This window comes from Jaculus jaculus, chromosome 20 (genome assembly GCF_020740685.1).
Source record: "Jaculus jaculus isolate mJacJac1 chromosome 20, mJacJac1.mat.Y.cur, whole genome shotgun sequence".
Taxonomy (NCBI): domain Eukaryota; kingdom Metazoa; phylum Chordata; class Mammalia; order Rodentia; family Dipodidae; genus Jaculus; species Jaculus jaculus.
The window spans coordinates 27,255,099-27,399,277 of record NC_059121.1 but is presented as its reverse complement, the minus strand read 5'-3'; the positions used below and the strand labels follow the sequence as shown (position 1 = coordinate 27,399,277).

General features: G+C 39.4%; 1 protein-coding gene, 1 long non-coding RNA gene and 1 pseudogene across 2 annotated transcripts; 1 reads left to right on the top strand and 2 right to left on the bottom strand.

Moving 5' to 3' along the window:
* Positions 1-34,837: 34,837 nt before the first annotated feature.
* Positions 34,838-43,085, bottom strand: LOC123456259 (annotated as a pseudogene).
* Positions 43,086-53,937: 10,852 nt separating this feature from the next.
* On the bottom strand, positions 53,938-87,039 carry LOC123456273. The gene is made up of 3 exons (XR_006634437.1): positions 86,919-87,039; positions 67,683-67,781; positions 53,938-54,306 (listed from the first exon to the last, which is right to left on the bottom strand). It is a non-coding gene; the product is annotated as an uncharacterized LOC123456273 (long non-coding RNA).
* A 42-nt stretch (positions 87,040-87,081) lies between these two features.
* Mrps30 (mitochondrial ribosomal protein S30) lies at positions 87,082-95,732 on the top strand (the record flags this gene model as incomplete). Its single annotated transcript, XM_045138918.1, has 5 exons — positions 87,082-87,571; positions 89,377-89,522; positions 91,610-91,715; positions 93,261-93,437; positions 95,303-95,732. Coding segments are annotated over 5 exons (1,221 nt in total), but the record flags the coding sequence as incomplete, so codon positions are not given.
* Positions 95,733-144,179: the final 48,447 nt, after the last annotated feature.

The window sequence follows — 144,179 nt, the reverse complement described above, 5'->3', positions numbered from 1 at the left end:
CCCTTAGCAGTTTCCTGTAAATGTAAAACAATATGTTTACATACATACACATGCATGTGTGTGCTGGTTGATCAGCTTTCTTTAAAATCCACAATTAAAAACTTTAAAGAAAACTTTACAAGGCTTTGTAATTTTTCTACCTACTCTGCCAAGACATTTTTACATTTCAGTCAAGACAATTTGACACATTCCTCTTTCTTCTTAAAACTCCTCCAACCTTTAAACACAAGTGTCAGTCATGCCCCCAGTGTGTAATGTCCATGTACTTATTGCATTGAACAAACTAGAAATCATGTATTTTGATTTAAATCAACAAAGTTGATCAAAAGTGAATTATGACCTCATACCACCAAGCCCAACTTTCCCTACTTGCATGTTATGCGGCTCTTTTGCTCCTAGTCAGCCGGAGAGCCAGCTCTTTTCTTGACAGGTGAGCCCCTCTGCGAATGCCATGTCCCTCATTCCCTCCTGTCTGTCAGGGCCTGTGTCTCTGCAATCACCTCTCACAGGATTGTTATCACCAACACTGCCTTCCTGTCAATTGGATTAAACATATTGTATCCTGATGTTAAATTTTATTTATTTGTTTTGTTTTTGAGGCAGGTCTCACTCTAGCCCAAACTGATCTAGAACTTACTCTGTAATACCAGGCTATCCTTGAATTCACGGACATCCTCCCACCTCAGCCTACCAAGCGCTAGTATTAAAGGCACGTGCCACCACTTCTCCTAACTTTAATTAAAATCATAATACAGGAAATCTCCTGGGATTTCCCCTCTGGCCACTGTTTGTCATTAAGCTTAGTTTTATATCAAGGCCTCTTAAATAAATAATACTTGCAACGTCCACACCCGCACCTTGCATTCAGATGAGGGTTCCTAATCTCAGCTTTCCTCCCACAACACTTCTGAAGCTACTGTTTTTGACTTCGCCACATCATGCCACTGCAGGTGTGAACAGATGCAACCCTGCCTCCCTCCCCTTGATGCCTCAGTAATGTTACACACTCATTCTTTTTTTATATTTTTAATATAAACATATGAGAAACATAGAAAGATATAACAGAAAATAGAGAATTTATCTTGAACATAGTGATCAGACAAGCCTCTGAAGATATGACTTTTGAAATGAGAGAGAGAGAGAGAGAGAGAGAGAGAGAGAGAGAGAGAAGAGAGACAGGACAGACAGAGAGAGTGAGCATGCCAGGGCCTCCAGCCACTGCAAACAAACTCAAGGCGCATGTGCCCTTTGTTCATCTGATTTATGTGGGACCTGAGGAATTGAACCTGGGTCCTTTGGCTTTGCAGGCAAATGCCTTACCACCAAGCCATCCCTCCAGCCCCAATACACACACACACACACACACACACACACACACACACACACACACTCATTCTTTGACGTACTTCTTTCTTGCCCCTCTTCCAACCACTGACTCGTGGCTTTCTCCTCCTTTGATTTGTAATTTCACTTATTCTTCCCATATGTACATTAACTTTGTTTCATTTCTTTCATTGCATTTACTAAGATTTATTTTTTTACATCACGTCTTTGCTTAGGTATCATCGCCAGCATCTAACCTTTAAACACAATCAACTACTGATGACAACCTGATTCGTCCTGCCATTGCTGGGGCCAGCCATTCACTAAGCACCATGCATGTAGAACTGGGACCTGGCAGATGTTTCAGAGTTATCACGTACAAAATGTACCAACGCAAGATCTGCCATTACCATGAGGTGAAGCCACAAACCTGGCCATTTATCCTCACCACCTTTCCTCAAACCCATTATTCTATCAAGTCCTTTGGCTTCCAGTACCAAAACATCTAAATCCATGGAAATGTTTTTGTCTACTACTTTTCCATGCCACCATTCAGAGCTATGGACTGAAAACAGATATGTAGAACTTCATGCTTATATACTTGATTTTCCCCCAAATTTCCTGTTCACAGGAAATAAAACATGGTGTCAAATTCATAAACCAAATGATGTACTTAGCTTAAAATAAAGAAGACTTCAATTTCTTTGGAATGAAAGTCAAATTTCTTATGGTGATCTGGACACTGAATAATTTGGCTCCTCTATTGTTGGGAGCTGTAGCAGCTGTTTGACCATGAAAACTGCAGCTGGTCTTGGATCTCCAGACGCAGAGGCCTTATCGTATGGCCTTGGCAAACAGTCTTCAGACATAGAGGCCTTTGTGGAGAAGACCTTAGGCACGTAGGCACTGTCTAGAAAGTTTTATTTTCTGTATATAAGCTTGTGCTTGCCTGAATAAATTTGAGACCTTGATCAGACTCTACACTTGGTCTCCTTCTTTGTGTCTCTTGTCTCTCATCCAGGTTAATTTCACCTCAGGTCCTTGTTTAACTCCCCGCTGGCTGGGGCACTCTCTCTCTTTTGAGTGCCATTTCTTAGGCTCTCCTCACATACCAACTGCTGCAATGAGTTTGAATAGTTTTTTTTTTATTTTAATTCTCCAAGATATGTGCCATCCTAGAGTCATTTTTCTTGATGATTTTTCTGCCTAGGATCTTTTTCTCCCTGTTCAACATATGCTATTTTATATTTATCCTTCAGGTGTCATTTCAAAAGTCATATCTTCAGAGGCTTGTCTGATCACTATGTTCAAGATAAATTCTCTATTTTCTATTATATCTTTCTATGTTTCTATGGTTCCCAATTATTTTTATACCCTAAATTCATCATTTTTTTTCAAGGAAGGGTCTTTCTCTAGCCCAGACTGACATGGAACTCACTCTGTACTTCCAGGCTGGCCTCAAAGTCACTGCAGTGAGTTTGCCTTCCAAGTGGTGAGACTAAAGGCTGCACCACCCTACTTGGTTCATTTATGTTTTCCAGCAGTAGAATGATCATCCTATATGAATAAAAACATTTTGGACATATATCAAAATACCTGTAGTACATACAACATAGGGTAGACATTTATCTTTAGACTAGATGGAAAATGGACTTCCAAAGCTTATTAAGAACACTAACTTCGCATGCACAGTGATTAGCCAATTTGTTATACACATATCTATCAAGTGCATTGTGATAGAGGTCATGTCTCAAACTGGTAGAAATGAATCTGGGGTCCAGGAATGATCACAGAATCCAAAGTGATTCACTAAGGCAAGATTACTTCTGGAAAATGTTGCAAGACATTTAAAGAGTTTAAGCAATCAAACATATCTGGGGAGAAAGTCTGCTGCGTATTTTTCTCTAGTGCTAAGCAGAGAGGGTCCTGTGCTTCACTCTGACTGATCAGATAGCCACCTCCTATTCTTACATGATTGGCTAAAATATAGTAACAGTGTATTTTTAGGAAGGAAGGGTTACTTTATGGTCTTTTTTTGTTGGTTACTAACTAACAATAGAAGCTGTGGGGCTGGAGAGATGGCTTAGTGGTTAAGCACTTGCCTGTGAACCCTAAGGACCCTGGTTCGAGGCTCGATTCCCCAGGACCCATGTTAGCCAGATGCACAAGGAGGCGCACGCATCTGGAGTTCGTTTGCAGTGGCTGGAAGCCCTGGCGCACCCATTCTCAATCTCACTCTCTCTATCTGCCTCTTTCTCTCTCTGTCACTCTCATATAAATAAATAAAAATGAACAAAAAAATTAAAAAAAAAGAATAGAAGCTGTGGTTTCAAGGATTTTTGAGTATTTCGGTCTCTGAAGGATTCAGGCACTGGTGTTTTCCACAGCATGGTAACTTGCAAAATTGAATTTTGCTATTTTTTTGATCCTCTGAACAAAAAAGATAGTCAATCTCTCTCTCTCTCTTTTCTTAAAATACTAGCCCCATTGCATAAAATAAATATGCCATAGATATACAACTGTTGAAATACTATTTCAGATGCCTAAATTGTATTTCTAAAATTATTACTTCTTCCATTTTTCTCCATCATTATTTTTACTCTCTTTCTCAACATCTTTTGTGTGACATAGCTGTTGCTTCATAATTTAACCCCTACTCAGTTTCTTGAACAAAAGTGCCCATTTTTTAAAGTTTCAATCAGAGAGAAAGAGAAGCAATAGTACCTTCACAGTATTCTTAGACTTTTCATTGTAATATTTTGTTCTAAATAGAGAAAAAAAATGAACTGTTGATTGAGTGAGAGAGAATGGACACATTAGGTGCTCTAGCCACTGTAAACAAACTCCAGATGCGTGCATTACTTTGTACATATGGCTTTATGTGAGTAGTGGGGAATTGAACCTAGGTCATTAGTCTTTTTGGGCAAGTGCTTTAACTGCTGAGCCATCTCTCCAGCCTAGAGATCCAGTTTTATTATCCATACTTGGTTTAGGTATTCCTTTAGGACATGGCTTATCTGGGCATCATGTTCCACAGATGTTTGCATCTTTCACTTTATTTCTGAATTTGCTATCATTTCTACCTCACATAAACAAAACTTGAAAAGTACATAATATATCCTCACATATACAGTTTGGCTTTTTTTTTTCTAACTTGTTTCTCCTGGGAAGCTCTGGAGATTTAAATTTTACAAGCATAGATCAATAGTGCAATCATAGTATAATCTCATGAATTCGCTACAATGGTGAACATCACTACTTTCATTCAAAGGACTTTCTTTCGTAAAGACCCCTGATGGAGTTTCACTTGACATAATATATTCAAGATATTACACATTCTTCAGTCAATTTCAGACTGAAGAGCATATAAGATCTTGAATTCATATTATATAAGTATGTATAAAAGAAATAAACATTTGTATAAACATACATAGTTAACATTGCTAATGGAATATAGAAATTCAATTGAAATTATATATTCAAGGGCTCTGAGGGTAGAGTCCAAGATTACCTACAAAAGCTGGGTTTTGTTATTTTATTAATAACTACCTTGCATTTTAGCAAAGGTTTTAGGTAGAGGTACATAGGATAGGAGAATGTTATCTTACCTGCTAGCTGTCATAAATCTGGTCTTTTACTGAGAGAATAAATACAGTAAGGTACTAACATTTATATATATTTGCAGTCAGATTCACATTGCTTCCAGAAAATAGCTGACCAAGAGCAGCTTGTTGGAAAAGAAGTTTCATTTTGGCTTATAGACTTGAGGAGATGCTTAGGAAATGTTGTGTTGTGAGCAGAGAATACAGCGGACAGATGACTCATGACGTTTTCAATAGGCATGGCCAGTACAGAGAAGTCACAGATGTCATGCCGGTCAGTGACATCAGTGCTCACAAGCAGACAAGCCCGTGATGTATGGAGCAAGTAGGTGGAGCGCAACAGGACCACTGCTATGAGACATCAACGTCAGTCAGAGAAATTCCCCAGAGACCAAGGACAGCTTAAGTGGACATTAGCCACAAACTTGAATGACTCAAAATCAACTTTGGAGCCTCCTGTGAACTCTTGGGCCAGTTCCTCTGTTGCTGTTCAGAAGTAGTTAGTCCCTGTTAACTCTCCTTACACTTTTCACTTGGATTTGTGTCAAGTAGTTTCTTCTACAAAGAGGAAAACATGAACTCTTGATCGAGTGGATTTTATTTGAATGTTTACGTTGGGCTCAAAAGGCTGTGTCCAATCCCCATGGGGATGGTTTGTGTCCCCCATGAGGAGGGCCTCTTCAGAAAAAGGGCAGGGATGAAGGAAAGGATGGTACCAACATGTGATGTTTACATACTAAGTATGTCCATACCTAATAAAAGTAAATAAAAAAAGATCAGTGGTCCCCTGCCAAAGTTTATGCGAATTTATAAATTATGTCTAAATTAATAAAAGTCAGAAATTGAAAGAAGTCATTAATGAAATCTAACTTTTTAAAATTGTTTTATCACATTACATTACAAGTCATTGTCATTTAAGAAAAGTGACAAAACAAACCTTTGAAATTCTGTATGAAGCTAATCTTAGAATCTTTTTAAGTTGACACATAGAATTTTATGTATCATTTTGGCATCTCCAAATACAATTTGTTTTAAAAATTTTGAAAATAAGATGAACTACACAAGGGTCAGTTTCTGTTTAATTTAGGGTATTTTAAGCTCCCAAGGAAACAGAACACGTAGAAATTAAAAGCAGATGCTATTTAGTTGATCTTCTGGAAGACCCTGAGAATGCTTAATCCCCTGCAAGGTAACATTACTTGCCTCAAAATTGTACTTGTTAATTTCTTATTTTATTTTGCAATGTGAGTCTTCACAGCTATGTTGCCTCTGGAACACATATCAATTATCACAGAATCCTGAAACGTTGGTCACTCCCGCCTCTTAAATGTTACACAGACATCCTTCCACTGCCTCAGTTCCAAGTAACAGTAACAAATCTATTCATTCTTCTATAAGAAAATTGGCCAAGTATAATATCTGGAAACCTACCATGCAAACCTAAAGCCTAAGGTATCACTAAATTCATGTTGGCAATGGTAAAATTACCAAAAATGAAATGTAGTATTCTTACCCTTAAGGTATTACCTTTTGGAAATGAGGGAGAAAGCTATCATCTAATAAATCCACAGGATTCTGAATTCTGCAGTAAATTTTGAGCAATGCAGATTGGTAAGTCAATAATTCTTGTAGTTTCTTGAGATAATTAGGTATAATATGTTCTTGGGTCTGGATTGTACCCTGGAAAGGTAAATCATAGAGATTATTTCCTCTTTTCCTGTCACAAAGACATTATTTCATGTTCAATAGACACTTTTACGACCAGTAACACCCATATCATATCTTGCTGGAGGGTGGTTGTGGTAGTAAGGCAGCCATGTTTGCATGGAATCTGCTCTGTGGTCTGTGTACCGCCTGTGTCTACTTGTGGCACTGCCTCCCAGACTGCATGAAATTATCCTGAGGTCTGAGACCACTACAGCTGCTCTGTTTTTTGTTTTTTGTTTTTCAGCCTAACCGATGGATGGGCAGCTGGCCAGCCGCTGTCAGTTTTTAACAGCCATAGTTTCCACAATACATCATGCACATGCAGGTTGATAGTTGGCATGCACATTCATCTGTACAGCGTTTCTCAGCCTTGGCACCGCTGACATTGTGCTCTTCAGTGTCTCTGTTCTGATGCAGGGGAGGGGCCCCCCTCTGTTATAGAATTCACACCAACCACCACCACCATCCCTGTCCGCTAGATGCTGCCTGCCCGTATCCCAGCTGTGGCATGGCATAGTATCTCTAAATATTACCAGGTGATCTCACTTGAGGAGAGATGTTTCAGTTAAAGGGAAAATGAAGAGTCTTACCGAGATAGAAATATTGTCTCAGATGATGAGCAGGAGAAGACATGAGGAGACAGAGGATGGACCAAAGAAAAGGCTGGAAAAAGAAGAAGCCCCACTAGGTGACCAATTCAGAAATGTGGGGAGCTGTCTTTGATTTTGCTCCAGGAAGTATTCATTAAGATTGTGATCCATGTTGGGCACTGTGTTATTGCTACAGGTATTTAGGCCAGTGAGGCACTTAAATTGCCTGCAGTCTGTTGGGGGAATTAGAAGGGGAGACAAAATTACAGTCATGTTGAATAGCAGAGGTGGAACCTAACCTACTTGATTAAAAGAGATAGGGAGAGAAGTGACAAGAAAGACTTTCCAGAATATTGACCTGTGTGTCAAAGGTCAAAGAAGGGTTAATCACATTTAGAAGGGTGTGAGGGGAGAGAGAGAAAGAGAGAGATGATGATGATGATGATTTAAGAAAACAATGTATTATGATTAGTGCAACTTTTCTGGAGCGAGATGCTTTACTAGAGGGAAAATAATAAATGGATGAAGCTGGAATAAAGGTGGAGGGAAATCTTATAACAGCTTTTAGGGAGTAAGTTCCATTTGCAAGTATGTGTATGGTTTTTGAGCTGAAGATGTGATTAAAATCATTGTTTTAGGAAGATTGTGGAAGTCAAAAATATAAAATTATTTAGCAGTGTAGATAGATACACCAGATGCAGAAACATTAGGACCTATTGTGAATAACTATGCAAGGTACCTAGAGTAAAGAAAACGTCAGAAACAAGAATAAAGGAGTTATTAGAAGAAGCCTTTGTCTTTTCTTCTTGTCTACTTAACAATAAAAATCCTCAACAATTACCAAGGTGTTAAGGAAGATCAGATTGTGGAACGTGGACAATCTGGTAAGGAGTAAGGGAAGAAAGACAATTAAATAATACCAGGGATACTGTTTAAGTGATTAGTTACATGGTAGATTCACTTAACAAATGTGGGCTAGGGGTGAAAAGAAAAGAAAAATAATCATGCCAGTCAAAACAACGAACAATTTATTTTTGGACCATGAAACTGAAGTTGCCCGAAGGTTGTACAAGAGGAATAATGATCATTCTGCCATATTAAGTTCTGCAATAAATATATGTGGTGTCCGGGGACAGTGGTGTCCTTAAAAAAATATAAATAAAAGACAGACTGATCGGGAGGGGAAAGGGATATGATGGAGAATGGAGTTTCAAAGGAGAAAGTGGGGAGAGAGAGGAAATTAATATGAGATATTGTTTACAATCATGGAAGTTGTTAATTATACACAATAAAAGTTTTAAAATTATTTTAAAAATTTAAAAAAATCAAAATCAAAAAAAACTGTTATGGAAGGAAAATTGAGTATTATGATTAGCTTGTGTTTCCCAAACATTAAAGAATAAATGAACACAGTGGGAGCTGAATAGAGACCTGCTTACATGGATTTGAATAATGAAGGTGGGTCTGCGGAGATAAGTTGATGTAAGAATAGTACAATTCCTATAAGCTTATTTGTTTACCCTTATCATAATAAGATATTTCCTAACAAGTCTGAATATTTTATACATATACCAATTTATTACTATAAAACTTAAGTTGTCACCTATTTTAGGAACATTTTCAAAATCATTACCTATCTTGTTTCTTAAACTCACATATGTATACTCCCCAAATAAAGATGAGCATACATATTATATTTGTGACTTGTGGGTGTCTGGAAGTTCTTTCAGGATTTCTTGTGGAATATACCTCAGTGTTTTGTACTAAAATTGCTTATCCTATATTTCCTTCTCAGGATATACCTTGGACTATGTTTCCCCAGGCTCACCACTCCTATTCATTATAAAATATGGAAATTTTAATATAAAGCAGAATTTTCAGTCAACACTGGTAAGCCAACATGAATAAGCACCTTGAGTATTTGCAGCTTCCTGGTACAGTCCAACCTGCGGTATTTCCTCCCACTGTGTTAGGGATGATCTGTTCCAGGAGAAAGTGATTACGTTTTGCACAATACAAAGGTGTTACAGTGAAGGCAGACCTGAGCAGAGGCAGATGAGGAGGTATGGACCCAAACCATGATCCCAAGAGACAGAATTCCAGAGTTTTCCCATAGTAGGGACTCGAGGACTCATTTGCTGAAGGACCAAAAAGAGAAACTGGGGAGCAGGTAAGGAAAAGTGTCATTGCCCCTTGTTTTCATAAAATACTGTAGTGAGATTTGCTATGTAATTATGACTACTGATAACTTTCTCAAGAGTAAATCCAGTATATAGAGAAAACAAAGTGCCTTCTAGACTGCCAATCTAGATGCGGTTTCCCCACTCCCAGTGCAGGGAAAGGGCCACCCATGGATCTGAATTGGATGCAATACCACACTGATGTGATGCAGGAAGATGGTGCCATGTGTCCATGGCCAGTGAGCTGGGCGTGTGCTGTGAGTTGTTTTTCTATCTGTAGAGACAGATTGGAGCTGACTCATCTGCAGTCTCTCACCCAGTCTTTGGGACCAAGGGCACATATTTTGAGCACAGCTGGCTGAGGCAAGTGGTAAAGTTTGTGGCCATAGAGCAGAGTAATTCAACTGGCCAAACCCACAGCCTTGGCCTCATTAGCACAGCACTTAACTGGTGGCAGATGCGCCCCCTTGTGTGCCGCACATCTTGCAAGCTGACAGCGGCCCATCAGATAACACTGGGCACCAGTACATCCTTCTATACTTGCATCGAGGCCAAAGAAAGCTGTGCATAGTGGTTTGGCTTTTCTTAAAGATCCGTCAGAATCGCCTGTCATTTCCTATGTTTACGGCTAAACGAGGCTCATGTCCTAGGGCCCCGCTTCTGACATGAGGTTTGTATCAGTGGAAAATGGAAGCAGATGGCTCTACCGTCCTTGCAAGTCGTGGCACGGGGTGAGGCTGACGTCGTGTGAAATCCGTGTTGAAACCAACCACCTAACTGCCCACCGATTACGTCTTGAAAAAAAAAATAATGCCTTTAGAATTTTACACAAGATTTTATGAAAGGGTTGATTCTAAAATATTCAGTTGAGGGCTTTGCCCGTTGAAAAGTGCTTTACCTTGTTTTGCCACAAATTTTATTTTCATACACTTATTGTAAAATAGATTTGAGGTGCAGTCGAGGTCTAAGCTATCTGGCAGCAGATTGCCAGCCTTGGACACGAGCTGTAATCACCTGGGGAACTTTGTAAATCAGGGATGTCTGCTCCACATGATCACGGTGTGGTCTGGTCTGCAGGATTTCAGGAACTCCCCAGGTACCTCTTAGGCTCAGCCATCGAGGGGCTCTGTGTCTAAATACATGGGAGAGTAATGAGCTGCATTATTCCTCAGGATTTTGCCTTTGGCAAAGTGCTTTCTGAATTCCTGTGAACTTAACTAGTTAACACTATTTCCATATGTACATTCCACATGAAATTATATCAGTGGGAGAATCTATGTGGGGTTTCTTTCACATTTGCTTTTCTCTTTGGAGAAAAAGTCCAGTGTTCACCAAATAAATGCAAACTCCTGTGAAATTTGTTAGATTAAATTCTGGGCCTATGATTCAAGTGAGATCCAAATATTATAAGCATGATTCTTAAATATTATATTTAGAATAATATGTTGTTAATGGATTCCTGCCACTTACTTCTGTTTCTTTTTCCCCCTTTTTTAGAGCAAGTTAGTGAATTGAATTTTCCAACTGAGAGCTTGATACTCTGTTGCCAGTTTTGTCCACTGGGCAGCCTGGTGGTTATTCTCTTATCTGTTTTATTTTTCCAGCAAAGTATACGGGTTTACTACATCATGATCAAGAGGTCTGAATCAAGGAGTGATTGATCCATGCTGATATTTAGCATCACATTAAAATCTTCACATTTCTATTTAACTTCCCAATAATCCATAAGAATTTAAGGTTCTTGTTCTTGTATATGAATAAACTTAGGGTAAAAAGTTTAAAACACTTGTGTAGGTCACACAGGTAATGCTTACATAATTCGGTTTTAAATTTGTGTACTCCAGACTTGAAAAGTAAAACATGAACTCAAATTACTCACAAGGAGGGGTACTCCAGAGAGAACACGGAATGGGGTGAATATCGCGACGGTAAAATAAAATTTTCTAAATGAAATCAAATACAGTGTACAATAAATGCATATCCATTATAACCAACACTGGCAGGTCAGGGATTTACAAAGTCACTCGGGTTCTGGTGGCTAAGGAGGTGAGAGTCTACTGACCTGGTTTAAGCAGGCTGTGGATCTGTTTTCTAACTTTCTCTTCAACTGGGCAGATGAGTGTGGTTTACTGATAGGAACAGAAACACATTAGTTTAGTCTAAAGCATTTGCAAATAATTTTAATTTAATTTTAGTTCACATATGCTATATCATGGATTAAACTCTAAAATTGATACTACACCAGAACTTACTCAATTATCAAGAGATGAAAATAGTTGAGCATAGTACCAGTAACCTGAAAAACAAAACAGAAAACACTTGTAAGATCGGCAGTTAACATGGACAAGGTGATTTCCAACTTTCTAAACCACTGGGTGCCTTGTTCAAGCAGCACAGAAGACTAATAGTCTAATGACTAATAGAACATACCTGTGAAGTGTTCTCTTTGAACTGTACTTATTTTCAAGTTTTACGAAGTGTCTGAAAAGGGGAAAGCCATAATGAAGCAAGCAGTGAGCAGTTTCCTTCCAACTCAGAGGATCCAGGGAAGCAAGACTAAATAAGTTGACTGGGATGCCACAAGAGCCCCAAGTCAGGGACTGTAAGATTGACACTAGGTTTCTCACCTAGAAAACTCTCTTTCTCTCTCCACATGTATATCCCACATATATGGATATGTGTGTGTATCTTGTATCTTAGTGTATTTTACAGTTTAATATTTGTATGTATAATCATACATATGTGATTGAACCATATATATGTGTGTATAGGAATATATTTTTTCACTCTATCATATCCAGGAGTTACCATTTTATAACTGCATAACTTGAAGCTACCTGCTACACAAATTCTGTGCAACTTATCATTGATATTTGTCCAAATGGGTGAATTTAATAGTGCCTTCTGCATAGGGTTTTTACTAGAATCAAACTGGATTGAAATATATTAATGCCTGACCAGTCAGTAAATGAAATGTTTGATCTCATCTTTGCATTATATATCTTAAATTCTTTCAGCATTACACAGCATGAAAATGATGCATTATGATTAGAGCCAGCCGAATCCTTAGAGTTGATATGTTCCATGAGCTTTTGTAATATCTTCAAGCACTAAGTCACCCAAATTTGGTCACATTCTTTCATTACATGCATCTTACTCGTGATCCCACGGTCTGGTCAAGTTCCTGGGAAACTCATCCCTTAATGTTACGGATGTATTTGCAGTGAGATATAATGGTTACTACAATGACATCTCATTCGCAAATCTGTCTTGGTAAGCATAGATGAGTATCTGAGGGTATCTGAGCTTTCAGTCTTCTATTTGTTGAGAGATCTTGTGTAAATAAAATCAATAGGTCCATGTGAATGCATGATTATTACTGTCCAAATAAAAGTACAAAAACAAATAGTTCAAAAGCAAGCGATGTAGGCCTCAAATCAACAGTGGCCGAATTCATGTCACTGAACATATCGCTTGATCCACTGCGCCAGAGACTTGAATGCACTTTGATTCCTAAACAACATCCTCAGAAGTTCAGCGAAGAGCAATTATGACCTGTCAAGGTGAAGGGCTCCAAGGATCATCATTGCAAAGAGAAAAACTTCTGAAATTTTACTAGTTTTTCTTACAAGTCTAATGGATGTCATTGAATACAATAAATATAATAACATTATTATAATAATATAACATTATGTTTATTATATTTTAATATAGACATATATGGAGAGAGAGATAAAGTGAGAGTCTTGTGTAGTCCAGGCTTGCCCAAACTTGCTATGTAGCTAAGTATCACCTTGAACATCCAATCTTCCTGCCTCCAATTTTCAAATTTTGGGATTACAGGTATGCACTACCACACCCAGGTTTTGTTGTTGTTGTTTTGTTTTGATTTTGGTGTTTGGGGATCAAGCCCAGTACTTTATGCATGGTAGCATGCACTCTACATCAAATACCTCAACAACTGGTAGAGAATTCTTCTTGAGACTGAACTAAAGTTATGTCTCAGTACTTGTCATTAACATTTGTACTTGTCTCTACAGTGTTTCCAAGTGACAGTTTTTCCTATACTGTAAAACCAAAGTTATGTTTTATTGAATTACCTTTATTGTATATTAACATATTTGTGAGTACAATTACTGTTTGTCTACTGTATGGCTCCGTCATTCCCTTTACTGTATGTTAACATATTCGTGTGTACAATCACTGTTGGTCTACTGTATCTCGGTCATTCCCTTTACTGTACGTTAACACATTCATGAGAACAATTAACGTTAACACATTTGTGAGTATAATCACTGTTGGTCTACTATATGGCTCCATCGTTCTCTTTACTATATATTAACATATTTGTGAGTACAATCACTGTTCGTCGACTGTATGGCTCCATCATTCCCTTTACCGTATATTAACATATTTGTGAGTACAATTACTGTTGGTCTACTATATGGCTCTGTCCTTAAATGTAGTTCCAGAATTAGTGGTTAAATATCTTTAGAGCAGTTAAAGCCTCAAATCTTCAGACAACACTTACCACAGGTGAAGTTCTAAAACACATTTGCTAAATAAAATAATTGTAATGGTGGAACTTCAATTCTTACTCTTGTTAGAAGAAGGTCAGATGTCTCCTTGTTACAGCTTGAGTGCACATGCATTCTGCACAGATCTCATTCCTGCCCATGATGTGGAATATGCACCCTGGCTAGGCAGAGACTTGGGCTGGGGCTGGTATCTACCATCTCTCTTGCCCTGATGAGCTAGGTCCAGGAGAGGTTGCTCTTGTGCTTGGAGGCTGTGTGCAAAGACCTTCAGCCTATCCAGGGCTGGTCAAGGCTACGACAGATCACAGACATCATTAAGAAAGACATGAGATAAACCGGGTGTGGTGGTGCATGCCTTTAATCTCAGAAATCAGGAGGAAGAGGTAGGAGGAATGCTGTGAGTTCGAGGCCACCCTGAGACTACTTAGTGAATTCCAGGTCAGCCCAGGCTAGAATGAGACCCTACTCAAAAAACCAAAAAAAAAAAAGAAAGACATGAGATGGCGTGTGTGCACATGTGTGTAGTGTGACGTATGCACGCTCTAGTGCTTGTATACTCATATGGTATACACAGCAAAAATAAATTCCTGTGAGCTTTCTAATAGCTTGCTTAGCTTCAGTTCCAATTTACTTGATTTATAATCGAATGTTGATACATTTTTAGAAAGGCTAATATTTGTTTCCAGGTTTCCATTATCTCTCCACAAGTTTTCCAGGGTAACAGAAAGTTATTTAGCAATCTATTTTGCAATTCCCTAAGCTCCTTGAGAATCTGACCTCTCTTCAAGGGCAGATAATTATCACCAGAACTACTACAACTGAAGTGCTCTCTTCACAACGTCAGTTTTGTGTTTCTCAGCATGGAGGAAACACCGCTCAGTAGGAAGCTGACTTACGGAAGAGACGATTCTCTCCCTTCTCGCTGCTCTTCAACACGACACACTCGGAGTGCATCCCCAGCCCTTAGTCATCCTGTACTTCGCTTGCATCTTCCTTGTCCTTGAGATTTGTTCAAAAACCACCCCATGCAAGATGAAATGATTCACATGCTCATCATAAAACGTCAGAGTGAAAAATGCAAAGCACAAATTAAGACAAATGTCTAAGGACCAGGAAATACTATGTTAATTGTGGAATACTGACTGAAGTAGCCCGAGTCTGAGTGTTACCCTGTAACTGTTTGTGAGTGCAAACATGTCAGTAATACTCATGGGCCGTGAGATTCTGACACTGGGTCACTGCCCTGCCAGCCCAGAGGGTTACCTACAGCCATGCTTGGGTGAATATTTTCTACCTACAGGTTTCCAGGAGCAATCTGTTATTGGCAGCGTGTTTTCACTGCTTGGCACAGCACAGCCACATTGATGTGGAGAAATGGGTTTGCAGATGAATGTCTAGGGCATCCTGAGGCACTTTGTCCTTGAAAAGAGATGGCTGCTGTTACCGTAACTGCTTCTGCTGGTGCTGGGGATGCCGTGCCCTCTCCAGTTCCTCTTCCTCCTCCACGAAAGCCATCCTCCACATCTACCTGCACGCTGGGCAACACAGTTTCTCAACACGTACTTACCATTTCTCCTGTGATGCCCTGCAGTGAAAACGCACCAAACCTGAAGATGTAACTGTTGTTTCTTGCCATGTGTCTTGCTTAGACTGTTTATGGTCATTTGAGTCAGATCATTTGATACCTAACACATAGGCATCTGGGAATCTTACTGGCATCAGAAGCATTCTTGCTCCTCAGAGCAGCCTCCCGAACCATTCTGGCTTTGCTCCAACTCACTGCTCCATGCATGAGACTCCAAGGTCTGTCTCTTTAATATACTTAAGAGTCAATGAAAGAATTCTGCTAGAATCCAAACTGCAGGACATGAAGTAAGTGTTTCTGATAGAAACTGCTCTTGCTTCTTTTCTTGCTTCAATGTATGCTGGGCCTCAACTCATGCCTCTGGTTGTGGGACTTGGCACCGCCTCTCCAGTGCTAAGTATGTGGCTTTCAGAATTCCGTATACTTTACAAAGGCCAGCACTTTGTTACAATTTTCCAAAGAAAACAGTCTTTGTTGCCATAACCTTCTTGTCTAACCAAGTTCACATAGCCTGGAAGCATTTTGTAATTGTATTGAAACAGAAAAAGGGAAAGAAAAAAAAACTGCCCTTGGGGACCACCCAAGGGACAGGGGTAACCTCCATTAAGTGATCTTTAAGCATCAAATTTTAGTAGAAATGTTGGGGAGTAAGTGATCACTTAAAAAAAAAGAGGTTGCCTGAGGTCTCAGAGTGCAAGTGAGCCCATATTTAATAACTGCGCAAGGTCACTGACTGAAATCAGCGAGAGGAAGCAGAGCGGGGTGGGTATCTTATTTCCATACTGGGCCCTGATGGTTTGTGATGTCAGCAGACCTTCAAAAGGAATGATTGCCTTTAAAATATCACATCATCATGCTAACAGAAAAAGGGATAAAATATTTGACTCCAATAGCCAGTCAGGACTCTTTAATTTTAAGTGTTCTGTAATGATTCCCATCTTAAAGTCTCAAATTCTTTTTCCTAATTAATTTCATTCATTGAAACTTCTCTAGGGGCCAAATGTTTTTATGAATCTTTTGCAGAGAAGTCAGTTTATGTGCAGAGAAATTTTCAATTAGGCACACCTAATGACAGAGGAAATCAGGAGTGAAAATTATCCCAAATGGTGGATAATCCTCAAATTCTCTCTATTAGCTTTGAAAACATATTATTGTTGTTAGTGGGTTTTTTTTTTGTTATTGTTGTTGGTTTGCTTTTGTCATGATACAGTAAGTGGGACTGTAATGGAATGGACCACAATGCTCATATTTGTGGCAGAAGAAACAAGATTTGGCATAAAGCATGTAATGTGTCAACGGAAAACATATATGTGTGTATACCACAAAAAATTTAAATTTATAGGGGAAAAATAAATATATTAATAGCCAGGCTAAGAATGAATTTTAGGCTAAATTAGAAGTAAATAAAATTGAAATAAACTTGGGGCTGGAGAGATGGCTTAGTGATTAAGCGCTAGCCCGTGAAGCCTAAGGACCCCAGTTTGAGGCTTGATTCCCCAGGACCCACGTTAGCCAGATGCACAAGGGGGCACACACATCTGGAGATAATTTGCAGTGGCTGGGAGGCCTGGACCACCCATTCTCTCTCTCTTTTCTCTGCCTCTTTTTCTCTCTGTCGCTCTCAAATAAATAAAAAATAAAGAAGAAATTGAAATAAACTTGAATGTGCATTGAAAGTTTGAAATATTGAATATAAAATAGTCTAGAAATATAAAGGTATATATGTTTGTTCAGAGAAAATCTGGCTGAATTTATTAGGCATGGAATAATTGTTGTTCTTTTAATTTTTATTTACTTATTATTTGACAGAGGAAAAGTGAGAGAGAGGGAGAGAGAGAGAAAGAGAGAGAGAGAGAGAGAGAAAGAGAGAGAGAGAATGGGCATGCCAGGGCCTCCAGCCACTGCAGACAAACTCCAGACACCAGTGCCCCCTCGTGCATCTGGCTAACGTGGGTCCTGGGGAGTCAAACCTGTGTCCTTTGGCTTTGCAGGCAAACGCTTTAACTGCTAAGCCATCCTTCCAGCCCTGTTGCTATTTTTTAGTAGTGTCAAAATCAGCTAATTAATTAGGAATAAAGTGTGAAGCACCAGAGTTAAAGTATGCATTAGGGATTGTTTGAAATACCCTAAACCACCAGTCATTCACGCTCCCTATCATTGCCCCCAGGCAGAACCTTTAGCTTGCTCACATAGGTAATAAACATTTAGCTCATCTTCATATGATGATTTTTGTACAAATATGTCAATCGGTGTGCACTATATTCCATGTTCAAATCACTACTAGGACAGGGATAAAGAGCAGGAACTCTGTTTGTTCCTTCATTAATCCATCCACCCATCCATCCATCTACCACCCATTTATTTGACATTTGTATGCACAACACTTTACTCAGTGCGTTAAGTACACTGGATGTGTGCATCAGCCACTTTCTCATTGCTACAACACAACACCCGTTCAGAAGCATCTTCCAGCCCCAGAGGGTCGAGTTCACAGCTAGAGAAGCTGGTGTTGCCCTGTCACAGCAGCACGGAAGAAGCAGGGGGAGAGTGATAAATAACCAGGGTCCCCTGTGACAGCGTGAGGCCCCACCCACAGCAACACCCTCCCTCCAGCCAAAGTCCACCTCCTGAAGATCCACAGCCTTGCCCAATGGCATCACTGTACTCGGAACAAAGTGTTCAAGCAGATAACTCCATGGTGGGTGGGGCACTGCATTCACGCTAACACAATATAGTACACATGCTTTCTGAGCGTGCAGCCAAACTGATCATGGGTCACATTTATGTAATAATCTCAGTCTTTGACAAGCGTAATTGAATGTAGATGTACTCACACCAGGGTAAGGAGCAATATTTTTGAGTTATTTTAATGCCTTTAATCCTCATAAGCCTCTAACATAGCATTACTTAACCCGTTCCTTCTGTTATAATTAAATATCCTAGGTTGGATTATTTATAAAGATCAGGAATTTACTTTCTCATCGTTGAGGAGGCTGGAAACCCTAGAACAGGCTCCAGACGACTTTTAATCTAGTGAGGGCTGCTGTCTACTTCTGAAAGTTATCTCTGGCTGCATCCTCACGTGATGGAAGGAGGAAAAGGGCAACAGGAGCCAAACACTTCAGACCCATATCAGGTCACTAATCCACCAGTGGAGGTACAGCCCTCAGAAATTAGTTACCTCCCAAAGAGCCATACCTCTTTATGTCACATCTGTGGGATTGACTTTTCAACATCTGAATTTGGAGGCGACACACTTTCACAAAATAGCAGAATTATCAACCATGTCCCTCAAATATAGAAGGTACTCCCTTATGATGACCTGTGACCTAACCAGGACAGTGGGGAAAGCACTCCAGATTAGAACTCCAGTGATTAAAAAGTGGGGAGGTCAAGGAAGGACATGTGGATATAACTGTGAAACAAATAAATTGTCGTACCTTATTCAAAGAGAAATACAGAGAAAGAAATCCTTCATCACAACCTTCTGAGGGGGAATCTTCAGCCTATACTGTGTGGAAATTAAGAGTAAAGGGCGTCTTCTCTCAATTCATGTCTTTGTGCCTCTGAATCTAGTTTCCTTCTTGCCTGGATCAGATGACTTCATGATTGGTTGAAAAGTTAGTGGTATATAATCTATAGCAAAGTGTCTTTAAATGGGCAGAGTACATTCTATGTCTTAACTCATTTGGCATGTGCTTTCATTGAACACATTCTAACAGCCATATGTAAATTCACTATACTAGCTAGCTCAAAATTGGAACAAGCCACAATTGTTTTATGGTGGAGTCATGGAGCTGGCACTGAGAAGCACCCGGGTATGAGCCACAGCATTGACGTCAGTGCTGCTGAACCCAGGCAGTGCATGTTCCATGATGCAGCTGTCTGCCTATGGCTTATATTCCTCTGCTGAACCAGAAGGCAGGGTCCAAATCTTCTGCTTGTCCATAAGCAATAGAGCCAGTTGAACTTGAAGGACAAATGAAGGCAAAACAGTCACTGGTGCTCGCTAAAGTCCAATTAGTGAATTTCCCCCATAAAACTATGAATGGACGTTAAAAATTGTTCCATTATTTTCCTGAGATTTACATCAGATTGTCCTTTTCAGTAACAAGATGTGTAGAGCTTTGCTCTACGCCTTTAACCTTGGCTAACCACACTCCATATGCGGCAACATCAAAGCAATTCCTAGGGAAAAACTAGATGACCAGGATGGTGAGGGAAGAATTTTCATATTCTACCATCACGTCTCAGGGAACTAGTGTAGAATTTTGTAAGAAAGGATCAAAAAAAGAAAGAAAAAAGCAGAAATCCTCTTTAGCCAGGTTTTAAAAACTGATCCAAACAATATTTGAATTTTTATCTTCCATGACAAATCAGGTGTCAAAGTAAGTTTGGTTACTCCTCCCACTGAATGAACAGCTCAATGAGATGACAACAGAACGGTATGTTCAAGCTGGTATAATTTAACAACATAAGCCTACAGGCCTTTAATCTCTCTTATTTCCCTCAACAATACTTCTGTTCATTTCAGCATTGAGGAAAGGTGGAACCACATCATGAATGCTTTGGGGAAAAATAATCAGTCTTTTTATTAGAGACCAGAGTTTAGGTTATTTATACATGCCTATGTCTCAGGTAAACCAATGTCTGATATGTTGTCTTTCATTCCCGTAAAACTTTGATGCTTAGAAAAGAATGCCACCATCAAACTCCAAGATTAGTATGGGTGACAAATGGGTTGCAGGGAAACTTGATCTCCGCCAGGTAAGGGTCCTTATGGTAGAAGGTGACACGTTTTGTCTTCTCAGAGCTGCCAGTAATTGTCTTCACGATTTAAGAACCAGCTCTACAAACATATAAACTTTACTTTGACTTAACTACAAATGGATCATCTGAAAATGTGGGGATATTTTCCATGTCTATAAAAGGAGCCCTCTTATGGTTTTCAAAACAAGTTCAAGTGTTATCTTTTTTTTAATCACAAAGTTTCATGGTATACATTTTAAAATAAAATGAAATGAAGAAACATACTGTGCAAATTTAGACATTGTGTGTAATGAATAGAGGTAATTCAGCAACACAATTCGCAGTATCTTATACTTTGTTCTGAATAGAGTTACTTATATCCTATCATTTACTAAATAACAATTAAATTATACCAGCTTAGTCATTATCAAAATAAATATCTGTAAATATGGATAGGATTGGGATGTGGTTTGATACTATAAGCAATATCTTCTATTTTTATGGTGACTTTAAGTGTTCATCTTTTTTCCTAGTGCTTATCACTAGTAAAATAGAGAAAGATTGAAAACCTATTTTTCATCATCTTGCTAACAATAATTATCAGAAGACCACTAGAATTCCTATTTGTTTGCTAGTCATTCGGGGGAAAAATTATGAAATATAATCATAACAAAATCACAAATGTTGCTGAAGTACAAGGTCACTGGCAAAAGACTTGTCACAACAATGACAAAAAATAAGAGCAATGAATGCCTCTCTTAAAAAGGATGGGGACAGCTGGGATAGAGAAAGCAGGCCTGGACTTGGGGTAGCTAGGACTGTATCTGGAGATCGAAGATCATCACAAGATACAGATTGCTTTTGTAACAAGAAAGGAAAAAAATGGACTGCATTGAATTATTTCTTCAAAAGGCTCATTTCCCAGTTCACAGTTTCCAAAACTGAGAAAGAGGCATTGCTGGGCTCTACTTAGAGCCAAATAAAACTTGTGTTCACAAAGGGTAGAACATTTCAACAAGCAGTAGCTATTTCATACCCCAAGCTGGAGGTATGGAAAGAAAGAAATGAGAATTAAACTATGGGTTGGCAGGTGGACACTGGAGACTAATAAATATTAAAATGGACAAAAGAGGGACATTGGTAGGGGGACACTGATTTGATGTGCTATTAAGGTTCTAGCTGCCTATACTTTGCATGACACAAGAGAAAGGAGAACTTTGGAGTAGCTTCCGAATTTCATGTTTATCATATGGTTCAGGCTTGCACAGGGATCATATGATTAACCCAAGAACTAAATATTAAAAAAATATTTTGTGTTACTTGCTTGAGGCTAAACAAAATTCCATAAAGAAATGCTAGAATTCTTTGATAAAATTAAGTCACTGTCTCTGTTTAATGTACATAGGAAGTCAAATATTGAGGATGGTGTTGGGGGACAAGGACAAAAAAACATGTACTGAGGTCACATGTGAATTCTGCCATTTATTAGTAGGGTAAAAATGGAAGATATATTTAAATTCTTTTGACCTGGGTATTCTCATTGGCTAATCAGAGTAACTGCAATTTCTTCGTAGGGTTGTTACAAAGTCTCTGATAAAGCTATGCAGGGAACTTCTGGTGTAATATTCAGTGGTGGATTAGATTCTGTGTGTAATGTCAGTGATGGCAAATGAAAAAGTAGCAATATTAATGTTACAAAATGATTGGACATTTGTGCATCAGTCCACATAAGTCATCCATGTGTTGATCATAATTTCTTCTTTTCACTCACTGTGATTTTTCTAAGTAGTTCCTGAAGTGATCTTTTAAAAATGCAAAGCAGATCATGTCATTTTCCAAAATAAAGTTTTGCTCTTCTATGCATAATATATCCAAATTTCTTACAATAATCTTCACAGTCCATCTCCGAGTACTTACTTGATCAGGCAGGACCTCTTCAGTCCTCAAGGCACATTAGTGATGGGCTTGTCTGAGGATATTTGCTGCAACAACTTCCTCTATCTTGGGTGATTGTCTAGCAAGCAGCGCAAGATTGATTAACTTTGTTCACATTAACTTTTGCTGAATGCAGAATTATGCAGCCTCTACACCATGACCATTTGGCACTCACCGCGTTCTTTGTCTATGGAGGTGGGGATGTGGGACTTTCTGCTTAACACGCTACTTAGCACTTTCCCTGGACTCCATTCATGTGATGACAGTAGCCCCCTTTTCCACCCCACTCTTCCAAGTTGTGACAAGGAAACTGTTTCCAGACATTGCTAAATGTCCTTCAGGGGATGCAGTGGCTCCCACAACCTCACCCACACAGACACCATTGAAAGTCACCAGAGTCATGTCAACTTCTCACAGAGGGCTTCATTTCCCAGTGAAAGGTGGTAGCCACTGAGTCACTGCTTGTTGCATCATCCTCTGTCAGAACACCATCTTTTAAAAACACTTTGATTACCTAGTACTTACCACCTAATTATTTACAGATGCCCTTTGCCTTACAATAGGATAACATCCTGCTAAACCCAGCGTAAACTGAAAATATTCTGTCAAAAATGCGTAATATGTTTAAGCGACCAAATATCACAGCTTCCTTCACTGAATTCAGAACTCTCATAAAAGCTTATAATTAGAAAAATAGCACCAAACTATTTTATAATAAAGTTTTTTTGAACCCCACATCAAGGACACATATTAGCTGGAATTAGAATTTAGAACTAAATGGTATTGGCTAAACAATAAAATTTCTAGAGTAATTATAAGGGCATACCATCCTAAATTTTGATTCCAAGTGATTTTTTTTTAGTACAGAAACAAAGATAATCATTTAAATATCTATTGATGAATTTCATTTCATCAAAATGAAAAAAATCATTTTACATGACATTCCCTATCATGTAAATACTATGAATACAATAAAATAATGATAATAGAAATTATTTGTTAAACATATATTTGCTCAAGGATTTACATGTGAACATACAAACACTATAAATAATAAAAAGTCAATCAACCTAGGATGAGTGAATTCCTTAAAATATACATAAAATAATAAATAAAATTACCTTTTCACAAAAGATAAATCAAAGCTCAATGAAATAGCTTCATACTCATAAGAGTAGCTAAAATAAATAGTTATATCAGACAAGTAGTAGCAAAGGTAAATACTAGGTATGAAGATATTACAATAAGGAAAACGACAGACTGATATGTCTCATGGATATGCATGCGAAAAGTTTTAACAAAATAACAGGAAACAAATCCAACAAATAACATAACAAGACATCAATTTTATTTATCATGGAAGAGAACAAAGGGTGGGTTTGAAGTGTCTACTTGTTGAAAATTATGGATGCAGCCGTACTGCCAGTAAATGGGGTAGTTGGTCAGAGATTAATTTAAGGACCCAGGTCTCTGTGGAAGATCTGATAAACAGACAGCCTGAGGAAGAAGGCTGGGACATTGGGAAGGAACTAAGTTTACCCATAACACTCTTAGGACCTGCTTCCTACGCAGTTTTAAAAGGACTCATCTCAGCCACTCTGGCTTGTAAAGGGAATATTTCTGCTGAGAAAAAGGGCTCCTAAAGTTGGGAATTTTTAAACCAAATTAAGCATGATCACTGAATGATGCTAACAATTAAGTGACCTTTAAAAATGTACAATAGATGATATACTTGGGGAGAATGCAAAACCAGTGTTAATGATACCTCGGCAACTTTTTCATACTATGTGCCATGGAGAGTGAAAATCAGTTTTACAGTGCAATCTCCATAGAAGAAAATATTGCTGGACAGTCATTTCTAGAGTTATTTACAAAATCTAACATCGTCTGATTGCTTCATCACTGAGAGAAGTTTGGTTGTTTGATCACACATGCCCTTGAATACCATCCAAAAGCTGCAGGATGGATTCATTTTATAGTGGCAGGATGAAAGCAGTGGCAAGCCAGGCAATAAAAGTGAACTCTGATGCAGAATTTGGCTTCTTGGCATGGACCAAGATGGCTAGCTACTACCTTTCACTGGGAAATGAAGCCCTGTATGAGAAAGTGACATGAATCTGGTGGCTCTCAATGGTGTCTGTGTGTGGTTGCAGTTGTGGGAGCCATTGCATCCCCTAAAGGACATTTAGCAATGTCTGGAAATGGTTTCCTTGTTACAACCACCACCCACTGCAAAACAGAAGCCACCCAATGAAGTTTGACAATAGCAGTCATCTATGGGTAAAACTAAAATTTTTTAGAAGACAATTTGTCAATAACATAATATCCATTAAAAAATAGCCATCCACCTAAGAGCTCATCACTGAAGTAGACTGAAAACACACCCAACATGACTCAGGGAATTCTGCAGAACAGGGGGCAGAAAGTATGGTAATTTGATTCAGGTGTTCCCCATAAACTTGGGTATTCTGAATGCCAGGTTCCCAACTCAGGGAGATTTGGGAATTAATGCCTCTTAGAGGAAGTGTATTGTTGTGAGCAGGCTTAGGAGTCTCATAGCAAGTGTTCCCTTGCCAGTGTTTGGCACACTCTCCTGTTGCTATTCTTGTATTGTATGTTGGCTAGGGGTGAAATTCACCCTCTGCTCATGCCATCATTTTCCCCTGCCATCATGGGGTTTCCTCTTGAGGCTGTAAGCCATAATAAACCATCCCCCCCACAAACTGCTCTTTGTTGGGAAATTTCTGCCAGCAATGGGAACCTGGCTGCAAGAGTGAAGTTTGGTACCAGGAGTGGGGTCATTTACTGCTAGACACCTGACTGTGTGTGGCTTTGGCCTTTACATGCAATTATATGAGAGATTACAACCTTTGAGATTGGGCCATCTGACCTGTACTGGGGCAACAGGAAGAATGTAGACTCTTTTGAAGGGGCCTGCCTGAGTGCACAAGGAGTGCCCTGCTCTTCTGCATTTGCTTTATTTCCCCTGGATTAACAAACTGGCACCCCACCTAATATTATGGAGTATAATAAATTCAGGAAAGAGAGGGTCATTGAATTTGCAACACAGTCTTGTGTTTTAGAAATGGCCATGGGGAATGTGAGGCAGGTTTGCTGGATGCCTGCATGGAGACCCATTGGAGCTGTGAAGATGAACTGTGGGTTGCAGTGGAGACCCAGTAGAGATGCCATGATCATTAGATGGCTGCTAAAGAAAGCTGTAGGCCCCAGGTGAAGTTTTCCAGGACTGGAGGAGTGGAATTGGAACTCCAGAGACTTGCTGGTGGAGTTTTCGGACTTGGAGATTTGTTACTGGCTAGAGTTTTTGAGCTTGGACCTATAGAGTTTGATATTTACCCTGGTTGTTTTAAATATTGTATTGGTTGAATATTTGTTTGCTATGACCAGTGCCACATTTTTCAGTGTGAATGTGGATGCTGTGCCATTATAAGGGTTTTTTTGGGGGGGAGGAATTTGTGGCATTTTGGCTCAGTTAAAAGACCTTGGACTATGGGAATGTTTGAATATCACTGGGATTGATAAAACCTATGAAAACTTTAAAGTTGGCTGAATGCATTGTATTTTATAGCATGTATGGTTATCAGTTTATGGGGGCCAGGGGTGAAATGTGGTGGTTTGATTCAGGTGACCCCCATAAACTTGGGTGTTCTGAATTCTAGGTTTCCAGTTGATGGACATTGGGGATTAATGCCTCCTGGAAGCAGTGTATCATTAGGGGTAGACTTATAGGTATTATAGCCAATATCCCCTTGCCAGTGTTTGGCATAATGCCCTCTTGCTATTACCCAGCCCATGTTGGCCAGGGGGTGATCCTCACCCTCTGCTCATGCCATCATTGTTTGCTGCCCGCATGGAGCTTCGCCTTGAGGCTGTAAGCCAAAATAAACTCCCTTTTCCCAAAAGCTGCTCTTGGTTGGATGACTTTTGCCAGCAATGCAAACCCGACTGCAACAGAAAGATTGTAAGAGCCACGGCTTGGCACATCATACCTAGTAGTACTGCCTCCCCTCCCCAACAATTGAGTGCTATGACCACAATTCATAGCCCATGACCCCATTGAGGATACCTGAAACCTACTGAGGAGGGTCCCCAGTGAAAGGATGTCAGGGACAAGGGAAAGGATGGTACCAACTTGCAATGTATCCATACTAAGTATCTCTCAATTAATTAAATAAAAAATAGCCATCCTGAGCTTATGACCTTACTAACCACAAATTTCCATCAGTGTTTGACTTAACAGAAGTATCTGTGTTAGCATGTGCTCATAGAAAGATGGACTGGCAGAAGTAGACAGAAGAATCCCCTGGAGGCTCAAATTTCTCACAGGTGAGCCAGCCTTGCAAGTGCAGCAGTAAACATAGAAGCACCCTCCTCCCAACAAGGAAGACAATGAAGAAGGGAAGGAATCCACAACCAAGGTCTGTCCTGTGATCACACATACACACACCACCACCACCACCACCACCATCAACAACAACAACCACCTTGGGCACAGATGTTCATCACAGCATCATTTCCAGTAGCAGACATGCATACACACACAAAACTCCATCAGCTGATGAGTAAATAAGTGCATTTGTGGTATTCATTGCAAAGAGCACTCTCCAGTCTTGAAATGAAGTGATGATATAGGGCTCCACGCAGGTGAGCCTTAACAACCATGCCACAAGCTGCAGCCAACCACAGAGAATCATCCAGAACTGGCACACGTATGAAGAGAGAAAGTACACTAGCTGTAGCCCCGTGTTTAGGGGAAAGAAAGGCAGGTATTGGAAAAGCAGCAGTTAATGAGAACAGAGTTTGGCTTTGGACTATTCATTGTAGTGAATGAATCCCAATTCTGTGAGTACACACAAGATACTATTGCATTATCTAATTTAAGTAAGTGGCTTCTGTATTTTAAATTATAGCTTAATAGAACTGCTGAAAACATAGTAATGTTACACATTTTCTAAAAAGTGTACATGTATATAAATTAAGTGAACAATGTGTATACTGAGTTGATAATAATACCAATATTCTCGATGTAAAAGTAATAAAAATAAGAAAGGAGAAGACTAGAAATGAAAACATTGGTTTCAAAAATAGACTTTTTTTTTTTTTAAAAAAAAAGGAATTCTGGGCTGGAGAGATTGCTCAGTGGCTAAGGTGCTTACATGCAGAGCTTAAGGACCCGGAATCAATTCGACGGTACCCAAGCAAAGCCAAATGCATAAGGGGGCATACATATGTGGAGTCCATTTGCAGTGGCTAGAGGCCTTGGCCCACCCAGTCTCTCTCTCTGGCTCTCTCTCACGCTCATCACAAATAAATAAGAATATTAGTTGTTATCTCATATATTTACGTACTGTTTGGTGTGGTTAATTGATTTTGTAGGTGATTTCTTGACAGAGGTTTTCTCTACATCAATCCTATCAAATGACACCAGTAATCTGATGTTCAGCTTTTTTTGTTCCTCTTCTGAGGCAAGTGAGACTCACTGCCAAAGCTTGAGGAAGAAATATTAGGTGAGTATGTCTACTGAATATTTTTGCCAAGTACAAAGTGAAAATCCCCCAAAAATTGTTAACGGCTGTCATTGCATTGAGCATTAACCTGGTCTTCCAGCAATGTCAGGCAACAGCAGGAAGGCTGTGCATCACACTTGCTCCTATTCCACCGCAGATTCTCTTCCGAGGAGATTCTGTTTCATGAGGGAACTAGGGAGTCCCATGATGCTTGGCTGATTTTGTCCTTATCTCTTGCCCAACTCCTCTCACCATCCCTCTGAAGTTCCCTCTAATCAACTGGCTGCAAGAAACACTACTGCTAAGGCAAATTAGTAAAAAAGGTAAACAAAACATAAATTTCAGCACATTTCACTGTATATAACCTTCTTTATATGACATGGGCCTAAATTTTACATTAAATAGTAAAAGAAAACTTAATGTGAAAAAGCTGGAAGCACATGAGTTACTCAACTGCAACGCCAATGTAAAAATTTACTCCTGTAATTCTACAAAAGAAGTTTTAGCTTAATGAATGCATTACGATTCTGCTGGGAAGATTTTTCCATAGTGTATAGAACACCCCGAGTAGCACTTCAGATATTTTCCTTCTCCCCTAACTCAATTAAGTTCTGTAGAATTTAACTTACGATGCCTTAAATTTCCAAATTAAAATCACCTTTAATTAAAGAATTTCAGCCAACCATAGAAACAAAGAATGCTATATTTTCTAAACATGAGTGATTATAATATTTATCAAAGTACATCTATATTTAAATGGAAAAAATTGAGGGGGGAAAGCAGTAGTCTGTAGGCCAGAAAGCAATTACTTTCAGGTGTTTCCTGTTAATAAATTGGGATAAACATAGGGCCAGACTTGTGAAATTATTTTCCTTAATTAAAAATTCAAGAATTTGATGCTTATTCTCTTTTGCAAAGTTCACTGGAAAGTTATATTAATAACCTTAAAACGAGAAGGTAATAGCATTTATTGTTAAGTTTTGAAGTACTACTTTACTTTGCCAAATGCCCAAGTGAGAGATTGGAATAGTATGACTGAATGAGATTCTTAGTAAGAAAACTTTTCAATCAGCTGTTACTAATCAACCATATATTTTGTGTACATTAATCTTGAGGCAAGGGTTCAACCCTCTATGGAACTTGTTTCTTGCCTCAGGAGATTTCCCTGTATATCTTGTTAAATGTTGAATAAACTCAGAAGCCATATTAATAGAGCACCCGTCTCATTGGGAAGTGAGGTTTGGAAGGTGGGATGGAAATTGACAGGTTAAGAGCAGGAAGAGGATCTCCAGGCTTCTCAGTCCCCATAGCGTAGTTCACAGTGAGGGCCTTATTAAAAGTAAGCAGAAGAGCTGATGGACAGGTTACAGGTAGGTGAGTTTGTGAGTTTATCTTGAACATCTTGAGTTTGTAGCTACAGCAAGGAACCTATATGGAAATCTCAAAAGTTATGAATTTGGTGGCTGGATTCAATGAGTTATAACTGGAAATACAGATTTGAAAGTCATTGACACAACTGAAAAGGGTGTGCATGGAACACAGGACTGTGAGCCAAACCCTGGAGCTTAGAAGTGTCCATTGTTATATAAGAATCAAAGAAGGATCGCCAGGGAGGGAAGCTAAAGGGTTAACCAGGGTGACAGGAAACCAACCCAGTCAGTGCTCCCCAGGAACCTGCTCAAGGCTGCTTAAGAAGGTTGGGTACACCATTGTCAGAGGCTACAAAACCATCAAAAAGAATAAAGAAAGGCCTCTAGGAGTCGCAATTAGACAGGCAGACACACACACAGACACACACACACACAAACACACACACACACACATACACACACACCATTGGTGACCTAGAAAAAAAGACACATGACAAAACTTTATAGAATGCATATTAAAAAGCATAAAACCTTTAAAATGTTGGTTCTGTTTCCAAATTTAAAAAGGCTCAACTGTCTGGCATTTGTATTATTATTGAATGCTTCAGCCTATACCACTATGGAATGCATTTAGTCCTAAATACTTAAAGTGATTCTGATATCATCAGAAAGTCAGTGGAACACAGCATTATATACAATCATGTCTTTACGAAGTAACCAATACAGATTATTCAAAAGGGCACCTAATGAAATTATGAATTCCCACAATAAACCTTCAAAGTCACATAGCTTACAAATAGTCAAAAGCAGATATTGAAATTTTCAAAGCAGTGTAAGAGCATGTGTCAATGAAAGAAAAAGAGCCGGGTGTTGTGGCGCGTGCACTCGGGAGGCAGAGGTAGGAAGACCTTCATGAGTTCGAGGCCATCCTGAGGCTACATAGTGAATTCCAGTTCAGTCTGGGCTAGAAGAGCAAGACGCTACCTTGAAAAAATGTATAAATTAATAAAATAAAGAATAAAAACAAAAGAAAAAGAAAACAAGTAGGCAAACACAAACAAGCAAATAAAACCTTCAGAGACTAGAATCAACTACATGTTTAGTTCATTACTTTCAGCATATTTTGTTGCCTTCTCGTTCACTGTATCAAATGAAACACTATACATTAAATGGACTATTTTATTTGCCAGGTAACAGTGTTCTAAAGTGTTAACTGTGGTTGGAAAGAAGTGGAAAGTACGTTAGAAATCTATGATGGCTGTTAACTTAATTAGAGAATGGCTTTGACAGGGCCATAATTTTTTCCTACTTTTCCTAACAAAACTAAATTGTTTTATCTAAAACTACATGACATCATTAAAGTTAGAAATGAAATTAATAATATTCCTGAAAAATTGCTTTCTCGTGACTATAAATTATTTTATCTTCTTTTCAGCAACAAAACAGAATCCTGTGACAAAATTCACTGGTAATAATTCTAGCTTCTCCCACTACCTCAGCTGAGTCCCTTAACTTCATCAAGTCATTAAATTTCTTGTCTCTCAAATAAAAATTATTTTAAACCTCACAGGATTTTTAATGGGGAAAAATGTAAATTAATGTAAAAAATCTTTCAGATGTTAAAAAGATTCTATTCCTTAGCAAAGTTCAGTCTTTTCCAGGCTAAAAGTAATTACTACCAAAAAAAAAAAAAAATTACCATGTAATCCATATGTAATTTTGTGAAAACAGGAAGTTCTTCTGCCAATTCTCACACAACAGGAGGCTTTGACCAATTAATCCAATTAATTGTTAATAAGAAAATATGTTTTTTCTTCTGGCAGAAAATATGCAGCCATGGTATTAATATCCATAATTGTCAAATGGGTGGTTGCATCTATAGGCTAAAAGAAAATATGCTTACCTTCTCTTTATTTGCTTCTTTCTTTAAAACTTGATCACATGTATAGTAAAGCTGTCTTCTGAATTCTCTTTCTTTCCATAACTTCATTAGAGTTGTTTATATTAGCTTCAGAGTGGAGCAAACCCCAAAGCCACAAGCAGCTTGGCCAGCTCAAGGGGGCTGTGGCAGGGCCCCATTAGAGGGCTTTTATTGTTGGCAGGAATAACTGCTTGCAATCATACTTGAAGACTCCTTGCAACCAAAAGGGTTGGATTTGTGATCGTATCCCATGCAGCCTCCTTATTATAAAAAGCGTTATTCATCAATGTATATAACCAATTAACATTTGATGGCTGCCTACAGGGAAAGCTGTATACCCCTTTAAAAGTAGGCAAGAGTTTGTACAAAGACTTTGGGGAGTTCTGGGGTCAATAGACTTTCCTAACTGACTTAATTAGGTACTAATTAACCATTACAAATAGAATCTCATTCTGATCAACATTTACTAAAACTTTGGCTGTCAGCCTAGGCCTTGCATCAAACAATTACTATATAAACCCTCACTACCATTTTTTAAAACAACTATAGAAGAGTTTAGAAAACTATTCCTTAATGATCTTCATTTTTCTTGGCTATGGTCCCCTTACACTGTTATCAACACATAGACTCGCTGCATTGCATCATAAGTAAGTTACATCCACAATTAGGTCAAAGATGCTATTCCATGCTTACTTGACCTGGAATGACTCCACATCTTATTTTGCATGAATGTTTTACTCTTTCCAAGCAGTTAATAGAGATAGAAATGGCTAAGGACACAAAGCATCTAAACAGAAACCTCAGAGGAACACATGGCTAATTTGTTTTAATTTTAAAAGTTTGGAAGCATGTAAGATATTTTATCATTGCCACATTATCTCAGCCCATTTACTTCAACAAACCCCATTTTAATTTCCAAATCATAACTGCTTAAAACTTATCAATTTTTTTGTGAGCCTGTTCATAGCCACATTAGATTTTGATTAGTAATGCAGCTAACTAAATTGGGAAGAAAACTTCTATTCATTTATGTAGGTTAAACTCAGAGTTACAAGAAACTCTACATAGTATTTCAGAGTCCTTGAATCGAAAAGTCTGGCCACAGCTCAACTAAATGGTCTGCTTGCTGTGTTAGAAAACTTAGGTCACAGATGGACCTTGTCCTGCCTTGGAGCTTTGACTGTGGAAAAATCCGTGCTGAGTTCATTCCACAGGATGGGTGAACAGTCGCAGCTCTTTGTGCCTGAGCCCATGTCTTTGGTCGCTGTGGGTGTGCAGGCGCCTTCACCCCCGTCAGACCAGCCTTATGTCTAGGCACACATCTCTCTTCACAACGCAACAAACGCTTTCTTGCAACCTAAAAAAGGAGTGCATCTATAAATCTTCTACTTTGCATCTTTAAAACAGAGCTTTGCTTGCTGGGGAAGGACCACCTCGATTGTCTGCCTTTTGATTACTTTAACCTTTTGAGAGGAGAATGTGGGGAAATTAGCCTCCTTTATGTGTCTCGATTCCCAACTCCTTGTCCTTGGAAATTGTCTTGATCCGGCAAATACTCATCCTCTTCTCTCCACATAAAGACGCGTGGTAACATCCTCACCCTCATCTTGGTGCACACCAGGTACTGGCTGAGGAGCTCAGTGCTGAGGGGACCTTGAAGAACATCTTCGCGACCTGCTGGGTAACTGGAGGAGTTGCAAGTCCAATATGCAGTGAAACCCACAGTCCCCATTCTTTAATGACAACTACAATACTGCAGTACATAAGTCCACACTTAAAAGGGAAGGTGGGGTTAGCCCTAAACCTTACTTTAATCTATCAATATGCCCAGTCCAACGTACAGCCCCTGAATAGTGTTGAGTCCATAAAGTACTCTCCTCTACCTTTTCATTTGACACATAAAGAAACTGTTTAGACATATGAAATGATTTTCTGTAATTTCAAAATTAATGCCAACTAGGACTCAGCTCTATTTAGATGAATACCTTGAAGTCAGGTATTCATCTTCATGTCTCCAGCACCTAGGAATGAGGTAGCATTGCTCACAATGAAGGCGACTGGGGTGAATGAATAACATTGACATTCAGATTCTGAACTTAATGATTTCTATTCTTTGTACCACAGTTGACACAATAACGGAAAAGTCTTGAAAAAACTCATCACTATGAAGTACTAATTTCTAGAAAGATATTCACAGCAATTTCAGAGAATGGAAGGAAAATAAATGTTATATTGACACAGCAGCATGCTATCATGTAACAAAGAAACATTTTTCCATAGGCAAGTGGTGCTAAACATATTTGATTAGCTTAGGGTAAATCTGAATTGACTTATTAAGACTTAAGTACAAAAGCAATAAAGGAGTGGGTGATAAAAAATAGTTTTTCTAATCCTGTCTTTAGACATTGAGTAGTACTGTGACATTCTGAAAACAGTATTGTCTTTATAGAGCTCATTTAAAAAATATGTGCTGAAATGAGCAGGAAACAAACCAACCAAACAGCAACAACAACAACAAAACCACTGAGGTCTTATAATAAGGTGAAAATCTTTCATTTGACAGGAACTACATGTTTCTAAGCAAACAACAAAAACCAAATATCCATTTTTTTGTATATAGAGAAGGATGTAGATTTTTTTTTTTTTATTTAGGGTTACGAGCAATTTATCACTGTGAATTTCACCTTATAAAACTAATGGTTCATAATCTCACAAGAGACTAAACATCTTAGTTTAAACTTGTTCAAATTCTGCAGTTTCTATAATCTATCACATCTTTAATCCTTTCAACAATCTTGAATTTCTGCATTTTTCTTTTTAGTTCTTTTAAACTTAAAATATATCCTGGGATACTGTATGCCATCTTTTTTTCTTCTGGAAAAAAAGTCACAACTGGAACTACAGCTATTTATATTATATTCTATTATATATATAAGCGAACATATGTATATGTATTTATATATATATTTATACGTTCAATATTTATATATTAATATTTAATATTTTATATGTCATATATACTAGCTTATATAATATAGAAAGCTAGGGCTCATGATGCAGCTCAGTGACAGAGGACTTGCCTAGGACACGCGAGGCTCCAGGCCCATCTGCCAGTAGGGTGAAAAGGGAAAATTTCAGATCAACATCTATTATCTAAAGTAAAGTTAATGCAACTGTCACTTCTTGCACCAAACAAGCAGGTGAATTTATTCTGGACACAAAGAAAACATATTTTAGTCTTTTTGTTCTTTGCTGGTGGCACATACGTGCCGTTCAGTCCACGACAAACCGTTGCTTTTGTTTCGCACTTTTCCTGGGGGGCATGGGGTTCTGGGATTTCTCTTCAGCGTGTTATATCTTATCAATCATGTTTTATGAGAAAAGTTGAAAACACTGCCCATTGCTTAGAGTAATCATTTCATTGGTAATCAAGAATAAAAGATATATTTGGCTTAAAGTTTCACTGAATTTAACATAAGATTGACATTCATGAGATACCCACTGACCTCCTGATTCTCATAATCCCTTCAGTCTAGTAGATATGTGCTGCTTCTTACCTTACAGCCTTCTAGAATCTAGGGTCATGATGAAATCAGAGAGCTCTCTTCATGAATGCCATACTCAGCCATCTCCACCCTTACCATATAGCCCCATAGGATACCCTTTGTAGATGTCTAAAGTCTACTCACTGTCATGTTTCTCAAAGCATCAGAGAAGAAAAGCCATTTTTCTCACCGCATAAAACTCAACTATGGGATCTCTAACAGTAACCATGCATCCGGGGAAAATGAGAAGTCCACTGGCTGGTCTTAGGATTTATTGAAGACAGCCAGGACAGCCCAGATCTTTTATGTGGCATCTCTGTGTGCTGTCCCCTCCACTTTAGGGTCTGGTTCTTTTAGGTACTAGGTTTGGCTCATTGCCACATTATGGTCATCATCCATCAGAGAGGAGAAGACATACTGTATCGCAGGAGTGCTAAGGTTCATTTGCTCTTATACTGAAGGTCTAGTCCACTACCTTAAAGCTTATCACAGGTTACTCTTTCTCTGTGGTACATGTCGTTGAAGGAGTGGCCATGCCAAATATCAGGAAATTCTTTTTCTCAGTGGATAGTTTACCCTTCTCTTCTAGGTATTTTTGATTCACTCTCACATGTTTCTCCACTGGTACTGTAACTTGAAGGGATTCTGTGTCTCTCAAGTGAGTAGCTCTGCCCATGTTTGGACAGTTTCTTTTGGTTCCATTGCTTTGATGCATTTGAAACTTTTGTCCAGTAAAAGATCACCTGTCATAGTGTCTGACTTTAGTAGGTGCTTCTTAATCACGGTGTTGGAGGGCAGGATTCTACATAGATTCAACGCTATTAGGATGCCTCTGTGAAGGCCAGATTGCAGGGTCCTCCAGCAGGCAGGGCTGTAAGAGAGCTGGTCCCGCCTGTCTCCTGGGGGCTGAGCAAGCTGGGGAGTGTCGACGGCCCAGATCCACTCCTAGTCACCGGAGAGAAACACACGGAGTCGGGAGACTGGTCAAGGCAGGCTCTCACTTTTTGTAACAGGCAGGTGCTTACATAGCGCTGAGAACGAAGGCGGGGATCTCAGGAAAGGATGAGGTGTAAGGGCCAATAGCCTATCTCGACTTTTGAAATGATTGGTTCTAAGCACTCACGGGAACTCTAACTTTTTTTTTGCAGAAGTAGCAGGCCAGAGGCAATTTGGCGCACTGCTGGGTCATAGCTGGCCAGAGGCAGGTCGCCAAACCTTAGCTAGGCTCAGGAAGCTCCAGTAGGCCTCTCGTCCGGGCCTCTGAAGGCCCAACACTGATGATATGCATTCATTCCAGGAAGATGTGCAGCCTTCTTCATCGGGTAGTGCCTGGGTCAAAGTTCTTCCACGAGAGTGAGGTGGATGATCTTGGAGCCTCCAGTCTTCAGCATCTGTACTCCTCTGCTGATGGGTGCCTCCTTCATATTTTATGTTCTTTTCAGAATTCTTTCTGACTTCAACTTGTTGGGTCAAGGGATTTGATGTGGCTGTTCACTCTGTTTCCAATGTTACTCCTACATCACAACTTCACATGGGCTGGAGTTTGTATTCTACTTTGGGAGTTTTCACCTGCTTTCCCCAACCCTCCTTGTCTTAGTGGATAAAAGTATTCTCATCCACACAGAATACACAAACTTTCTCATCTTCTGATGCACAGACTGAATGACATTCCCCAAGGTTTCTGATTTCTATTCTGGTTATTGGATTAGGGCAATATCTGGCCACTCAAGAACACTGAATCTCTTTAGAGTCACTAGCCCTTCATTTGAAGTGAAGGTCTGAAGTGAGAAAAATAAACCACCTTAAAAATATTTTGATGGGGGCTGGAGAGATGTCTTAGCAGTTAAGCGCTTGCCTGTGAAGCCTGAGGACCCCGGTTCGAGGCTTGATTCTCCAGGACCCACGTTAGCCAGATGCATAAGGGGGTGCATGCATCTGGAGTGCGGTTTGCAGTGGCTGGAGGCCCTGGCGCACCCTTTCTCTCTCTCTATCTGTCTCTTTCTCTCTCTCTCTCTGTCGCTCTCAAATAAGTAAAAAATAAACAAAAAAAAATTTTGATGGGCTATGAAGATGGCTTATTAGTTAAAGGAACTCGTTTGCCAGCCTAGGTTCGATTTCACAGTACCCACTTAAAGCTAGATGTGTCTGGAGTTCATTTGCAGTGCCAAGAGGTCCTGGTCAATTAGGTAATATAAGTAATTTAGAGATAACTTAAGGTATAGGAGAGGGTATATACAAGGTGCATGCAGATATCTGTCTATTTTATATAAGAGATTTAAACATTTGTCAATTTTCTTATCCATTGCTGGTATGCAAGTAATATCTAATACTCTTCAAATATCCACATGGATAAACACATAATTACGCACACATATGTGCACAGTTATTTGTTGGTTTATGAGATCCCGCTATCGTTTTAATGAATACTTCGTGTTAATTTGGATAATTGTAAATAATATCACATTACTGTTGTTTACGAGATTCTAAAAGAAATGAAGACATAAAAGGAGCATCCTGTACAGGGTCTCAGAGAAGTGTGTAAGAGGAACAGGAGTTACATGTATGCAGGGATGGAAGAATCGTGCCAAAGCATAGTAAGTGATGAAACACCTACGGGATACAGATTGGTCAATGCAAGTCGCAGGCTTTAAGTGGCATTTTGGAGAACATCAACAGTGAAATCTATACGATAAGGGGAGGAAATATAGGACTTTGTTTAGGGAGAAGAGGTGAGAATCTTAAAATCACAAAATTAGTTTGTGAAATAAACCCAAATATATCTGAAACCTTCATCCTGATAGTGAATAACAGAATAAGTGACAAGGAGTTTATATCAAAGGACAGAAAAAGCAGGAGAGATGGATAGAGAGTATGAACATGCCAAGGCCTCTTGCCACTGAAACAAACTCCAAATGCAAGCACCGCTTTATGCAGGCTTTGCAAGGAAGCACCTTTAACTGCTGAGTCATCTTCCCAGACATGACTGCCATATTTTTTTAAATTTTTTTGTTCATTATTTATTTATTTATTTGAGAGCAACAGACATAGAGAGAAAGACAGATAGAGGGAGAGAGAGAGAATGGGCGCGCCAGGGCTTCCAGCCACTGCAAACGAACTCCAGACACGTGTGCCCCCTTGTGCATCTGGCTGACGTGGGACCTGGGGAACCGAGCCTCGAACTAGGGTCCTTAGTCTTCACAGGCAAGCACTTAACCGCTAAGCCATCTCTCCAGCCCATGACTGCCATATTTTAATTGTCAGTATTGCATTTTTTTCTCTACTTCAGTGTATGGCAATTCAAGGTCAGAGATACTAGAAAGTACATATATTAAAAGAACATTCTTCTGGCCCCCATGTTTATTAGGAGAAAACAACATTTACCATGATATAGCAAATACATTTCCTCCAGTATTAGAAATGAAACTTTGTTTCTAGATGTGACAAGTATAGCCATGTGGGAAAAAGAAAGAATTAAAAATTAGAAAAAACAGGTGCTCCCCATTGATTTGTCTTCCTCAATAAAGGTTGTCAATGGTGAAATTAGAGGAACTGAAAGAAAACTAGAGATACCCTAGTTTAAAACTCTCTCTTAAATTAGGTCATTAAAGTGAAGTGGCCATTCACAGTTGGGACAGATGGGAAACTCACAGGGAAGTAACTACGTATTAATATCCATAGGAAAAAGAGAAACCCTGACCACAGAAGTACTGGATTTAAAGACAATTTCATCATATTTGTCTCTCCATTAGAGGTATGCTAAGATCATTTGAGATATTTTGCTTTCCTCTCTTCTAAATTGTAGTTTTTGTGTCTTTCTCAAGTCAAGTCCTATGATGCACCATCCCATAAGTAATGTGTTCCACGGATTTTTAGGGAATACACAACTGGAAAATGCTTGCTACTAATGGTTGTGTGTCTATGTTACCACTAGTGTGATGTTGGTGTACTGCTGTAGTAATTTTGGTTATTTTGAGGTTTGCTATCGATGAAAAGAATATGGAGCATTCTAGATCAATTGTTAAGACCTCAAAAAGCATTAAATAAGCCAAACCTCATCCAATATGTGATGCTTCAAAGTCATCAATAACAATTTTCCCAAGTCTATATGTATTTAGATACATTACAGAAAGGTTTTTCATGGATAATTATCTCTAAAATATTTTAAATGATTTAATCTAAAATAATCATGGGAAGAATTTCCTTGTCCTTGCTGGTGGATATTCATCTGGTTATATTAAAAAGACCAGCATGCTTTCATTAAACTAAATCTCATTTTGGGGCTGGAGAGACGGTTTGGCGTTTGAGGCATTTGCCTGTGAAGCCTAGGGAACCAGGTTCTTTTCTCAGTATCCACATGAGCCAGATGCACAAAGAGGAGCATGCATCTGGCACTTGCTTGCAGTGGCCAAAGGCCCGGCAGGCCCACTCTTTCTATGTGCCTCTCTCTCTCCTTTTCAAATAAATAAATGCATAAGTAAATAAAATATTTTAAATGATATCTTGGTTTATAATATAGATAATCTGACAAGAGGGAAGGAAGGTTTACTTTAATTTCCTAGTAATCTGATCTAATGGAACGTTTTGTCTCATAGGAAAGATTAATCTTTATGTGAAATAATTTCCTAGAGTACAAAATATCAGATAACAGAAATTAACTTTCATTTATTTAATGGCTACTGTTTAGTAAATACTATAGGGCTTTGTATATAGCAGGAAAACTATGAGAAATAATTCTAGACTAGTGAAATTCTGATTTTAAAAAGGAGTCTTTCATAAAAGAGGATAACCTGATGGGAATACAACCAATTTGCAATACATTCATATATTAAAGTTCCCAATAAAATTATTATAAAAAATGGTCTTTGAGGTAAAAACTAAGCTTGTCAAAATAGTATAAAATTCACTGTGTATAAAATTCTCTTAAGCCTTACATTTTGAATCTCTAATTTCTATAAAAATTGTCATAGGAAGCATAAATTCCAAAACAGGGCAAAAATAATTTTTGTGGACAGTTTTAAGCTAATTAAAATGAAAATTAGTATAAGTTCATTTGCATGAAACAAATACTGGTAGGGAATAATAAAGAAAAATGTCCAAAACAGAACAAAAGCAAATTTATGTGACAAAAGTATAAAGTATAAAAATCTGAATCTATTGAAGAGAAATGAAAAGGAAGCTTAAAATTAAAACTTTAAAGAAGGAATACTGGCAAAACAAGGTTAAGATTCATGGAACATAAAACCACATATAATTAAAAGAAGAAAATTATGATGAATATAAGTAAAAATTATCACATTTAACTAACATTTATTAAATACTTGTGCATCTGGCATTGATTTTTGACCAAGAGAAAATAACAGATCTGACAGAAAAAAAAACAAAACAATGGACACATATTGATACGTTTAAGGCCTCTTACGATTTCTTCTGTTGCTTTATATGTTTGTCACACTACCAATTAGGAAGTGATCTGCTTAGTAAACCTCTTAAAGCATTATTATATTATCCGCAAATTCTCTTAAACATTTTACAGAAGTGTGTAAGTATTTTCCACAAATCACATCCCCTCTGACAGCTTCCAGTGGCTGTACATCACCCGGGGGTGAAAACTCAGAAACTCACTTTGGGTTTTCAGTGCTTGTTCCTATGAACTCTTCAATCCCTCCACACCTCCCGCCCCCCGCCCCCAATTAATGGGACAAAATGCCCGGATAAACAGGAAAGAGAAGGCCTTTTAAAGATCTGCTTTGCTAATAAAAGGACTTCATTTTGAATTGTTGAACCTTGGAATTGACACTTGTTCCTTATGATTCACGATGTAGACATCCCTCCCCACTGCGCTGCCCCCAACCATGACACCCACCTACCTCACTAAGTTCAGAGACTTTGCATACACTGGCATTTAAAGTCATTTGGCCTTTGGCCTTGTGCCTTTGGAGATCAGAGGCAATGACTTTGGAGGAAAGATTAAATTAACCATACTTAGACCGCCCCACCAAAAAAAAAAGCTAAGGAAAATAAAAATACAAAAACATAGGGGAAACAAGGAAGCACATTATAGGTGGTCAAATCAGGAAGTCATTAGACAAATGAAACATTAGATTGAATAATTGGCAAAAATTTCCTGAAATGAGCCTGCTCTTCAACTCTTAAAGGACTGTTCTCTTGTGTGCAAAGTGACTGGGCTGGGTCAGGTAACAAGAGCTTGCCACCCCATGGCTCAGTTGAAATAACAACATAAATTAAATAAGGAAAATGCCATTCCTGATGGCGCTCTGCAGCATCTGTCTCAGCCTCCGTCAGTGCCACTTCTTCCTCACCCTTGAAATGTACTCAGGATTCAAGGTAACTGCCCACATTCTTCAGTTTGGTGAGTGGCAATTTTGCTTTACCATTTCAAGCACATCCTCCCCACTCATGGCTGCCTAGGTCAACATTAACATATTCCTTAGTACTGAGGATGTGAATGGTGGCTGAATATTTTTAACAAAAAGAAAAAAAAAAAAAGACTCGGACTGATAATTTTTAAGTAGCATCCAGATATTTTCTAATTTGTAATTTCACACTCTTGATCGTCTCAATTTCCTTGTCTGTGTTCCTGAAAGCAGGATTCAAGCGAAACTATGGTCAATCATAAATGTTTATTGCTCATTAGATAAGTTTCACTGCACCCCACCACAACATAACGTTTTCCATTTTGTGCAAAATTTAATAAGATACAGGGATGTTTGTTTTCATCTCCAAGCCCACTGAGGTGCCACTTTTCAAGTCCCGTGTTGAACACTAATGTGCCCTTAATAAGTGAGACCAGATGGAGTGTGTATGTGAGGCAGGGCTGGGTGAGTTCGGGAGATGTAGACCGCAAACTGTGTTCTACGCCACCACACCCTAAGATGCCACATGGCCCGGGGTCCTTTTCCATAGCAAAATCTAAATAATGTTGCTCATTTGCTAATGGTCTAAATATCATAATTATTACATGTAGCTGTTATAGAACTCTAATTACTGATACACAGCAAATCTCCTCATGACCCTCTGCCGTGTAAGGGAAATGGTCATTACACCTAACCCCAGCTCTTTCAACCCCTTGATCATTCCAATAAAATGTTTCTGAAAATGCCAAACATATTGTTTCATTTGAAATGGACGTTTTAACAAGGAACTAATAATTTGTGTCTTTTTCAAATTTCATCCATTAGCAATCATTGCCAGGTGAGACAAACATAGTGACTAATGCATGTCTCAGCAACCGCTAGACTCACACTGCGCCTGGAGCGACTGTTCTCCCGGTGCTGACGCTAGCCGGGACTCCTTCTTCTCTTCTAAGGCATCCCATGCAGAAGTCCTTGCCAAACCATCACAGCAATTCTGAACAGCACGACTACAACAGATGCATATCTACAAAACCATGTATGTATGTATGCATGCATGCATGCACGCACATAAAACATCAAGCTAGGCTAATTTCATAAGGCGGTGCGGAGAGCTGCCTGTGGTGTAGCATATGTAAAACATCCCAGACTGAACAAAACACAGAAGGCGTTATGATTTCTAAAAGTTCATTATCAGAACTTCTACAAATACTGGTGCATCCACAATGAAAACGCTTTTGATATGGGGGGGGGGGGCTCTGGGGTATGCATGTTCATGCATGTGCAAGCTGAAAGATGACTCTGGTGTGTGGGAGGGTTCATGCATGTCCAAGACAGAGAACAACTTTAGTGCATGTGGGGGGTATGTGGGCATGCATGTTCATGTATGTGCATGCCATTGTTTTGTGTGTGTGGGGTATGTGGGTATGCATGTTCATACATGTATAAGCCATGGTTTTGGTGTGTGGGGAGGCATGTGGATACAAATGTTCATGCATGTACAAGACATGCTTTTGGTGTGTGTGGGAGTATGTGCGTATGCATGTCCATGCATTTGCATGCCAAGAATGACTTTTTTTTGTTGGCCCTTGCCTTCCTCCTTTTGACGCAAGGTCTCCTTACTGTGTGCTGCTGTGTTCACAAGGATCACTGGCCCATTCTTCCCTTTCAGTTCCACCTCCACTTCCCTTCTTCCCTGCAGCACGTGGGATTATGTGGGTGCAGGGGACCCAAACTCAGGTGCTCATACTGGTGCAGCAATGGCTTTATCCACTGTGTCATCTCTGTGCTCTTAAAATGCATGACTTTGTGTGTAATATGTGTTGTGTGTGTTCATCTACATACCTGTAGGTTTGTGCATGCACGTGTGCAACGATCAGAGGACAACCTCTGGCATCATGCACATGTATGCTGTCCACATCATTTTTGAAAGGGCCTCTCACCGGTCTAGATCTCATCTATTACCCTAGATTGATTGGCCAGAAAGTTCCACATACCCACCAGTTTGCACCTCCGCAGTGCTGGGATTACAGAAACATATCACCCATGTCCAGTACCTACACGGTTCTGAGGACTGGACTTAGTTCCTCAACAAGGTGACGGTCTACTGTTTCTTCAGTCATGAAATATGAACTTAACATCGCTAACCCTTGTTTGTTAGGATATCTTCTTTCCCAGGGAGTCTGGGGTTATTTTACCCAAGGTTCCTCGGTCAACAGGCACGATTCTATCCTTCTCACTTTAAATCAATAGGTAAATTGCACATAGCTATTCAAAATAAAGTTTACTTTACTATTTTATCTTGTAGCAATCAAGTTTCTATTACTAGAAAACAGTTCACAGCAATGGGGAGATAGCTCAGCCATGCAACAATATGGGCCTGACATGAAAGGGCCTGATTCAGCTTGAATTTGACTATCCAGCACCCAAGCAAACAGCCAGACATGGCCACACACACCTGTAACCTCAGTCCTGTGGGAAATGGGGTAGAGCAGAGACAAGATAATCACTGGGGCTTGCTGGTCAATCAGTGTGACACACACACACACACACACACACACACACACGTTTATACATGTGGACACAACTCCAGGTGCAGAGAGATTGAATCTCAAGGAAAAACAGATGAAATGGTAGAAACAAACTCATCCAGAAAGTTCATTTGAAAGAGACTAGATTGCCAAAGCTGTCCAGAGACAATAAGCCCCCTTCCGGCTTATATCGGTGTGTTACAGGCATACTCGTAGCAAGGGGCTTGTCACACATGAGACTTAACTTCTGCACTCAGTATTCAAGGACTGTAGGACAGACATCTGGGTGATGTCATATATGCCCTTGTGTGTCAAATAAACATTGAGTGCAACATTCCTTCAGCATGACCAGTGTTGTGTTCAAGCATGGTAAACTAATTTGGCTTTGCAGACAAGCACTTTAACCACTAAGCCATCTCTCCAGATGTCAATAACAAATTAATAAATATAATAGATGTGTTAAATAAATGTAAAAACAGATGGAGCAGATTTGGAAAAACTAGATGTGATTACACTGAAACTATTTGAAAAAAGTTTAGAATAAGGAAGCCAACATAGAGAAATGACAATTATGAGAAGAGATACAACTGTCCACTACTGGATCTGATCATTACACATAATATACATGCACTGAATTATAATATACCCCTAAAAATAAGCACTGATAGTATGTCACTTAAATTTTTTTAAATAAGGATACTTACTACATCAGTACAGATTCTGTATTAGTTACGTATCTATGCATAATGAATTCCCTCAAAATTTCCAAGTTCACAAGACAATATGCTTAATCTCACAGTTTTGGTGGTTCAGGAAGAAGGAAACACTTGGATGGGCCCTTGTGGAACAGTTCCTCACAAGGCAGCAATCAAGGTCTCAGCTGAGTCTCCTGGCATTTACAGACACTTTACCTTACTACTTAGGTCACAGTAAGACCCCAGTGTTCAAAAGTTAACACACACACACACGCACACACGCACACACGCACACATCACGACTGTAATTACATTGATTTTTTTCTAAAAAATCTTTAATATGAAATACTTATTTAGGCAAGACTCAAAAAGGGGGAAAGAATTGAGCTATAAGCCTGATTATATCTTTTTTAAAAGCAATAATTAGAAAATATAATCACGTATATGGCACACAAGTACATTTCTGGGGAATGAGATTTAAACATTGGTGTGGGAGGAATTGAAATACGGCTTCACTACTAAAATTGTAAAATGACTTTGTTTCTTGTTACTTTTTACCAAATACATCATTTTTAAAACACTCCAAACTATGTAATTATTAACAATAAAACTAGGGCTGGAGAGATGGCTTAGTGGTTAAAGTGCTTGCCTGCAAAGCCCAAGGACTCAGGTTCAATTCCCCAAGACCCACATAAGCCAGATGCACAAGCTGGCATGTGTGTCTGGAGTTCATTTGTAGTGGCAGGAGGCCCATTCTCTCTCTATCTGCCCCTTTCCTTCTCTATCAAACAAGTAAATTAATTAATCAAAAAATAATAAAACTATAAAATTTTCCGTTATGTAAAATAAATTGTATGTTTAGTAATTTCTGGAACTACAGGATACACACAGGACATAAAAGAAATCACACCATATTTTACTTGTAACAATTTTCAAATATAAATATTTAATAACATCCAAATGAAATGTACTAGACTGGGATAAAAGTTTGTGGTATATAAAATTGAGATTTGAATTTCCAGGGTCTCGCTATATATCCCTAAGATAGCCTGGAACTTACTGTGTAGACCAAACACACACACACACACACACACACACACACACACACACACACACATTACAAATCATCATAAGCTAATCAGTAGCCTCTAAAAGTGGACAGTAGATACTGACTGTACCTGATGAAGAGATATTTTAAAAAGTCAATGAACTCAAATTTTTCAGTCTTACCAAAATCCAGGAAGATTCATATTAAATTTCCCAAGCAAAAGTTACAAATTACATTTGGATATTAATTTTTAATACTACAAAAATGAAAATATAGCCATTTGTGGTTTTGCAACCTCACCTTTAAAGATTAATTCCACAGAAATAAAGGTGTAAGAGATCCAATGCTCAAGTATGTTTATTTCAACACTGTTGATTGTAGCAGAGGACATCTCTGAATACCCACACAAGCACATGTAGCCACAAAACATATAACCACAAAACACACGTGATAAAACAATCACATGTTAGGATATTACACAGCTACTAAAATAAATGTGCTTATTATCAACTATTTTGGCTGAAGTAGTTACCAGGGACTTAGTCATGAGAATTCCATTGAAGAATTATTGATTCAATATCTTAAAAAAAAAAAAAACTACTGTATAAAAGAGCAAAAAGATTCATGCATGTGTATATATGTCGATAAAAATTCAGGAGCAGTTAAGGCACTTGCCTGCAAAACCTAAGGAACCAGGTTTGATTCCCCAGTACCCATGTAAAGCCAGATGCACAAGGTAGCATATGTGTTGGGAGTTCGTTTGTAGTGGTTACAAGCCCTGGCCGATCCACTCTCTCTCTCCCTCTCTGTCTGAAATAAATAAATAAATAAAATATTTAAAAAAATAGTTCAAGAGAAGGCTGGGAGTGGTGGCGCACACCTTTAATCCCAGCACTCAGGAGGCAGTGGTAGGAGGATCGTCATGAGTTCAAGGCCACCCTGAGATTACATAACTAATTCCAGGTCAGCCTGAGCCAGAGTGAGACCCTACCTTGAAAAACAAACAAAAATAAATAAATAAATAAATAAAAAGTAAATAAAAATAATTCAGGAGCAGAGAACCATATTAAAGAAAAGACCATACCAGGCTGTTAGCATAATACCTAGGAATATGCTGTATTTAATTATGTATTTCTTTATTCCTTTGTTAGTTAATATTTTCTATGGATTATGAATGTCTTCATGCAAAATTAATGTGTTCATTTGGAATTAATAAAGATTATCATTTAGGGCTGAAGAGATAGCTTAGTGGTTTAAGCACTTGCTGGCCATGCGTAAGAATGCATGTTTGAAACAAGACAGACTTCTGTCAGAGCACTTGATTACCCACCAGAGGTTAATGGTAAGACCCTACTGTTGAAGACACCAAACACTGTTGGCACAGACCATGAAGAGACTTGGTTGGAATCTGGAAGAGAGTCAGTCCCCAGACTAGTGCTGGAAGGTGCTACATGAGCTTCTGGGGGAACGTGGCCAACATCTGCCTGAGCAACTCAAAGTCTAAGTGACTCAGCAGCAAACAACCTGGCGTGATGCTCACACAAGTGCAGTAGTGGCTCACAGCCATGGTAGGTAACCAACTGCTCTTGGATTGGCTGACAGATCAGCTCCATGGTAAGGAAACTGTATCTGGAACTGAAAACAAGGCAGAATCATATCCAGAAAAAATTTTGCTTTCCAATGTCAAGCTCCCACGAATCTTGGGCTATAAGAGAGTCTACACCCTTTAAATTCTCTCTAAATTAATAATGGTTTTCCCATTTAACCAGTGCTGACTTCACTCTCTGTTGTAGATTCTGCTTCTCTTTGTCAGATGGGAGCTGGACCTGAGGAGATAAAGGATCCAGTGCATTCCACCCTGGCCCCAGCAGAAACCACAGAGGAATTGGGGAAATGAGAAAGCGTGCTGCTTTCTTAGTGAATCTGAAATTAGCACAAGAGTGAAGGAGATACATAGTGAGGACACTCAACACCTACCAAACCAGAGATCCAGAGGCTCCTAAAAGCCAATCACTGAAGTAGAGTTAAAATGAGCCTGGCATGGCTCAGGGAATTTTGCGGAAGAGGAAGCAAAAAGATCATTAGAGCCAAAAGGCGGAACATTATACACAGAGACGTTGCCTCTCCCCCATAAGTGACTGTTGCCCTCAGAATGCATAACCCACAATCCCCACGAGGTTGACCTGTATCCCCAACAAGGAGGGTCTCTTCAGAATTGGGGCAGAGATGAGGGATAGTACAAACATGTGATGTTTACATGCTAAGTATGTCCATATCTAATAAAAACAAATTTTAAAAGAATTCCAACTATATTAATTTATTTTTAATACCCTTAACAATAGTAAGAATAAAATTTGAATATGATGAAAAAAATGCATGTTTGAATCTCCAGGTCCCACAGTGACACAAGTGTGCAATGTCACACACATGCACAAGGGGGTCAACATGCTTGTAATTTATTCACAGTGCTGAAAGGCCCTGGCATGCCCATTATCTCTTTCTCCCTCCTTCTCTTTTACTCTCTGTCTCTCTTAAAAATTATAAAAAGATTATAATCTGGAAGGCACTTTGTACAGCTTTTGAGTCTTCTTACTGGCCGTTTTGTTCTGTTTTACATGTATGCTCACTCTTGTGTTTCTATCTCATCTCATGATATTAAAGATCTTTGATGGGCTTTCGGGCTCCTAGTTTTTGTGGGCTCAAATCGGAAGACAGCACTTTTTTTGGAAAGTGTGAAATCAGACACCTCCTTAAGTTGCTGGAGGAGATGATCATTTCTTTGGCTTACACGACAGCAGTGTTCTCCAGATATAATGTGATGAATTCTTTATCTCGTAAACAAAAGCAACTGCTGCTACAGATAGCACCAGTGATTGTTTTCCTCAGTTTTAAAAGGTGCATCCAGAGTTATTTATATCTGTTTAATTTAGGAAGACAGTAAACCAAACCCTAGATCCCTATCATCTGATGAGGGTTAAAAATATTTTGTTATGCTTTGGAAAGCTAAAAGATGATGCTATTTATCCAGAATTAAAGGAAAAATTTCACATTGCCAATTTTGTCTAAATATATTTCTATGACAGAATATGGGTCTGTGTTTCTTACACTATTTTTAAAAACATCAACTACATTTAACATGTGTATGTTGAAAATGTAACTAATACATGTTTCTGCCTCAGCTCTTACTTGCACTTGTGTTTCAGAAAGTGATGGGTATAAAAATTAAAGGATTCAGTAAATGAGACACTTAGCCCAGACTGATGTAACAAATTACCACAAATTAGGAGACTTACACAAGAAACATGTACATCTCACAATTCTGGGGCCGTAAGTCCAAGACTAAGCATGTCAGTGTGGACTGCTCCTTGTCTAGTATGCAGAAAGCCAACAAAGCATGGCAACCTCACACCACAGAAAAAGTAGGAGCCAGCTCTCTGAACTAATCTCATGAGAATATTAATTACATTTCAAAGGTCAATTGTCCAAATACCAATGTCTAAATACCACAGCAGGGACTGCATGTCAACATAAGGTTTTGGGGATGATATAAACACTCACCTCTTGTTTTACTGTGACTTGCATTCATATCAACATCGCCTCCCCAAAATTCAGTGACCATAAGTAACATTTCACTTGCTGTACATTTTGTTAACAGCACAAAAGTTACTGGAAAGCATCACTTACCTCAAAGTTTGATATCATCCACCCCAAAATATCATACATACAGCATGACATTCATAACTTAATATATATGACTTTTAATATGTACGATTTCTCCAGCAGAGTGCACCTTAATGACCTAATGTAATTAGCAAGCTTAAGTATGCACAAGCATTTACTCACTTCAAATCTACTGATGTATTTGGATTTATTAATTGAACAGATTGGCAAAATTATCGCTTAGTGTTAAGAATTCACAATGTGGTAACAAAATAAAGTTAGGACTGTCCAGTAAATAAACATTGAATTATATTGTACCCAGTAAGAGGTTTTAGTTTCTACTCAGACATTGCTGAAGTTAGGGAACAGAAAATCACTCCCATTCACAATTGCATCAAAAAAAAAAAATAAAGTACCTTGGAATAAACCTAACCAAGGAAGTAAAGAATCTCTACAATGAGAACTTTAAAACACTCAAGCGAGAAATTGCAGAAGACACTAGAAAGTGGAAAAACATCCCCTGTTCCTGGATTGGAATAATCAATATTGTGAAAATGGCAATCTTACCTAAAGCAATCTACACATTTAATGCAATCCCTATCAAAATTCCAAAAGCATTCTTCATGGAAATAGAAAAAACAATCCAAAAATTCATTTGGAATCACAAAAAACCTCGAATATCTAAAATAATATTGAGCAACAAAAATAAGACTGGTGGTATCACCATACCTGATTTTAACCTATACTACAGAGCCATAGTAACAAAAACAGCATGGTATTGGCACAAAAACAGACATGTAGATCAGTGGAACAGAATAGAGGACCCAGATATAAGCCCAAGTAGCTATAGCCACCTGATATTCGATAAAAATGCCCAAAATACTCATTGGAGAAACGACAGCCTCTTCAGCAAATGGTGTTAGGAAAACTGGATATATATCTGTAGAAGGATGAAAATAGATTCTTCTTTCTCTCTCCATGCACAAGAATTAAGTCCAAATGGGTTAAAGACCTTAACATCAGACCTGAAACTCTGAAACTCCTAGAGGAAAAAGTAGGGGAAACCCTTCAACATGTTGGTCTTGGCAAAGACTTTCTGAATACATCCCCAATTGCTCAGGCAATAAAACCACAGATTAATCACTGGGACCTCATGAAATTACAAAGATTTTGCTCTGCAAAGGACACAGTGAAAAAAGCAAAGAGGCAACCTACAGAATGGGAAAAAATCTTCACCAGCTATATATCTGATAGAGGATTAATATCTAGGATATACAAAGAACTCAAAAAGTTAAATAATAAGGAATCAAACAAGCCAATCAAAAACTGGGCTATGGAGCTAAATAGAGCATTCTCAATGGAAGAAATATGAATGGCATATAAGCACCTAAAAAAATGTTCCACGTCACTAGCCATCAGGGAAATGCAGATTAAAACTACATTGAGATTCCATCTCACACCTGTCAGATTGGCCACCATCATGAAAACAAATGATCATAAATGTTGGCGGGGATGTGGAAAAAAAGGAACCCTTCTGCACTGCTGGTGGGAATGCAATCTGGTCCAGCCATTGTGGAAAAGAGTGTGGAGGTTCCTAAAACAGCTAAAGATTGATCTACCATATGACCCAGCTATAGCACTCCTAGGCATATATCCAAAGGAATCATCTCATTTCCTTAGAAGTACGTGCTCAACCATGTTTATTGCTGCTCAATTTATAATAGCTGGGAAATGGAACCAGCCTAGATGTCCCTCAACAGATGAGTGGATAATGAAGATGTGGCACATTTATACAATGGAGTTCTACTCAGCGGTAAAGAAAAATGAAGTTATAAAATTTGCAGAAAAATGGATGGGCCTGGAAAGGATTATACTAAGTGAGATAACCCAGGCCCAGAAAGCCAAGCGCCACATGTTCTCTCTCATATGTGGATACTAGCTACAGATGACTGGGCTTCTGCATGAGAATGAAAATACTTGGTAGCAGAGGCCAGTAAGTTAAAAAGGAGACATAAAGGGAAGAGAAAGGAAGGGAGGAGGTTATTTAATAGGTTGATATTGTATATATGTAAGTACAAAGATTGTGATGGGGAGGTAATATGATGGAGAATGGAATTTCAAAAGGGAAAGTGTGGGGGGTGGGGTGGGAGGGAATTACCATGGGATTTTTTTTTTATAATCATGGAAAATGCTAATAAAAATTTTAAAAATTAAAAAAAATTGAAAAAAACTCCTAAGAATTCAGTCATAAGAAAATATGCACAAATGTTCCATCAGCTCTGTTGCAATTTTCAGTGTTTTTCGCTAGGTGTGGATCTATATTATATTACTAGTACATATTTCGGTGCTGGACTGTTTTCCACAGTTTGGTCAAATTTTTATCTGTCCCCCTCCCACATGCAACATTTCATTAACCATTTCAATCTTAAAATTTTCCATCATCAGGCCAGGTATGGTAGCACATGCCTTTAATCCCAGTACTCGGGAGGCACAGGTAGGAGGATCGCCGTGCGTTTGAGGCCACCCTGAGACTACATAGTGTATTCCAGGTCAGCCTGGGCTGGAGTGAGATCCTACCTCAAAAAATCAAAATAAATAAATAAATAAAAATTGCCTTCATCAGTTTGCTATTTGATATTTTTCTTTGCGGGCTTTTCCAACTTGAAGCCATGGTCACTGTGGTCTGACTATCAGGAGGAAACCTTGGCACTTTGTTACATATCATTGCACATGAGTTGAGAGAGGACAAGGAACATGGGATGCACTCATGGGCTTTCAGCACATGGGGTCGGCAACTGTCTGTTGATGGGATGCTTGTTCTGAGCATGGCTCTCTTGAGTAGTATATACACTCAATTTGCATGAGTTTGGATAACTAACTAACATGTTATACAAGTTGTATATTATGGCTATCAAATGAAAACATTAAAGCAAGCCTTCGGAAAGTAATTTTAAAAATATATCGTTATTGGGATGGAGAGATGGCCTAGCAGTTAAGGCACTTGCCTGCAAAGCCAAATGACCCATGTTATTATATGTTTATTCCCCTGTACCCAAAGCCAGATGCGCAAGTGGCACATGTGTCTGGAGTTCATTTGCAGTAGCTAGACGCCTTGGCATGCCTATTCTCTCTCTCACTCTCTTTCAAATAAATAAAATAAAATAAATTTTGTTATCAAACCATTAATTTAACAATGTCAGTAGTGTAAGCATAGGTGATCAGTAAGTATGACACAGCTGATCTCTCCAATTTTAAATAAGAACTTACAAATAATAAAGTATAAAAAGAAATCATATAAAAATAAATAAATAAATACACACACACACACACACACACACACACACACACACACACACACATATACACACACTTAGACAGGGTCACACTGTAGCCCAGGCTGACCTGGAATTCATTACGTAGTCTCAGGCTGGCCTCAAATTCACAGTGATCCTCCTACTTCAACCTCCCAAATCCTGGGATTAAAGGCATACACCACCACGTCTGCCTAATAACAAGTCATTTAATAAGGAGTTTTTCTTAAACACAAAGTATAATTCATATTGTTAACTATTGAAAAAATATTTAAAACTCAGGAAAATAGAAATACATGTATTTGAAGGGTAAGCTAAAATGAAGTAGTTTAGCCTGTAGAACAATGAGGATTAAATTTTTTTTTGCTTCCTTGATTATGCATTTTAAGTGAATCAAAGTATAAATAAGTTTAGATCCTTTAACCAGAGACCTTAATATTGGTTAATTACAAATCTGTTAATCAGTTAATCGGGACTCGTGGAAATGCTTTTCTCATGCATGTAGCGTTATCTCCCGTGGAAAGGATGCACGTGAGGTTGCTGAGTTCCCAGCATGGACTTCATGGAAGTCAAGCTACAGCACTCCTAAACGGAAACCCGTGCTTCTCATAGAGTTCTGCATTTCAATCTCACTTCAAGCTTCATTGTGTTTGCACTTGTTTTCTCCTGAGACTACATAGTGAATTCTGGGTCGACCTGAGCTAGAGTGAGACCCTACCTCGAAAAACCAATATGTATATACATATATATATTATTTGAATATTAATATATAATATATACTTGAATTATTTACATATTTCCATAGAAAATTGTAAATAATTCAAATATTCTAACCATATAGCAGTAAATGTTGAAGGTGGTAGAAAAAAGGACACATCAGATATCAATGGGCTAGGATTCATCTTACAGATGGTGGAATCATTGTTCTCAGAGCTGACCTTCTGAACTTTGCTGGCTATCTGAAGAATTCTCTCAAGTCTCCTAATAACTTCTGTTATTCTTCCACCTGCCAACAATAGCAACTGACTTTATGCTTCATCTTTGTAAGTAGAATAATTGTCCTTGTGGAATTATATTTAATGGATACATTTTATGATCCATTGTGAAGTCATTTCCAGGCATTTCAAGAGTATAAACACTTGCTCCCTTGTAACGTGCTCCAGTGCTTGGGCAATTTCACTAAGCATGTTATGTTATTTTTTTCCATCTCTGTCTAGCCTCAAAAAGATTAAGAGAGATGAAATTAATACAGCTCAGGATTACTGGAGTTATAGTCATCACCAGAATCAGTTCAGTTTCATTAGATTAAGTTTACAATAGTACAGTGAGCAGGGTACCTCCAGATCTCAGCCCAGTGAACCTCAGTGATATCAAACTTCATAATCATGTTTCAACTTTTCACAAAATATCCTTCATGTACTTTCATTGTATTTGCTTTCTAAATATAACAGATATTTTAGAAAACTAGACTTCTCTAATTCCCTTGCCTATAAAAATGCACTTTTCTTTTTCATACTTAAATGGCACAAAATGGTCTTAAATGGCAAAAGGACATATAGCACACATAAACGCATTAATGTTTATAACATTTTAAAAGTAAACACATAGACCAGAAATTCAAGATCACCTAATTCAAAAATTATACATGGCATTTGATGTTAAAGTAATCATTTCTACCATGCATTTAATAGCAATTCTGGGGACACTTCCCCATCTGCTATTTGTGAACAAACTGGAAGGGTAGCAGGTTGTGGTATTGGGATAGATGTCACCAAAACCAAAGTAATGAACAGATTCCAGAAATGTGTGGAAGACCCGGTCCAAGAAGCTTGGAAGGGAATACTCACTAAACCAAAGGGGTAGGGAGCAGATGTGGGAATCCGGATGAGGTGCCAGGAAGCCAGGAAGTCAGAAGAAAGGAGCAATTGTGAGCAGGTCCACATAGAAATTAAAGGTTTCGGGTGTGAAATGTCACATGGTTTGCATCCCAAGATCCAGCTCATCTCAACTTTCCCCAAACATGTCTGTGAAGGCGCAGGAAGGTCACGAAAGTCTTCACGTAGAACTCGGAATTGGCAGTGGACGTGTTACCAGTATCCTTGCAGAATTTGTTTCAGCTGGAAAGTTAAGAGAATTGGGATTGGAAATTAAACTAGATTTACAACTATACTTTCAACATAATACAAGTAGATAATATATTTTTTCCCTTGATATTTTTCTGGATCAGAAACAGACCTGTAATCGTGAAATTAGGTGGCTTCTTTCTATTTATTATACAGAAGCTATGCTTTTGAATTCCTTCTTTCCCTGAACCCAGTGACTTCACATCATGAGTGCCTTCCGAGAATCTATTTGAATACTGTGGAGATGGAAAAGAATTGGCTTGGACTGAGCTTGCATCTATTTGCTTAGGAAATGGTCGTCTAGCGATGCTCTATGTATTACTTCACTTGCTGCTGTGACCAAGCACCTGACAAGAAGCAGGTTAAAAAAGGAAGGGCAGAGCTGGAGAGATGGCTAAGTGGTTAAGGTGCTTGCTGGTGAAACCTAAGGACCCAGGTTCTATTCTCTAGTACCTACATGAGACAGATGCACATGATGACACATGTGTGTGGAGTTCTTTGCAGAGACTGGAGGCCCAGGCACACCCATTATCTCCATCATCTATCTATGTATCTATCATCTATCTATGTATCTATCCATCTATCTATCTATCTATCTATCTATCTATCTATCTATCTATCTATCCATCTATCCATCTACCTATCTAAGTTGCCTTTCCGTCTGTCTCTCTCTCAAATAAATAAATAAACAAATAAAACTAAATTATTTTTAAAAAGGAAGGGCTTGTTTGGGTTTCCACTTCCCAGAGACAACAGTGCATCACAGCAGAGAAGGCCTGACCGTGGCGACAGGAAGCTAGCTGCTCATATTGATTGCACAGTCAGGAAGACAGAGAACAAACAAGAAGTGGGGGCCGTGTTATGAAGCCTCAAGACAAGCCCCAGTGACTTACTTCCTCCAGCTAGACTCCACTTCTTGAAGATTCCACCACCTCCCCCCGCTGCACTCTAAGGACTAAGTGTTCAAACACATGAGCCCCATGGGGACATTTTACATTTTAACCACAATACTATCCAACATCCTAGAATATCATCTCTGTAAATAGACTTGTGTGGAGAGTAAGTGAGATGTGGGGAAAGCGTAGGTCTTTACAGCACTTCTTTAGGACAGGGTGCTCAAGGCAGACATTGAGGTGCCAAAAAAGAATCCGACCGCTTCGGCACCAGCCTACTAACGTTAAGTCAATGGATATTTGTATAAAAAGTGTGTACCATCAGCTTGTGCACGTGGGGGAACATCTGTCAGTGAGCCAGTGCATCGAGCTTAGGGCCGATGGCAAGGTAAACACTGGAATTTGAGGTGGCAAGTTAAATTAATGTGAAAACTATGGTTTTTCCAATAGAGCATTGACTGCAGTTACTCAAGTCCCATCAACGAGGTGATGACCCCGGTAGAGTGTCGTAACTGTTGGCAGCTTTGTAATGCCCAGTGAGAGGGAGACATTCCAGCCATAATTCTCTCCAGGTTTTTGGACTAAGATAGAACTGATGCAGCAGTATCATGTTCTTTTTTTTTTCTCTCTAAAATGTCTGATTTCCAGAGAAATTAGTACTTACATGAAATAATGGTGAACTAAGAGTGAAATTTTGGAAGAGTGAATGAACATGGGCATATATTCAATTCTGTTTTGATAAGATAATTTTTTTTACCATCTGGTTTCAAAGTAGTCTGTAAAAGAAATTTCATTTTTCTTGTTCTGGTATTTACAGTTCTTTTACTGTGCATGTTTAAGTTCTAAATTTCATGATGTTTTAATGTACTTACACAATAAAGATCCTAGAGTATAGATTTATCTTTTATTATATGTTTATATGTTTTGGTGTAGTAACACCTAGAGCCTAATCTTTAGGCATATTTACATTTTTATAGATTAATACTGTTATGTACATTTAATAATAGACTTTTTCATCCTTCAACCAACTCTGTCCTATTTGACCTACATCCCCCGTTGCCCCATTACTTGGCACTTCTGTCCCATTTGTCTGCATTTGATTTAAGGAAAATAAAAGTTTTTATAATTTCACATATCTGTGAAATCATGCCATGTTTAGAGCTATTTTAATGTGTGAACATCAAAATCATGCTCTAAGGCAAGCCTCAATGGATTGCTGGTTTCAGTAATTCATATATGACAATATATTATGTCATACAATATACAATACTATGTGGCTATATACCGTTTAATGTGATTCATCTAACACCAGGAGTACCTAAACTTCCTCTATTTATATTTCATAGCTATTTCTTGGCAAGTTTTTTGTAAGGCTCATAGAGCCTTTGCTCATGAATTATCTTACTATAGACCTTTGAGACCACCGCTTACTTATTTTGTTGCCAACACACCACACACTGACTGGGTAACCAAACCTGGATTCTTAATCCCACTTTCTAGATCACCACCCTAACCTGATTCTACATCACATCTTCCTTCTGCTGAGTGTTCTGTGTCAGTCTTTGTGCATCCACTAGCCCCTCCCCACTTTATCAACCTTCACTTAGTCCTGACCTTCCTTTCTCTCCTGTCACACTGACAGGACTCAGCAATTTCATTGACTATTGGGATTCTTTGTAAGCAAATTCACCCAAAAATGATCAATCTTTTACTCTTTTTGGTTTCTTTTTTTTTTCTATTTTATATACGTTCCTTGTTTTACATATTTAATATGCCCTATATACTTACACATACAGGGAACTCTAATGCCAGTGTAAGCCCGGGCAAGGAAATAATGGCATTCCTGGGCCACATTTCTGGGTACATGATGTAGGCAGGCACCACTTAAACGTTCACAAACTTTCTGTTAGAAGTACCAGCTGGCAGAGGTTCCTAAGAGCAGTGATGAGAAATTCCTAGTCAGAGCTCATCTACTTGATAATACTTGAAATGTGTTTCTTTTTTTTTTAAATTTATTAGTTTTCTTTTCAGTAAATACAGGCAGTTTGGTACCATTGTTTAGGCTCATCTGTGATCTTTTTGAGCCAGCAAACTATTCTGTTGCTCTGTGTTCTGAAGAGCATCACACATTTCTCTGGTGTGTGTGGACATGATTCTCCATGAAGGCGCTGCGGTGCAGCCTGGTTTATGTCCCCACCTCAGGAGAAGTTCAGGTTGCAAAGGCCTGTCTTCTAACTGCTCTCCAGGAACCTCATATCAGGCTTGACGCCGCTGCTTTTGTGGTTTTGTTTTGTTTCTTCTCTCAATACTGCATGTGCCTCAAATAAAGAGGTGTAAAAAAGTCTTACAAAGCCTGATTCTTGATTCTTCAAGCCTACTAAAAAGTCATCTTTCCAGGCCCAAGTTCACACAGAATTTCAGTTTGGGCATGGTTAATTTACTGTTCTATCTGTCTCAATGCTGAACTGATGTTTTTGTTTGTTTAATGTGAGTGGTCTTTCTAATCCCATTAAGTGGAAACAAAGTTTACAAATGTAAATCCATTTACTTTGATTTAGTACTTTGCCAAGACCAGTCTTTACAAATCAAAGCCTGAACTTTGACAGCAGGAATGGTTTCAAAAGGTGTTTTTCTCCTACCTTCAAGAAAAAAAAAAAAAAAAAGACCAGGATCTTTCTTCGGATTCCTTTCCCCTCCCCCACTAAAGATAAACACTGGCAGTGTGGGGCTGAGAGGATGAAGTGGTGCCAGAGCTCTTTTGTCCAGGAGCAAATATTGAACCTATAAGTCCTAGATCCTGGAGATGGGAAACAACCTGCGATGCTTTCCCAGCCAGTTGCTCTCAGTTGTTAAAACAGTGCCCACTCTCTCGAGGGAAATGTCATCTGAATATATCTGTGGGGTTCTGGAGGGTCAAACTCTTGGCCCAGTGACATAAAGACCCTGGGTAATGCTAACAGCTCTAAGCCTCACCTCTCACATCCAGAAAATATTAGTTGGGTCTGGAGAAATGGCTCAGCAGGGAAGAGTGCCTTGCCATGCAAACACGGGGGTCTTAGGGGACCCAAGTTCATTCCCTGGAATCCACATTTAAAAGTAATGCATGGCTTTAACTCTGGTCTTGTAACGGGATCAGGCAGAGGTGGGCGTGGGAAGGAAGACAGGAAAATCCTAGTTTTGGCCTGGGCAGCCGGTCTGACCTGGTAAACCTCGGCTCAGGGTGCCTTGAGAGATTCTGTCTCAAGGAAAAAAGCATACAAAAGCAATAGAATCAGGTGTCTGACATTCTCTAATAAGTGATTCTGTAGAAAGAGAAACTAATGTCTATCAATTGAGACAAACCTGAAACTTACAGAGGAAATAAAATAAATCATGATAGAAGAATACTTTGCTGATCTCTAATGGACCACATTCCCTCCCATACACACCCTGGTTTATTCAAGACAAGAACTATGAAAATAAAATCAGCCTACTACAGTGTCATGGATGTTTGTAAAAGACATGAGGCTCACAGGTCAAGACAGGAAGACATACTCTGTCTGCACAATACTAGCAGCCAGAGGTTGCGCTGGTGCCACGTACCTCAGTCCTCACAGAGCATCAAGAAAAGGGTCATCTTGCCCCTGCATCACAGCAGGCTGCTCTACTGGACAGGAAACGCAAGCTTGTGGAACCCAAACCACGAGGGAGATACCTGATCTAGAGATAGTCAATCATTCTATTGTACTGACCTTTTGTTTTCTTCTACACAGAGATCTTATGACTATATCCCAGTGTGTTTCTTCATGGAGATGCTCTTGAGAAAGGTAGTTAAGGACAGTCAGCTGTGTTTTTTGTTGTAAAAGGTACAAAAATGGGGAGTTAGGCTGGAGGATGGCTCAGCAGTTAAGGTGCTTTCCTGCAAAACCTAACGTCCCAGGTTCAATTCCCCAGTGTCCACAGAAAGCCAGATGAACAAAGTGGTGCATGCATCCAGAGCTTGTTCGTAGTGGTTGGAGGCGTTGGTAAACCCATTCTCTACTTCCTCTCTCTCTCTTCTTGCAAAAAAAATGAAAATATTTTTTTTTAATAGGGAGTTGCCAGGTATGTTGGCACACACCTTTAATCCCAGCACTTGGGAGGCAGAGGTAGGAGGATCGTTGTGAGTTCAAGGCCATCCTGAGACTCCATAGGGAAATCCAGGTCAGCCTGAGCTAGAGTGAGACCCTACCTTATAAAAAATAAAAAAGAGGATGCTATCTCCCAGTTAATAAATTTCTGTTTGTCTTTTATTGGAAAATCTCTTTACTTTTGTAAACCTCTAATCACAGCTCTCTTCAAAGAGCTTGCCCTTCTCTGGACTCTTACGGACTACCCCACACTCTGTTCCCTTTTCCTAAGAATAACCCTGACGTCCTTAAAATCCCCAAACCTGGGCTGGAGAGATGGCTTAGCGGTTAAGCGCTTGCCTGTGAAGCCTAAGGACCCCGGTTCGAGGCTCGGTTCCCCAGGTCCCACGTTAGCCAGATGCACAAGGGGGCGCATGCGTCTGGAGTTCGTTTGCAGAGGCTGGAAGCCCTGGCGCGCCCATTCTCTCTCTCCCTCTATCTGTCTTTCTCTCTGTGTCTGTCGCTCTCAAATAAATAAATTTAAAAAAAAAATCCCCAAACCTTTCTCCAGCACAAGCATCTAATGACGTGACATTTCTCTCCTCCTAAGCAGTTCCTCATCTCATTCCCACCACTAATCTTCAGCCTTTTCAACACGTTGCTTCCAAACTCATTACTATTTTTCCTTATGCCCTTAACCCTTAAGGGCCCTGTTCTCTTCCCAGACAAGTTATACCACGGCCATTTCAAAAGTTAAAGGCATAGCCCATTCTACTGGGTGTCTAAGCTACAGAATTCTATGTACCAGAAGAGGGTACAAACTGCTCTTCAAACTTCAGAGGTGCATACCGGGTAACCGTAATTCTTCCTCCCGTACTTGAAGGAAAGCAAGGAGAGAGTGCTGTGACAGACTCCGAGGGTGCATAATATTCCTCGTGGAGTTCCGAAAACCTTCTCTAGAGGTGGCTGGAACATTTGGTCTCTGTGTTTCAGCAACACTCTAAGTGGATAAATATGATTCAAGTTTCTGTTTGTGTAGAAATTCCCTGGTCTTTATGAATGATTTGCTTTCAGTGCCTACGGTGGGAAAAAATGTGACATAGTGTGATGATATACGTCAGCTCAGGGGTAGTGACAAGATTGCTTCCAATGGCCTTTAGCAAGATCCCACTGACTGGATCCTACTTGAGATGGCTGGAAATATCTTTGTGAGCCTGGAAAATAAAGTTCTGATGATGTCTTTTTTGTGCTTTTCACCCTTCATGCACTTTTAAAGCAAAAAAAAAAAAAAAAGTCACATTGAACATTTTGAATGAAAAGAAAACTACATTATATCTGGCTGGAGAGATGACCCAGTGGTTAAGCTGCTTGCCTGCAAAGCTTAATGTCACAGGCTGGATTCCCCAGAACCCTCATAAAGTCAGATGCACAAAGTGGTACATGCATCTGGAGTGTGTTTGCAGTGCCTAGAAGTCCAGGAGCACCCATTCTCTCTCTCTCTCTCCCCCTCTTCCCCCCCCTCCCCTTGCAAATAAATAAATATTTAAAAAGAAAACTGCAATATCTCCATAAATTAAGATAACCTATTTCTATTGTGCTGATGTGCATTTCTAAATGACACATCTATTACCTGCAACAAGTCCTGTGGCATCAATGGGTCACATGAAAATTCCACAAAATAGACATGTGTATACAAGTTTTGCATGTTTCTCCATTCCTTACAAGTTTTTCTGCTAATCTGGATTGCTCCTGAACTGGCAAATCACATGGAAGTGACAGCTAACAGAAGACGGGAGCTGAGGACAGGCCAGAGTATCTGTTCCAAACGCATGTGAGGTGACGCAAAGTAGTGTAATTGCTTCCTTTGAAAGGTCATTGTTCTTCTCCGGGCGTCACAGCTCACCCCCATAATACTGTCAAGTTTTAAAATTCTCCTTACAACTATGAATTCAAATCCAGTATCAGTCATGCTTCGTTTCCATCATCTTTTTTTTTTTTTTTGAAATCTCTGAAATTCACTTGGAATTAGATTCACAAGTTTTTTGCAAAAAGATTCTGATTCAAGAATATGATTCTTCTTAAAACATTTTACATGAATCTGATAAAAAATAATACTTGGGCTGCTAATTTCCACTTCAATGTAAGAGGATAGCATTATTTGGAGTTATGTAGGTACTATCAAATTAGTGCATTTGCCTTGGAGTCAGTGAGGTCTATATTCAGATCCTGGCTCTGTCCCTTAATAATTTCTCACTTTAGAAAGAATGGGTCTTTGGTAATACATATGGGTAACACACAGGTGTCATTGCCTTGAATGAGATAAATTGTGGTGTCAAACTTTTCGGAAAGGGTGACAGGGCAAAATACTTTTCAGTGTTTGGTAAAAAATTCCTTAGGCAAATATTCTCTTCAGGTCTGTTGTTGTAATATACAAGCAGATGTCAATAATAATTAAACAAATAAGAATGCCTATGTTGCAATAAGATTTTATTTATTTACAAAGTCAGATGGTGGACCAGACCAGAACTTCAGGTCACAGTATGTTGAACCTCTTAACATGAAAATGCCACTCTGAAAAGTATGAACATTCTGGGTGTGATGTCAGACACCTGTATTCCCATCACTTTGGAAGTGGAGGCAGGATTGTTTGTTCAAGCCTAACCTGGGATACACAGAAAAATTTTGTCTTCAATCAAAGTACAAATTTATGACTATCTATTATTTACAAGAAAAGATTAATGATCCATTATACTATTGTAGATAAGTTTTTCTATAAGACAAGTGAAAATAAGAGTATGGAAAGATTAAGCTCTGAGCCAGATGATTTTATTCCTAGCCATTATTGTTTGCTAGATCTTTTGTTATGATGTAGCATCATTTTTTTTTTCCAAAGGGAATCTGAGGAATATTTTTCCACCCACAGTAATTGGAACATCAATCTATGCTCTTTGGCATGTAGCTTTCATTGCTAGCCTATATTTGGTAGAACGAACTTTAGATCCTGCATTGTCTTCATTTAGGTTGTGCAGGGTGGGGTCGCACGTGTGCATGGGTAGGGTACGAGCAGAGAGGACAAGCTTAAGTGCTGTTCCTCAGGTAGGCCGTCCAGCTTAAGACACTCTGTCAGTGGCCTGAAACTCTCTAAGTAGCTGAAACTGGCTGGCCAGCAAGCCCCAGGGCTTCTGTTCTCTGCCTCCCTGGTGCTGGGATTACGAATGCATGCCACCAAAGCTTTCTTTCCGACATGTGTCCTGGAGATTCGGCTCTGTTCTCCATGCTTCCAAGTCAAATCAAACATTTTACCATCTGAGTTATCTCCTTGAACCTAAACAGGTTTTTGAACTTGTAGTTTTCTTCTGTTTTGGAACCTCGTTTAGTAAGTACCACAAGGATAGAAAACATGTGGTGGTACAGAGCCAAGCTCAACTGATCCCAGCTGGTGTCTGAATTATGAATGAGTCCAGTGGAATCATCCAAACAAGTCCAGCACGGACAGTTTTTAGATAATCTACACATCTGCGAGAGTGAGCCACTAGTTTTGGGAAGGGTGTTCATGCAGCATTATTTTCTCATAGTTAACTTATAAATATTATAATGTAAAGTATATACAGTCAATACACACACAGCCAGTTGTACTGAAATTTCTTAAAACAGTTTTTTTTTTTTTTAAATTCTGGCTTCATTTCTAGCTTTAGCACATAGTAACATAGTACAGAAAAGAAGCCACTACAGAATTTAAGGAGATATCTCAGATTTTAATATGCATACACGTGACATGATGATCACTTTGAAACGCTGACTTTATTTAGCAGGCTTGGGTTGCAGCCCCAAAATCCAGCAAGTGCCAATTTTGACAGCACTACTCCAAATCATGAGAAAATGATGATTTGGTGAGTTCTAAAACATTTGTAGATAGACTGGAAGAAAGATGAATATAAAAGAAAGAGCTTAGGGTAATTCACCACCGCTAATTTACAATCAACAATTCTTCCCAAATGCTGTGCCTTTTTTTCCCAAGGATTCCCACACTCCCTGAATTTATTTTAAAGCTAACATTTACACCTACTTTGGGCTGTAGTTGTGGGTTTGTTTCCCTGAATTCTTTAAAATAATTTTATTTTTCTTTTTTCAAATTTTTATTTATTTGTTTGAATTTGAGAGAAAGAAAGAGGGCGAGAGAGAGAGAGAGACAATGGGCGCACTAGGGCCAGCGCCTCTAACCACTGCAAAAGAACTCTAGATACATGCACTACCTTGTGCATATGGCTAACTTGGGTCCTGGAGAACTGACCCTTGGTCCTTGGCTTTGCACGCTAACACCTTAACCGCTAAGCCATCCCTCAGCCCTCTTTAAAGCAACTTTTTATCTTTCTTTTATTCTCTCATCTTATCCAGTAAAGGACTCAAAGTTATCAGTAAATATATGAAGAATGACCCTTAGTTGGAAGGATACTAGAATGTAAATTACTGCCTCATGAAACCTCTGCAAGTCATATTTTAAAACAGCCTATTCAGAATATCTTCATTAATAGTTTAGACTGACCAACTCAGTCACCTGCATTTTCTCATTGCTATATTTAAGCAAAGACATTAATATATAAGACATAAATGACGATAAGAATTTACCTTTCTTCTTGGCTCCACTTTCAGACTGTCCCTCTTAACCAGTACAATGCATTGGTGTGGGGTTGAAGAGCTAAAACTAAATGTAATAATCAAACTAATGCTGAGTTCTACTTATAAGATGGTATTTATCTAAAAATTTTGTATCCTTACTATTAGTTTTTTTAATATTAACAATGGCTAGAATTTAATGGAAAGGCTTGGAGTATAATGCTTCTAGGATTTTTTTTAAATATAAGAATGATCATCATCAATGCACAAAAATCAGTAGCCTTTCTATATGCAAAAGACAAAGATACAGAGAAAGAAATAAGTGATATTGTCCCATTTTCAATAGAAAAATAATAAAATACCTTGAAGTAACACTAACCGAGGATGTGAATGGCCTATACAATGGAAACATAAAACTACTCAAGAAAGAAATTGAGGAAGGCTTTAGAAAATGGAAAGACCTCCCATGCTCCTGGATAAGCAGAATTAACATTGTTAAAATGGCAATCTTACCAAAGGCAATATACAGATTTAATGCAATACTGATAAAAATCCCAACATTTTTCTTCACATGGACAGAAAAAATAATCTCAAAATTCATATGGAATGGCAGAAGGCCTTGGATATCCAAGCATATCCTCAGCAAAATAAACACCTATGGAGGCATCACCATACCTGATCTAAAGTTATATGACAAAGCCGTAGTAACAAAAACAACATGGTACTGGTATAAAAACAGGATTATAGACCAATGGAACAGAATCGAAGGACCCAGACTTTGGATCAAGTAACTACAGCTACTTGATATTTGACAAAGGCCCTAACATGGTAGGCTGGAAAAAAAAAAAAAAAGACAGCATCTTCAACAAATGGGTTGGACAAACTGGATAACCATATGCACGAAAATAAAACTCAATCCACTCATCTCAGCATGCATAAGAATCAAGTCCAAATGGATCAAAGACCTCAATATAAGACCAGAAACGCTGCTACTACTGGAAGGAACAAAATTGGAAGAACTTTCCATGATACAGGAATGGGAAAAGGCTTCCTGAGTAAAACCCCAGTAGCTTAGGAACTTCAATAATCACTCAACCATTGGGATCTCATGAAGCTAAAAAGTTTCCTCACAGAAAAACATACAATAAGCAGACCCAATAGATTACCCACACAATGGGAAAAAGTTTGCCAACTATATAACTGACAGAGGCCTAATTTCTAGAATCTACACAGAACTCCAAAACCTAAACAATAAAAAAATTAAACAACCCCCTCACAAGATGGGGCAGAGAACTGCTCAGGGAGTTCTCAGGGGAAGAAATACAAATGGCACACACACACTTAGGAAAATGTTCATCATCTATAAACATCAGGGAAATGCAAATTAAGACCACCATGAGTTCCACCTTACCCCAGTAAGGACAGCAAACATTAAAAAATCAAATGAAAACAAATGATGGCAAGTATGTGGAGAAATAGAAACCCTCATTCACTGTTGGTGGGAATGTAAGACGGTACAGCCTCTATGGAAAGTAATAGAGTCTCCTAAGAGGATGGCTATAAAGTTACCAACAGACCCAGTTATTCCCTTATTGGACATTTACCCCAAATGCTCCATGCTTCAGTTCAGAGAGGTTTGCTCAACCATGTTTATAGCTGCTCAATTCGCAATAGCTAAGAGCTGGAATCAACCTAGATGTCCATCATTAGACAAATGCATAACCAAGATTCTATACAATAGTAAGGAAAAAATGACACAATGAAATTTGAGGAAAACTGGTCAAATTTGGAGCAGATCATTCTCAGCAAACTCACTCAATCACAGAAAGATAACCGTCTCATGGTCTCACTCATCTGTGGCTCCTAACTTGGATCTGCCCAAGATGCTGACACACCTAATAAACATCTCGAGGACTGGACAACAGGGGAGGTGGAGTGGGAGGGGAGGGTAAGTGTGGGGGACACAAGACTGGACCCAAATGGCAATGGTACCATAAAATTCTACATCCTGAAAGACAGACTAAATGGTTTAACGTTCATCAGGTTCTTAGAGAGAACACCTGAACCACAGGGTTCTAGAGAGAGCGTACAAAGAAGACTAGCCTCAATCTTCTCCAGTTTTTTTTTTCTTTTTCTTTTTCTTCTTCTTCTCCTTCTCCTCCTCCTTCTTCTCCTTCTTCTTCTCCTCCCTCTCCTCCTCCTCCTTTCTCCTCTTCCTCCTTCCTCCTCCTCCTCCTCCTTCTTCTCTCTCTCCCTCTCTCTCTCCTTTTTCTCTCTTTCTCTTTTATATTACCTATCCTTTTCTTCCTTCTTTTCCTAGCTGCTGCCTAGAACTCCAAGTACCAGCATGAGGTTAATATCCACAATGAGCTGTTGATCAGACAGACCTACAAGTTTTCCCCAAAGAAGACAGATTTCTGTCAGAGTATTTGATGGCCCACCCAAGGTTAATGGTAAGACCCTACTGTTGAAGACACCATATGCTGTTGGCATGTAACATGGAGTGACATGGCTGGAATGCAGAGAAGAGTCAGTCCCCAGACGGCTCATCTAGTGCCAGAAGGAGCTACATGAGCGACTGGGGAAAAATGACCAACATCTGTCTAAGCAACTTGTGGTCTAAGCTACTCAGCAGCAAAGAACCTGACGTGATGCTCACACAAGTGCAGCAGTGGCACACAGCCCTGGTGGGTAACCAACTGCTCTTGATTTGGCTAACTGAGCCACTCCATGGAATGGAACCCATAGCTGATTCTAGGAAACAAGTCAGAACCATGTCCAAAACATGAGCCTGCTCTCCATCATCAAGCTCCCACCAATCATGGCCTGTAAGAGGGCCTACACCTACTAAATTCTCTAAAATAATAATGGCTATGTCAGCTGTCTTGTTTTGACTTCACTCTCCATTGCAGAAGCAGACCTAAAACAAACCCAACATGGCTCAGGGAAATTCCTGGAAGAGGGGGAGGAAAGGTTGTTAGAGCCACAAGTGGGGACATTATGCACAGAGACATTGCCTCTTACCCATAACTGGTGGCTACCCCCACAATGCAAGACCCACACTTCCTAAGGATGAATGCTGAGTGGGGAGGACAGGGAGGAGGCTAATGATGGTACCAACATGGCTGTATGCACACTGTGTACAGAAGTAATAATAATAATAAAACTATGAGCTAAAAAAATCTGATCATCAAATTCTAACCTATCTGTAAAGTAATCAAACAGCCATTTGTTGTGATTATATATCAAGTGAAAGAGGAAGAAATTATCCAAGTAGCAGACATGCTTATATTCTGGTTTTAATCCATGAATGATGTTATTACCTTTGAACTGTTATTTTCAAGTTACAAAAACTATTTTTGTACATAGTACATTTAATTCTAAAATCTAATGCAGAAGCAATATTCGATTCTTTTCTTCATGAAGAAAGATCAGTGATTTTTCTCTTCAAGAAAAGAAAAAAAATGATTACAAATTTAAATTGACTTGCATTGTTTTTCTTAGCCATTCCAGGCAGTATGTAGAAGGAACATGGAAGCCTTTAGCTTCAAGTCATGAATTGCAAAATATGTATATGTGACTAAATATAAAAGGGCTATGGAAAATACTTGGTTACCTTAATTATAGGTTTAAATGCCACAAATGCAGCAATACTACTTTTTGCCATTATTTTGGTTTGATTTCTGAACTAAACCACTTTACAAATGGTAAACTCAGTATCACTTAAACCCTGGCATCCTTTACAGTACCATAAAAGTGGTAAATAAATGCTCACCTGGAGGTAGGCACATAACGTGCCCTCGATGCCAAAGTCCTGTTAGTGGAAACAAGTCCTCTGTGTTTTGCCTTTTATCTCTTCTCCTTGTCAAAAGAACTGAAAAAAAAAAATAATTTAAAGGATAATACTGTTTTGCTATTGTTTTTGTTAATGTGTTTACTTCGATTCATTTATAATTAGGAGAATGAAACAATTAGGAATCTTTTCCTTTGTCACCCCATGTTATTTTCAGCAACAGATTATTGCCAGTTGTTTGACAATGTTCTGGAAACCACCTACTCATTTTTGTTTGATGTAGCCTGACCGCTGTGGTGAGCTAAAGACCACCGCTGATGCTTGTTTAGTGATTACATTTTGCTCAGCGTGGTTTTGTATTAGTGGCCACTCTGGAAGATGTGTGCCCGATATGTAATTATGGTAGGAGCACAGCGCAGGAGAACCTAAATGGAATGTGCGATCTTGCCTTCCATTTAAGAAATGCGTTTTCATCGCAATTTCATCTTTCCCCACATTGACTCTTATAGGAAGACACCCACCTCAGGAAGAAAAAAAAAAAAAGCAATTGTGTACTTGCCTTTGCTGGTTTTATTGGTTGTGAAAATATTTTGCCCAAAGGATTAGCTACATTCTTTATTTATTTAAAAAAAGATATTTTATGTAGACAAAGTGTCCTGAGACTTTAGCAATTCGTTAATTAAAGTTATCTATTTGTGAAATGCTCCTTCAACAGGCAGGACCCAAGAGGCAATTATGAAAGTAAGCACATTTCTTATCTGGAAGTCATTAACTATAATCCCTCATTTTGATTTCTCTCTTGCCTAAATATTCTTTTCTTGTTCTGGAAGGCTATTTGGTAGGGAATTGAGTGCTAGTTAAGAATGAATATGTGGCCGACAGACTGGACTGGGTACAGCCTGGAAACATTTGTTAGTGTAGTCGTTGAGTTGGGTTTGGGTGCCATAGACAAAGTCAGCAACTAGCTGCTGGTACATTCCTAGTTTAGAGGTGAATCACTGGCGCAGAAGGAGCAGGTCACAGCTAATCCTCTCTGACCATGTCGTGAAGCGTGTCGCCCAATAGAGAGCTTTGCGTCACATGTCTCCATACACATCTCTTGATGATGAGGATGGAAATCATACAACACTGAAAATTAGAACTGCTAGCCATTTTCAGTTCAACAAATAATCTTAACTCCAGAGGACATAAGCCAGACTCAGAAGTACAATTACTATGCATCTTATTTCATATGAGAAACACATGTAGAGAATCATTTTTATATAAGATATGATAGACGTGAGAATTTTCAGAGAGGAAGGAGACTAGCAGGAGAGGAAGAGGAGGAACAGAAGAAGGTGATGAACGTAGGGAGTGAATGTGGCCAAATTACACGAAATCTATACAATGAATGTTCATGAATCCATACATATACAATGAATATTCATAAATAAGAATTTACATATGTGTGTGTGTGTGTTCATATCTTCCCCCAAGAGAATTCTATAAAATAATTTGTACTTAAAATCTTTTAAAATATGGTAATAGAGATGCCTCCATAAAACCTTGTTTTCCTAAGCTTGTCCTCATGCAACAGTTTAATAGTGACTCATATTCATTCACTGGTTAAACTTAAACTATGTGTCAGGAAATTTTCTAGGTGTTGAGAATACAACATGGAACCATGGACTCAACTCTCCAGGTAGCTTTGAATCTACAACACTCCTTTTAGTTCTCAAGTAGTAACTATATATGAGGAGCATCAGAAAAGATTTTGAAGTCAGTACCTGCTGTGGGTGATTAAAAGTAACAAAACAAAATAATTATCTGAAGAGTACATTCCAATACCAACACTGAGAAAATATCCTGGACCCATGCTCTTGAATGGCAGACTAAGTTAAAAGTGCACAGAGATTCTTTCAGAAAGAATCTCTGCACATGTCTCTGGGGTACGTATCAGCAGTCTGAGGTATCGTAGCTACATTAGCAAGAAGGAAGATATGCTTTTCTTTGGAGAGCCTTGCTGTTTTTGTAACACTCAGAAGTTACGTGCATGTGAGGAAATCAATCACCATCTTTACTTTCCCTGGCATGTGTCATGGATAATAAAACTGTGACATGCACACTCCCTTCATATTCACAGGTCGTGACTTTGAGTTCTTCTGTTCACATGTCTGGTACTAGACAAACTTAAAGCAAAGCTTGATGTCTGTCCATTCCGAGTCAGCAATACCACTCCCCATGTTCATCCACTGAGTTTAAAATGGAGTCAGCACCATGGTGCAAACTGTCATTGAACTCCAAAGGCACCCTCTTTTAGAAATCATGCTGTTTCATCTAGGTCAGCTAACAGACTGAGTTGAGGGTCATTTAATTAATGGTCCCAAGTACTCTGTGAGTTTTTCCTGGAACATTTATGGTCTTTGAGCACACTGCTGAGTGGCAAATTTCCAGCAGCCCCCTCAGAGATTCTGTCCCAACGCCCAGATTGTGTTGAGGGCCAGGGAGCAGATATGCAGATCCTGAGCCAGCAACCGCACTGGCCGGTAGATCTCCCCACATCTCCTGGATAGGAAAAGAGAAGTGAAGGGGACAGCTCAGAGAGGACCTTTCACTCTCCTCCCTGAACGCATCCTGGACTGTGCATCATCCCTGACCTGAACTCTCCTCCATGGGAAGAGGCCAGAAGAGTGGGCACTAACAGTAGTTTCTCATTAAAGCTGTAGATCATAAAAATCAAGAATAATGTGTCCTTCAGCTGAAATCAGTTTCAATGAAATGAAATTTCAGAATACTTAATAAGACTGTAGTTGTTACTGATAAATGCAATTTAAGTATTTTTTTTTTCCTCAAGGTTGAACATGGTATAGATTCTTTTCAACATGGTAATATGTTCTCAGACATCAGAGAAATATCCATGACACTCTGTACCTTAAGGACATCTCTTTAGGGTACAAAGCTCCAAAGCAAAATGTATTTGTTGTTTTCATAAGATTTTTAAAGGATTAAGAGGAAAAGAAAATCAGAGAAAAACATAGGTTTTGTAGATCCCCTAGTGTGAATATTTGTATAAGTCAACTGACAACATCCTTATAAATGTGGAATTTATGTAGTCAATTTCAGAAAGAAATTATAAATTTGAATGTTGACTAAATAATGGTAGTATCACAGGGTTTGCCAATGAGTATGGCCCAATCTACTTTGCTGGCAATTCAGTAATATACATAATTCATAATACCACAGCTATGAAGTAACCATGACATACTGAAGCATCGTCAGTTTCGGAGATCAGCAAGGACTCACGACTAGACTAATAATGTAGAGGAAATGGCCCTCCCAGTCACAGCCAGCTTGTATTGGGGCAAAATAACGTCAGACCTGGGCCCAGATGCTGGGGTGTATGTGTGTGTGCACAAAGATTGATATCTGTGGATCTTGGACACAGAAAGAAACTCTGCAAATCATTCGTTTAATAACACAGTGATCAGGAACTTGCCAACTGACTTCTTGCTGAGCTAGCTTCTTAGATGCACCCAGGGGATGTGAATGAGCTCATGAATAAAGACTCTTGAATTCCCCTAGATTGTCCTCAGTTTGAGGAACAAATGTAGAGACCAGATTTGGCTTTGGCCAATTTCAAAAGTATTTGGGGAAGTGTCACATGTTTTATTATGTGAAGATTTATAGCTTTCTCCAACAAGTCTCTGTTTCCCAAATGAAATATACAATTTAAAGAGGCAATGAAAATCTGGTGTGGTGGTGAATGCCTGGGTTCCCACCACTTTGAGGCTGAGACAGGAAGACCTCCAAAAGTTCAAGGCCAACTTGGGCTAGAGAGTAAATCCCTGCCTTAAATATAATAAAACATAATATACATGTATGCATATATATGTATATATGTACATATGTATGTACATATGTGTGTGTGTGTGTGTGTGTGTGTGTGTGTGTGTGTGTGTGTGTAAAGGAGAAGAGAAACAAAAGGGTGGTATTCAGCTTCTCCCATATCATAAGTTTACTAAACTAAAATTTGGTGGCCAAATGGAAGCTAAACATTCTTTCTGCCGATTGCAGAAAGGGGAAAGAGTTATAAAATAGAGGTATATCTTCTGACAGAAGCTAACCCTGTGTGGGATAGTTCTATCTCATCACGTAAAGCTGCTTTTCTAGTTTTTTAACTTTAGAATTTTATGTATATATTTGTGCAGTGCACCCCCCCCCGACACGTCTGCATGCACACTGCACACACCAGGGTCTCTTGTCACTGCAGAGAACAGCAAGTACTGGTGGCACTTCTTGTGTCCGGCTTTACATGTGTACTTGGGAAACTAAAACCGTGACCTGCAGGGTGTGCAAAAAAGTGCCATTAAGTGTGCCATCACCCAAGCTCTAATGCTCTATTCTTGATAGCTTTTTCATAAGTACTGGGTATCATTCAGGGGCTAGGTATTCTGCTATCACTGCAAAACTGTCAATTGAGATTCTTTAGATACGCCGATAGTGTATACAGTGAAAGCAAAAATGGTATTTGAGAACTGATGCTGTTCATGCATTACCCACATTTTACTGTGTGTCCCAAGGACTAGCACTATGCTGAAAGCTTTACATACACCTGGTATTTTCCTTTTCTTTTTGTGTGCATGCATAGTGTGCATTAAGCAGTGTTACAATCTGCATTTAGGAGAGAGTAAGAAAGAAGGCGGAGGGAGAGGAAGACAAGCAAGCAAGAGTGAATGGGGAGGGCGCCCTTTTGTTTTTCGTCTGTCTGTGTGTGGTGTGCGTGCATTGGTGTGAGCACATGTGTGTGGATATATGTGCATGTGTGTGCTTATGGAGGCCAGAGGTTGACAAGGGTCGTCTTCCTCAATTCTCTGTTTTTTTCTTTTTTCCCCGAGGCAGGGCTTCTCATTTGAACTCAGAGCTGGACAATTTGGCTAGTTGAGTTAATCTGTCCTGGCCTGGCCTGTCTCTGTCCCCTGAGAGCCTGGATTACAGGCATGTTGCCATACCTACCTGACATTTCTGTGCACACTGGCAGTCACGCTTATGTGGCAAATATACACTGAGCCATCTCCTCAGCTCCCTATACTTCATCTTAATTAATGTTCACACTAATGCTAGGAGTGGGCAGTGTACTATGTAAATACGCGCCTCGTCCAGAAGGTCAGGGCCAGGACGTGAGGGGCACATCTGGACTCGGTCCTGTTTCTTATTCTTACACTGCGCCACACCCCCATGCTAGGACTCTTCAGGCTTCCTCGGGGTAGGTCGGCTGAAGGTGTGCTGATACATCCCAACAGAGTTCTCTGAGGTTTTAAGTTCTAGGTCTTAAACCTAAATGATGACGTGAACGTTTGGGATTTCAAGTTGAGTTACCGCCGGACAAGTGCTACTGTCTCACTAAAAAAAATTCACAGTTCCACAACCTGATGATAAGAGATCCAGTATAGGTGGATGGATGGACAGAGATATGATAGACACATAGGTAGACAGACAGATGACAGACAGACAGACAGATGGATAGATGACATATAAATGACTGTACCACAGGAGCCAGGACTGATCTAGACACATAGCTCTGAGAGGGAAACTGAAGTTGCAGAGGCAGTAGAAGGAAAATGAGAGCAAAGAGAAGGACTCTCTAGCGAGCATGGTGATAACAACAGAACTCAAACAGAGTCACAAGATCTGCTTTCGGACATTAAGCCTGCTATGCTTTGCCAGGTTTAGATATAAAGGTAACTTTTGAGTTGGAGGATTAAAAACAGAATTCTTTCCACTTGAAATACAGAGATTTTTTAATTAAATAAATGCCATAGTAAAAATTTTAAAAAGTAGCAAATATTAGTTTGATATCTCGATTCCTAGGCCATCATTTTGGAGTTAAGACCATTCTAGTCACTTGAAGCCTCTTATACAATGATCCTTTATCTTCCATTAATTTTTTTTCCAAAGGAAATGCTCGTTAGTTCAAACAAAGCTATTGTTCATGGTTGAAAGAATAATGTAAACTTGGATTGGTTTGGGTGGATTTGATCTTCGTTTGACAATAGAGGTTTCAACTTTATTAGCAAGTTATATTGTTTTAAATTTAATTTCTAAAGAATATATTTGGGTGTGAATTCAAAGGAAACTATTTTAATAAACTAAAAAGAAATTTGGCATCCCAAACTGTAAAATAGTTTTAGTTTTTTCCTTTTTCTATTAACTGAAACATTTTTAGGGTTAATTATTGTCAAGGAACTTCACATTATGGTGTTGAACCACAAATGTCCCACAAAAACTTACTCTCCAAAGCAACCTTCCTGCCTCATATGTAAGTTAATAGTGACACCTTGTGGACAGTTTTTACTTCAACACGTGCGAGTGTTTGAAGAAAGACACTTTCTGTTTTATTGTAAAAATACTTGTTTCTCCTTCCAAATATTTAGTGCTTCTTCTGCACTGTGAAAATTTTCTTACACAGTTAATGCCACTTGATAAAATAATTAAGGCCTCATCTTGCCATCATAGTGACACACATCACTTCTGTGGTCATCCTCCCAAGAATGCATAATCCCAACCCAACTATGAAGAAAACACTGGACATATGCAACTGGATAACGTCTCCTTATAACCTTATAATTACTGTACCACAGAACTTCCAAGGCCAACAAAAACAAGGAAATATAGGAATATTGTCACAGATAAGAAATAAGACAACTAAATGAAAAGTTGAAAAGTTGGATGGGGTCCTGGGACAGAAAAAGGGAATAATGGAAAATATAGTGACAAGTAAGGGGTGTGCTTTGATTAATCAAAATATGCCAATGTCGGCATCTTCTTGTATCATCTGCAGCATGATGATGTACAATTGAACAATGGGGTGGTGGTTGAGTGGAATATGGAAAAAGAACTCTGCAATGTTTGCAACTATTCTGCAAGCCTCAAACAATTTTAAAAGTTAAAAAAAAAGTTTCCATGTAATTAAAAGTAGCAAATACTTTAAACTGTGATATACCATTGGTCTTAAGGAATTATATCTATTAACTTTCCCAAAAATAATGACAACTTCAACCAAATGAGAAAGATTTTGCAATTTATAAGTGTTTCAGATTATATGCAGTCAACTTAAATTTGCTATAAAATGCACATAGTAAGAATTTTTCTTTAACCTACAGGGATTAACCCAAGATAGTACATGTACGAATTCCTCTCCTTGGACTTTCTCAAGTACACACAGGGCACTTCATTGGGGTCTTGCGTGCAGAGTCAGAGTAGCTGCCGTTGCCTCCAGTGTTATGCGCTGCTCCTCGCTCTGCCACCGCCGTCCTCCCCTCTTCCTTCTCCTCCCTCCTTCATCTTCCTCCTTCCGGTCCACTTCCATGTCTACTCCCTCCTTCTCACCTCCTCCTCCTCACCTCCTCCAAGAACTTTTGTGCTTGCTGATCTACCTTCCTAGAGCCTCTTATATTCACACATACACACCACTCCATCTCCTTAAATTTTCAAATGTCCTTTATCACAGAAATTATTCCTGCTCTACTCATATAGGAGCAACCAACACCATTATTTCCTCTTCCTTCTCTATCAACCTTCAGAGAATTTATACAAATTTATACGATGTGCACGGAATAACACGTTTGTGCCTTTTTCTATCTCCCTGGGCCATCATGTAAGCTTTAAGGAGTTTGCAAGAGTGAATTCTGCTTTTACAGTTGAATTCCAGTGTACACACAGGCCAAGCACATGAGACAGTCAGTCATGTTGGTTGAATTAAGCTAAAATCTGCTTCTCTGAAACTTGTGCTTTTCGTTATAGTCCTGAAAGCTAGATGCACAGGGAGAGATGGACACTTCCTCCCTGCGGCAGCCTGCATTCCTGGTCCTCCAGCTCACATCTTTCTTGGTCTTCGCAGGCTCTATACGCAGTAGAACGGGTGTTCCCCATCTGCTCTCAGCTCTCTTCTTCTCTGTGCTATGCTGAGGGGCACTGAACCCTGTGATTTTCTACTTTAGGGCTACCCCTCTGGCTGGCTCCTGGCTGGGTCTGGCCAGAGCAAGAGAAGAGAGGCGTAGGGCATATCTTCTCGAAGTGTTCCTTGTTTTGAATCTGGATTTTCCCAACTACAGCTTTCATCACGTGAACCCTCCACAAGAACCAGTGATGCTTCTCCACCCTTTGCTTTCACAGGCCTACATGGGCATGCCTGCCTTTTGTCTATTTTGCAGTGTTTCAGCTTATTTACTCACCTAACTGGCCATAGGTCCATAAACACCTCCTTAATTAAAAACCTGCTCATTTATAACATATGCAGTATATTTCCGCCAAATACTCCCCCAGAACATTATTTTAGGATTAGGGTCGTTAAACTTCAGCATGTAGTAGAATGTTTCAGAGATTTAAAAATATATATTGCTTGACAGCCTCAGGGATTCTGATTTTGAAGACCTTAGTTTTTATAATTAAATTATAAATTTAAAAATATATTTTACTTATTTTGAGAGAGAGAAAGGCAAATACAGAGAGAGAGAGAGAGAGAGAGGGAGGGAGGGAGAGAGGGGGAGAGAGAAAGAGAAAGAGAGATAAAAAGAGAAAGAGAATGGGCATGCCAGGGCCTCCAGCCACTGCAGATGAACTCCAGATTATACGCCACCTTTTACATCTGGCTTATGTGGGAACTAGGGAATCGAACCTGGATCCTTAGGCTCCACAGGCAAGCACCTTAACCACTAAGCCATCTCTCCATCTGCCCCCCCCCACCCCATGAACATTTTGACCAGGTTCCCAGATGATAGTGACACAGGTTGTCTGAGGACCACACAGTGCCAGTTCTTCTCAACAGTGTTTTCTTTCATGCTCCTAAGTGGTGAATGTTGGGTTTCATGAATGAAACATATCCAGAAATGGGACCTAGAGACTGTGTGAGTGTTGGAGTGGCAAATGCTAAGCACAGGCAGGGGAAACAGTTCCTATTCCCTTATTATATTAATATTTCCAAATCTTTCTGATTCCTTTCAGTGTTGGGCAATCATTATATCTAAACATTAGTGAACATTCTCAATGTCTGGAAAGAAAGCAAAACTTTGGGTAAGGCAGAATTACTGTACCACATAAATTTTTTTAAAAGACCTTACAACTATAAAATTCACATGGATGTATCTCATAAATTTAGATTTAAATGACTAGGCCTGTCACAGAAGAAACAACTCACTATGACTTCATCTGAAAGTCCAAAAGCATGCTAAAACTCAGTACTTAAGTAAGACCATCTTGAATAATTTCACAAACTGCTTTCTGTCCAAGTCCAAGTCTTCCTTTCAAAGAATAGATATTTAGAAATGTTCACTCATGATAAAACTACCCAGGGAAGACAAAAGAATGATAAACATAAATCTGGAATGAAGGCAGCCTTTCTTTTAGGTGGAGGAGGAGGAGGGATGGGCTAGTGTTATATCACAGGGAAAACTCTCTCTAGAAGTTGGTACTATTCCATTTTCTGAACTTAGTGGTGAGTGTGTGCCTCTTTGTTTTATGATTAATTTTGTGACTATACTGTCAATATTGTCTTATAATGACTCAATATTAAATTACATTCAATACCTAATATTCAATATGTCATGTATTATCATACACTCAACATTAACACCTCACTGTTTCTGTTTACCTCTGTAACCCAAAGTAAATCAGTTTTCTAGTTGCCTTATTATATCCATTAATATTACTAACAGTTTTATAGTTCTTAAATTGATAAGAAATTTCTGCTTCTTTTTCTGTTTTTTTTTTTACATTTTATTTTTTTATTGACAGCTTCCATATGTAGACAATGACCCATGAAAATTCCACCCCCCCAACTTTCCCCTTCACAAATCCACATTCCATCATATCCCCTCCCTCTCTCCATTAGTCTCTTTTATTTACAATGGTCTTGTGTAGGCAGTACTAGGTACTGTGAGATTATGAATATCCAGGTCAGTTGTGTTTGGAAGAGTTTTCTCTAAGGAGTCCTACCCATCCTTTGGCTCACTCTTACATTCTTTCCGTCATCTCTTCTGCAATGGACCCTGAGACTTGGAGGATGTGATAGAGATGTTTCAGTGCTGAACACTCCTCCGTCACTTCTTCTCAGCACTATGGTGCCTTCTGGATCATCCCAGAGGTCACTGCCATCTGAAAAGAGAAGCTTCTCTAACCAAAAGTGAGAGTAGCATTAATATATGGGTATGAACATTAAGGGAAGAGCTTACAGTTTGATGAGCATAATATATTCATTTAGCCAGACAAGAGACTAATTTAAGTTTTCTTCAGATTTCATTACTGTTATTCTCTTCTATGTTTTCTTTCCTTTTTTCTTTTTCTTTCTTTTCTTTTCTTTTTTTTTTTTTTTTTTTGGTTTTTCGAGGCAGGGTCTCACTCTAGCTCAGGCTGACCTGGAATTCACTCTGTAGTCTCAGGGTGGCCTCAAACTCTTGGCGATCCTCCTACCTCTGCCTCCTGAGTGCTGGGATTAAAGGCGTGCACCACCACGCCTGGCTTCTATGCTTTCTTAAAATCTCACTCATGATCGATCTCTTCTCTGTACTTCTTCATATATTTCTCTTCCTTTTCCTGGGCTAAATTCCTGTAACCTGCCAACTCTTAAAATATTGGCACCCCAAATCTCCTAACTACTTTCCTCACATCCTGTATAGTATCCCTCGGAAAAGTTACTCAGTCCTGCTTTTTATTGACTTCCATATATGTGTTTCCAGCCCAGAACTTTCCCCAAGTATTGATGCCATATATCCAACACTTAGGGTTTCTTTAAAATGTTCTATAGCTACTCAATTATAAGATATTTCATCAAAACACAGTGACTCTTCACTTTTGGGTAGTGGTTCTACCATTTATATGTTACAAAATACTTTATTGTTAGAAGATGTTTAATGTTCTATTACTTCCAACATGTAATTTCAGATGATTATACACATAAAATATAAATTCTATATACCACTTTCCTTATCAAACTAAAGCCAGCTTTGTTCCAACAAGTTACCACTTCCTTCTTGACAACTGCAGTAGCAGGTCCAGCCACTTTTTATGTCTTCCTTTGGGATGTCTGTTGCTCTCATTACCACTGCAGTTTTGTTTCCTGTATGTACCCATTTCTCTTGTATTTTCCAGTGCATGCCCACCTTATGCGGGAGCATAGAAAAATTGACATGTCATATATGTGTCTAAACAGAAATTATCACTATAATACCATGAATTTTCCAGCTTATGTTCTCTGAGTTCTATTTTGAGTAAACCGACTATTAGACTTGGGCGTGGAGGGTGAGTATAATCTAGCTCAGAATTTCTCTTCAGTTTTATGTGATCATGTATATTCAATAGCTAATTAGCTAGCTGACAGAATACATGATTCATCTGTTCAGATTTAGTAAAACATTACTTCCCCCCTCATTTCTTATTCGAAGCTTAGTTTGGATTTTAAAAGAAAGAAACAGTATGTATTCAGTGAAGATAAGTTAAAATATATAGGAATGAAACATAAAAAATTATTCCAAGATCAACTTCAGATTTTGGTACCATTTTATTGTTACTGTATCTCTTTCTTGGTATTTTCTGTCATTATTTTCATGCAATGCTTAACAGCTTACATGGATTTTTATCTTGGCTTTAAAAATGTATTGTTTTGGGCTGGAGAGATGGCTTAGCGGTTAAGTGCTTACCTGTGAAGCCTAAGGACCCTGGCTAGAGGCTCAGTTCCCCCAGGACCCACGTTAGCCAGATGCACGTGCGCACGTGTCTGGAGTTTGTTTGCAGTGGCTGGAGGCCCTGGTGTGCCCATTCTCTCTCTCTCTCTCTCTGCCTGTTGCTCTCAAATAAATAAATAAATAAAAATAAACAAAAAATATTAAAATGTACTGTTTTATAAATTGTTATTATAATTTTATGCATAGTACCTATAAAATTAAAATATATTACAATTTATCTATTCATTCTCAATCATTAACCCTCTCCCCCTCCCTCGCCTAACTTTCTATAATTTATTTATTTGAGAGGGAGAAAAAAGCAGAGGCAGAGGGAGAGGGAGAGAATGGGCACACCAAGGCCTCCAGCCACTGTAAACAAACTCCATATGCATGTGACCCCTTGTGCATCTGGCTTATGTGGGTCCTGAAGAGTCAAACTGGGATGCTCTGGCTTTGCAGGCAAATGCCTGAACCACTAAGCCCTCTCTCCAGCCCATACATACATATATGTGTATATATGTGTGTGTGTGTGTTATAAATAAATAAATATATATGCATATAAACTTAATTATATAAAAAGCTATGCCCTAAGTACATAAAGCCTATATAATAAGAATTACCTACATACTTATGTCATAAACACATATACATAATCTTATTATGAATGGGGCAAGACTATATTACAAAGTATTCACACATAAGATTCCCCACTCCCCTCTCATTATCTCAGAGTGCATTAAGCTTCTGATGCCCCAAAACCTGAATTAAAGGACTGTTTTGTCCTTCTCCATGATGAGACAGAAATGGGTATGCAAGAGGAGGAGATAGGAAGAGTGCAACTCAAATGAAAGCACAAAAGAGAAAGAAAGAATAAAACCTAGGGCGGGGAGTTCATTATCTGGAGAAAACAAACAAGCCTTCTTGATGGATGACTAGGAACCTGGAAAGCTGGGGTAACAGCTCAGGCAGCGCTGGAGGGGTTTCTACTCAGTTTACCACCTTGGGCTCTTTAACTTTGCCAATTAGCAACTAAGGACACAGATCTGCTGGAAGGTTATGGTGACATGATGGTAAGCCTTTCTCCTTTGACGGAATCAAGGCTAAATATCCTCCTGAGAGCATGGGCAGCAGCTGACCCATGGTTAGCAATAACACTTGGGTGTATGTCTATATATATTTTTAATTTTAAAAATTACAAAGTCACTCTCTTTGAATTGTAAATTATTTCCTCAGGGTTAGAAGTAATGGGCATTTTTAAAGGCTGAACTGTATCACAAAAATACTCTGAGGAAAGGTGGTAACAATTTACTTTCCTGTGGTGAATATCACACTTTGATGCCCATTTATTGAGTCTATTTTAACTACTTGAGTTATTTTAGGAAAAAACTATGATTTTTGGCCAAGTTATATTGATGTGAGCTTGAAGGAAATATAATGAATAATGAGAACAAAATCATTGTTCCTCCGTATTTCATAATGCAGACAAGTTTCCATAAAGCTGGGATGACTTCATTTGCCAAAGACATTTGATATATCAAATGCAGCCATATGTTCTGAATATAACAGATTACTGCCATGTGCGTGAGCTGAGGAACACTGTGTTGTGTAAGTTGAAAGAACATTTGAAATATATGTCTGAATTTTAAAGAAGTCAAAATTTAATGACAGTAACATGATAATATACAGTCCCATGTCCGAGGCATAATTATTTTGAGGGAGTTCCTATAACATATTGAAATCTAGTCCACTATCAAAAAGAGAGTATAGGGCTGGAGAGATGGCTTAGCAGTTAAGCACTTTCCTGTGAAGCCTAAGGACCCTGGTTTGAGGCTCGATTCTCCAGGACCCACATAAGCCAGATGTACAAGGTAGTACAAGCATCTGGAGTTCGTTCTCTGTGGCTGGAGGCCCTGGCACGCCCATTCTTTTTTTCTCTCTCTTTCTTATCACTCTCAAATAAATAAATAAAAGTAAACAAAAAGATTTTAAAGAAGAGAGTATGTTCAGATAAATTCTCTCCCTCTTTGCCTGTCACTCTCAAATAAATATTTAAAAAAAAAGAAAAATAAAAACAAAAAAAAATTAAGAGAGTATATTCAGATAAATTTGTATCGCTCTGAATTTTTTTGCCAAGCAGGAAGGAGGAGCTACATATGAGTAGAGACTAAGGAAGTCACAGGCGCTCCCCTGTCTAATTTAAGGAACCACTACACAGCCAGCCTGTTGGGTCTTAGTTCTGGACTCTGATTAGATTATAATTCAATCAATGCCTGTATTCATAGTTTTTTAATTGAAAAGATTGACTTTTTCATTATGTATTTTTCAATTAATTTGTATTTTAAATTATTTCATTCATTAATCTAATGTTGACTACTGGAATCTTTTCAACCATTCCCTTAAGTTTTACACCAGAGAGAGCTGAAGCAACCCCTTACTGCTGGCCTGTGTGCATGCTCTGGTTATAACTTCCTTGAATTTGACATACCAGTGTGGCTGCTAAGGAAATAAAAACTCTGAAATTCCCATTGCCTTCTCCAATCAGACCTTTCCCCCATGTTCCCCTTTCCATGCATACAAAGTCTTTCTTCTCTCTTACTCCACCTAGAGAACTCTTAAACACTTCTCTTCTTATTTCGGCTTCTCTTCACTGCTGGTTCACAAGATAACAGATGATCCAGTATGCAGAGATGATGAAGTCTAGTTATGCTATTTTTCCTACGGTACATGTATGTGTTTCAAAAGAATATACGTACAGATGAAAATATCTTCCCATGCATCTACTACAAATATGCATTTGTCTCATGCATGGGGGATAGCTATGAACAATGCAGATGAGATCGCTTTTTAATGAATTTACATTATGGAAAATGTGTAAAGATGATCAAGAATCGTGGAATATCTTGTACTCTGGCAAATTGTGAAGAAGAAATGAAAGTTACACAAGTCAAGACCATAAAAGCAATCTTCCAAAGACAGAGTTGTCTGATGTGAATCAGTCGGTGGCAGATGAGCTCCATGGAAAGTGCTGGGCTTGCCGATCATGGCTGGAGAAAAGGCACAGTGGCTTAGTCACAGTTCACATGTTCACATAGGTTAGGCCAGCTTCCCACTTTGTGTGGCTTGACAGTTTGAAAGGGCCACCATGTCTATCCTGGGCCAGCCCCTGCTCCTGTGAAATACAGAGAGGTGGGTTGTTGTTCCAGGGGTCCCCAAAACTCCCTTTAGGCTGGATGATTTAACAGAAATATTTATAGAATTCAGAAAAGCTTTTATATTCATGTTATGATTTTTATAGTAAAAAAATAAATACTATTATCCATAAAGAAGAAAGTACATGAAAGATTGCAAGTGAAAACATTAACATTTCTCTTGTTATTGTCTTACATTGGCGTTATATTGACAATGCTTATTTTTTTCCAGTAAAGGTGTGTGATAATACATATGAGGCATTTCTAATCAGGGAAGTCACCTGAGCACTGGGATTTGGGGAATTGGGGGTATGACTATGTGTTTGTCGTGCCCAGAAGTCAAGCTGACCTCATGGGGTCAAAGGCCCCAGGTATACAGAGTCTATTAAAAGGGTAGCATGGAGAATATTCCCACGATTCCCTAGAGGGAATTTTTTTTTTCTATGTAGCGTTTTAAATACTCCAAGCCTAGTGAGCTAAATCTTTATTTCACAGTTATTTAACTTAGGAACATGAAAATCTCATAAAGTATCAGGAACTTTTGCATTCTTAGCATTTCTGTGATATTTCTACTCATGGCTAAAACTGGCAACAGAAATTATGAGCATGGAGACATGTGATAATGGTAACTGTTGGTGAAAAGATGGTGTGTCTAGTCTATCAAAGAGGAAAGCTTTTTTCCAAAAACTTAAAAACTGTCTCTAAGGTTGCCTTGGCTAGGATTGGGTCATGTGTCCATTCCTGAACTCTCACTGATGGGTGGTTAGGTATCCTAATCACAGGCAGCTAATCATGGTCATTCCACACGGCCTGAGGAGAGTCTCACCTTTCCAGACAGTGTCAGAGGGCAAATACCTGCACACATTTACCATTCCCTTTTAAAAATGCGAGTATTTTTATTTATTCGCAAGCACGCGCGCGCACGCGCGCACACACACACACACACACACACAGAGATAGAAATAGAGAGAGAGAGAGAGAGAGAGAGAGAGAATGGGCATACCTGGGCCTCTAACTACTGCAAATGAACTTCAGATGCATGCACCACCTTGTGCATCTAGCTTTATATGGATACTGGGGAATCAAACCTGGGTCATTACGCATTGCAGGCAAGTGACTTAACTGCTGAGCGACCTCGCTAGCCCCACATTTGCCATTCTTAATTTTTTTTTTTTAATTTATGAGAGAGATAGAGAAAGGGAGAAAGGAAGGAAGGAAGGAAGGAAGGAGGGAGGGAGGGAGGGAGGGAGGGAGGGAGGGAGGGAGGGAGGGAGGGAAGGAAGGAAGGAAGGAAGGAAGGAAGGAAGGAAGGAAGGAAGGAAGGAAGGAAGGAAGGAAGGGGGGAAGGAAGGGGAAGGGGAGGGAAAGGGAAAGGAAAGGAAAGAAAGGGAAAAAGAAAGCATGGGTGTGCTATGGCCTCTTGCCACTGTAAATAAACTCTAGATGCTTGGGCCACTTTGTACAACTGGCTTCAATTGGGAACTGGTGAATTGAACACACGTCTTCAGGTTTTGCAAGCAAGCGTCTTTAACTACTGAGCTATCTCTCCAGCCCATTCTCGTAGATAGAAAAAAAGAAGAGAAGAGGGTTTCCAGGAACTATGCCACCAACCTATGGTCTCAGGAATCAAAATTGTGTAGATAAAGAATTATAAAAACATGAACCTGATTAATGCATAGCCTGGTATTTTCTACTCTGTTCTTATATTTTAACTGAATTATATGAGCTGAAAGTGTAATGGAGGAAATAAAAAGGGTTGAACTCATTATCTCAACCTCTATTTTTCAAAGACTAAATTTCCCAGATTTCTTTTGTTAATATTTTATTTATTTATTTGCAAGGAGGAAAATAGGAAGGGGAGAAGCAAATATAAGAACAGGTGTGCCAGTGCCTCTAGCCACTGTAAATGAACTCCAGATGCATGTATCACTTTGTGCATCTGGCTTTATATAGGTACTGGGCAATCAAGCCTGGGTTGTTGGGCTCTGCATGTAAGTGCTTTAACTACTGAGCCATCTTTCCTGCTCTAATTTTCCTAAATTTCTAATTCTAGTAGTTACTGTTCTCATTCCTTTGACCCAGATGGCTGACAATTTCTTTGGGACCACAGGTTAATGGCAAATGTAGAAGTTACTTTCTCATTGCTGTGGCAAAATGCCTGACTAGAAACAGCTTAGGGAAAGGATTTATTCTTTCTTACAGTTTCCAGGGGAAAGTTCATCATGGAAGGAAAACCATGGTGGCAAACGCGAGACAGCTGGTGTCACATCTTCACATCAACAGGGAGAAGATAGAAAGTTCAAGATCGCCAAGTATGGCTGGACTATAATACCTCAAGGCTCACCCCCAGTAACACCCGCTCCCTCCAGCAAGGTTTCACCTCCCTAAAACTCCAAAAACCTAAAAACAGTGCCACCAATGGGAAATCAATTATTCAAACTTATGAGCCTATGAGGGACATTTCACATTCAAACCACCATGGTGAGGGAGATGTGGAGGCAGGAACTGGGAGCATGGCTTGCTCACGTCTCACTGGGCCAGGAAGCAAAGAACCCAGGCTAGAACCAGGGCTAAGCTATAAGCCAAATGCCTCACCACTACAGCCCTGTTTCTACTACCTGGTTCCACAGCCATTCATGTAGTGCCACAATTTGGGAAAGACTGTTCAAACATAAGAGTCTGTGGAGGACATTTCACATTCAAACATGCTCTAATTTGTAGCAATATAGGAGTCTGCTTTCTGTTAATCAAGTTGGTAGGTAATGAACACTCACAGAGACAGTGTCTTACAGGACATCTGTGGCTCTTTAAAATATTTCACCCAGGGTATGCTCCCATTTCAGCACCTCTGCACCTGTTTCTTTCTGAGTTGTTTTTTCTGTGATTTAAACATACTTCAATCATCACTTCTTTCTCAGGTTTCTGCTCAAATCGTAATCTTTCACTGAGCAATAATTTGAGAGTGCCAACAATATGTGTCCACACACAGCCAACTGTCTTCTACTATATTTTTCCATCACATTTATCCCCTTCTAAAACATCATGGAATTAATTTACTATGATTCTATTTCATACTTCCCTGTTACAAGTGTAAGATGACACCTACTGGGTTCTCTAAGTCAGCTGACACTTAGGTCAGCTGCATTCAATAAATATGTGTCAAATAAACCTGGGTTCCAGTCCCAATTCTGCCATACCTTGCTGTTTAGCTGGCTCTTGGGTCTGTTTCTGTGTAGGTAGCACCAACAATGCGGCCCGGCTGTGGCGTGTGCAATATGAACGTACTTCCTCCTTTTTATGGCTCTGACTTGCTCCTTTCCCAGTAGTATCCTATTTTTCCTGTTTCTGGACTTGCACCTTTCCTCTGGCCCTGCTGGTCATCCTCTTGTGTATGCTCTTTCTTTCCTAACCTTGGTTCATGTCTACATACTAAGCACTGGATACATTCTATTTTACCCATTCATATACATGCAAAGTAACATAAAGACATTTCCTGGTAAAATTATGTCTTCTGCAATTTCTCATAGAAGATGTTTTTGTACATGAAACCTGCTTTATTTCTAAACTCCTGTATAATACAGCTGCAACTTCATAGTTGGTATGTACCATCACATCTAACTGAAATGTGAGTCAATATATTAGATAATCTGAAATGAGCTTAGATTTCAGTGACATATTTTTTCACAGATAGTGCCTGAATATCTATCATGTGAACTCATTGGTGAAAAAAAAAATAAGGAAATTTCTTCTTCAAGGTTCTTACAGGTTATTAGGAATCAATGCTGAAACATGAATAAGTTTTAATGGAAATCAAAATTTAATCAAAATGCTTAGTAGCTTTTAATTTTATGTATCCCCCATAAAGTCAAGTAAAATGCATTTCCCCTTTTAAAATAAGTCATATTAAAATTAACGTATATTACTAGTACAGAAGAGTGTGTTCAGTTATTTATTCTTAAAGTTTACAAATGTCACAGTACGCTTGTCTAAATTTTAATATTAGCATGAATACCTAAAATAGTCTGTATTTTTAAAAAGTCTATTTTCTCTCCATAAAGCTGAAGTAGAAAAATGCGCAATGAGACCACACAAACGAAAACTCGGATATTAAACGGCTGCCTAATTTTCCTATAAGTCAGCTGCCAAGGAAAGTTGCCCTGCTTTGAAAAGCAACCTAGATGGCAGCCTTTTAAAGGGTTCCTGGCTGCGGAAAACTCCGCCGTGAGTTCATTCATTCCTTCATCCGGGAACGCTGAAACCCTGGATCAACCCGAGGGAGCGAGGTGATTGGCTAGAACGCGAATGACGTAGGGCACCGCGCGCCCAATGAGAATTACCTTCCACCAAGCCCGGCTTAGATAACAGGTTGCCATAGGTCCCTACGGCGAGAGAGCTAGGACAACTGCGCAAACCGACTTCCGGTTCCGGAGCGGGGGTGCCAAGATGGCGGCGGCCAGGTATTGGCGGCTCGCTGTCCGCGGCGGGGGGCCGTCGACGCGCGCCGCCGCCTCCGTGACGCCCGCCGCGGCCGCGGAGACGGCCGTGGCGCGCTACCCGCCCATCGTGGCTTCCATGACGGCCGACAGCAAGGCGGCCCGGCTGCGGCGCGTGCAGCGCTGGCAGGCGTCGGCGCACGCCGCCCCGTCGGTGGACGCGAAGCTGCGCATCCTCACCAAGATGCAGTTCCAGAAGTACGTGGTGTACCCGCAGACGCCCGCGCTGCACGCTGACCGCTGGTACCAGGCCTTCACGAAGACGGCGTTCGTGCCGGGCTGGCCCGCGCCCGCCGCCGCCGCCCCGACGGCGCTCGACGTGGCGGCCGTGCGCGCCGCCGCCTGCGAGGGCCTGGAGCACGCGCGCTTCCTCGCGCGCCGCCTGCCGCGCCCCGAGCAGCGCGCCGCCCGCGCCTCGGCCTTCCTGCGGCTGCTCGTGCCGGCGCTGGTGGGCGCGCTCTGCCCCGCCAACGCGGCCCTGGCCCACGCCGCCCTCGGTGAGAGCGCCGCGAGCGCCGGCCCTCCGCCGCCTGGGCGCCCGCCCCGCCCCGTCTCGCTTTCCTTTCCTCTCCTTTTCCCGTTCCTTGGCTTTTTTCCTTTACATTTTCCCGTTCCTTGCCCTTTTCCTTGTCTTTTCCTTTTCTTTGTCTTTTCCTTCCCTCTTTCCTGTACTTACCTTTTCCTTTCCTTTTTCCTTTTCTTTCCCCTTTCCTTTCCTTTCCTTTCCTTTCCCTTTTTCCTTTCACCTTCCTTTTTCCTTTTCTTTCCTTTTCCTTTTTCCTTTCCTTCCCTTTTTCCTTTCCCTTCCTTTCCCCTGTACTTCCCTTCCCCCTTTTTCCTTTCCTTTCCCATTTCCTGTTTCCTTTCCTTCCCCTCTTTCCTGTCCTTTCTTTCCTTTTTTCCTTTCCTTCCCTTTCCCCTTTCCTTTTTCCTTTCCTTTTCTTCCCTCTTTCCTGTCCTTTCTTTCCTTTCCCCTTTTTCTTTTTCCTTTCCTTTCCCCTTTCCTTTTTGCTTTTTTTCCCTCTTTCCTGTCCTTTCTTTCCTTTACCCTTTTTCTTTTTCCTTTCCCCTTTCCTTTCCTTTCTTTTCCTTTTCCTTTTCCTTTTCCTTTCCTGCTGCAGGCATGCATGTGGCCTGAGGGGGGCTCCCGGGAGCAGGACTCCTGCAAGTCTAGCTGGTGACGTGGAGCCCCGGGACAAGAGTAGTGGTGGAGAAGGGTGGGTCTGGGCGCCCACATGGAAATTGATGTCTTCTCTCTTGACCTTACCTCTTTTTTCCCAACCCTCAATTTCAAGATGAGAATTATGATCACACTACTTTGTCATCGAATTGTGAAGGGTTGAATAAAGTGTGAGCTGAAGTAACCTGCCCTTTTAAAGTCTCTGCTTCTCATGCCTTTTTTTCTGTCTTCCACCTTTGCCTGTCTAGTTACATATAGGTGTACTGCACTGAACGAGGTAGTGTGCGTCTTTGCTCCCTTCCTCCCTTGGGAACAGAGTGGATACTGGGGAAGCACAGTGACTTAAACACTCATGAGTGAGAGCTAAGAAATCTTAGCTTAAGACCAAGGTCCCTCTTGTATAAAATGGAAGTGATGGGCTGGAGGGATGGCTTAGTGGTTAAGGTGTTTGCCTGCAAAGCCAAAGGACCCAGGTTCAGTTCTTGAGGACCCACGTTAGCCAGATGCACAAGGGGCCGCAAGCTTCTAGAGTTCATTTGCAGTGGCTACAGGCCCTAGGTGTGCCCATTCTCTCTCTCCTTCCCTGTCTCTGTCAAATAAATAAAAACACACTATTTTTTTTTAATGGAAGTGATTACAATTGTATATACCTTTCAGTTACTTGAGTACTTCATAGGACAGTTCTCATTTTCAAACTCTTTCTTTTTTTGGTTTTTATGTTATTTTGAGGTAGATTCTCATTCTAGCCCATGCTGACCTGGAATTCACTTTGTAGTCTCAGGCTGGCCTTGAACTCACAGCGATCCTATCTCTGCCTCCCAAATGCTGGGATTAAAGGCATGTGCCACCATGCTCAGCTTGAAACTTTTTATCTCAGGTGGATGTTAATCTGATCATTCCTCAGTTGTAACTTTTACAGTGTTTAGCATAATAGAGGCATCGATACACTGTTCAGAGGCCATTGGTATTTTGACTTTATCATCAATGCTGAGAATGCCTGTTTGCATAAATAGTACAGGATGGCAGAAGTATGTTGAAAGTCTTTTCAGAAAAAAATTCAGTAGTCTACCAGTAACCAGTTTTATCTTAATGATGAAGGAAAATTCTGTTGTCTTTTCATAGATTACATGCGCCCCGTTCATTTTTACTGGCTGCGTGGTGAGGAAGTTATTCAAGCTGGTCATCGAAAAGGTAGAATTGATGCTTTGCGATACCAGATCAATGACAGACCACACAGCCAGCTTCGGATACCCAAGCAGCTTCCAGAGGTAAGGAAGGGTCTGCTGGCTTTGTGTCAGTTGACAGCAGGTGTCATCGTTGTCATAGGCAGATCAGGTAATCTGGTGGACACGATAAAATATTTTGTGTGTATGTCTTCCTTTCCATGTTGTTTATGAAGACAAATCATCTGAAAATATTGAAATTTCTAATTTGTTATGCTATATTTATAGTCTACAAAATGAATCAGTTTTAAGTAGGTAAGGCAATAGTGTTTTTCTTTCTCTAAATATCAATATGCTGATAACAATTTAAGATTGTGATTTAAAACAGGGTTTCTTAAAGTTTCTTCATTTCTAATTCTTTTCACCCAAGATATTTTTATGGCTCCATGGGTATACAGGTATATATATCAAATGTCTATTCATGAATGAATATGAAGAATAGGAGGTCTGGGAGCTGTAGAGATATTTTTATTGTACTATAGATACATAGGAATACAAATCAAATGCCTATTCATAGATGGCTAAGTGGGTAAAATGCTTGTTGCTCAAGCCTGAGGACCTGAGTTCAGATGCCCAGAACCCATGACACACACGCACGGCCCAGCATCTGTAATCCCAGCATATCTACAGTGAGAGGGACAGTAGAGACAGGAGAATCTCTAAGAATTGTTGTATTGTAACATACTATTTTCTAACTTGTGTTTTGTGTGTATACGCATATATGTGTATACAGGCGCACCCAAGCCACAGCACACATGTGTAAGTCAGGACAACATGGAACGTTGGTCCTCCCCTTCTGTCATATTTGAGGCAGGGTCTATTGCTTGTCAAAGCTACAGTACAGCAATGAGAATTCACTGAGGTGAGTTCTGCCAAAACACATGAGGTTCATTATTGTGATTTTAAGTTGGGTTTTTATCATTGTGTGCTCAGAAAACTTACTGTTAATTTTTAACAAATATTATTGTTTATTCATTTGCTAATAGTGAAGAGAGGCAGAGAGTGAATGGGTGCACCGTAGCCTTTTGCCACTGTGAATGCACTGTAGATGCATGTGCTACTTTGTGCATCTGGTTTTAGCATGGGTATTGGGGAATTGAACCCAGGTCATCTGGCTTTGCCAAGTACCTTAAACTGCTGAGCTGTCTCCTTAGCCCTTGTTGTATAACCCTTAGGCAGCCCACAGTTTATAAGCTATATGTAAGTTTAAGATTTTATGATATATTATTGCTAGTCATACATCAAAGGATGTTTAAGTTGTGACTTAGGTCATTTTATTTTTTGGAGGAAAAAAAATTTTTGAGGCAGCCCATCAAACTAGCTTTATTATTATTATTATTTTTAATGTGTGAGAGAAAAAAATTGGCACGCCAGGGCCTCTAGCCTCTTCAATTTAACTCTGTACACGTGTGCCACCTTGTCCACATGTGCGACCTTGCACGCTTGCGTTACCTGGAGCATCTGCCTTATGTGGGCTCTGAAGAGTCAAACCTGGGTCCTTATGCTTTGCAGGCAAGCGCTTTAACCCGTGAGACATCTCTCCAGCCCAGAAAATAGAGTTTGAGTGTTGTACTGTGTAGTGTTGGTGAACACTGTTTTGTGGATGTCTGAATATTAAATAATTCAGGGTTGTAGAGGCCGTAAGTCAAAGACAGTAGTACACATTAACATGAATGAGTGTGCATGGTACATTCCAGTAACGTTTTATTTATAAATAAGTCAAAGACGGTAGTACACTTTAACATGAATGAGTGTGCATGGCACATCCCAATAATGTTTTATTGATAAGTAAGCTGCAGGCTGGATTTGGCCCATTACTAAAGAGCATTGTTGATTGAGTATCTCTGTTCTGAAAATGTCAAGTCTGAAATGCTCCAAAATTCAGGACGCTTCAGATTTTTGGGTTAGGAATGCCCTTCCTGGAAAGTGTATGTATATATTCCAAAGTTCTGACAAGACCTGACTGTGAGGCACTCCTGGTTTCAGGTATTGTGATTGAGGTTTTCCGTCTGTGTGATCAGAACACTGTGTAAAAAATACCTCAGTTTAAAAGAACTCAAATCTGGTAAAATTAAGAATAAAGTAGATGTAGATATTGCTGTGGCTTTACTACGTATTTTTTTCACTTTAAGTTTGTGCCACTGGATTGCTCTGTGCCTGAAGAAATCCCTGTTATGAAATGTAAACCAGACAAAGTTCCATTATTCAAACGGCAGTACGAAAACACCATATTTACTGGTGAGTTTCTCCTTACAGATCGTCCTGTGCTTGTATGTAGAAGGACGCTAACTGAGGGACATGCAGGCTGTGTGTGTGTTTAGAGGTGGGCTCCCTGTCTGCGCACAGGCTGCCCCGGAGCTCCCGGTCTCTCCCCCCTGCCTTGGCTGCGAGTGCTGGAGTCACCAGCGCGCGTTACTAGACCGGCAGGCCGCCCTACGGTTCGTGATGACGGAGTTTTTTCTTTTTTCGAGGTAGGGTCTTACTCTAGCCCAGGCTGACCTGGAATTCACTATGGAGTCTCAGTGTGGCCTCGAACTCAAAGTGATCCTCCTACCTCTGCCTCCCAAGTGCTGGGATTAGAGGCATGCGCCACCACGCCCAGCTTTGATGACAAGTTTTGATGGGCTACAAGCACTTGTTCATAATCTCAAATTATTTCAATGTGCATGAAGCTTGAAGAGAAAATTAGCCCATCATTTGAAATTTTGCTCATTTCTACTAAGTCACCAGGATTCGACTTTGAGAAAGAGTTGTATTTACTAGGCTTGGTTGATTTAGATTATAGAAAAAGTTAATTCGGGTTTTGTCACAATGAATGACATTTAGCATGGTACCTGGGTTGTGACTGGCGCTTTCTTGGAGCATCCTGTTTGTGCTGTGCACGGTGGTAGCCATCAGGATTCCAGGCCTTCCGTCATCTCCACCACTTGTTCTTCTGTGGTTATTAGTCCTTTGGGTCACGTGACCCTGAGGTGAGCTCAGGGAAATTTGTAGAGAAGAACGGCAACATTTCATGAAATGTTTGTCCTTGTCTTTTGGTGTGTGTAGTATATATGTGGGATGTGTGTGTGCGTGTACAAATGCTTTTGGTGTTTGCACGCATTCTGTGCATGTGTGTGCAGTCTTCCATTACTTCTCTGCCATTTCCCTGAAACAGTCTCAGTGAACCCAGAGATCTGTGTTTTGGGGAGGTGTTGTTAGATGGTGACCAGGGAGGCACGGAGAGCCTTGTGCTCGTGCTCCCTCGCCTGGGGTGCAGTGCAGCTGTGTGCACAGCTTTGTACGTGGTGCTGTTACGGGGTGCAGACCTTCATGTGTGTGTGCTGCTACCACTGAGCCTTCACTGTACCCTTAATTTCGTTGTTTAGAAATGTAGTATGCAAACACCTTTCATTTTCAAAATTTAGCAAATTTAGTGTAAACCTTTTACCTTAGTGATAAAGTAAGGTTTAAGTCATAAAATGTACCCTTGGGGATACAATGAGAGTAACAAGGCTCTTACTGATAAGGGGGTCACGGAACTTAAATTAATAGAGAATTTTAAATAAATTTTTACTATGTTTTTTGACTTAGTATCCTGGTGGGCATTGCGATAACACATAGGCTGGAAAATTGCTCTCAAGTGAAATTTGACTTTACTTTATATAAATATGTAAATCAGTGTATGCATTTTGAGTACTGAACATAACGACATGTAAAGACAGGCTTAGGGTGATGTCAAAGTCTGGCTCCAGGTCTTCTGCACATTCATTTCATCTGAAATACTTGTATTTTGTTCTTCAGGTTCAAAAACAGCAGATCCCTGCTGTTATGGTCACACCCAGTTTCATGTTTTACCTCACAAATTACAAAGGGAAAAACTTTTGCAAAGAAACTGTGCTGAGCAGATAGAAGTTGTGAACAGAGCGAATGCCATCGCAAGCCTTTTCGCCTGGACCGGAGCACAGGCCATGTATCAAGGTAAAAGTCATGCTTTGGCATTCTACATTGTTTGAGAATAGGACTTTCAGATTGCTATTTTTGGGTTAAAGGATAGGCTATATCTCAACAGTTTAAAAATTATGTATTGACACACAAAACGAATTTATTCATAAAGCTGTAATTAAGTACTTTGCATTGGAATTTGCCCATGCAACGTGGGTATTTTGCTGTGTGTTTGGTTACTTAGTATGGGAATGCACATTGTGAAAGCAGTGCTTTCCCCAAACATTTCAAGAACTAACTGTGTCAGCTGTCTGGTGACAGTAGCCTGTGTTGATGGTCTGCACATGGTCTTGGCTGTCCACAGCTGCACTGAGGGGAGCACCTCAGATTCAGCTAGGAGACGGCTCAGTCAGAGGCCAGGCTTGCCTTTCATGTCAGGCACTGTATAGCAGGAGAGTGAAAGACAGACATTGTGTGTTAGTTCCAGCTCTTGGCATTGTTAGGAGAAAGTACACTGTGTAAGTATGATGATGTATGGGTGGTGGGTGTGAAGGATTTAGGAGACAAGATCTACTGGAATAGTCACTAAAGACAAGGTCTCTCAGAAATGAGTGTCACACAGACCTGACTGGTGAGAGCTCCTCATGCTAAGTACAAGCCTTTGATGTGAGAGCAACCGGAAGCACTGAAAGAGCAGATGAAGGCTGGTGAAGAAAGAAGGGGACGAGATGGAGGAAGCTGGGCGTCCATATCACCTAGGACATTGTTGCACGGGGCTGGACTTATGGACAAGGTCTCGTGTCAGCCAGCCCGGGAAAGCTCCGTCACCTCTCTGCTACAAGCCTGCTGGGACTCTAAGAGGTCCTTGTGAGGCATCTGGATTTTGTTACAAAGTTCAAAGTAAAAAGGAGGTGCTGCATGAACTTTGTACAAATATCCAGGAAGAAGAACTTTAATGGGGATTTACCCATTCTTACCAATTTTGAAATACAGAAAGACACTGCCTTTAAAAGCATGATGTTGCAACCATGGTCTCACCCCCAAAGGTTTTGAGTGTGTATGTGGGGGGTTGATTTCTGAAAGAAATAGTCATAATGGTTATTGGGTATAAAATACTGCTGGTACTGAAAATTGTTGAGTATATTTGAAGTCATTAAGTAATGATAAAGTTACTATCATATGTAGGTTGGATTTATATAAGTATGGTCTACTGCCCATAGATGATGTTAGTTAAGGTTGAAGTATAGGAAAAGATGAATCTGCCTGTGGAGATGACTCAGTAATTATGACTACTTGCTGCTTGATTATGCTGGGGCATGGCCATGTGTATCTGTAACCCCAGTCTTGGGAGACAGACCAGAGACTCTCTGGAGTTGCTGATAGATGCTGGGTTGAGACCTCTGTCTCCAGTAAATGCACAGGTAAGTGATGAAAGGACCCCTGGGTTCTCCAGCCCATTGCATATGCAGGGGCACATGCATCTGCACGCACACATGCGGAACACAGAAGAAGAAGATGAATTGTGTGTTGGGGATCCTGGGAAGAAGTAAACTAATGGCTTGTTTAGAAGTAGGATCTAGAATTGGTGAGGAAGAGAAGGAACCCTGGAGATCCTCACGAGGTGCATAGGTCTGGTTCCTGACAGGTGTTTAAAGCCCTTTAGTGTGTACTCTTTGTTTTGGTTAGATACATTTATTACTGAGTGTCAATTGCAGCTGGTTCCTGAAAGGTGTTTAAAGCCCTTTACTGTGTACTCTTTGTTTTGGTTAAATACATTTATTACTGAGTGTCAATTGCAGCTGGTTCCTGAAAGGTGTTTAAAGCCCTTTAGTGTGTACTCTTTGTTTTGGTTAGATACATTTGTTACTGAGTGTCAATTTCAGCGCTGCTTTCTTCTGCAGGGTTCTGGAGCGAAGCAGATGTTACTCGACCTTTTGTCTCCCAGGCTGTGATCACAGACGGAAAATACTTCTCTTTTTTCTGCTACCAGTTAAATACTTTGGCACTGACTGTACAAGCAGATCAAAATAACCCCCGTAAAAATCTATGTTGGGGGACAGAAAGTAAGCCTCTTTATGAGGCCGTGGAGGATGATGGTGTGAAAGGTTTTAATGATGAAGTTCTACTTCAGATCGTACACTTCCTCCTGAACAAACCCAAAGAAGAACAGCCACCGCTGAGGGAGATCCCTCAAGGCATGTGACTGGCATTTTGAGAACTTAGAAGAGCAGCCACAGCCAAGGGAGGTCCCACAGGCATGTGATTGGCACTGTGAGAACGTTTAAGTTTCACTGAAGTGCAATAAAGCTTCCATAACCGTCAGTAATTAAACACTTGACTTTGTTTTTTATTGTTAGTTTTGTATGAGTATTTGTACTCGAGGGAGAGTTAGAGAGTCCTTACTCATGTCAGGACTGGGGACTAGCGCCTGTGCAGAGAGCTCCTCGTCCATGCACCATTGTGTTTGGCGTTGTGCGTACTGAAGAACCACACCTGGGCCTCCAGGCTTTATAAGCAAAGGCCTTTAACCACTAGGCGTCTCTCCATCCCATTGATTTTTGTGATGAATATTTCTTCTGCCTACCTGTTGTTAGACCTCATTAATACCTTGCAGTAGTCATGGGTCACTTTAGAAGTAATACAGTGGCAACAGTTGAAATACTTGACTATATAGGTGTACTATTTATTAATTTCTTTGATTTAGTAACCTAATACAGTTACAGAGCATTATTCAGACCCCTTAAAAACAAACAGAATTTGGCATATATTAAACTGAGGGTTTGGTAAAGTTCTCAGTCTTGGTTTTAATAGGGTTTTTTAAAATTAATTAATTTATTTATTTGAGAGCGCTAGAGAGAGAAAGAGGCACATAGAGAGAGGGACAGAGATTGGGCGCACCAGGGCCTCCAGCCACTGCAAACGAACTCCAGACGCGTGCACCCCCTTGTGCATCTGGCTAACATGGGTCCTGGGGAACCGAGCCTCGAACCGGGGGCTTCACAGGCAAGTGTTTAACCGCTAAGCCATCTTTCCAGCCCCAGTCTTGGTTTTTAAAGGAAAGGAAGGGAAGGAAAATACAGGATTCATTCTCAGTGTGGTCTTAGTACCCAAATCTTGTGTAGTGCTGAGGCATGAGGTACTAAACAAAGACCCTAGCATTGGCTTGCATGTGACCTGTCCATTCCAGGTGCCTACAGTTAGAAACGGGGCTCAGCCAGGTTTGGCGGCACATGACACACACCTTTAATCCCAGCACTTGGGAGGCAGAGGTAGGATCAGTGAGAGTTTGGGCTACCCTGAGACTACATAGTGAATTCCTGGTCAGCCTGGGCTAGAGTGAATCCTTACCTTGAAAAAAAGAAAGAAAGAAAAAGGTGGCTACTCATGATGAATGGACGAATGGATATGGATGAACTAGGGTAGTTTTTCCAGTTTGAGATCTGATATTTCCTTATTTATGACAGCATTTAGGGTTTTCTTTCTTTTCTTCTTTTTAATATCTCTACACATTTCCTAACTCAATCTGTAATTGTAAGTAGATATTTTAAAATTTATTTTTATTAGTAATGGTCATACTTAGCATGTAAACAACACATGTTGAGGCCATCCCTTCCCTGATCTCTGCCCCTTCTCCAAAGAGGCTCTCCTCATTGGCAATGCAAGTTATCCCCACAGGGATTGTGGGTCATGTGTTGTGGGGGCAGCAGTCAGTTATGGGGGAGAGGCAGTGACTCTGCATAATGTCCCAACTCTTGGCTCTAACAATCTTTCTATCACTTTTCCCCAAAGTCCGAGCCATGTTGGGTGTGTGTTTAAGTCTACTTCGTGGGTTTGTAAGTGACTGCTGGTGGAATTTATTTTGTAAAAAGGTAGTTTAACTGAAAAAATTTTTCAACCAAGTGTTTAGAGACATATATAGCCCCTCAATTTGTGTTCCTCATATTGAGTGGACATCATCTTCCGTACGGCATGATACTGGAGAGTGTGACTGGAGAGTGTGATCTGGACGGTTGACCGACCCTTTCAGTGAAACACACTCCCCGGTTGCCTATCTCATTAACCATTCTTAAAATTGTATTTATTTACTATTTGAGAGAGGGAAAGAGGCAGACACACACAGAGATTGGGTGCACCAGGGCCTTTAGCCACTGCAAATGAACTCCAAATGCATGCACCACCTTGTGCATCTCGCTTACGTGGGTCCTGGGGAATTGAATTGAAGTCCTTTGACTTTGCAGCCTAGTGCTTTAACCGCTGAGCCATCCCTCCAGCCCTCATTGAGCATTCTTTATCATTCCCTATGGCTGTTCTTACAACCATTCTTCAAGTACTGGTATATCTATTGGTTTTTGTTGTTGCTGCTATTTGTTCATTTTCCCTAGGTTCCATTTCTTCTTTCTCCACATTGTTCCAGGATAACGTAGTCAAATCCAAGACTTTTACATACAAGCTCATTCATAAGTGGAGTTTGAGTCAGTGTATCTCAACTTCAAGTGTTGTCATTATAAGTGATCAGGTCTGAATGAATGAGGTTGTGGGAAGTTTTTCTCCTAATTTTCATATTTCCCAGAAAACACATGCTTTTGTTAACAGAAAAATAAGTTGATGTCAGAACCAAATTTCTTGGCAGGAGGATCTCAAGATCTCAGGAGGATCTCAGGAGGTGCTCAAGGTCATCATTCTCTGCCATGTGGTAAGTTCCAGTTGGGCCTGTGCTACATGATAGCAGAGGAAGAGGGAGATAAACAAGAAGACCCAGCGATCAGGAAGGACTTTCTTGAATAACTGTGCTGTGCAACCATCAATATCGAATTAGATTTCATTATAAAGTTGTGTTTGAAAAAGTTTTTGTGATTGTATTACTGAAAATTTCCATCAGTTTCATCGTGTATGCGTTTCACTTGATTCCGAGTATCAAGTCAGGTGGTAGGTTTGAAAGATCCATATTTAGTATAGTTTAAGAGACATTACTTAGTCCTTAATGTTTTCCTCCCTTCTCCCCAAATTCATGTTGAAATTTCAACTTCCAAGTCCCCCAAAGAAGAGAACTTTTGAAGATTGCAAGGGGGTCTCTGTGCTCAAGTGGAATTAGAGACCCTGAGAAATAGGCTCAGGGGAGTTTGTTCACCCATCCCACCATATGAAGACAGGGCAGCGATCACCAGATGCTGTACCCACTGGCACTTCCGCTTTCTGTTCTAAGCTACAGTAAGTTGAAATTGCAGTCTGAATGGACCATGCCTACTGATTCTTACATAAAATTCTAGCCCATGTTGCCAAGTGCTTGAATTCAATAAAAGATGTTAATTTTTATAATGATGGGCATGATAGTTTTTGAGTTACTTACTGTTATGGAAATGATAGAATTATCTATACAGACAGGAAAAAATATATGAGCTTGGTGCAAGGAAGTTAATTATGGAAAAATTAGGGAGAATATAGGTACAGGGCTACATTAACTAGTATTTGGTATGGTTGGTTGTATTCCTCAATCTGAAATGGCATCCTTGTCCAAAGGTTGGCAGGACTTTTTAAAATAGCAGTAGCAGTGGGGGAGGCAGAGAAGAACAGTATATGCCACAAAGATTGAGAAGTTATATGTAATAATTTAAGTGTTTAGACACGATTACTGTTGGTGAATAACACACCACAGTGGAGCATGAAATTAGCAACAGCTGTTATGTAACTAAGCTCCTCTGCATTAAATATAGCTTATATGACTATATAACTTTAAGACTTGTCATAATTAACCTGTTTTAAATATTTCTGTAAGCCAACCTTTTTTAGAATGAATTAATCTCCATTTCATCATTTCTGTTCTTTTCCACTGAAAAACACTGAATTCTGTCTCCAGTTTGATTGCATTCCATGTTTTTTGTCATTGTACAGAAGTATGCATTTCACTTTACAAAATTTTTGTAAATAGCATTTGACAGCTGAAATTAGCATCAGAAACTTTCCTGATAGTTGACATTAATGTCTGATACTTTGTGTGCTGATTGGGTTTGGGATTTTGTTCATCTTTTTAAAAAGGTGGTCATGAGGTTTAGTTTCATAATCTATTTACTAAAAATTCATGTAATTTCTAGAAATCAGTGAAATTGATGGGAAGTCTAAAATGATAAATGCAAGTAAGAGCCTATGCTTTTTGGACTTTCTGTATTCTTTGCCAAAGTAAATGAAATTTTATCCCAGTTCTTAATATGTAGACCTAATTAGTAAAAATCCATTATAAGCAAGCAAACAACTGAAGCTGGACATGGTGGTGCACGCCTTCAGCTCCAGCACTTGGGAGGCAGTGGTATGTGGATTGCTGTGAATTTGAGGCCAGCCTGAGACTACGTAGTGAATTACAGGTCTATCTGAGCTAGAGTAAGACCTGCCCTCGGGTATAGTAAGTAAGTGAATATAAAGTAATGCTTACTAGTTTAGGCATATATTCTTAATATTTTATAAAAATTATACCAAAATCCATGAATTTAGGATCTTTTAATTTTTTTGTGTATGTGTGTATGCATGTGTAATGGGGCATGTTCAGGTTTCTTTTTTCTTTTTTTTTTTGCAGAGACCCCATTTATAATATAGGTGTATAATGTAGTAGTGTGTACTCCAGAGAGACAATAGGCTTTCTGAATGTGTTTTATGGATATTTGTAGGTTTGAATGACCAAAGGATATTGCATGCAGTTTGGCCATGGGAAACTTTTTTTTTGGGGGGGGGACGGGGGTAAGTCATATAAAACCTGACTTTTGCCGGGTATGGTGGCGCATGCCTTTAATCCCAGCACTTGGGAGGCAGAGGTAGGAGGATCGCCGTGAGTTCAAGGCGACCCTGAGACTCCTTAGTTAATTCCAGGTCAGCCTGGGCTAGAGTGAGACCCTACCTCAAAAAAACAAAACAAAACAAAAAACCTGACTTTTATTTGCAAACCATAACATAGATGCCTTTTGTGGTTATCCCAAAATTCCTCAAGACATTTCTGTCAGTTATTAATAATACTAATGAAAAAGGTAGACAAGATTTACAGCTGGGTTAGGCCTCAGAAAGGAGTAAAGTAGTACAGCAACTGACCTTTGTCTATGCCATTCATTGTTAACTTTAATGCAGTGTTTTAGTTAATTGAAAAGTAAGGATTTTAGCAGATTTTCTTGACAAATGCAAAGACGTGTTGCAGTCAGGTTCGCATTGCTGGTAGAAGTCACCCAACCAAGAGCAGCTTGTGGGAAAAAAAGGGGGTTTATTTTGGTTTACAGGCTCGAGGGGAAGCTCCACGATGGCAGGGGAAAACGATGGCATGAGCAGAGGGTGGACATCAGCCCCTGGCCAACACAAGGTACTAGAGAGTGTCCCAAAACTGGCAAGGGGAAACTGGCTATAATACCCATAAGCCCGTCCCCCCAACAGTACACTCCTGCTAGGAGGCATGAATTCTCAAATCTCTATCAGCTGTTAACCTAGCATTCAGAACACCCAAATTTATGGGGGACACCTGCATCAAACCACCACACGTAGTAATTCTCAGTTTATGTTCTTATGCATCGGTATTACAGTGCTAGAATTCATCTGGTCTGGGCCATTCTCTATTTGGGGTTCATTGCCGTTCCATCCATTGCTTTTCTCTCTTAACCAACACCACTGTGTCTCCCTCACTATGTTCTATGAAATGTTTTGTTCCCTTATGAGGTATTGAGTTCAGGACTGCTGAAGTCCAGAGTGTAAGAAACAGAATGAACTTCCAGTTACTTATTTTTAATCTTCATAATCTGCTGACTGGCAGTATGCATGATAATTATCAGAGACAAAGGAATTCAGATTTTGTTTTTGATAATTAAGGGCTAGATTGGCTTCCAGTGTTTGTGTTTGCTTGCAGCTTGTTGCAGTGAGGGTCAAGGTCGCTTACTGGCTGCTGGCTGGGGGCGTCCTTCTGTTCTTCACCCAGTAGCCTTCTCTTATTGTATCTTATTTTTTTAATTAAGAACATGCTTTGGGCTGGGTGTGGTGGCGCACGCCTTTAATCCTGGCATTTGGGAGGCAGAGGTAGGAGGATCACTATGAGTTTGAGGCCACTGTCAGACTACATAGTGAATTCCAGGTCAGCCTGAGCTAGAGTGAGACCCTACCTTGAAAAACAAAAAAAAAGAGTGTGCTTTGTATAGATGTATCTTGTGTTGGTTAGTACCATCCTTGCCCTCCTCATTGCCCCCTCTTTTATAGCACTTTCACGTCATTCGTGGCAACCTGCCAGAGAGAGCTTAGACCAAGTCTGCTATCAAAACAGGCACAGGTCACTATGTCCAGCCCCAAACCAAAGAGAAGGCTTTGCACAATGCCGTGGCTAGGATAGTTGCTCCCGTTTGATTCAGGGACATCATAGAGGCTTCTCAGATAGTGATGGACATCCTGCGCGAGTGAGAATAGACTAGTGAGAATTAGTATTTCCTTAACTTTCCACTCTGTTAGGACCAGTAAGGGGAAGTTGATAGATACATCAAGAAACAATAGAAGTCATGTGGGCAGCTGGGCAAGGTAGCGCATGTCTTTAATCCCAGTACTCAGGAGGCAGAGGTAGGAGGAATGCCCTGAGTTCGAGGCCACCCTAAGATTACATAGTGAATTCCAGTTTAGCCTGGGCTACAGTGAGAGCCTATCTTGAAAAAACAAAATCAATAAATAAATCATGTGGGCAGAAGACTAAATAAAGATATATTAAGTGATGATAGGAGCTCATTAAGTTGACTACCTAAAGGAAAGAAATGGAGGATCAGACTGTATTCGGGATTCTCATGCTGGTACACCTACGTGTCCAACTTTCAGTACTCTATGATTTTTGCTCAATAAATACTTTCAATGTTGATTTTAACAGTGTGTGGATGTTCAGTGGTAATGTTTCTATAAATTATTGGGTACAAATCATGATATCTTATTTACTTTTTCAAAGGATTTTTATGGCTTAGATATTTCTGAGAAGTGGAGCATTTTCTTAATGGAACAGATGGTCAGTTTTCAGTCAACATTATCTATGGGAGGGTGATATTTTTAAAAATATTCGGAGTAACATCAGAGAGTTATCCTCTTCCCCTCCTTTAAAACAATGTGTCTTGACTGAAAACTGCTTTGCCTTCTCTAACTTGGCTAACTATATGTTTTCCCTTGTACCCTTAAGCACAGAGATAGACCTTGAACATTTCCAGGCACAGTTAAATCCTTTGTTGCCTGCAACACTGGAAAAGAAAAATGTTACTAAATATACAGAATCTAGCTCTGTCCTGGAATTGTCATTCCCCTGCCCATTTATAAACACCACATCCACAGCCTTCGTTACAGAAAGTTAGCACTTCTTTCTGTTTTGTGAAGGCCCCAACAGCCCTAAGGAATGCTTTGGGCTGGTCAGTCGGGCTATAAGGCCATCTATTTTTGTCCAGTTTGATTACTAATGAAAAAATATTTTTAATCACAGGATTTCTTTAAGTGATTCCATTACTATGTCTGAAATCCAGTTTTCAACTGGTAATGGATGGAAGTATCAATTTGAAAGACCAACCTATATTTTTTACTTTCTTTTTTTTTTTTAAACATGTTTTTATATGTATTTATTTAACAGAGAAAGAAGGGGAAAGAGAGAGAATAGTTGTGTCAGGGCTTCCAGCCCCTGTAAATGAACTCCAGACACTTGCGCCCCCTTGTGCATCTGTCTAACGTGGGTCCTGGGGAATCGAACCTGGGTCCTTTGGCTTTGCAGGCAAATGCCTTAACCACTAAGCCATCCCTCCAGCCCCGTTTGACTTTTTCTATGCAAAGTCTCTTATAATTGAAGTCATACTATTTCTTTTAAAGAAATGATTGTAAATGTTCCTATCAGCTGCATATTAGTTTGAAAATGATCTCCAGCTGGACTCAGGCTGGGTGAGATCCAGAAACTTCCTTCATCATTCAAATACATGCACAGGAAGAGGAACACATATGGTACGTGCATTTTGCAGTGCCAGGTATTACATTATCATGAAAGCAGTCAGCATCCAGCCTTCCTGTTCGCTTGGAGCTCAGTGAGAACATTCAGTTTACTCCTCATGGGCTCTCCAGGAGACATTGACTTGGTGACGCTTCTTAACGGACAGTGTCCTTTAGTACCATCCAGTGGTGGTGTACAGTGATATGTGCAATCCAGAGGATACCTTACATGCTGTTAATTCTCATCCCCTTTCTCATGAAAAAGGATGACTTAACTTGCAACGTCAAATTTTTATATAATTTTTTTTAGTTTCATTTTAACCAATGGAAGTACATTTTGTTGCTATGACATCATGATTGCTATAGATAATTTGTAAAAGGAGTGTGTGTGTGTGTGTACACATGTGGGGAAGATAATCTTTTTCTGTTAAGCATTCCATAAAATCTATCTGGATTTAGTTGATATTTTATGGTTTTGAAATGTAGCTATAGAATTTTATTTTTTCATTCCCTAATTGCTTTCCTCTTCTATAAATTTTATTCTACAATAAACAGTGCTTTGGGGACAGTTTGTAGCATATTAAATATGAAGATTATTATAGAATTTTATGCTTAAGTGTAAATTCATATTCATAGAAGAAAAAAGTTTTCAAATATAAAAAAATTCAAGCATGGTAATTATATAAGATTAGCTAATGTGGGTGTAAATATGTTTAATGTTAGAATAGTTAGCAAGTATTCAAAAAATTAAATCCTGACTTTAAAACATTTGCAAGATTTCCATATCTTACCACCTGGGTGTGATTCATAAATGAAAAATAAAGGAGTCATGTATTTGGAAGTCTCTAAAAGATAAAAAAGATCCATATTAGTTTGTGGGAAAGTATAAGTTGTTGCAACCTTTGCAACTTGGAATTGTAAATGTCATAGGAAAGAACAATGCTAGGAAAATAGTACCAGTTAAATTCCCATATTTCCAGAATACAAAGGCACATTTTAAAATCAGTGCAGCAATTCAGCATCTAGAGAAAAGTCTGTCTTTTGTCATTAACCAGCTAAAAGGCAACTTAAGATCCATAAGAAGACTGGGGGAGGGGTGGATACGAAAATCTTTACAGTTCCTGTTCACAGAATGAATCATTTTTTTCTATGCCTGACACTGCAAACGTGAAGTGCTGTTTACAGTTCTAAATTATTTTTGTTTCAGAGTCCAAATGACAGATTCATATTGTGAATAGCTAAAGAACTGTGTGGGGGGTTATGCACTCTTTCAATGACTTTCCTGTTGGGAAGATTTGCATTTCATGCTTTCTCCTCGAGATGTTAATGCCCCCTAACGTTGCATCATAATCATTTGGAATTAAGGGAACTTCAATCATCATCAGATGCCAGCTCACCCTTCAGTACTATCACGTACCTGACCCAGGATCCCAGTGAATGAAGGATGAAGACTCATGACCACTCAAGGCTGCCACTTTCCTGACTTGACCATCACTGATTATTGTGGAATGTTTATTTGAGTTTAAATCTGTTTTCTTGTAACTTTCCCCCATTCACATCAGCTGTTTCTTTTAAAGTTATTTGGGGATAGTCATTCATTTTCATCAGGTTCAAGTACATTTTTAAATCATCTTTTTTTCAGTTCTTGAGGTTGTTGTTTTTTTTTTTTCTGGTTAAATGTTTGACACTTATATTTGCTCCTTAATTTTGTAAATCTTTCCATGGTGTGATATTTTACTCTGTTCACTCTTCCCGTCTTGGCTAGCATCATGGTTGAGCTCATGTGTTTGTATTTCACCATGAGACTTGACAGTTTTACTGTGTTAATCATTCCCTTTTTACTGATTAGAATCATGCCTTCCTGTAGCTACCCCCTTTAATTACATCCTTAAAATAAATAAAAAAAATAGAGACACTAATGTTTGCTATCATGTACTAGATTCTAAGTCCTTAATCATGTTCAGTAATGTTATGTAATTTTCTTTTCTTTTCTTTTTTTTTTTTTTTTTTTTTTTTTTGGTTTTTCGAGGTAGGGTCTCACTCTGGCTCAGGCTGACCTAGAATTCACTAATGTAGTCTCAGGGTGGCCTCGAACTCTCGGAGATCCTCCTACCTCTGCCTCCCGAGTGCTGGGATTAAAGGCGTGTGCCACCACGCCTGGCTCAGTAATGTTATGTAATTTTCAAAACAACACTGCAAAGGAACTTAACTCATCCCTGCTTTACTTCTTGCTTCTCAGATGGAGAGACCTTTGTGTTTATAATGATGCCTGTCCCATTTCCTATGATACTGAACCAACACTTGGCCTGTCCCTCAGTAGGACCAACAAATGTGACCAATATCATAATACTCATTTAAAAGTGAGGACTGTTTTTAGTAATTTCTGAAACAAATTATTAGGGAAAATCACCACATAAGCTTTCCCTTTTAATTATAACTTTATGAGCGTGTAATTTATTTGTGTGACAATGTTCCACTATCTGTATGAAATTAACTTGCTATTTGATAAAGAATGTATATGGAAGAAATGTCACCTCATGGGTCAGTTTCAAATCACACTTGGGCAACTTCAGTTTATTTTACATAATTAAGCCAAACTCACATACAATAAATATAAAATTAAATCATTCTGCTTTTTATATGTCATCCTGAAAATTACTAAAACAGTTTGATTCAATAAGGCTTTTTCAAAACTCATGGTTCATAATCCAAGATGGAATATCTGTTATTCAAGATACACACATGGGCCATGATTTCTTGCTGAGCATGAAATGCTAGAAATTACTAAGATGGTTCCACATCCTTGTAACTGCATATCACAAACCACACGTCCGGCGCCTTTACTTTGTTTTTACGTTGTTTTGGGGTCCCATGTCACATTGCCACACTGGTACTCATACTCCAGTGAGGCTGGGCTCTCGTGCCCCTAGTCACTGGACCACTCCTTTGGTCACTCCTCACCATCTCCTCTCCCAATTCTCTGTCCAGTGTTTAGTCATGGTGGTTTATCATTGTTTTCTTCAGGCACATGGCTCCACTTTCATAAGGAAACCACAAACATCCCATCAGTGTCTCCTGTCAAGACAGTGTGAACTTTAATCCACATACTGAAGATTCATTTTACTAATTATATTTAGAGAAATTAGCAACATCTTAATATAAAAAACTATGTAGTTAGTACAGACATCAACACTTCAGGTGGAATGCTTTGGTAGAAAAGCAACATGCTCTATTATTTTGAGTAGGCACACTGAAATGAGTCATTGATTGTATATTGTAAAAACCCTGACAGATCATTTCTACCTAAGTCTTAAACTTTACACTAACTGGAAAGTGCCTTTATGGAAGTAAATATTGTGGCAGAGTGACTTATGGTATTCTGATATTGACTTCACTCTAAAATACTTTTTACTATAGAGATAAGGTTTCTAACTATAGTTAGTATAAAGACAGGGTTCAGTAAGTCCATCAGTGTTCATACTGTCTAGTCTTTCCCCGACAACATAGATAAATGGATGTGTGTCTAGTGAAATGGAACATTTTTAGTGCTGTCAGATATTTTGTACAGCCACATAGATTTTTGTGGAAAAGTGGTTATATTTTTAGTAAAGGAATTATTTCCTCTGGGAGAGAAGTTCTTAACATGGAAGCATTAAAACAAATGACAAGCAGTGGAGGTCACTTACTGTCTCCACTCTCTTTGTCCTGTATTTACAGGTACTAAAGTGTTCCCTGGGGATGGGGCCCAGAACTAGGTTTGGAGAAGTTCATTCTTCATATTCTGATACATTCAACTCATCAATTATTTACAGTGCAGTTTTTACAAATAAAAGTGGATTTTAGTAAATAATCTAGAGCTCTAGGGTGAGAAGTTATTAATTAATGATTATCAAATATGCTCGGGCTGGAGAGATGGCTTAGTGGTTAAGCGCTTGCCTGTGAAGCCTAAGGACCCCGGTTCGAGTCTCAATTCCCTAGGACCCATGTTAACCAGATGCACAAGGGGGCACACACGTCTGGAGTTCGTTTGCAATGGCCTGGCATGCCCATTCTCTCTCTCTCTCTCTCTCTCTCTCTCTCTCTCTGCCTCTTTCTCTCTGTCACTCTCAAATAAATAAACAAAATTTAAAAATGCTCATTTATAACTTTTTAATAGGAACATCGATCATTTTCAAATGACTAAAATACCAGTACTTGAGGTGGTACTGGCCTTGATGGAAAGCAATAAAATGTTTAAGTGGGAACTGGCTTCAGTAAAACATAGCTAACTGTATTCACCCTAAACAATGGAGTATTGTGAAAACCTAAATATAACTGTAGCTTTCCAAAACGCATAGGAGAACTATTTCTGTTCCACAGTATCTGAGGCCCCGGCCAGGGACTGTCACATAACTGGGGGTGACTTTATACGTCGAAGATACGGTCATCTGAGCCCAGTGTCACTCAAGTGTTTGACAGTTGGTGCTGGGTTTTGGCTGGGATCTCAGGAGGGACTGAATGATCTAAGGACGACCCACATGCATCCTCCTCATGGGACACAGGACTCCCGATGCCTGGAGTGCTCAGGAGGCTGGTGAATAAGGGCAGCCTGAGAGGTGTCATAGAATCATTTCCCCTGTAGTCACCTGGCTGGGGTAGTTTCATGTCCACCAAGATTTAAAAGAGGCATGTACCCCACTTGTTTATTTTTTTATTTTCTCTCTCTGAGTGTGTGTGTGTGTGTGTGCGCGCGCGCACGCATGCACCAGGATCTCTTTCCCCTGCATACGAATCCTTATATGGCTTTACATGAGTGGCTGGGGAATTAAACTCTGCCCAGCAGGCTTCGCAAGCAAGCACCTTTGCCCACTGAGCCATCCCTTCAGCCTCATGCTTGGCTCTTTTTACATGGGTTTGGACAATTGAAATCTCATCCTAATACTTGCAAGACAAGCACTTTATAAATGGAATTATCTCCTCAGTGCTTGCACATCAATTCTTAATGGAAAGAATATCCTTTGTGTGTGTGTGTGTGTGTTTATAGCTTGAAAGTCACCATAATAAGAAAACAAAAGAACAATGATGATTAGTAACTGACCTTTTCGAGAGAGGCTGTCCACGGAAGGCACTTGTTTCTAATTAAGCTGGGGTTGCTGACTATCCTCACATTGTTCTAGAGATTTCTTTGAGTCTCTTGTTTCTGTTGTTTTCAAAGTCCTCCTCAGTACAATTAACTGAGAAGCAATAACAATCCCTCACATCATCTATATTACAGGGCCTCCTCTCAGAGGAGAGCAGAAACACAAGGGCTCCTTACAAGCCTACTCGCTCCTTATCAGGTCAGCTTTCTTCTAGGATGGTCTCTTAGGCTACTCAATGGTATGGAAATTGCAGATGTTTGAAATCGTTTCTATGTATCAACACTATCTTAAGTACAACTTCAAGGACTGCCTCCTTAACATGGATTTTTCTCACTGTAGTGTCTTTTAGGAGTACTGCTCACATTTACACTTTCCAAAGAAACCTATTGGCACCCTGATACTAAATTCTCTTAGATTCACTAGCTGAGAAAAAAATTGAAGACATTTTTTTGTGTCTTGCATCTGACTCTTGATTTACTGGAAATAATGTCTATCTAGTCATGCGTCCATATTAATAAGGAATATTGGAAGTTTCTGCTTTATTTAACAGACTGCAATTCTATAGTCAGTGTTAATTTTGATGCTCTGGGTATACGAGCTTTGGCCTGGGGTAGACTTCTTCAAACTCAGACCTTTGAGACTTTACTTGCTTGATTGCACAAAAAAAGTTCCAGGATTTTGATGCTCTTTCCTTGTTTCTTTCTGGCTTTCTCCACATCTGTCTCCATGAAACCATGATTCCTTTGTAGGGAAATGGTGTTGAGAAGCCCGGGTGTGCATTGTCAAAGAGCTTATAGCTGCTGGGATTTCTTACTTCTGAATTGCTTCTGCAGACCATCAAGGATTAGGTGTATGGATGGCAGCAGAGGTGCATGCCCTTTGACTTTCTATATCTTTCTTTTTATACATTTTTGAAATTCTGAGTTCTTAGGCATACTTTCAATTTTATTTTATTCCCTGAGAGTTCTTAACTTTGTAAAATACACACACACACAAACATTTATAGAAGTTAAAATTATGGCTTTAATAAGGATATAAAATGAATATTCTAACATTTTTATTTAACATATTTTAATTAAAATTTAATCATGAGCCATTTAAGATACTGCAATTATTTTTAAAAAATTCAAAGAACTAAACACCTGTCAGCAGTTAGGAGAGGTCACATTTTGTCCACTGAACACAATTCATCTGTGTGTCTATCAACATGAGCAAGTTGCATTTATTATCCAAAGAAAATGAAAATTACTTAAGATTCCCTTAGAAACATATAACAGCGAAGCAAATACCAGATAAGGCCAAGCTTCCTACTGAAAACATTCGATATAGTTGTGGGCCATTTCCAAGTCTTGACAATTTTTGCCTATGCCACTCTCCCCATTGTTCGAGAACCCTGTCTCTGATGGTGACTTCTCGATGCATTTACTTAGCAGTTCACTAAATTACTATATGCTCAGTGAAGCATCGTACACTTCCGCCCACTTCAGCTGTCACCTCATCTTGCCATGGCTGGCATGCTAGAAGCAACACCCTCCTTTCCTTTCAAGGCTTCTGGACAAGTGCTGGCATCTTGCATCCTCTGGATGCTGAGAGCCCCATGTACCTTCTTTCTGTGTCCCTGGGCTTCCTGTGCAGGCAAGAGAAGGAAGGGGAGATAGGAAGGAAGATATACCTGACATTTTCCTAGGAAGACCTGACCAACATATTCACCACCGGCAGGGAGCATGGGAGACTAAAGCAGTGGTTCTATCCACACCCGGCACAGTGAATCTGTGCGCTTATGCAGTTATGTACCTTATTGTGGGTAGAGTTACTGACAGAAGCATGGATGGTCTCAGCAGCTTCCTGGGCCTTGTATATTTTATTGACTTCCTGAGTCTTTTTTTTTTTTAAAGGATGCTACTTTATTATTTATTTATTTATTTATTCATTTGACAGAGAAAGAGAGGTTTTTAAGATTTTATTTATTTTTATTTATTTATTAGAGACACAATAAGGGAGAGAGAGAGAAAGAGTGAGAATTGGCACACCAGGGCCTCTAGCCACTGCAAACAAACTCCAGATGCATGCACCACCATGTGCATCTGGTTTACATAGGACTTGGAGAATTGAACCAGGGTTGTTAGGCATCACAGGCATGTGCCTTAACAACTAAGCCATCTCTCCAGCCCAGAATAAATGAGTTTTAATTTCAAAACACTTAAATAATCATTCTTTCAGTGAAGTTATTTAAAACAGACTGTTTTCAGGGCTCCTGAAATATTTGATGTAAAATATGAATTATATGAATTTGATGTAAAATATGAATTATGGGGCCTGGAAAGATGGCTTAGCAGTGAAAGCACTTGCCTGCAAAGCAAAAGGATGCAGGTCAATTCCTCAGGAACAGCATAAGTCAGATGCACAAGGGGGTGCAAGTGTCTGGAGTTTGTTGGCAGTGACTGGAGGCCTTAGCCTACCCATTCTCTCTCTCCCTCTCTCTCTGTCTTACTCCCCCTACTTATTTCTCTTTCAAAATAAATAAAATCAAAATTAAGTTTCAAAAATATGAATCACAGGCTGGAGAGATGTCTCACTGGCTAAAGTGCTTATTTGTAAAGCCTGATGGCCTGGTTTCAATTCCCCAGTGCCCACATAAAGCCAGATGCGCAACGTGGCACTTTCATCTGGAGCTTGTATGTAGTGGCAGGGGCCCTTGGGCACACATCTCTCTTTTCCTCGTTCTCTCCTTCCCTCCACTTCTCTGTTATTGCAAATAAACACATGAGATATTTAAAATATGAGTTGGAATATTAAGAAAATGAAGGTGTCTGGTTGTTGTAAACTAAGTGTGTGTGTGTGTGTGTGTGTGTGTGTGTGTAGTGTCTGTAAGATGAAAATTTATGACATACAAACAAGGCAATAAAATCCTTCCAGTCTTAGAAGCAATAGCCTCAAAATACTTTTAGTAATCTAAAACACCTTTGATGTCAAACAGAACATGGTTTGAATTTTAGAATTATGTTTTCAGTGATCTGTGCCATAGATCTCTACACATGTAAAGTATCCATGCTAAGAAAAATGGATACTTTACATACTTTACATGTGGAGAGCATTAGATTACCCCTATAAATTTATGTCCACTTCATTAGAGTGGACATAAACTTATAGGGGCAATCAAATGTTCTCTCGTTTCGATATGAGGACCACTCAGTGAGAGGGAATTCATATCTGACAACAACGTTTGTTAGCCCTTTCACTATGGCTAAGACTCTCTTCCTGTTTGCCCCTATATACTTCAACTATCTATTTATTGTGTTTTGTTCCTAGATTCATTTTTTAAAATTTATTTTGAAGGAGAGAGAGAAAGAGAGAGACAGAATGTATGTGGGGCAGGACCTCTAGCCACTACAAATGAAATCTAGATGTATGCATCACCTTGTATGTCTGGCTTTGTGTGGGGATTTGAACCCAGGTCCTAAGGCTTTGTAGGCAAGCACCTTAACCACTCAACCATCTCTCCAGCCCTGTTCCTAGCTTCTTTGAGAGCGTTCACTGTGCTTGTTTCTCCAGTCTCTATTATCCTACACAACTCCTGATACACAGTAATGCCCAGTAACTACCCAACTAAGGAATGGATATACACCTTGAGTTAGAACAGTGGATGGGAATAATTAAAACATAGCTTACAGAGCTATGAAACACTGAATCTCCTATAGTTTCAATCATGAACTCGAACTATATTTCAAAAATGCAATTCCCTTATTTAAATACATTGACCTTCTGGGAGAAGTGCAGTTTGCAACTATAGTGGATTATCACTCATTTGCAGTAAATTATAGACATCAGCACATTTATTATCTCTTTCCACTGTGTATTTTGTGCCTTTTCCCTACAATCAGCAGAAAGCTTTGCAGATCGTATTTGTTCTCTTTCTCAAGACACTGTGTGTGGGTGCCCTGATGTGTAATTTGCCCTAGCAAGAAGGAAAATGCCGACTAGAGGAAAATGTAGGCGGTGTCTGCTCTTACCTTTGGAGAAAAAAAATAAATGTTATATAACTGGTCTCAAACTCTGAAGAAAATATCTTAAGGCTCTTCTGTCTCCACATAGTTTTGACTAAAGCTCATATAAGACTTTTACCACCACGCTTGTTCATTCATTCATTCATGGAAGTACTTTAACGCTACTAGATTGCTGAACTTGCCATATTTGTCCCTAAATGAGTATAGAATCCTTTTCATATAAGAATTACATCTTATAAGGAAAGGTCACTGAAAAGACAGCTTCAATGAGAACTAATGCAGTAGTTAATCTGAAGCTGAAATATCATGTGGCCTATCTCCGCGGGACGATGCCCCGACCTGGTGTGCTATGCATAGGGTATTCCACAGCAAGATCTGAAAACGCATGTGATTGTTTTTGTGTGGCTTCTGCAGAAATGCTGAGTGATTAGCACATGAAATGCTGCTCTCTTCATAAAATCTGCGATGCCCAGATGCCTCCCTCTGTCACTAGCCACAGCAAGGCTGCTTCCTGCAAGCTTCCCTTCACCTCATACTCGAATCTCTGTTTACTGCCCCACCACGTCCTCTTTCCTGTTTTCATTAGCTCTCCCTTTCCAAAAGATGCCTATGGAAATTCATACCACTCTTGGGCTCCTCTCCTTTCCTTCTTCTTTCACCTTTTCCAAACCTATTCCATTCTTCCAAGAGGCAACTTTGCTTGTTTTAGTGTAGATATATCATTATTATTTCCTCTTCCATTTAATACCTGCACCCTAATCATGTAAAGAAGAGCTCAGGACTGCAGCAACGACAGCTAGTGAGGAGTCTGCAGCTGCCAAGGTTCACGTACTCATTTCCCTATCTCAGTAAGAACTAGGACAGCCCATCAAGCCAATGACAAGAGCACCACGTTTTCAGTCTCCGCACAATAAAATTGAACCATGATTACTAACCTCCCTAGTCTTAAGTATAGGAAAAATAACTTTTTGTTGTTAAAATTTCATGGAAATTGAAAACAAGAAAGAGTATTCCAGAGAACTTTGGAAAGTGATTTTTCCTTGGAAACTTCAATGAAACCTTTTGGTTTTAGATTGAAAACTGACTGCTGTCTGAATGACAAAAGGTTCAAACTAGGCTTGACTCTAGCAGTGCTGTGTGGTTCAGTCGGCATGAGAGTGATGTTTCAATAGTGCTCCATGCAAGCTCAGAAACATTTTATCCAGCTTATCACTAATGACTTTTTAAATGGTTTGGTCCAATTTCTAGCCTAATGGAGAAGGCAGTTCTTTCCTGCAGCTACTGGCTTTCCTCAGACTCGGTCTACAGGGTTGGGACAGCATGGTAAACTGGCAGGAGGATTGCCCATGAAGAAATCTCCTGAACTTTGCCTTAGACGTGGGGCAAAGGTTGACTTGTCTTGTTATAGGACTAACATGATAAATTTAGAGAGAAACTCCAGTGGCTTTTATTGTTGGGGAACAAGCATCTTCTTTGAGTTATCTCTGTCGTACAGTTCCCATCTTGAAGATGAGCTCTGCGGTTACAGAACGTAACAGTATTTGAGCCTGGGTAGTTTTATTCTGGCTTCCTAGTTTTTAGCCAGAACAGCCTCTTGTGTTTGGACATCGGGGATTGTTCCTTATCCTATCAATGAGCAGCAACTTCAGCTCTGTCATGTTTTATGACAAGGTTTCCAGGTGTAGCAAAAGCTTAGGTCCTTTGACTCACTTTAAGTAAAATTCTTCAGAAAAAAACCAGCCCTGCAGTGATTTCATGTTACTATCTAAAACCACTGACAGCTCTCAATTTAAGAGAGATCTATGTTTACATTACAGTTAAAAATAACAGAAATCAAAAAGCTAAGATAAATTTAATACAACTAAGATATTCTGGAATTAAATATTATATTTGATATTTAACAGTTTAGAAATTGAGTCCTAGTTTTACTTTATTGTTTCAGCAAGAACTCTTAATCTGGTGGTTAAAAAAAAATCACAAAACCATGCATATTTTAAGGGAAGGAACCTAAAATCTTTGATTTTACTAACATACTTTATCATAATTAATTGCTAAGTGATAAAGAAATTTTCACTATGAAAACTGCCATTAAATTTTCATTATATGTGTTATTAAATTTTTCTGTCATAGTAGATTATTAAAAATAAAATATACTGGCAATTTAATGGATATCCATATTTTTTTCTTTGAAGGCTGTAAAGTTATTCTTGAGTTTTATCCTTTTGATGATGTGACTGGTAGTAGTTGGTGTTCACTAATTAGAATTCTACATTCTCAACATTTATTATTTATTGTGTTTACTGAAATTAACAACTGTAAAGCACTCATAGGAAAATAGAAACATATGGAATCTATTACTATTAAGCAGTCTATCGGTGTCTGAATAAAGGTCTCTGTCTAAAGGACAATTTTCTCTTGTTCAGACTACTCCCTCAGTGGTGTAGACTTTCCAATTCTGTTGATAATAGCAAGGCTTGCTCTCTGCACCTTGCACAGATCCAAGCAGTAACACGGCTTGTAGCATGTAGTATAACACTGCTCATATCTATGAGGGGCTTCATGAATCCATTTGAAAGGGCACTTAATGGCAATGCTATGGAAGAAATGTATGTGTGTGTTATGTGTATTTAAATGAGTGGATTTTAGATCAGAAAGACAAATGATTCACACTTCACCAAGTGGAGCAGTCTGGAAGTAGCAGAAGTTAAAGTGGAAGGAGCTTCAATGGTGAAAGAGTTATGAGAAATTCAGAACCTAGCTGGGCATGGTGGTGCACGTCTTTAGTCCCAGCACTCCGGAGGCAGAGGTAGGAGGATCATTGTGAGTTCTAGTCCACCCTCAGACTACATAGTGAATTTTAAGTCAGCCTGGCCTAGAGTGAGAACCTACCTTGGAAAACCAAAATAGACAAATAAAAAAGAAATGTAGAACCCAAACAGGAATGAGTAGTGTGAATTAGAAGTTCCTTCATGCACATTATCTTTCAGTGCCTTCATTTTATGGGTGGCTTATTCTGTAGACATTGACTCTCACCTCAAGAAATTTGTAAAAATATGAATTAATGGTCAAGAAATGATAAGTTGTAATACCCAATTACCTTTTCCAAACAGGTTAGAAAATACATTGCACAAGGATATGTGCTCTAACTTATGACTTCACATATATGATTCCTTTGCTATTTCTGCAGAAAACATCATCTTGCATAAGGAAAGCCTGGATTTAAAAATGTGATAGTCAATTCCATCTGGTTTTAAATAGATTATGTTTAGAACATTATTTGAAAGTTAGTTTTTATAAGTTCTAACCAAATTTCCTTGTGAGAAATGGAAGCTAGACGCCCTGTGTGTCGGCTGGTGTCATGGCTTGTTCAAGCCATCGAATGCCAAAGCTAGTGCTCTGAAGACACAGTGGTTGGGAGCAAATCTCTAAATATTAGCTTACTACTCTAACTCATGATGGTAAGCGTAGCTCTCACTGCACAATATCAGAAAATTCATTATTAAATATATCACACATTGCAAGCAGGTCTCTGACAATAAAATGGAACCACTGCAACAAATTTATCTAATATCCATTAAATGTGCCTACTAATGGGGCACAATGTGATAAATATATACATATTTATAACATGTAAATGTTGAAGCCGAGATTCTTACCATCTCTTGCCTTAAACATTTAAAAAATTGGTTAACGTTAACATGAAATAAATGTACTGTTTGAGATATATAATCTATATTTAAAATATATTAATATTTTATTTTTGATTAAATCAGTGAGATAATTTTCATCACATTATTAATATTTTGTGTCTGGTATCTTTGAGTGCTTTTCTAGTTACTTATAAAATATTAGATATGCTATATTAAAAGGACAAAGGGAAAGTGTGATATATATGTACAATGAGCTATTACTAAGCCATAAACAAGAATTATATTGAATAATATTTAGCAATATGAGTGGATTGAAGTATTAAATAAAGTAATTCATACATGAAAGATAAATACCACATATTTGCTATCATTTTAGAGTCTTTAAATTTTATTTTTATTTATTTATTTATTTGAGAGAGAGAAAATGGCAGAGGGCAAGGAGAGACAGAGGGAGATAATGGGGTGCCAGGGCCTCCAGCCATTGCAAACAAACTCCAGATGCATGCGCCACTCTGTGCATCTGGCTTTATGTGAGTCATGGGGAATTGAACCTGGGTCCTTTGTCTTTGCAGGTCAAGCATCTTAACCACTAAGCCATCCCTCTAGCCCTTGGAATCTTTAAAAAAAGATGATTTGCAAATATTGTTGTGATCATTCCATTTTTAATATGCTTATCACAATTGTACACATTTTTTTGGTGATCTCAAGCACTGGTATTGTTTAAAAATTACTCTTGTAGGGTAGGTGACATTGCTCAGTGCTTAAGGGACTTGCCTGTAAAGCCTAATGATCAGGGTTTGATTCCCCAGTACCCATATAAAGTTAGTTGCACAAAGTGGCACATGCATCTGGAGTTTGTTTGCAGGGGTGGAGGCCCTGGTGTACACACACTTTGTCTCTCTTCTAAATAAACAAATGACTAAAGCAATAAAATGTCACTGGTAATTTTTCTGTTTCATTGGAACACATTAGGCCTCTCAGTTTTTTTCTTTCAGACAGAAATGAATCCATTTGCTTGTTTTGAAGTCTTAGTTCAAATGTTAATTTTCCAAAAGACTGTTTTTTGTTGTTGTTGTTGTTTACTTTTTAAAATCAGAGTTGATAAGAAAAACACAGATCCTGGTAATTGGATAGTCAATAGTGGTAGACGAATGAAAAAGGCTCATAGATTAGTGTAGTCAGTTGGCCTTTTAGGGTACATGGCCAGGTGGTCAGTCTACCATGTGAATCTGGATTAAAATATGGGGCTGGAGAGATGGCTTAGCGGTTAAGCGCTTGCCTGTGAAGCCTAAGGACCCCAGTTCGAGGCTCGGTTCCCCAGGTCCCACGTTAGCCAGATGCACAAGGGGGCGCACGCATCTGGAGTTCGTTTGCAGAGGATGGAAGCCCTGGAGCGCCCATTCTCTCTCTCTCCCTCTATCTGTCTTTCTCTCTGTGTCTGTTGCTCTCAAATAAATAAATTAATTAAAACAAAATTTAAAATATGGCTCTTTTGGATGGAGAGATGACTCACTGTTTAAGGTGCTTGCCTGTGAAACCTAAGGACTCAGGTTTGATTCTCCAGAATGAAGCCAGATGTACATGGTGGTACATGTACATTTGTAGAGGCTACAGGCTCTAGTGTGCCCATTCTCTCTCCCTCTCTCTCTCTTACACACACACACCACACACACACATAATTTTTTTTAAAAAAAGTGTTTTATTTTTTTAAATGGCTCTTTTGACACTAGGTAGAATAGATAAAGAAAGGCACCGGTTTCAGGAACATGCCAAAATGTAATGGAGTGAAGTTGCACAGGAATCCTGTGGGCCTATGCCATTTAATCGTGACAGTGAACTGCGCATGGCTGGCACTCGTTGACTTCATTGCTGTCAGCCTGGGCATTACCTGCTGGGTAATTTGATTACAACAAAAAGATGGAGATATAGGAAAATATGCAGAAATGCAAATTGCATGAAAGTTCAAAAGTGGAGTAAAATGTTAGTGAGGATTTTGTTCATTGTAAAGCAAACTAGCCTTCTAAGTAAAATGTTAGTGAGGATTTTGTTCATTGTAAAGTAAACTAGCCTTCTAGTTTCCTCTGCTCTACTCTGTGGCCTGAGCTTGTGTTTTGTTTACCTGTTTTGTTTTGTTTTGTTTTCCTGGCATAAAGAAACACACATGGGTATGAGTGAAACAAGTCTTATGATCTATTCAGAGTCTCAGAATCAAGAATATTAAAATTATAACAATGTAAAAATGAGAAATAACAATAAATATAAGAAAGTTGGGCTGGGGTAATGGCTTAGTGGTTAAGGTGTTTGCCTGCAAAGCCAAAGGACCCAGGTTTGATTCCCCAGGACCCACGTTAGCCAGATGCAAAGGAGTGCATGCATCTGGAGTTTGCAGTGGTTGGAGGCCCTGGTGTGCCCATTCTTTTTATCTCTCTCCCTCTTTCTCTGTCAAATAAATAAATAAATAAAAATAAGCTGACTAAAATTACATTAGTGACATCTTTTTTTTTTTTTTTTTTTTTTTTTTGGTTTTTTGAGGTTGAGTCTCACTGTGGCTCATGCTGACCTGGAATTAACTGTGTAGTCTCAGGGTGGCCTCGAACTAATGGCAATCCTCCTACCTCTGCCTCCCAAGTGCTAGGATTAAAGGTGTGCACCACTATGCCTGGCACATTTGTAACATCTTAAAACAGAAGCAACTACTATTAGGGAAAGATTCTGTGGAATGTAAGATGTGCCGGCAGATGACTCCTTTCCTGATTTCTGTTTTATTTATTAATTTATTTTATTTACTGACCTCCCATTTTTCTTTCAAATATTTATTTATTTATTTGAGAGAGAGGTATATATATATATGGAGAGAGAGGGGGGGGGGAGGGAGGGAGGGAGGGGGGGGAGGGGGAGAGAGAGAGAGAGAGAGAGAGAGAGAGAGGGAGAATGGGCTCTCCAGGGCTTCCAGCTGCTGCAAATGAACTCCAAATACGTGTGCCATCTTGTGCGTCTGGCTTCCCTGTGTCCCTGGGGCAAACCTGAGTTCTTTGGCCTTGAAGACAAGTGCTTTAACCACTAATCCATCTCTCCAGCCCTCCCCTGGTTTCTTACCTCTGTGCATGCTATGTTTATGTGGGTCCATAATAAGTAGAGCTGTTTGGTGAATCTTGCTGGGCAATTTTCAGTTTGGGTAAAGGTTTCTGCCTTTGTTAAAATTAAAAATTAAAGAAATCATTCCTAACTCTACTTTTCTGAAAAACTACTTTCACTTTTCAGAAAGTACCCTTCCAGTATCTCTTCTGACCCTGTTTCCTTCCCTCTCTCTTGCATTCTCCCTGTCTCCTTCCCTGTTTTTCTATCACACTTTTCTTTGTTGTTGTTTTTGTTTTTGTTTTTGTTTTTTCGAGGTAGGGTTTCACTCTAGCCCAGGCTGACCTGGAATTCACTATGTAGTCTCAGGGTGGCCTCAAACTCATGGTAATCCTCTTACCTCTGCCTCCCTAGTGCTGGGATTAAAGGCATGTGCCACCACGCCCGGCTTCTGTCACACTTTTTAATCAATGCTTTTTAAGTTGCTTTCCTTTTTGTACTCGGAATAAATCTTAATAGCCATAAATCACTATGTTCATCATGACTGTTGATGTAACAAATGTTCATGGAGTATATAAATGAGAATTTACATGCCTGGTGGCCCATTCCTAGGTACTTAGTTGCTTCAAACTTTCTTTAGTATTTCATTTATCATTCCTTTAAAAACAGTGGCTTTCCATATGCCACCAATAAAACTCAGCTTAGCAGTAGTGGAACGTTAAGGAGTCTTAACATTTTTCTAAACGAGGGACACTAAGCTTCTGAAGGGAATTTATAGTGTCGTGTAACTAAGGATTTATAAGAAATTAATGGGCTAAACTGAAGCCTGATAATGACTCAGCTTCTTGACTAAGGTAGAAAAAGGAAAAGTGGAGAAATTACTACTCAGATCGTACATATGTAATATATATGTATATATATTAGTAACTTCAGAAATATATATATATATACATATATATGTATGTATATATTATTAACTTCAGAAATATATATATTATTAACTTCAGAAATATATATATATATACACACATATATATATACATATAAATAAAATATATATATATATATATTTCTGAAGTGAGGACTCCATGACACATTTGAACAGCTGAAACAATATAAACAAAATAGCACTGCCCAGTCCTTACTTTGATAACCTTAAATGTTTCTAGGAAAATAAACATACAGAAAATCTAGAATATTTGGTGATCTCTAAGTTTGACAGTACTAAAATATAAAATTTGAATAGCCATCATGCACTTGGGTCCCAACAAAGTTTTTTAATTGGGGCCTTATTAGTACAGATAATTCATGGGGGAAGGGAAATAATGCTGATGGTTTAAGATATTCTAAGGACAAAAAGAGCTTTCTTTACAAAATTCTATCTTGAGCATGGGCATTACTGAATTATTAGTCTCAAATATTTTTAGTCCCAAAGGATTCGTCAACATAGTTGAAAATAAATATTTGGTGAGATTTCTTAAGTTAAGTGATATAACTCAGCTTTTTTATACTCAAAACTATGTAATTCACTTCTTTGAGAAGGAAAAGTTCTGCAATGATAATCAAATCTTGCCAAAAACTTCCATACCAAGCTAGAGCAGAGAGAACAACTGTTCCTGAATTTAAAGATTAAAAATGAAAAAAAAAAAAAAAACACCCAGGGATCCATATTTAATTTTGCTTTCACCAGAATTTTCCTGATAAGAAATAATTCCAGATTTCATCTCAAACTATCATTATGAATATCCATATCTTTTGCAGTGGTATGGAAAAAAGTAAGATTGTGTAGCTGGAGCAAAAAGCTTTGCTGAATATTAAAAACCATATTGTTTTTATCATAGGGACATTTAAACCTAAACAGATACACATGTTGCCCTTGTAGCTTCCCTTACTCAAGTGTATATAGTTATATAAACAAAAGATTCCCTTGTAAGGACAGAGAGTCAAATATATATACAGTCGCATAATGTTTTAAAAGTCTTACTATTTTATTTTCCATTCTTGGCAATCAAATTGTATCAACAATTCTGATGTTTTACTGGGACACAAATTTACATTTTGGAAAATGTCAGGTGTTTTTTTTTTCTCTTGAAGGCCAAACAGTTACAGTCACTGAAGTCTCTCTCACACATAGACACACACACACACAGGCGCGCACACGATTCTCAGATGACAGTAGTTTATGGCTCCATTCCAACTCTTCCATTTAGCACATGGCTTTCCCAAGGGAACTGTTCTATTTTATAATTATGCTGTTATGGGCAACTGCTTTAACCAGGTGCAGTGGAAAGTTTTCCGTTCTTTCCAAGTGCTCAGTCAGCCACCTCTCACGCACGTGACTCCGTGTTTCTGGGAATACCGATATGTACTTACACCTTCAGATCTTGTTCTTGACCTTCATGTATTCTCATTCTATTGGTGCTCCTTGGCTACTCTCCTTTCTTCTAGTGGCTTTTAGTTATATCTCTGATGTACCGTAGATGACCATTTCCAATTTTAAAACCTTATTGTACCAAGAATTTTGAGAATGAGGCATCTAAATCTTTCTTGAATGTCCAACTTTCAATATCCAGCAACCAGTTCAAACTCAGGTTAGAATCCTAACTCGTAACTTCTCTCCTGCTTTTTTTTTTTTTTTTTTTTTTTTTTTTTTAACAGCATGGTCTCCTTTACTGTAGCCTTTCTTAAGTAAATGCTAACTTTATTTACATACAGCTTAGAATTGTAAACTTGGTGTAAAATTTAATCCTTCTCTGCACTTCTAGCCAAACATCTCACTTTCCTTTATATCTTTCAATTTAATCCTTTTTCTTTCCCTGTATCACAGCCCTCCTTAACAGCCTCGCCACAGTCTGCTTCCTTTGCCGAAGCATGGTTCTGTCAGCCTATAGTCCCGGTTCTCCTAAGGTGTTGTCATCGTTGATCCGGCAGTGATCTTCAGTATTCAAAATAGTTAGTAACTCTCCTTTGGTGCAGTAAGCATTCTGAGTCTACCACATCTGATTCAACTTTGCATTTTAAAATATTTTTATGTATTTATAACAGAGAGAGCTAGAAAGAGCACAACAGGGCCTCCTCCTGCTGTAAATGAGCCTCAGACACATGTGCTGCTTTGTGCACCTGACTTTACTTGGGTACTGGGGAATTGAATCTACTAGGTTGGCAGGCTTGTGATTCTATTTCCAATGTCTATAATATGGGAATAAGAAGGAACTATTCATCAATCCCATTTTTAAGTTTTCCTTCCTCCTAGTCTCCACGTGGTCTTCTGTGGTCTAGAACTCTCATAACGTACTCTGAATACAAAAGTGAGCAAGACAGAGAGTCCTCAGTGTTACAAAAACAACGTGATCAGACCAAAAAAACCACACAGAAGTGGCAGTTTTCTCTGCTGTGATTTTAGAGCTTTCTGCAGGTACAATCTTGGGCTTGACACGTTTGCATGAGAAGACCTAAGCCTTAGGAACTAAAAATAAAACGTACATGGAGTAAGAGAAGCAAGGGAAATTTCAGCAAGATCAGGCTGTGGATTAGATATGAGATGTTGAATGCTTGCTCCTTAGCGTAAGGTTCAGAGGCAGGGCTTTTAGGAGGTAATTGGCTCACAAGGGCTCTGCCTCACCAGTGGATTCATACGTTAATGGATTCATATGTAATATGATGCCATTACCGGGAGGTATTGCATTAACTTTTCACGAGGAGATGTGAACATTCATTCACCCCAGATAACATGCTAATGGGAGACCAAAGAAACGATTCCACCTTAGCCAACCAGCGAGTTAATTGGGGTCACTTACATGTCTAGCATGGGCAACTCAGATGCTGCATCAGCACAAAGTCCACCCAGCATGGGTGATGATTCACAAAATCTGTACCCCCGAGGACTTGCAGCCGGCTTGGCTGTGGAAGTCTCTTCTTACCAATTGCATAAGCTTTAGTAGGGGCTTTGAAGATCTCTTAATTACAGAGTCTTCAGAGACCTGTAAATACATATGTATGTATGTGTGTGTGTGTGTGTGTATATATATACACACACACATACATACACATACACTTTCTGGGTCTCATAAGCCACCTGCTTCCCTCCAGGAGAGAAATTTTTCCTTTTAAATTTGTAGAAGCTTTGGCATACTAGGCCTAGTAGGGTGATATGCACCACTGGGTGATCTCTCTTGGGGGCTGTGATGGGTTCCTGTCCTCTCTCTGTTGGTCACTGTGTTGTGTAGGTGGGTGATATGGATCACTGGGAGATCTCTCTTGGGGGCTGTGATGGGTTCTTGGCCTCTCTCTGTTGGTCACTGTCTTGTCTAGGTGTGTGATATAGATCACTGGGGATCACTCTTGGGGGCTGTGATGGGTTCCTGGCCTCTCTCTGTTGGTCACTGTGTTGTGTAGGTGGGTGATATGGATCACTGGGAGATCTCTCTTGGGGGCTGTGATGGGTTCCTGGCCTCTCTCTGTTGGTCACTGTGTTGTGTAGGTGGGTGATATGGATCACTGGGGATCACTCTTGGGGGCTGTGATGGGTTCCTGGCCTCTCTCTGTTGGTCACTGTGTGTGTAGGTGGGTGATATGGATCACTGGGAGATCTCTCTTGGGGGCTGTGATGGGTTCCTGGCCTCTCTCTGTTGGTCACTGTGTTGTGTAGGTGGGTGATATGGATCACTGGGAGATCTCTCTTGGGGGCTGTGACGGGTTCCTGTCCTCTCTCTGTTGGTCACTGTGTTGTGTAGGTGGGTGATATGGATCACTGGGAGATCTCTTTTGGGGGCTGTGATGGGGTCCCGGCCTCTCTCTGTTGGTCACTGTCTTGTCTAGGTGGGTGATATGCACCACTGGGCGATCTCTATTGGGGGCTGTGATGGGTTCCTGGCCTCTCTCTGTTGGTCACTGTCTTGTCTAGTAGGGTGATATGGATCACTGGGGATCTCTCTTGGGGGCTGTGATGGGTTCCTGGCCTCTTTCTTTTGGTCACTGTGTTGTGTAGGTGGGTGATATGGATCACTGGGAGATCTCTCTTGGGGGCTGTGATGGGTTCCTGGCCTCTCTCTGTTGGTCACTGTGTTGTGTAGGTGGGTGATATGGATCACTGGGGATCACTCTTTGGGGCTGTGATGGGTTCCTGGCCTCTTTCTGTTGGTCACTGTGTTGTCTAGTAGGGGGATATGGATCACTGGGGATCTCTCTTGGGGGCTCTGATGGGGTCCTGGCCTCTTTCTGTTGGTCTCTGTGTTGTCTAGTAGGTTGATATGGATCCCTGTTGCATTTCTCTAGAGGCCTGTGATGGGTTCCTGGCCTCTCTCTTTTGGTCACTGTATTGCCTAGTTGCCTTGAGATGTGCAATCTCCTCTGGCACATTCTCCTGCTCTCTTGCTTTTTCTTACCAGGGACCAGATACCATGGGCCCAGCTGAACACAGGGAAACCTCTGAACCAAGAGAAAAAGCTAAATCTTCCTTCTTTTAAGTTGGTTATGTCTGGCATTTTGATTCGGTGACTAAAAGTGACTGGTACAGGTGATGTTGGCCACTAGGGAAAGAGACAGAAGGTGGAAGGAGCCAACATTATTTTCATTTCCTGTCTGCCTGATTGAATATAATGAAAGCCAGTGTTCACCTTACAGACAATGAGAAGAGGGAGCTTTCAGGCTTTTCACATAACTGCCTATACGTTTCATATAGTTCCATAATCTCCCCTGGGATAACAAGAAGATATTGAGAATTGGTGAGGTCTATTGGCCTTTGATTGGGACCTTGCAAATGCTTAACATGAATAAACCAGAAATTACCCATGATATTTAAAACTGATCAAGCTTATGACATATTTTTCCTGATCTTCTTTTCTATTTTTTAAGTTAGCATACACCTGTTAACATTTTCACGAACATTTTGTTATTTTCATGATCCTTTTCCACACTGCCCTATCCTACTGGTCTTCTGCCAGGCCCTAATACCCCCTCTTTTACTTGCAAGTCACTTCTTCTTTAACCTTCCCTCAAAATTTCTTTTTCTACCAATCATGTTTTTTTTTCTAGTTTTATGACCTATAGCCATATTTCCACATAGACACATATGTAAAGACCAAAATCTATGAACAGCTTAAGAGAAAGCATGCAGTATTTGTCTTTTTCAGTCTCCTTTACTTCATTTAACATAATCATATTTGTTTGCAAATGCCATTTTAGTTTGCATTTCAGCTGAATAAAATCTCCTCAAGTGTGCATGGCACATTTCTTCTATCAATTAGTCCGTTCTTGGATACTGTGTGGTTTCCATTGCCCTGGTATTGTGAATAGTGCAGTGATGAGCATACATGTGCAGGTGTCTCTGACGGCCTGGAATCCTTTGCGTACACCCAGGGCTGGAATGGGTTGCTCATACATAGCTTCTATTTTTAGTTCTTGAGAGGCCTCCATACCGATTTCTGTAGTGGTTGTCTCAATTTTAAAAGTCTTAAGCAGTGGCTTGGAGGCAAGTTTTCACACAGAATTATCATCAGTAGAAAGAGGGAGTTGTTCCTTCTTTTTAAAAATATTTTTATTGATTTATTTATTTGCAGGCAGACAGAGAGAAGAGAGGCAGAGAGAATGGGCATGCCTGGACTTTCTGCCACTGCAAACAAACTTTGGGCAACTGGTTTTATGTGGGTACTGGGAAATCAAACCTGGGTCATTAGGCTTTGCAGGCAAACACCTTAACCACTGAGCGATCTCTCCAGCTCTGTCTCATCTTTAGATACCAAAGAGTACTTTTAGATAAAGAGGTCTTGAATTTTTTTCAAGTAGTACCCAATTCAAATATGCTTTCCATTGTCTGCATACATCCTTCAAATGTCTAACATTCAAATACTTCAGTTCTTTACCTGCATTTTCAAGCTAGTATAAGGCAAGGCAATGTGATTTGGATGAAAGAAAGTCACATCACAGAGAATTATATCTTTCTTTGTTCCTCAAATGTATTGAATTTCCCCCTCAGGTAGTGTAAACAGCCAGAACCGTGATGCAAGGCATTCGTAGTTATATTTAATTTATACGTTCCTAGTACTGGGAGGGTTTGGGGTTGGGCGGGAATGGATTCTGTGTAAGGTAGTGATTTGAATCAAGTCTCCCATCCTAAAGACACGCAGGCCTATGTGACAAGATTGAACTCAAGTGAACTTCAGTACTGAGAGTCTGTTTTTGTGATGCAATGTTTGCTAAACTTGCCTCATGATCCAACTCACCTGGGCTCATTTTACATTCTCCAGTTTCTCCCCAGATTGCAGAATCTTTATGTCCAGTACTGAGGAACTTACCCATTCAGTGACTCAGAAGTTTCTTGCCACTGGGTGAATTTAGACTCACAAGCCTCACGTAAATATGCAAACCTTTTCTAATTAACTCCTCAACATTCTACAATGCCCAGTGTTGAGAAACACTGACAACTCATTCAGTCCTTGCTCAGCAAACTCACTAAAATCCCACGTAACATATTGTACATAGTTCTGCTTTTCCGCACATATTTTTGTGTTATCTCTTGATGGCTTGGCATGTGGAATAAGAGATTTCAGAACAATGCTTTTTATATCGTCCCCTGAGAAGTCTATATGAGATGTAAATAAAAAACATGAGGTGATTTCCATACTTTCATCATTTTTAAAAGCTAGATTTATTTACTCTAGTGGAGCAAGCTCCAAAATCAGATATAATTTACAACCAATGATATCTGATTTTTTTGTATTTGCACCTTCACCTTGTGAGGTTTCTGCTCAAATCAGAACATGCCTTTGTTACATTAATTTATGGATATTGCACAGATCTGCCTGTGGAAAAAAGAAAAGCTCAACTTTAAAACATATATTTACTATATTTACTATAGAAGGTTTGAAAAAAGAAAACAGAAGAGGAGGAAAAACATAATGTTTACCATTCAAGTCAGCGTCTTTTCATCATTATGCTTCCTCTCACAGCTGCACAGAATCAGTTTCTTTAGCTTTTGCTACTACCCATCCTATTGCCCTCTCCTGTTAAAAAAACTTCTAACATGTATAATTTTAAAAACATGACTTTCCACTGAATTTTGTCATGCATTCTATCATTCTTCTATGTATGGAAAACTGAATTTATAGTGTTTACTATGGGTTTATATGTAGTATTGATTTTACGAATTTCCGTATGAATCTATATGTTATCCATGAGAGTTCAAGTTATTAAGAAACTGTAAGCTATTCATAAATTAAAAACAAGTTTTTCTCAGGTAAAAGCACAGGATTAGGCTGGGAACATAGTTCTGTGGTTAATGTCCTTTGATCCCCAGCAACTGAATGCAAACTTGGTGTAGATACCTGTAATCCCAGCGCACCTAGGGCCATGCACAGTGAGGTCAGGAAAATCTCACAGTGCATGGGGCAGCTGTTTTGACCTTCCCAGCGGCAAGAGTAGGAGAATTCCTGTCTCAGAATAAGGTGTAAGGAGAGCACTGACATTCCAAGGTTGTCCTCTAACCTGCACATGTGTGCTGCGGCACGCAGATACACACACATACACATACACACACACACACCAGCATACACACACAAATAAATAAATAAATAAATAAACAAAGTTTTATATAGATGATAAGGGAAAATATTATTAAGGGTATGTATGTGATATGGATAATACTAAATACAATGTCTTTATTGCTTTAAAGGCTGATGTTTTTAATCCATCAGCCTAAAATTGAGTCTCTAGAAAATTAACTATAAAGCAACAAACCTTAACTAACTGCCAAAATGATAAGAGTAGATTTCATACTTTGAAGTATATGTGGTTATTTTTTTTTCCTAAATACCTGAGGTTAAATGTGGTCATGTTGGACATATTTCCACCCAATTCTACCAGTTGTGCAGATCACGGGCTCTGAGCTTGGTCCTCTGCAGGATTGGTCAGGGGCACAATGTGGAGGAAAGGCATTTCCGTTTGTGTCCAGGGCAAGGTTACTCTGGTTTTGTCGTTATTGAAATAAAGGCTGGGCACTCAGAAAGTGCTATTGATCCTCTCATCAGTATCATATGTGAGCTCCTTGAGCTGATAGAAAACATGGTAGCTTGTTTCCGGGTGACGCCCCAACTGGAGCAGGGCCGTTCTCCGCATGTGTGCAAGGCACACTTTAGTCGTGAGTTGATGGTACAAAAAATGTCCATGATTTAATTACTTTAATAACTTCACCTTCAGCAAAAAGTCTTTTCTATAACTCTTCATTTTAAGCGTTCATTCTGGGCTGGAGAGATGGCTTAGTGGTTAAAGTGCATGCCTGCGAAGCCTAAGGGCACAGGTTTGATTCCCTAGGACTCACATAGGCCAGATGCACAGGGTGGCACATGCATCTGGAGTTCGTTTGTGGTAGCTAGAGGCCCTGGCATGCCCATTCTCATTCTCTCTCTCCCACTCTTTCTGTCTCTAATAAACAAGTAAAAGTAAATCTTTAAAAAAAAAATTTTTTTAAGTTTCTTTTGCTCATGATGTTCCTCTGCCACCCCTGGTTCCACCTCTCCTTCATCTCCTCCCCTCCTTCATGGCTTGTTTTTTTTGGGGGGGTGGTGAAACATTGAGTGCTTGCTATGAGAGGTTCTTAAAACTAAAACTTACTGCTCAAAGTGTGAGATGAAAATCAATACCAAACCTTCTTTTCTTTGCTGAAGCTTACTGAATGTTTTCAGAGCATTCCCAAGCTGACAGTAGACATCAACCAGCACTGGACATCACATGGCGCTGGGAACTGAGATCTGGTAGGCTGTTGTAGTTACCTCCTCATTGCTGGGACAAAACACCAGAGCAAAAATGCAGTTTATGGGCTGGACATGATGGCGCATGCCTTTAATCCCAGGATTTGGGAGGCAGGTGTAGGTGTATTGCTGTGAGTTCGAGGCCACCCTGTGACTACATAGTGAATTCCAGGTCAGCCTGGACTAGATTGAGACCCTACTTCAAAAAACAAAACAAATAAATAAAAATAACAAAGGCATCTTAGGGAAGGAACAAGTTTATTCAGGCCTGCTGTTCCGAGGGAAAGCCTCATCATGGAAAAGAGGGCATAGGAGCAGACAGCAAGCTGTCACCCTGTGTTACATCAGCTTGGTGGGAGCAGCAGGCTGGACTGATGCCCCATAAGGCCCACGTTCCAGTGACATATCTCCTCTAGCAAGGCCGTACCTCCCCAAAGCTCCACCAGCTGGGGTTAAGTATGGGTTTAGTCACAAACACATAAAGCTAATGGGGGTGTGTTACACTCAAACCACCACATCAGAACTGTCCTTTGTGGGTAAGAGATCAAACACATATTTCACTGTAGCAGGACTAAGAGGGATAGATGTTACAAATAGTTGGCTAACTCTAGCCTCTTGGGGAGATAAAAGGTGACCTAGCCAGACATTGAGTGCTTTCCATCTATAAAGAGATTTCTACCTATTAGGCCAAAAATTTTGATATTGGTTAGGAATGGAATAAAGAGGCTTAGAAGCAAGTAAGATACAGAAATTGACATTTACACATCAGACCTCTACGTGCAGAAAAATAGGGTGATAAATGAAGCAATCCCAGTTGACATGCAAACACAATGCACATACTTATGCTCAGCAATTTTTATGGTAGTTGTATGATATTTGTGCATTATTGCACAATGTTTTCAGAAAATGTTGAGTGTCATTTTTATGCTCAGTTAACTATACTAGTTATACTTAGTTATCTATATGGACTGGGACAATATAATCAAAATAAAAATCTTATTACAGTATATTATAGTGTGTGTGTGTGTGTGTGTGTGTGTGTGTGTAACAACAGTTACCCTCTTATTTACGGGACAAAATGACTAACAATATTCATTTTAAGGGAGGAAACGTTTAGTTTAGACTAGAATTCTGGTTGCCATCTATCATGGTGGGGAGGCATGGCAGCAGGAACTTGAAAAAGGGCTGGTCCCGTTCTGCCCACAGTGAGGAAGCAGAGAGAGGTGAATGCAGACTCTCAGCTGGCTGTCTCCTTTGACCCAGGCCAGGACCACAGCCACAGTCAAGGTAGATCTTCTGTGGCTTTAAATATTTTCTTTTTGTATGGCTGCATGAAGCTCAAAAACACGCTAAGTTAACCTAAGCTGTGCATAGACTGTAATTTGGATTCTGATTACACAGTCTTTCTTTTCAAAACCATGTTTGTGGTATCTCACAACATATCTTCTCTTAATCTGAGTGATCTTGAAACTAGAATGTCTGGGAAGACAGGTGTGGCCCGTCCTGCCACTAAGAACTTGATGTTGGACTAGATGGACCTAAATTCTCCAAATGCTCATTTTCTCATTTGAAAACTAGGTTAGCACTTGTTTTGCCTAGAATGTTTTCCAGAATTAATTAAAAGATACCCCTTTTCTACTTAAAATTTTTACATTAAATATCTTGTTTTCCATGTCTTTTTAAATAGCATGATGTTCATGGAATTTCTATTTGAATTTTAGAAATATGCATATCTGTTTACTTTATTAAGGACTTAATTTTTAGCAAGTGATGAATGGAATAATTTTCTGTCAAAACAGGTGCCTCTGTGGGTAACCCGGTCATTGAGATTAAAGGCAGTGAAGGCAATAATGAAGCATCCTTCCACAAAATCATATAGCTATGTACCTAATAAATCAGATGTGTACATATTTGCTTACATACATACATATGCTTATATATGCATATATAGTTAAAATCTTATCCTAAACTTAGACCTGCAGAGTGTTCGCAATTGGCAGCATACATTACACAATGAACAACTCATGCTTATTAGTCATCATCAGACAAACTGTGAAGCTGAAGCCATTGGTATGATGTACTATGATAATATTAATATGACATGATGTGATATAATGCTACTGGGGTCTATCTACATAATCCAGCGAGCAATCTTTAGGCATGTGCAGTCCAGCCTTCTATTCCTTTTTCTGCAAAATATTTTCACAGAAGTAATTTAACAAGTTCTTGAAATTATAAAGTAAAAAAAAGAGCCGGGCGTGGTGGCACATGCCTTTAATCCCAGCACTCGGGAGGCAGAGGTGGGAGGACCGCCATGAGTTATAAGAAAAGTAATCCATAATTGACAAATAAACGATGATAATTTTGAACAGGGCTGCTTTGGGTGTTATGAATTGTCAAAACCATCTGCCTGTCCATTTTTATCACTAGACAATATTTCTCCTTCACAAAACTGGAACACGGGATATTCTAATACTCATCATTGGTAGACTTTTAAAATAAACTTTATTTATTTCTTCATATTTATGGTGGGTTATTTTAGAAGCCATTTATTCCAAAGGATCTACTGCTTTGATTGTTTATAATATCTAAGAAAGGGAGAGTTTAGACAGTAGTATCCTGTGGAGGGAGATAACGTTGTGCCCAGAAGCCACAAATTATTTTAAAATTCAGGGCTAGTAGTGGGATTCCTTCCTTTGAGTTGGTGGCCAGAGGGGCTCCTGATACCCCCAAAATGTTACAGGTTATTACCACAGTTCTTGGTTGCCCCCAAGAACTAGATGACAGGACACTGTTGCTGAAGATTCCACATGTGTGAGCTGTAGGTAACTGGGAAATCAGGCTGAGCTTCCTCCCTGTGGGCTAGCCAGGCCATATGCAGCAGCTAGTGCAATAGTGGCATGTCTGTTATGGGGGAAACCAGCTTCTCTCTGATTGGATTGAGGCCCACTCCAGAAAAGGGAATTCATTCTTGATACCGAAAGCCTAGTCAAAGCTTATGGCTGAAGAGGTTATAAGGCCTAGGGGGAAACTACTACTGTTTTCCAGATAAACAGATATATTATGTCCACCAAGCTGTCCTCTAAACACTTATATTTATGGCCGTATATTAATGGTGCTCTCACTTTTGGTTAGAGAAGCTTCTCTTTTCAGATAGAGGTAACCACTGGGATGACTCAACTCACCAAGTGCTGAGAAGAAATGACAGTGGAGTATTCAGCACTGAGTGAGACATCTCCACCACACCCTCCAAGGCTCAGGAACCACTGCAGAAGAGGTGTCTCAAAAATCTAAGAGCCAAAGGAAGGGAAGGACTGTTTCCCCACCATTTCCTGGGAACTTGCTAGAGTCTGCAAGGCTGAGATTGGACCAGCCAACTCAGAGAGGGAGGGCAGTGGCCTTGGAGACACACCAAAGTATGCCTTGATCCTGGGTGTTCAGCAATGCAGGATCATACTAGGCAGGGCTCTGCGGGAACAGGAGACCATGACGTCCTGAGAAGCGGCATGGATGACCATGCTCGTGCAGGAAGCTAGAAGGGGAGCAGGCGTCCTCTCTGAGCACCGAGGAGGTGAAACTTAACTGGTGGTTATTGGCCCAAAGTTTGAGCTGAACCAAAGGCAAAAGGCGGAATTCTTTCATGTTTCCTTCTTGTGGAAAATGTGGTGAGGGACACAGAGTAATATCTGATATCTTATGAAATTCTAGTTTATTTTGTCTCTTTTAACTGCTATGGATACACGACAATACTAGTATATTTACTAAGCAGTTTTACATATAAGGCAATAAGAAGAGACTGTTTAACCTTTCAGAACTGGATTTATTTGCATCTCCAGCTCTACCTATCCTTGACCTGCTGCCTGTGATGCCATCGGCGTATTGAACTGTTTCGGTGTTTCGTTCGGTTTGTCGTGGGAAGGTCGTGTCATAACTGGAACTAAGTACACGTGTTGGCAAACTTAGCTTAAGAATCGTTTCTATCTTAGGCAGATAAAAAGGAGGCAAACAAATCTGCTTTCAAGGGAATTCTTCGTTGCTTGCGAGAGGAGCAATGCCTCCTGTTGTCCACCAGAGGGCTTCAGAAGACCTCAAATAGCAGCTCTTCTGCAAAGTGGGAAGAAATGCGAGCCAGGAGCGACTAACGGGCAGCAAGGCTTCCTTAGCAAGCCACCCCATCCGCGTTCTCCCGAGTTGACGGGAACCATGTCTGCTTGCTGGAATTTAAGACACAAGCGTAACCACCACAAACGACAATCCGCTCTCAACAGCAGAATATTTGCAGTGCATCATTTTATGATGTGTTTTGATTCATTTCCTGATCATCTTGGCTTTGGTTAGCCTGACGTTGATTACGATGGTAAGGAAACTTCTGATAAACGTTGCAGACAAGCCGAACCACGATATCATGTGTACAACTGCGAATGAATACATGGCGTACACATTTTATAAAAAAAATTGTGTAAACTATGTTAATTTGCTTTAAATTTTAAAGGTTGGGAAACAATGTGGTCCAGTGAAATTGACTTACTCCCAACGTTGTTAATCAAACGGAAAAAATAATAAAAAAATATAAGCAAATCAGAACAAAAAAAGACACCGCAGAAGCTAGTAGCTTCCGTAAAGGTCTACATCAGAGTTTGGATGTAGTTTTTCACTTGTTTGTCCTACTTGTATTTGAAGGTTCAATACATACTCAAGGCATACTACGGGCCTGCTGTTTTCCCAAGCAATGATGTGCATGAAAATCACCACCCCATGTGAGTCACTGGTCACAAGAAATTCAACTTGGCAAAATAGGCGAAAGCTTGCAATTCAGCTTTGTAAATGTCACACTAGAAAGAAGACAATTGTAAGGACAAATGGCAACCCAGAGGTATTTAACCAAGGACGGATAGAAGACCAGTTGTCAGAAGACAAAAAGGCAGTCATGCAGCTGCAAAGTGGGTGTCTCATGGAGAAAAAAAAAAAAAAAAAAAAAACAGAAAAATATTAAGGACTATGAAAAATGGGTTAGAAATATACCTGGACCCATGAAAGGGGCTGATTTATTTCTATGTGTAAAATGAGATCTGGAAGCTGAAAGGTGAGAAGCGGACTAAAATTAACAGAAGTTGATATTTATTACACACAGTGGTTCACTGATTAGGGTCCAAATAATTCTTTAACTCATATAATTAACTGAAAAAATTAAAATTATTGAGTTTTTTTCCTGCTATATGACCTCCCTATTTTTTTCCGGAACATTTTTTGTTTTCCCTTCTCCTTTCTTTGGGGACACAGGCTTTATGCCCACAGAGTATTAACTGTTACTCTCCTCCTTCGTTCAGAAAATGCCTTTCATTGTAGAGGGTGAAACTTCTCATGGCCTTATCAGCTTCATAATATTACTCCTTTGTATCTGCTGTTCTGGGTTGATTTAACAAACTATGATGAGCGTTAAACCTTTATAACATACATAAAAACGGGCATAGAAATGTTGTGTTCATTGGATAAAAAGGACTAAACCACCCATGGAAACCTATGTTAGATAAAATCAAAAGTGATACCAAAAAACTATAATGAGCAGAACGATTGAATTATTAATATTAGAAATGCCAAAGAGCTCATTTTTCTGACATGGCTTACAATTAATTTCTCAGAAAAGAGAATTCTAATGTGTTAACACAACCTGTGAAAATTGCTCCATTTCATCTCTCTTAGGACTGGGATGTTGCAGCAAGGTGAACAGAGACAGTTTCCTCGCTATAACATTGCAGTTTCTGACATTCGTACTGCCGTTGCCAGCGGTTAAGAAAGTAGGTTCCAGGTAGATTGTTTTAGCACAGTCACACTCCTTTCTTGCCCTCAAGTTAGAGAGACATTGTCTTACATAGACTGCCCACTATCTGTGGCCAAGACTCCCTTAGGTTGTCTTTGGAAGAGAAAATTAGCCTAAATAGATCTCTTTTATTTGTCTCATGAATCTTTGAAATAAACTATGTTAGTGACAGCTGAGTCACTCTAAAACAGGAAAAGCAATTTAATAATTATATGCTTTTGATGTCAACATGACATGCAGTTGAAGTGACTGTTATTTAAGAGGAAAATTTCAAAAGATTTCTTTGAAGTGCATATTTATTTGCAGAGTAAACTTGTTTTCAGGCTAACCAGAAGAAATCACATTTTTCTGAATATTGATGAGTTTCTGGGACTCCATTGTGATCCCTGCCTCAGTAAGTGGTGGTGAGGAAAACTTTAAGGAGAAAAGAAAAGACAACACAGTTTTAGAACAATATTGTTGTTTGCTTTGGGTATAGGAATGAATGTGTTTGAAGTGCATCAAATGCCTTTGTATCTGTTTCCTTGGGCTTATGTAAAATGTGTAGAAAGATATTAATAAATACTGCATGAGCCCCTTGGATAATCCAAAGTTTATGCTTTTTTCATAACCAGGAAAACATTTTTTTTCTTTTTCCTAAGCCAGTACATAAACATCCAGTTAAGCTATTCCAGAGCAGGATAGAGTGCTACGCTTTATGTCCGATTCTTCCCATGGGCATAATGCACCTTTTAAGCTGTTTGTCATTACGTGTGGGTCCTCTAACTCTATTACATGTGTTTCTCAAGTGCGCTACATAGGCTCCTATGTTGAAAACACCACATCTTGTTACTGAACTTCCCGTGGCTCTACTTTTTTTTCCCCATGTGTGCCTGTGGTTCTAGGCACTGCTCACTTACCCCTCCTGATCTGTCCAAATCCTCCTCGTCATTTTCAACGAAGTTCAAGATTTGTATAACTGAGGCAGCTGCTTGGATCACAGAGTGGCATACCCTCTCCTTACTCTGGTCTCTCCTAGCATTCTTTTAACCGATTTGCTGATAATCTCTGTGTTATACCAAACTGTCATGTGTTGCCCTTAATGTCTCATTTGTCCCATTGTGTGTGATAAGGTCTTTCTTAAGCAAGTGACTGGGTCTTGCACTTTTCTGCTCCCTTTGTGGCTCCTTAACCATACTGGCTATGTAAAGGCAACTGAAAAGAAATGCTCACACACAAGATATGAATGGTTTTGGATAGTCATCTGCTAAGGTCATGCTTACCTGCTCCTCTTTATTAATAGTGTAGGTAATTATGAGATGACTAAGTTATTCCCACATTTGGAACTAGAACTATCTCTTCCAAGTCATGACTGACCTCTCTTGACCCCCCTTCAGTCTCATCGCCACAGCCCTGTATGGTGGTTACAGCCGTCGATTATGTTGTTATATATCAAGGAACCAAAGCTTAAAATGGGGGTATAATATTTGCCAAATACCTCACAACCAATAAGTTATGGAGTCAGTATAGAGAGGTAGATTAATCTAATTCCAAAACCAATGTCTTTCTCATAATATATCACCTTGGATAAGAATGAGTGATCACCATTTAACACCCTTCTTTCTCAAAAATGTACCTAGCCAGGCATGGTGGTGCACGCTTTTAATCCCAGCACTTGGGAGACAGAGGTAGGAGGATCACCATTAGTTTGTGGGCAGCCTGAGACTATATAGCAAATTCCAGGTCAGCCTTGGCTGGAATGAGACCCTACCTCAAAAAAACAAAACAAAAACTCCCTAGGCAGAGTTCAGAGGTGTTGTGTATATGAAAAGGAAATCAGAAAATGTATTTGACATTATTTTCTACATGTAACATCTAAATAAAAACAGAATTTGTTGTTTTACAGGAATTGTTAGCATTTTTAAGTAGTTTGGCATTTCCAGCTCATATTCAATGTGTTTTCCTATTGACCTATGAATCCTTGCCTGTTGTATTTTCACTTTACTCGCCTTCCTCCTTTTAGAAAAAAAAAAAATCTTGGCAATGGATTTATGCTTAGGGTTGAAACTCAGTTCAACAGGCACCAGACTTGTGAAACTGCAAAAGACCTTAAGGCAAAATTCAACCTAACTCCATCATCTTACTGACAAGCGAAAGGCTGACATTTCATAAAGTGACATGGTTTAGCTAGTCTGTGGAAGAACCTGGCTCTTTACTCTCTGGGCAGTCACTCTGTGACACGCTGCATCTTAATGGCATACCCAGATCAAGCGACTGTGACTTTTGATAGCATTTTTTAAAATTTATCGACCTAGCAGATTTGGAGCCATCATTACTAATTCACTGTTTCAAATTATATTTTTACATATGAAAAGCTATGGAAAATTGAAAAGTGTGTTTCATGTAGGAGCATGGATATTATTATACTTCAATTCTGGCTTCAAGCTCCATTCACCTTTAGAAAGAGTAAACCCTGAAAATTAGGCCTGTAATAAGATCACATGATTAAATAAGTACCACCAAAGATGTACTATAATTTCTACTGATTGGGTTTTTCTAGTCAGAAGTTTACAACTCATGCATTTTCTTTAGCAGTCTGTGTTTCATGCTACATTTTGTAATAGAAATAGGTTTATGTTTCCTACTCATAATCTTTTGCTTGGTTGTCATTATGGCTAATATTAATTTGATCAGCTTTAGAATTAAAGAAAATGATGTCACTAATGGCTATAAATTATCAACCTTTTCATCACTGTAATTTTGGTAGAGATGAAGCATAACTTAGTACTGTCTATGAACGTGGAACAAGGTATATTTTAAGCATATATATGAGAAGAATTCATGTACACTTTTCATTAAAATACGTTTTCACAGCTGAGGCCAATAATGAAGGAAAAATCAAACTTCAACAATGGGACATTGAATTCAATAGATTATATTTATTTAGCTGCACAAATACTCATCTGTACAGTTTCCAAACTCGGACATGATTAATAAGATACTGGGTTTACATAGGTGCTGTCTGCTGGTCTTCAAATAGACACAAAATGCACAGATCTCTGTCATTACTTAGACTAATGCCTACTGAATTTATTCTACATTTCTTTTTTAAAAAAAATTTTATGTTTTGGTTTTTCAAGGTAGGCTTTCACTCTAGTCCAGGCTAACCTAGAATTCACTATACAATTTCAGGGTGGTCTCGAACTCACTGTGATCTTCCTACATCTGCCTACCAAGAATGCTGGGATTAAAGGTGTGTGCCACCACGCCGGCTATCCTACATTTCTTAAAGGAGCAAAAGTGCCATAACTTTTTGTCTCTATGATCTCTGGAATTTTGAATGCTTGAAAACCAATCTACCAGCATTCCAGTTCTATGATGGGGAGCAATTGTGTTCCCCGAATCTTAGATCAATGAGACTCTTGTAAGCATCCTTATATTAAACTCAGAGGGCCTTGTTGAGATGGTATATCACTGTTAAATAATTGGTGGTGGTAATGACGCGTGGGTCATGTAAACCGGATGCCTGGAGTCAACTGAAGTTGGGCAGAATGCAGGTGATGATGTGTCGTAGGGTCCGTGGTTCTGATGTGGAATTTCCCTAGGCCTGCTACTTTTCTTTGCCATTTCAGCCACTACAAAAGTGGCCTGACATTTCCATGTCCCTAACGGAGACAAGATTACAGTTGAAGGTAGCTCAGTTCTGTCCTCTTTATTTTCACCCTGCTGCATTTTCTGACCCTGCGCTGATGTGTGTTTTTGCATTTCCATATCAACTAGTGGGGATTATCCTGCTCAAAATGTTTGCTTGAACACAGTATATGTTATTACATTTCTCCCATTTTCTTCTTTACTTTTTGAAGTCAAAGTATTTCTCCTACACATTGTTTCAACTTTTTCCTAAAGAAATTTGCACAGTATAGACAAATAAATGTTATGCAAATTTGCCAAGAGCATTTCCAGTTTGCCTGAGGGATTGCCACATTCCTCTAGAAGAAAATCTGCCTCCCTGTCCAGAGAAAATACATTTGTATGTGAGTTGTTTTTTTTTTTCTTTTGCCTAGGTCATTCAATACTTAGTTACTACTTCTATTGATTACAAAGGCCTGTTTTTATGTGGAATATGAAATTTTATATAACTTTTATTAAAACATCATTCAAGTCAAGGAAAAATAGTTCCATAGGACAGGTTGCCAAAAAAACAGGTAGCAAGATGAGTACATATCTGTCAGCCAGTTTATTAGAGATTCCTCTGGAAACATCTAGAGAAGATAATAAGAGAGGCCAGCAGCAGGTGAGTTCTGTTGTGGCCTCAGGCAATCCTACAGGAAGCCCTCCCTCTGGAAGGCTTTTCAGAGCTGTCAAGTGATGAGGCAAAGGTCTGATCTTTCATGAGTCTGTGTCGACCAGCCAGCGACTACATGCAGAACACTGTTGGGCAAAGAGCAGCTTGGGTCAGTCTGCTCTCCACCCGAGGCCAATTCCTGGACAGACGCGAATCTGGGAGCTACTGAGCACCAGCAGTCCCAGCAATGGCAGCAACACACACTCCACCCTCAAGCATGAAACTGGGGGAGGGGGTGTGTGTGCAGAGATTCTTACACTGCAGAAAAACATCTGTAACACTGGTTTGAGTAGCAGTTAACTTGGATACTATAATATTGAAAATGTTTTAACTAAACAAGTTCTTTTTTTCTTTTTTGAGGTAGAGTCTCGCTCTAGCCCAGGCTGACCTGGGATTCACTATGTAATCTCAAAATGGCCTCAAACTCACAGCAGTCCTCCTACCTCTGCCTCCTGAGTGCTGCGATTAAAGGCATGTGCCATCACACCCAATAATGATTGCTTTTGAGTGATGAAAAACATCCAAATTATTCTATAGAGTGGCATCTTTATCTTCAGATAGCTTTACAAAGGCCAGCCTCAATTCCCCACTGAGACCCTTGGGGAAGTTATAGTCAAGATGATCATTAGCTTTAATGAGAATAATTTGTACAAAACCCCATGTGTTAGTGAAAGGATAAAAAACACTTCCACATGCTGAGCTTTGAATATCTGTTCGATTATCTCAGTCTTCAAATTGATATCAAATTGCTTTGCTTAAGGAGTTTTCATCAAGATAAATGCTAAAGACTTCTCATGTTCTTATTCTTTTATTCAGTATAACAGCACAAGATATGGGGTAAAGTATTTCTGTTCGTCTGGGTTAAACTACGGAGGAAAGAAGAGCTATTCCAGTAATAAGATAATGAAGCAGAATTCTTAGAAAAAAATGGCTCCATTTTCAAGCTACTGAGAGTTAAAAAGAAGAGAGTATTTGATATAAATTTTGATGTTTACTGACCCAGCTGTCACAATGGCAAAAGAAAACCCAGATGTTCAGTGAGTATAATAGAATAACTAAGTGACATAACTGGATCAAGCACATGAAATTTACTAGTTGAATGAACAGGTCAATTTGTGTTTAGCAGTAAGAAATCGATTGGAATTTGGAATAAATGTTGGTGACAGATGGCAGTTATGTAGTCCCATTTCAGTCATTTTACAAGTAATTGACAGTTGTATGCATGTTGCTGAGCCATTATGCATAAATAAAATGCTTAGAATTGTTTCTTAAAATAAACATAACACTGAGCAACTATAATTACAACTAATTTTACATATGCTATATTAAATAAATTGTTTTATTTTATTTATTTTTTGTTTATTTTTATTTATTTATTTGAGACAAAGAGAAAGAGACAGAGACAGAGAGAATGGGCACGCTAGGGCCTCCAGCCACTGCAAACGAACTCCACATGTGTGCACCCCCTTGTGCATCTAGCTAACATGAGTCCTGGAAAATTGAGCTTTGAACCAGGGTCCTTAGACTTCACAGGAAAGCGCTTCACCGCTAAACCATCTGTCCAGCCCTATTTTATTTTTTAGAATTAACAACTTCCATGATTGTAAGCAATATCCCATAGTAATTCCCTTCCTCCCCCCACCAGGGGCCTCAGCAATGGCCGGTAATATTTTGGGGGCATCAGGGACCTACCTCCCTGGCCAACAACTCCCTGGAAGGTAACCCATCCTGGCACTAAAAATCTTCTAGTAACTATCTATGGCTCCTGAGTGTTCCCTTGCTCAAAAAAGTAGGTTTTCATATGACTTATTTATATCCTCTTAGATTTTGATTAGCCCTCCCTCCACCTTTCCTTTACTCAGTCTCTTCCCTTGACCTCACTTAGGCCTTTTCACCCCCATTAATCTGTTCTTCTATTTACATATATACAATGCCATCCTATTAATTTCCCCCTCCCTCCCTCCATTTCTGTTCCCTTTATTTCTCCTTTCTAGCTTACTGGCTTCTGCTGCTGAGTTTTCTTCTTACTTGATTACCTGCCTGACCTATAACTTGTAGTACCAGAAATAGGTGCTCTATTGAGCTGTGATCAGAGAAACCCAAACAAGGCAGGCTTCTGTCAATGCACTTGATTACCCACCTGAGGTAAAAGGTAAAAGGTAAGACCCTATTGCTGAAGATACCATATGACACTGGCACAGAAAACGGAGAGACCTGGTTAGAATCTAGAAGAGAGCCAGACCCAGAGTTAGCTCTTCTAGAGTTGGAAAGTGCTACATGAGCTACTGGGGGAAAGTAACCAAGAAAAGTCCAACAAGCCAGGGGTCTAAGCTACTCACAAGCAAACACCCTGACAAGATGTACGTACAAGTGCAATTGTGCTACGCAGCCTTGGTGAGTAACCAATAGCTTTCTGGTTGACTAAGAGATCTGCTCAGTGGAAAGTAACCCATATCTGGATGTGGGGATCAGGCTAGAATCCTATGGAGACAAAGATCATGCTCTTCCTTGTCCAGCTCCCACTAGTCTTTGGCTAAAAGAGGGACCACATCCATCAAATTCTCCTTAAATTAACAATGCTTATCCCATTTAATCTGTGCCGACTTGACTCTCCATTGGAGAATGTGTTTTTCTTTTTCAGAAGGTAGCAAGGCACGAGGAGATAAACCACCCCTGGTACTTCATCCAAATCACAGCTGAACCCACAGAGAAGTTGGGGAGACAAGAAAGAGTACTGCTTCTATGGTGAGCCTGTCAGTTAGCGCCAGGGTGAAGGAGACAGATTCTGAAGATTCTCCACACCTATCAAAGCAGAGCTCCAGAGGCTCCTAAGAGCTCATCACTGAAGTAGACTTAAAATACACCCACCACGGCTCAGGAAATTTTGTTAAAGAGGGGGTGGAAAAATTGTAAGAGCCACAAGTTGAGACATCATGCCCAAAGGCATTGCCTCCCCTCAACAACTGCTGCCCCCATAACACACAACCCACAACTCCATGGGGAACACCTGAAACTCCACTCAGGAGGGCCCCCGGTGGAATGGGGGCAGAGATGAGGGAAAGGATGGTGCCAATGCATGATGTATCCATACAAAGAATGTCTGTAATAAATTTAAAAAAACACAGATACTCATAAACATGTAAACAAAGAAAAAATGCTGTCCATAAAGCTTCACTGATCTTCAAGGAGAAAAATAACAAGTTAATAAAAGAAGCATATAAAGAAATAAAAATAATTAGCAAGCAATATGATCAAACCCCTAAAATATTGAAATAATGTAGAAACTTAATCATAGAGATTTCTAGAGTTTAAATATTGAAATAGAATGTACCATGTCCAGTGGTCTATACTGAGGTCCCTGTGACTTGTTACATAGCCTTGAAGTTTTGACGAAAAGATGGTGACATTGATTAAGCTTAGACTGAATTTGAAGAAAATGAGGTTAGCAGAACGTTAAAAATGTAAAGGAAAATAAAACACTAGGATAACTGAAGGTGTTGCTTAATTTCCAAATAATGAAAGGATATTATGTCAGAAAGACAAAATAAATTAGTAACATTTAACACAGTGAAAACAGAGGAGACATATAAGTCAATTCAAGAATCTTAGCAATAAGAAAAATGCAATGCACTGCTCATCTTAACTGAAAGGAACAGTGTGATTTGGTTTTAAATGAACTAAACAAGTAGGTGTGCAACTGGTAATGCTTTACAAAGAAGAGAATTTAAGAAATCAAGGAACCAGACCCGGGGAGTGGTGGCATATACCTTCAATCCCAGCACTTGGGAGGCAGAGGTAGGAGGATCACTGGGAGTTCGAGGCCACCCTGAGAGTGCATAGTGAACTCCAGGCTAGCCTGTCCTGGAGTGAGATCCCACCTAAAAAAAGGAAAAAAAAAAAAAGAAAGGAAGAAATTAAGTAATCATTAAATGTACTACATATTCATACTAAATTACAGTAGCAAGAATTATGATCAAAAATATATAACATTAAGACAAAGAAATATTCAGTAAGCTCAATTAATATGTTTTCCTAATAATTAATATATGATATACAATATATAATTTATAACAATAGCTACAAATCAGAATGTACCAGTCAAATGGTCAATATATGAAGCCATTTGGATAGAAATAGAAGAAATTAAGAGCTACAAGCTTATAACTGTGTGCAACTCAGAAAGTAGAGGAGAGCACTGAAAATGAAGACTTTAAAATTAAGTGGTTTGGGGAAGTATAAGTTATCAATATCTTTTTTTAAAAAATTTTTATTTATTTATTTGGGAGCAACAGACACAGAGAGAAAGAGAGAGAGAGAGAGAGAGAGAGAGAGAGAGAGAGAAAGAGAATGGGCGCGCCAGGGCTTCCGGCCACTGCAAGCAAACTCCAGACACGTGTGCCCCCTTGTGCATCTGGCTAACGTGGGACCTGGGGAACTGAGCCTTGAACCGGGGTCCTTAGGCTTCACAGGCAAGCGCTTAACCACTAAGCCATCTCTCCAGCCCAATCAATCATTTTTGAGGACATCCTAGTAATGTTCAGCTGAATGTATACAGTAACTATGTCTTAGTAGTTGTGCTTCTAGATATATCCCCTGGAGAACTTATATACACCTGGTAACAGGATAAGAATTCCCTGGGCTGGAGAGGTCGCTCATCAATTAAGGCACTTGCCTGCAAAGCCTAAGGAACTTGGTTTGATTCCTCAGGACCCATGTAAGCCAGATGTGGAGGTGGTGCATGTGTCTGGAGTTCGTTCTTTGCAGTCACTTGAGGCCCTGGCATGTCCTTTCCCTTTCTTCTCCTCTTTTCTCTCTCTCTTTCCCTCAGATGACTAGATATAATAAAGTAAACAAGGAATTCACACTTAGGCATTGTTCTACTAGGATAAAAAAGGAAACAACACAAGATACTGCATAATAGAATGTAACTGAGGAATTACATATACATGGAGGATCAGTTTTTATGTATAATATAGAGTTTATTAAAAATATTGACAGAACAAAGTAAATCTTTAAAAATGCAATTTTATACCTTATATAAATTACAAGCACAAAGTGCTACATATTATTTCTCTGATGACAGGTAACTTAAGACA